The sequence below is a fragment of the Vigna umbellata genome, chromosome 4 (assembly GCF_029865625.1).
Source record: "Vigna umbellata cultivar VRB3 chromosome 4, Vumbellata_1.0, whole genome shotgun sequence".
Lineage (NCBI taxonomy): Eukaryota > Viridiplantae > Streptophyta > Magnoliopsida > Fabales > Fabaceae > Vigna > Vigna umbellata.
Window position 1 is genome coordinate 33,111,631 of NC_142168.1, and position 118,377 is coordinate 33,230,007.

General features: G+C 34.7%; 7 protein-coding genes and 3 pseudogenes across 15 annotated transcripts; 4 read left to right on the forward strand and 6 right to left on the reverse strand.

Annotated features, from left to right (window-relative positions):
- The first annotated feature begins 745 nt into the window (after positions 1 to 745).
- LOC148199943 (U3 small nucleolar RNA-associated protein 21 homolog) lies at positions 746 to 15,261 on the forward strand (annotated as a pseudogene). The gene is made up of 16 exons (XR_015785911.1): positions 746 to 761; positions 921 to 1,232; positions 1,968 to 2,152; positions 2,510 to 2,639; positions 3,671 to 3,846; positions 4,475 to 4,557; positions 4,973 to 5,045; positions 5,692 to 5,757; positions 6,504 to 6,546; positions 7,218 to 7,357; positions 7,582 to 7,794; positions 13,174 to 13,258; positions 13,419 to 13,713; positions 14,058 to 14,314; positions 14,661 to 14,880; positions 15,005 to 15,261. The product of XR_015785911.1 is annotated as a U3 small nucleolar RNA-associated protein 21 homolog (transcript).
- A 1,698-nt stretch (positions 15,262 to 16,959) lies between these two features.
- Positions 16,960 to 21,625, reverse strand: LOC148199944 (cycloartenol synthase-like). The gene is given in 17 exon segments (XM_088113304.1): positions 16,960 to 17,053; positions 17,158 to 17,238; positions 17,356 to 17,533; positions 17,704 to 17,847; positions 17,943 to 17,989; positions 18,062 to 18,118; positions 18,314 to 18,412; positions 18,597 to 18,719; positions 18,935 to 19,057; positions 19,181 to 19,294; positions 19,736 to 19,924; positions 20,061 to 20,312; positions 20,382 to 20,576; positions 20,739 to 20,828; positions 20,908 to 21,084; positions 21,341 to 21,425; positions 21,427 to 21,625. Coding segments are annotated over 17 exon segments (2,154 nt in total). The 5' UTR covers positions 21,540 to 21,625; the 3' UTR covers positions 16,960 to 16,966.
- Positions 21,626 to 25,170: 3,545 nt separating this feature from the next.
- Positions 25,171 to 35,220, forward strand: LOC124839348 (cycloartenol synthase). Of its 3 annotated transcripts, XM_088111644.1 has the most exons (20): positions 25,296 to 25,310; positions 25,390 to 25,497; positions 25,610 to 25,815; positions 26,028 to 26,213; positions 26,411 to 26,500; positions 26,579 to 26,773; positions 26,849 to 26,933; positions 27,388 to 27,554; positions 28,208 to 28,396; positions 28,708 to 28,821; positions 29,039 to 29,161; positions 29,239 to 29,361; positions 29,434 to 29,532; positions 30,941 to 30,997; positions 31,388 to 31,434; positions 31,547 to 31,690; positions 31,872 to 32,049; positions 33,919 to 33,999; positions 34,675 to 34,758; positions 35,009 to 35,220. In XM_088111644.1, the coding sequence occupies exons 3-20, from the start codon at positions 25,618 to 25,620 to the stop codon at positions 35,120 to 35,122; spliced, it is 2,274 nt and encodes a 757-aa protein (XP_087967770.1). In that variant the 5' UTR covers positions 25,296 to 25,310; positions 25,390 to 25,497; positions 25,610 to 25,617; the 3' UTR covers positions 35,123 to 35,220. The 3 variants fall into 3 exon arrangements, with proteins under 3 accessions (XP_087967768.1, XP_087967770.1, XP_087967769.1); XM_088111642.1 differs by lacking the exon at positions 25,390 to 25,497 and having other exon boundaries at positions 25,171 to 25,328; XM_088111643.1 differs by lacking the exon at positions 25,296 to 25,310 and having other exon boundaries at positions 25,351 to 25,497.
- A 2,013-nt stretch (positions 35,221 to 37,233) lies between these two features.
- Positions 37,234 to 41,722, forward strand: LOC124839351 (TORTIFOLIA1-like protein 2). Its single transcript, XM_047315141.2, has 6 exons — positions 37,234 to 38,108; positions 38,490 to 38,684; positions 38,776 to 38,878; positions 39,103 to 39,746; positions 40,075 to 40,776; positions 41,294 to 41,722. The coding sequence occupies exons 1-6, from the start codon at positions 37,479 to 37,481 to the stop codon at positions 41,477 to 41,479; spliced, it is 2,460 nt and encodes an 819-aa protein (XP_047171097.2). The 5' UTR covers positions 37,234 to 37,478; the 3' UTR covers positions 41,480 to 41,722.
- A 4,858-nt stretch (positions 41,723 to 46,580) lies between these two features.
- On the reverse strand, positions 46,581 to 52,987 carry LOC148199945 (lupeol synthase-like). Its single transcript, XM_088112270.1, is given in 15 exon segments — positions 46,581 to 46,838; positions 46,840 to 46,946; positions 47,323 to 47,406; positions 47,500 to 47,580; positions 47,698 to 48,019; positions 48,092 to 48,138; positions 48,220 to 48,375; positions 48,472 to 48,594; positions 48,817 to 48,936; positions 49,121 to 49,234; positions 49,302 to 49,490; positions 49,574 to 49,740; positions 49,827 to 49,911; positions 49,989 to 50,462; positions 52,778 to 52,987. Coding segments are annotated over 15 exon segments (2,289 nt in total). The 5' UTR covers positions 52,973 to 52,987; the 3' UTR covers positions 46,581 to 46,813.
- Positions 52,988 to 60,006: 7,019 nt separating this feature from the next.
- On the reverse strand, positions 60,007 to 64,836 carry LOC124839524 (serine/threonine-protein kinase STY13-like). The gene is made up of 3 exons (XM_088114047.1): positions 64,670 to 64,836; positions 63,278 to 64,271; positions 60,007 to 60,674 (listed from the first exon to the last, which is right to left on the reverse strand). Exons 2-3 carry the CDS (start codon positions 64,186 to 64,188, stop codon positions 60,335 to 60,337), a joined length of 1,251 nt encoding a protein of 416 aa, XP_087970173.1. The 5' UTR covers positions 64,189 to 64,271; positions 64,670 to 64,836; the 3' UTR covers positions 60,007 to 60,334.
- A 3,963-nt stretch (positions 64,837 to 68,799) lies between these two features.
- Positions 68,800 to 83,917, reverse strand: LOC124822776 (protein DAY-LENGTH-DEPENDENT DELAYED-GREENING 1, chloroplastic). 2 transcript variants are annotated; one of them, XM_088114469.1, is made up of 8 exons: positions 83,128 to 83,916; positions 82,673 to 82,758; positions 80,898 to 81,071; positions 80,379 to 80,493; positions 75,915 to 76,012; positions 69,936 to 70,071; positions 69,514 to 69,587; positions 68,800 to 69,366 (listed from the first exon to the last, which is right to left on the reverse strand). In XM_088114469.1, the coding sequence occupies exons 1-7, from the start codon at positions 83,761 to 83,763 to the stop codon at positions 69,519 to 69,521; spliced, it is 1,314 nt and encodes a 437-aa protein (XP_087970595.1). In that variant the 5' UTR covers positions 83,764 to 83,916; the 3' UTR covers positions 68,800 to 69,366; positions 69,514 to 69,518. The 2 variants fall into 2 exon arrangements, with proteins under 2 accessions (XP_087970595.1, XP_087970597.1); XM_088114471.1 differs by lacking the exon at positions 80,898 to 81,071 and having other exon boundaries at positions 83,128 to 83,917.
- Positions 83,918 to 86,352: 2,435 nt separating this feature from the next.
- LOC148199946 (uncharacterized) lies at positions 86,353 to 93,024 on the reverse strand. 4 transcript variants are annotated; one of them, XM_088113706.1, is made up of 7 exons: positions 92,880 to 93,024; positions 92,592 to 92,784; positions 92,437 to 92,490; positions 92,136 to 92,216; positions 89,562 to 89,631; positions 89,362 to 89,450; positions 86,353 to 86,704 (listed from the first exon to the last, which is right to left on the reverse strand). In XM_088113706.1, exons 2-7 carry the CDS (start codon positions 92,775 to 92,777, stop codon positions 86,570 to 86,572), a joined length of 615 nt encoding a protein of 204 aa, XP_087969832.1. In that variant the 5' UTR covers positions 92,778 to 92,784; positions 92,880 to 93,024; the 3' UTR covers positions 86,353 to 86,569. The 4 variants fall into 4 exon arrangements, with proteins under 4 accessions (XP_087969832.1, XP_087969829.1, XP_087969830.1 ...); XM_088113703.1 differs by having other exon boundaries at positions 92,586 to 92,784; XM_088113704.1 differs by having other exon boundaries at positions 92,586 to 92,787; positions 92,880 to 93,015.
- On the forward strand, positions 87,122 to 89,355 carry LOC148199947 (ethylene-responsive transcription factor 5 pseudogene; annotated as a pseudogene).
- A 9,096-nt stretch (positions 93,025 to 102,120) lies between the features above and the next one.
- LOC148199948 (pentatricopeptide repeat-containing protein At3g03580-like) lies at positions 102,121 to 107,079 on the reverse strand (annotated as a pseudogene). The gene is made up of 4 exons (XR_015785692.1): positions 106,658 to 107,079; positions 106,296 to 106,439; positions 105,910 to 106,019; positions 102,121 to 105,524 (listed from the first exon to the last, which is right to left on the reverse strand). The product of XR_015785692.1 is annotated as a pentatricopeptide repeat-containing protein At3g03580-like (transcript).
- Positions 107,080 to 118,377: the final 11,298 nt, after the last annotated feature.

Here is a 118,377-nt window from a genome sequence, read left to right on the forward strand (position 1 = left end):
ATGAACAGGCAAAACAGAGCATATAATGAAAATTTCTAGAACCCAAACACAAACTACTTACCATTTCATCAACACCAAACTTGATGGAATTTAACATAAATTACATAATTCATCAAGTGCGCAACGTCACTATACCCTTTTCCCAAATCAGTTTATGAACAGGCAAAACAGAGCATATAATGAAAATTTCTAGAACCCAAACACAAACTACTTACCATTTCATCAACACCAAACTTGATGGAATTTAACATAAATTACATAATTCATCAAGTGCGACTCAAACCACTCACATTTACACTACATTTCAATAAAACATACAATCACCCAATGTGTAATGACATTCTACTTTTCAATCAACATTTAAACCCACCGTAAACACAAGGCACTCAAATAAAATCTTTATCAAATAAAACAAATAGAGCAACAAAACACTCGATATGAAAAATAGATCAACCAAAACCTCACTACACCACACACGCATCTAACTAGATACATTTCTTCTAATAATAAAATCATTTATTCAATGCAATGTTAAAAGAAGTGTCCTTCTTGCAACATGCCCTTAAAAAGCCAATTAGAGAAAAACCCTATAATCAACAACAATATACTATAGGAACAACTTCATTTCGGTCACAAAAAAAGGAAAATAAAACATACCGAAGCAAAGGCTGGGCTATCAGTAGCAAGACATCTTGTGCAATCACAGGGTGCCCAGAACAAGTCACTTCCGATATCAAGCGCCACCATGAACTTCACTCCCGGTGTCCTATTTCAACTGTCGTATGAATACCCAGAAGAAAAAGAAAAGGTTAAAGAAAACCAGAAACCAATCTCCAAGAAAAAAACATTACTAACAAAAATCATAAACTGTCGTATGAATCACTCCCGGGGTCCCTATTTCATTTTTTAACGCTTTCCAGCTCTCCAATGCGCGCAAGTCGGCGACTTTCTGAGCGGCCTCAGCTTGTCGTTTCTCGGAGCGAGGGCGAGCGGCAGCGGTGATGGCTGCGTCAACCTCTCTCTCCAATATCTCAACTCGTGGCTGGAGCAGTTTGATGGAGCGGGCTTGGTCAGCGGTAAGGAAGGCTTTGGAGAACGTGTCTTCGTCGATGAAGATGGCTTTGGTGAGAAGAAGCTTCTGGAGAGATTCGAGATTGTGATGCAGGGAAGAGAAATTAGAAATGTGAAGAGGGAAAATGTGGTTGTAGAGGGAACGCCAAAATGTGATATAGGTTTTTTAAAAATTTGGGGGCAAATACGAAGTTAAATTTGGGGAGTGGGTTTGATGAATCTAAATCTGAAAATTTAGAAAAAGAGGGAAATTTTTGCTGAGGATAAAAAGAAGCTCCAAGAGAAATGTAAAAGAGCATGCAGCTGTAGTCAGCGTTTTTTATTTATTGCTCCTTAAATGGAGGTGAGAGCTAACTAGATCTGTATCCGAATATTGTTCTTTAGTTCAGGTGTATGAGAAAAATAATTTTGAATATTTAGGGTTCAGGTTTTTTTTAGGTTTAAGGGTTTGGGGCTTAGGGTTTAGGATTTAGGGCTTAGGGGTTTGGGTTTCGGGATTTGGGTTTGGGGTTTGAGGTTTGAGGTTGAGGGTTGAGGGTATTTTAGGGTTGAGGGTTTAAGGGTTTAGGGTTTAGAGTTTACGGTTAAGGGTTTAGGGTTTAGGGTTTAGGACTTGGGATTTGGAGTTTGGGGTTTGGGATTTGGGGTTTGGGGTTTGGGGTTTGGGGTTCGGGGATCGGGGATCAGGGTTCGGGGATCGGGGTTCGGGGTTCGGGATTCAAGGTTAAGGGTTTAGGGTTTATGGTTTAGAGTACCGGGGTTTGGGGTTAGGGGTTAAAGGTTAGGGGTTTGGGGTTTGGGGTTTGGGGGTTGGGGTTGAGGGTTGAGGATATTTTAGGGTTTAGGGTATTTTAGGGTTTAGGATTTTTTATGGTTTAGGGTTTTTTACGGTTTAGGGTTTGGGGGTCGGGGGTGGGGTTACGGGGTCGGGTTCGAGGTTCCGGGTTCTAGGTTCGGGGTTCAGGGTTCGGGGTTCGGGGTTCCGGGGTTCGGGTTTCAGGGTTCCGGGGTTCGGGGTTCAGGGTTCAGTGTTCCGGGTTCAGGGTTTAGGGTTCAGGGTTTAGGGTTTTTAGGATTCGGGGTTTTTAGGGTTCGGGGTTTTTAGGGTTCAGGATTTTTAGGGTTCAGGGTTTTTAGGCTTCAGGGTTTTTAGGGTTTAGGGATTAGGATTTTCGTTTTACGGTTAAAGGGTCAGGGGTCAGGGGTCAGGGTTTAGGGTTCATGGTTCAGGGTTCAGGGTTCAGAGTTTAGGGTTTTTAGGATTCGGGGTTTTTAGGGTTCGGGGTTTTTAGGGTTCAGGGTTTTTAGGGTTCAGGGTTTTTAGGGTTTAGGGTTTAGGATTTACGTTTTACGGTTCAAGGGTCAGGGGTCAGGGGTCAGGGTTTAGGGTTCATGGTTCAGGGTTTAGGTTTTACGGTTCAAGGGTTTCAGGGTGTAGGGTTTAGAGTTTAGGGTTCAGAGTTCAGGGTTCAAGGTTCAGGGTTTAGGGTTTTTAGGGGTTCCGGGGTTAGGGTTCCGGGGTCAGGGTTCAGGGGTCAGGGTTCGGGGTACGGGGTTCGGGGTTCCAGGTTCCGGGTTCCGGGTTCGGTTCGGGTTCGGGGTTCGGGGTTCGGGGGTCGGGGTTCGGGGGTCGGGGTTCGGGGGTCGGGGTTCAGGGGTCTAGGGTCTAGGGTCTGGGTTCGGGGGTCGGGGTTCGGGGGTCTGGGTTCGGGGGTCTAGGGTCTAGGGTCTAGGGTCTAGGGTCTAGGGTCTAGGGTCTAGGGTCTAGGGTCTAGGGTCTAGGGTCTAGGGTCTAGGGTCTAGGGACTAGGGTCTAGGGTCTAGGGTCTAGGGTCTAGGGTCTAGGGTCTAGGGTCTGGGGTCTAGGGTCTGGGGTCTAGGGTCTGGGGTCGAGGGTCTGGGGTCTAGGGTCTAGGGTCGAGGGTCTAGGGTCGAGGGTCTGGGGTTTCGGGTTTCGGGTTTCGGGTTTCGGGTTTCGGGTTCAGGGTTTCGGGTTTCGGGTTTCGGGTTCAGGGTTTCGGGTTTAGGGTTTAGGGTTTAGGGGTTAGGGTTTAGGGGTTAGGGTTTAGGGTTTAGGGTTTAGGGGTTAGGGGTTAGGGGTTAGGGGTTAGGGGTTAGGGGTTAGGGGTTAGGGGTTAGGGGTTAGGGGTTAGGGTTAGGGGTTAGGGTTAGGGGTTAGGGGTTTAGGGGGTTAGGTTTAGGGGTTAGGTTTAGGGGTTAGGGTTTAGGGGTTAGGGTTAGGGGTTAGGGTTAGGGGTTAGGGGTTAGGGNACACATATTTTTGAAGCCTTGTAGTAAAATTAATGGATAATCTCCCATTCATTGTCTCAGAATGTGTTTGACCCCCCTTAAATTGAATATAGCTTGAGGTTCTAAAGACGGTGTTGATTGTATTATTCAATTAATTATTTGGCTTATGAAATATATTCAATGAGTGTCAGCAGTACGTGTTACACTTCTCTGCCAGTGAAACACTAATCTATTGTCTTCTTCCAATCAAAATATATTGGATTAAATAATGTCAATCTGAAATCTTTTCTAGTTGTTTTTATGGTTGTAATTATTATTTTTAACAATTTATTTATTTTACTTGTTTCAGATGGGCAACCTCTTCTAGCTTCTGGAGGTTCATCTGGTGTTATAAGCATATGGAATCTGGAAAAGAAAAGACTCCAGTCAGTTATAAGAGAGGCTCATGATAGTGTGATCACCTCGTTACATTTTTTTGCCAATGAACCAGTGCTAATGAGTTCATCAGCAGACAACTCTATTAAAGTAAGAATTATTCTTCAGATGCATCCATGCATACATGGGATTAAATTTTTGACCTTGTAATTGGGAGGATATTATTTTTGAATGTAACTTTAGATGCTTGTCTGTTGATTGTGTTCAAAATTTATTATAGAAAAAAGAAAGGAAGTTGTTTGTGTAGTTTTAAGATATTTGAAACATAGCAGGTAAACTTGGATATCTGCGATATAACACTATGTACTATCAACATGACATTATTTTTCTCAATGATAATAGTTTTCTTTTTCATAGAAAACTGTAAATTTATAGTGATTATAATCACCTAAGCAATATTATTATATTTTTGCTGGTTGACCATGGTTGTTGGCTTTCAGTGTTATGAATTTAGACTGGACTTTATTTAGGCCTTTGTGCTTTACTTGTTATTATCATGATTGAAGCTTGTGCTCATATCATTGTCCATTTTGTTTCATATTTTATTTGATAAAATAAAGTGTTTTTGTGTGATTTTTTTTTCTATAGATAAGGTAATTTATTCTAGCAAAGCCTGAAGGCAGTTTTTCAATTTTCATCTTGGTTTCTACTTTTAATTAATTTTACATTCCCATTCTTCCTGATGATGTACTAAAATGTCTGACTTTTATTTCCTCAGATGTGGATATTTGATACAAGTGATGGTGATCCTCGCCTTCTACGCTTCCGAAGTGGGCATAGTGCTCCTCCTCTTTGCATAAAGTAATATTTTTTCCTCAAGTGTTAATTTATATAGGAAATGTTTAACTTTGTTGCATTCATAGAAAGTAATGATTAGATATTTAGTTTTTGAAGGAGTTGATTATTAATTTGGAACAATATTGTTTACTTGACCTCTCTATGATGTTCAGCATATGGATTCTTATATGGAGAGCTATTTTTCTGAGAGAATAGTTACTTTCTATTGATAAGTTTTTCGATATTATTTTTATTTCTTTTCTGACTGGTTATTATATTATTTCTAAAATGAGGTATTCATTATGATGTTAACCATATGGATTGCTTTAAGCTATTCTGCATATTTTAGATATTGTGAACTTACTACATAATGATTGTGATTTTTCACGTTGAATCTGGGATGTGTCCTTGTTACTTACTCTTGCTAATTATATGGCAGGTTTTATGCCAACGGAAGACATATTCTTTCAGCTGGTCAGGATCGTGCCTTTCGCCTTTTCTCTGTAGTTCAGGTTGGTTATAATTTTCATTTATAGGAAAATATTATTTTGTTCTAATTGTGACTTCTCTCTCCCTCAATATTTGTTGCTATTTGTTTTTGAAAAAAAGTTTTCTTTCATTACTATTACTGTTGTTAAAGGCATTGCCAATGTGGACAGGCGATTTCCAAACATTTTCTAGAGCTGAAAAAATGGGTCACAAACCTGTGGGTAGTTATTGGTTTGGTTCAAGGGTGAGTGAGAGTTGGGCTGCACTGCCGCTCTCAGGAAGTGCTGCTGAGTGAGAGAGGGGTGTTCATAGTAAAAAGTGAGAGGGTTTATCTTTTTGGTTAGATAGGTGAGCTGCCATTTGCAATACCCATTTTGACAACTCTACTAATAATATGCATTAAAATAGTAGTATTCCCTCTAGTTTCTCCTTGTATGATTTGCTAGTTATGTGGAAGCCAGTGTCACTGCATTCAGATATTATTAAATGTATACATGTAATTTAATTCTCCAGCTTTGAACTTTTCTAAGCTGTTTTCATATACATTTATTTTCCCTGCCCATTGTAATGACCATATTCATGGCTTAATTTTTATTGCCTCTTTACTGTGCATTATCTATTCAATTCCTCTTATTTACAACATTGATGTATTTGTTAAAATTTTGGCAGGATCAACAAAGCAGGGAGCTTTCTCAAAGACATGTTTCTAAACGTGCTAAGAAACTGAAATTGAAGGTATGGCTGGGGGTTCTTATCCTGGCTTTTGTTGCTTAACTTTGTATAAGTACTTTTGGGACTGATTACGAATGATTTTTCTGTGGTTTATTGGGGAAACTCTGGTTGCTTAGATTCTGTTGTGGGTTATGTTTCATGTTTTGCTTTCCTTTGTTTTCCATGAGTTTCAGATTTCCTATTTGTACTCTTCCCTCTAGTTAAATACGTCTAAGCTTTCTATTTGCCTACTCTAATTTTTTAACAAGCTTGTCACAGAAGAGTAAATGTTGAATTTATACATGTTTCAGACCTGAGATTCATATGCACATGATTTTGACAACTCGTTTATGTTGAGTGCAGTAAATCATGGTTCCTGTATGCCATGTGAAACTTGAATGTCGGCATAATGGAGATTGTAATTACTTTTATTCTATACTACCTAGTTATTAGGTCATTGGTATGTTTTATACCAATTAACCATGTTAATGTATATTTGTATAATGCCTCAGTTGAGCTTTAAGGTAAATGTCAACATGGGTAGGTAGAGGGGATTAAGAAGTGTATGGTACTGTGATTCTTCTTTTTTTATTTTTATTTTTTCATTTTGTTTGTAAACAATTTGTATGGAAGTAGCGGCAGTTGGTAACCCAACTTTGTTCAATTTAATGATTATGGTGCATTTAATTATATTTGTGTTGTGTTTTACATACTTCAATTCAAATTATCTACTTATCCTCTTTTATTTTTTGTGTATATCTGTCGCTCAGGAAGAAGAAATAAAATTGAAGCCTGTGATTGCATTTGATTGTGGTAAGTTCTTTCTGGCATGTTTTCATTCAGGAGTAATTTTCCTGACGGCCAAACTTATAAATGGAATTTCATCTATTGATTTGTTGTTTATATGAATTGATTCTTTCATTTACTAAAAGTGCTGCTGAACCGACAAAATGATTGAGGGTTATATGGCCATAGGTTTACAAAGAAGTTTGTAGTAATGATAATTTGTGTTGTCTTCTGGTCAATTTAATTAAGATTTAGTAATTGTCACAATTTGGGATTAAAACTGTTTGTTACTTTTTCCTTTCAATAAAAGAATAAAATCATTGAGACAGAGAGCTGAAAGTTACTCTGAATTTGGAGGATAGAGGATCATCCATAAGAAAAACAGGTTACAAATAAAATAACAAAGAAAAAGATAAAACATCAACGGAATGGAATAAGGCTGTGTATTCTCTCTGCAAGTCTCTACTAAGAAAAACCCCATAAAAGGTCTTGTGTTGTATACCAAATAGACCCCTATCGGTAAATATAGTCCCTAATATATTGTTGAGTGAAAGAAAAGTCACTAAAATCTTGTGATTAAATTGACATATATACACATGTAGCTTATCTATTGTTGCAGTTCCAGATTTCTTTATTAGATGAATTTGTTATTTAATCTACTTTAACAAGTATCACATCTTTTCTTGTGAAAACTTCAGCTGAAATTAGAGAACGTGACTGGTCCAATGTGATTACTTGTCATATGGATACTGCCAAGGCATATGTTTGGAGACTTCAAAATTTTGTTCTTGGTGAGCATATACTGAATCCATGTCCTGAAAATCCAACACCTGTAAAGGTCAGAAATCCCACTTTTATTCAATATTTTCTGTTTATCGGAAATTATTATACTTATTTTTTAGTACCTACTTCGTTGCTTTGAATTCGATTTGCTAACAGACCCATTGGATGTGTGGAGTAATAATGTTACTAAGCGTATGGTGTTCTCTTAGGGTGTCAATATCTAAAAGTTGTTGACAAATGGGTTGGTTCTAGCTGACTACTGTTTTCACATGGTAACAGGCTTGTGCTATCAGTGCTTGTGGCAATTTTGCCATTCTAGGGACAGCAGGTGGTTGGATTGAAAGGTTTAACCTTCAATCTGGAATTCGCAGGGGTTCTTACATTGACATTTCAGAATCAAGAAGCTGTGCTCATGATGGTGAAGTAGTTGGAGTTGCTTGTGACTCAACAAATACTCTCATGATTAGTGCAGGATACAAAGGAGATATAAAGGTCTGTATTTTCTGTTTGAAGATACTCTGATTTCCACTTGTTAAAGTTAATAGAAAGAATTCATAATCACTTTGGTTAGCATAGCTACATTATACAGGAAATTCTCATATATTGATAGACCTGAAAGGAATAAGGGGAAGTGGATAGTGTACGAGAGAAGGAAGAGGCACAACTGATGCGTTTAACTAACTAACGGTCTGGCACTTAACTGCCTTTAGCAGTTAAGTGAGGAGGGAAACCATTATAAATAGGAGAGTTAGTGTAGGAGGGGGGACTTTTGGTTAATTGTTTGTTAGACAGGTTCTATCCTGGGGAGAGGGTTAGGCCTCTATTGTTCATTGTATACAGATATTCTTGTGTGAATAAAAGAGATCTTTCTTCATTACCTGGTGTGCTGGGTGTGAGTCTGGAGTTTTGATTAGGTTTTTGTGGAGGTTTCTATCAAATTGGTCCGACCTGCCGGATCCATTGATAGCCGAACGTGATGGAGGGAAGAGTGGTGACGGTTGCGGAACAGATGGAAGCGGTGGAGGTGGCGTTGGCAGAAACGAAAGCGGAAACGGTGTACCTGCGACATGAAACCGGGACGCTGAGGCAGAACTGTGAGATGATGCGCCAAGATATCCAAGCGATTTTGACGATCCTGAAAGACCGCAAGACCGACAATAGAGGGGTGCGACGGGATGGGAGTGAATCGTCTGTAAATGATAACGCTGGAGGAGCAGGAGACGAAGGGGGCCAAACCGGAGCAGGACGTACGGGGGCGATGATCAATTGGCGGAAGCGGGTGGAATTGCCCGTGTTTGAAGGTGGCGAACCCTGGAATTGGATGAGTCGGGCGGAAAAGTTTTTCGAGGTACAGAAAGTGGAAGAAGAGGAGAGGATGCAACTGGCTTTTATCAGCATGGAAGGGTACGCCGGAAGCTGGTTCCGATTCTGGCGGGAGAAGACTAAGAATTACTCGTGGGAGGGGTTGAAAAGAGCGTTGGTAATTCGCTTCGGAGGAGGAACTCGGGGAACCATCTATGAGAAGCTATCGGCGATCAGACAGACGGGGCCGGTGGAAGACTACGCCAGGGATTTTGAGGTGTTAGTGGGTCAGACGACTCAAATTCCAGAGGAGCAAATCCTGGGTTATTTTATGGCGGGTCTAAGGGAAGAGGTGAGCGACCAGGTGAGACCGCATGATCCGCCAGACCTTATGACCGCGATGCGGGTCGCGAGGGACGTTGAAAAGTTTTGTGCGCCGTTGAAGACGGGAGGAGGATCGGGTTACAAAAATCCAAGTTCGTGGGGGCGGTCGGCGGGAACAGTCGCGCGGGTGGACCCACCGAGAGAAACGCAGAACCGAGGGGGAGCCATCGAGAGTGTCGGGTTGGTTAAGAGGGAGACGGCCCAAGGAGGAGGCGTTGCTAGAACCACTGGTGACGGGAGAGATCGAGGGCCGCGAAACTTACCTTATGCGGAGTACTTGAAAAGGAGAGAGGAGGGCAAATGTTTCCGCTGCGGAGGGCCGTTTGGTCCGGGTCATCGCTGCCCGGAACGGGGACTTCGCATGTTGATCGTGGTGGATGAGGAGGAGGAAGACAGCGGCGAGACGGAAACAGAAGTGGACATCGCTCAAATGGAACTGTCGGCTTTGTCAGCAGGGGGGTTGTCGTCCCCCAAAACGATGAAGTTGTGGGGGCGGATAGGTCGGCGAGAGGTCTTGGTGCTGATCGACAGTGGCGCGAGCCACAATTTCATTAGTCGCAGAGTAGTGGAGGAGCTGGGGTTGAAGGTGGAGGATACCCAGCCATATCTCGTGTGCTTGGGGGATGGTCAACGGAAAAAGATTAGGGGGTGTTGTGAACAGGTGGCAGTAAAGGTCGGAGAAGCTGATATCGTTGAACGGTTTTATTTGTTCGAGTTAGGAGGGGTAGAGTTAATTCTGGGGATAGACTGGTTGAGGAAATTGGGGAAGGTGACGGTGGACTGGGGACCTTAATCATGACTTACCGACAGGGAGAAGAGGAGATCACCATTAAAGGTGACCCCACATTAGAAAGAAAGATCGTGGGACCCAGAACTTTATCAAAAGTAGATGACGTGGAAGTTTGCTTACTGATTTGGGAGTTGGGCTTGCGGGAGGCCCAAAACGTGAAGCAGAATGGCAAGGACCTTTTTGAAAGACAGAGGGAGGAACTGGAAAAATTATTGGGCCGGTATCACAAGGTGTTCGCAGAGCCCACTAGTCTTCCACCTGAAAGAGAGAGGGTGCACCAGATAAAGCTGAAGGAGGGAATGGACCCAGTGAACGTCCGGCCTTATCGGTATCCGCATGTCATGAAGGGTGAGATCGAACGGCAAGTTGCGGAAATGCTTCGAACTGGGGTGATCAGGCCGAGCCACAGCCCGTATTCGAGCCCAGTCATTTTGGTAAAGAAGAAGGACGGGAGCTGGCGGTTTTGCGTCGACTACAGGGCGCTCAATCGGGCCACCGTACCGGACAAATTTCCGATTCCCGTGATTGAAGAATTGTTGGATGAGCTGAAGGGAGCGTGTTACTTTTCAAAGGTAGATTTGAGAGCGGGATATCACCAAATTCGCATGGACAAGGGGGATATAGAGAAGACAGCATTCCGGACGCATCAAGGGCACTATGAATTTGTGGTGATGCCCTTCGGACTCACTAACGCGCCGGCGACTTTCCAAAGTTCGATGAACAGCCTCTTCCAACCCTTTTTGAGAAGGTTCGTCCTCGTCTTTTTCGACGATATCTTAGTTTACAGCCGGTCATGGGGGGAGCATCTGAAGCATGTGGAGACGGTGTTGTCTGTCCTGGAGCGTGATGGCTGGGTGGCAAATAAGGGGAAGTGTGAGTTTGGGCAGACTAAAGTAAGGTACTTGGGCCATGTGATTTCGCAAAAAGGGGTCGAAATGGATGCGGAAAAGGTATCGGCAGTAAAGGAGTGGGAGAGACCGAAAACTCTGAAGGGGCTGAGAGGGTTCTTGGGGCTAACGGGGTATTACCGGAAGTTCGTAAAAGACTACGGCAAGATCGCCAAACCGTTAACGGAGTTGTTAAAAAAGGGGGGATTCGCTTGGAACGATAAGGCAGAGGAGGCATGGGAAAATCTGAAGGAAGCAATGACGACGGCGCCCGTATTATCCTTGCCAGATTTCCGGCAGCCGTTCCATATTGAATGTGATGCGTCTGGTCGAGGAGTCGGAGCAGTGCTGATGCAGAATAAGAAACCTATCGCCTACTTCAGCAAGGCGTTGTCGGAGAGGACGCTAAGTAAGTCAATTTATGAGAAAGAATTAATGGCGTTGATGGCCATTCAACACTGGAGGCCATATCTTCTGGGTCAGCGATTTGTGGTCCACACCGATCAGAAAAGTCTAAGACACTTGCTTGAACAACGCATCACTACCCAAAACCAACAAAATTGGATTGCGAAGCTGATGGGGTACGATTTTGAGATCGTATATAAGGCGGGAACATTGAATCAGGTAGCTGATGCTTTGTCGAGAAAAGAGAAGAGGAAGGCACGGAGGAGGGAGAACTCAGGGTGGTGGCCAGACCGTACTGGCAAGATTTTGAAGAAGTAACCAGGGAAGTGGCAGCGGATCCGATTTTGCAGAAAGTGGTGGAAGAAATCAAAGCAGACCCGAACACCCATCCTGCGTATTCTCTGGAGAATGAAAGGCTTCATTACAAGGGCCGGCTGGTGCTGTCAGCCAAATCGTCGTGGATTGCCACATTAATAGCAGAATTTCACGTAACGCAGGCAGGGGGCCATTCCGGAGTTTATCGAACTTACCGGAGAATCGCTCAATCCCTATTTTGGAGGGGGATAAAGAAAGACGTGACCGAGTTCGTAGCACGATGCAGTGTATGTCAGCAACACAAATATCTGTCTTCTTCTCCTCAGGGGTTATTGCAACCATTGCCGATTCCAAACGCGGTGTGGGAAGATTTGAGCTTAGATTTCATTGTGAGGCTACCCAAATCGAGAGGGCATGATGCGATATTAGTTGTGGTGGATCGTTTGAGTAAGTACGCCCATTTTCTGCCCTTAAAACATCCGTACACAGCCCGAACGGTTGCTGAGGTTTTCACGCGGGAGATTGTTCGGTTACATGGGATTCCTCAGTCGGTGGTAAGTGACCGAGACCCCTTGTTTCTTAGTCTTTTCTGGAAAGAACTCTTTAAGGGATTGGGGACAAAGCTGAAAATGAGTACGGCTTACCATCCCGAGACGGACGGCCAAACTGAAGTCGTGAACAGGGTGCTAGAAGGATACCTCCGATGTTTTTGTTCGGAGCAACCAGCAGGATGGATGGCGGTCTTACCTTGGGCTGAGTATTGGTATAATACCAGCTATCAAGGAGCTATAAAGTGCACCCCATTTGAGACAGTTTATGGGAGGCAACCTCCCTCGTTGCAGAGATACATCCCGGGAGAAACTTTAGTTGAGGCGGTGAGTCAAGAGCTTTTGACCCGTGATGAGGCTTTGAGACAGTTGAAATTTCATTTGGAGAAGGCACAAGAACAGATGATAAGGCAAGCGAACAAGAAAAGGAAACCAGCGAATTTTGAAGTGGGAGATTGGGTTTATCTAAGGATAAGACCTCATAGGCAGACTTCAATGCCCACTAGGTTGCACCCAAAATTGTCGGCGAGGTACTTTGGGCCGTTCCAGATCAGTCAGAGAGTAGGGGAGGTAGCTTACAAGTTGCAGTTACCAGATACAGCGCGGATCCATCCCGTTTTTCACGTATCCCAATTAAAAAAAGCTATAGGGGAGCGAAGGGTAGAAAAGGAATTACCGCGAGAATTGCAAGCAGAAGGGCCGTCTTTCTGGCCAGTGGGAGTTTTGGGGAGAAGGCAAGCTCAACAGGGAAAGAAGACAGTGCCACAATTGCTGATTGAGTGGCAGGAAGGAGGTTCAGATGGGGCAACTTGGGAGGACGAGGCAACTATCAGAGAACAATATCCTGACTTCAACCTTGGGGACAAGGTTGAATTTCAGGCGGAGGGTATTGATAGACCTGAAAGGAATAAGGGGAAGTGGATAGTGTACGAGAGAAGGAAGAGGCACAACTGATGCGTTTAACTAACTAACGGTCTGGCACTTAACTGCCTTTAGCAGTTAAGTGAGGAGGGAAACCATTATAAATAGGAGAGTTAGTGTAGGAGGGGGGACTTTTGGTTAATTGTTTGTTAGACAGGTTCTATCCTGGGGAGAGGGTTAGGCCTCTATTGTTCATTGTATACAGATATTCTTGTGTGAATAAAAGAGATCTTTCTTCATTACCTGGTGTGCTGGGTGTGAGTCTGGAGTTTTGATTAGGTTTGTTGTGGAGGTTTCTATCATATATATATAATTGCAGGTTTGGGATTTCAAAGAACGTGATCTTAAATCCAGATGGGAGATTGGCTCTTCAGTTGTTAAGATTGTGTATCATCGGTATAACGGTAAATAGAATTTTTTATATTACTTTTCGTATTCCATTTTCCATGTTTGTTTTTTCCTAATTCTTATGTATGATTAAAAAATATAATGTAAAATGTATGGGAAAAGAAATTCCTACCGTATAGGGTCATGAAGTGATTGTAGAGTTTTATTGATTTTTAGGTCTCCTGGCTACAGTAGCAGATGATTTAACAATTCGATTGTTTGATGTGGTGGCTCTTAGACTTGTGCGTAAATTTGAAGGTCACACAGATCGAATAACAGATTTGTGCTTCAGTGAGGACGGGAAGTGGCTTCTGTCATCTAGTATGGATGGAAGTCTTAGAATTTGGGATGTAATCTTAGCAAGACAGTTAGATGCAATACATGTTGATATACCTATCACAGCATTATCTCTGTCCTCAAACATGGATATATTAGCAACTACCCATGTTGATCAAAATGGGGTATACTTGTGGTGAGTTTCCAAATTTATTTTCTTGGTTCATGGAACACAATTTTGGGGAAAACATTTTCTACTTTTCCAAATGTTTATTGCATCTTATTGATATTCTTTTCTGGGCCTGGGTTTGTAATTATTTTCTCTTAAGTGAATATCATTTTCTAGAATTGCTAGAGATGTATGATTATCTGAAGTAACATTCTCCCTATAAGACATTTACTATCATATTTGGAATAACAGAAAGACTGTTTTGTTATGTTTCTGAAAGGTGCAAATAATACCGAATGTGAAAATTGTTACTTTTGCAATTTAATAACTTTGAAGAAGAAACCAGTTTTGATAGATGGAAATTTTGTCAGGGTAAACCAGGCAATGTTCTCTAGTACTTCAAACATAGATTCGTATGCAAGTGGAAAAGAGGTTGTGAGTGTCAAATTGCCCTCTATCTCTCTGTAGAACGTTCTCAAGATGAGCATTCTGAAGAGCCAGTGAATGCATCCCAACTAAAAATGACCTGGATTTCCCAACTCAGGATAAGCAAATACCCGAGTTGGTGACACTTTCCTTGCTGCCTAAGAGCCAGTGGCAGAACTTGATCAACTTAGACATTATAAAGGTCCTCATTTCTCAGCAGTATTGCATCTCATGATATGAACCTTTTGAAATTTTGGAGGTCATTTGGTTTGCGAGAATGTTCTGTATTTTTCTTTTCTATTTTTACTTTTAATTACAAAAAATGTCACATTATTTTCCTAAGCTTGTATATGAATTATGGAAAACAATTTAAAAATATAACAAGTTGACAAAATGGTGACATTTTTGTAATTAGATGTAAGGAAATGAAAACAACTTATCCAAATCAAATTTCCCCTTTTCCTTGAATTTCATGTATATTTTCTGCCATGGTCATGAATGACATGTGTTTTTTCTTGCTTGTTAAATTTAAAACAACTAAATTCCAGGTTCGCAATAAGCCTATTGAGCCTCCAAAAAAACCTGAAAAAGCTCCATTCTTCTTGCCTTCTGTTCCATCCCTCTCTGGGGAAATATTGTTTGAGTCGGAAAAGTTATCCTTGAAGGAGAACGATAAAACAGAGGTTGGGAAACAAATGAAGACAATATCAGATATGCCACAATCACGTTTTGTGTATCTCCTTCAATGCTCAAAAGAGACAGACAACTGTAAGGCCTCAGCTATTTTATTTTTGTGTGCATGATGCTTAGATTGTGGTTGATTAATTATAATTTACTTTCTCTGAAAATCTGTAATGCAATTATCTCTAAAATTTAGCGTTCCACATTGTAGATGCAGCGTTCACTGATTATATTAAAGGATTATCTCCATCAACACTGGATATGGAGCTTCGAATGTTTCAGATCATTGATGATGATGATCAGCAAGAAGCAGAGAAGAGATCTGAGTTGGTATCTATTGAATGGCTTCTGGATTATTTTATTCATGAACTTTCCTGCAGAAATAATTTCGAGTTTCTACAAGCTGTCATCAGGCTATTTTTAAAGGTTAGGGACTTCCCCATAGTCTGTTAGTTAGTGTTTATTGATTTCAAACGAATGTGATTTTATTGGTTGCTATTGCATGTTTACAATATTTCTTCATCTTGCCAGATTCAGTGAGACAATTCGGCAGCAATCATGCTTACAAGAAAAGGCAAGGAAACTTCTTGATATTCAATGCATGGTATGGCAAAGAGTAGATAAATTATTTCAAAGTTCGAGATGTGTGGTCGCCTTTCTTAGTAATTCCCAAATTTAGGTGACAATTTTAACTTGCAATGCCAACCCTCTGGAGTGATAATTAAGGCACTGTGCGTGGACATGCATTTGAGCCTTCTTTTTAGTTGGGATTTATAGAGAAGTGAGAGCAGTAAATTTGTTAAAGCTGGTGGATGAGGTTTCTTATCATCGTTGTCAAGTTTGACGGTGATCATAGCAAGAAATTCTTGTAACGGGATACTAGTATCGTACATCGTACTAAAGCAATTTTTGTAACTTACATTTTGTATCAGCCGAATTAAAATAAATGCTCTTATATAATATAATGTTTTCAGCAAATTATGCTTTCTCTTTTGCCTATTCTATTTCAGCAAATCATACTGAGGACCGTCGTAGGACTTTATCAACATTTGGACTGATTTTGACGGGAAATCTCAACCAAAAATGGATGAAAATCCATGCAACAAAAGAATGAAATAAAAGTCGAATATGTTAGTCAGAAACGAGGAATATGCGACTTTAAGTGCGTTGAAAATACTGCATGTTACCTGAAAAAACTTTTTAAAAAAGGAATATTACGTTAAAATCTATATACTGAAGTTTACAAATCAGTTAATTTCTTGTATTTTAAATGTGTAAAAAGTAAAAGAGATGAGATTTGAAAGAGTTAAAGGGAATATATATATGGTTTTGACTCTACGCATTAATGAGTTGTATTACTCTTTTCATTTATATAATGATGTAATTAGATGCATGATCAATTTTTTAACTATTAAAAAATGTGTTGGAAACATTTATATCATTATAGAATGGATGTTTTTGTAAAGAAAATTTCATTTAGAATATTTTGTGAATATTATTTTGAAATATTTTAGAAAAATTATTTTAAAGCAAGGAATTTTATTTTTATACAAGAAACTTTTACTTTCTGGGATCTCGAAATTCTTTCTGTACATCCTTGAGTCTTATTCTTATCACGGTTCATTTAAAGGTTTTTTCTATCTCTTCTCTCCTTAGCTGTATTTCAGGGAAAGGAAAATGTGTATTTCAACTGAGAAAATGACATGCCAAGAACGTGGAACTTATCCAATGATGGTGTTACTCTTGATCCTTCGCTGGGACAAAGCAATTTACATTTTCTATCTGTGGTTTATTTGACAGAAATTTTCCAACAATTATACTCCGTTGGCTTGCCAACCAAACAATGCAGATAAGTATGCAGATGAATTATTGAAATGATATACGGAAGCATAAAATAAAGCTAATTTACACCATTATTATGTTCTTGCTCTCCACCCTTTACTTGTTAGGACAACACAGTATACGACTTCGATATTCTCCAAGGGCCCATATTGGAATATGTTTCTATACGAAGAGTAACTGATAGTACAATTCCTATTGAACACTCCTATGATTTCCTACAAAACAACATATTGTATTTCAGAAAACACATATTAGATGAAAAAATCTTCTCAAAATAAATCTAAAAAAACGATTGTAAGTTACAGTAATTTTGTATTACAGTGACTGTAAGTTACTGTTGGGGAAACTCCCCATTTTCCATTTGTGAATTGATCAAAACCTTGGCTGCACGATGCAATGGGATTGGATCTCTTTGACCCTACCACAAAATAAAACACTAACTTTATAGAAGTCTGTTCTCTCATTTCACCTCATGATTTATTCTATAAAAGATTATGTTCTGCACATCCAAATTTGGTATACCTGTCCAGCTTCAATGAGTGCCAACATTGCCCATGCAGTGTTCACTACGTGAGACTTGTTTCCTTCTAGATTCATGTAAACCTGTTTTAGTTGTACTTTTATTACTTTATTTGTCTTTGACATAAAATTGTAATATGCAAAATCAAAGAAGAGTATCTATATTGAGAAAAGCACAGGATTACCAAAATCAAAGATTACCTTTTGTTGACATGCAAGATAGCTTTCTCCCCACCCACCAGAAAGTTGTTGATGGGAAAGCAAAAACTCACATGCTCTTCTAATGCTGTTCTCATCTTGGTACCTTTTCCCTGCAGCTATGAGTCCCTTTATTCCAAACCATGTTCCATACGTATAACAGATTCCCCATGATCCATACCTAGTTAATTAATTACAAATCTTTTGAAATTTGCAAGGGAAAGAATATCTAAGTTCATCCTCTACCCTTTCTCCATAAAGCATTTTGTATCATCATTGCATTTCAAATATCATGAGTTTATTCCTTATGACATTTCAAAAGAAATGAGTTTGAGGGGAAACAGAGCAAACCATGAACCATCAGCTAATTGTATGCTTTCGATGTAGCTTGCTGCCTTAGCAATACAAGTTTCTATTTCCTTCCTTCTATAAGTTGGATATCGTCTTCTGAATAAGGCAAGACCTTGAATTATTGATGATGTGCATTCTACACACCTATAACAAAATTATGAACTCCTAAATTTGATACAATTCTAAAAAATCATATTCTAACTCTGAATAAATTATAAGAAACCACATGTCAAACATACTGATAATCGATCATGATATCTTCAAATGTTTCTGTTGGATTCATTTTCTGTGACAAAAATCAATCGTATTAGAAGATTGAAACTATAGCTGTTCATTTAAGAGAAAGTAATAGTTTTACCTCCAACCATGCGTAAGATCTCGTGAGCTCATATGATGCAAATCCTCCACTTCTGTTCTGATATATCATCAGTAACAAAATTCATTAACCAATGACGCTGAAGTTTTTAATTTGATATTACAAATTGTGGTTGTAGTTGCGACCGTGGTCACTTTCCACTATACATTGATACCTTAAAGTATGTCTACATTGAATATAATATAATGTCGGGTAAAAATATGTTTTAGTCACATCTAAATTTTTTATATGTACCTGTAGGGATAATGTTAAATTAACAGCTTCGTATAGGTGTTCTATTTCCACTGTTTTTCCCACTATCTCAAATGGCAAATCTGATAACAGAACTGCTGTCTGAAAAAAGACATGTACAAACAAGTTAAACAAACGACTTAAGAAACTAATAGCTTGATAAAATGTAACAGAAAAGTTCTACCATCATCGGATTAATTCTATGTTTTTGACTGTTAATTAAACTAGAACTAAGATTTAAGATTGGAATTTTATTGAAATTAATGGCAAATTCATTCATCATCACCTTCAGGCCTTCTGCAGTGCTGTCTGTGGAAGGCCAACCATTGTCTGCAGTTGAAAAAGGCCATCCACCTTTAGAAATGTGGCGATACCAATAACTTGGATTACCAGAGCTGTTTTCTGTAATCTACACACACGTTCAATGTAATTAATAATTATGATTGTCGGAAATAATCCCGAGTCTAAGTTTAAATAACAAAGTGAAACACCATATAAATAACAAAATATACAAAACTCTATTGTCTCGAGATGTTGAGTTATTCGATTGGACTAAGTCATATAAATATATAAATATGTTGAGTTATTCGTCGATTACAACAGCATTTAATCAGTGTACTATACCTGTGAGCATTTTATGAAATTATTTGCTCTCTTAAGCATTGAACCATATTCATCCTCGAGATTGGTAGCTAAGATTGCTTGAACAGACAAAACAAGATCCCAAAATTGTGAACCATTATATCCCTGACATTAATGAACTACCTTCATTAGAATTTGCAGAACAGTATTTACTCACAAATACAAGTTTAAGTTAATTTAAATGCATTTGTCAACTTCTGCAGAAAGAATATATAAGCTATGTAGAACCTGCATTTTCATTCCATCCTCAGCCACCCAGAGATAGTCTTTGATTCTTGAAATGTGACACTTAAATGCTTGAGAATTGGGATTCTCCACCCAACAGCAAACCATGTTTAGTACCTGTTTCATAAGGCTAGCCTGTTCGGTTGTCTTTATTCAAATTACTAAGAAAATTAACATAGTGCTATCAAGTTTACGTCTTTAAAATATTCATATCAATGGTTTAATATAATCGTGTCCCCATAATCTGGTTGGTGTGCTTTCTTTTCTTCCCTTTTTTAGTAAAAGGATTGCACGCAATGCAAAGAGATACTTTTGGAAGCAATTCGTTAGAAATAGTCAAAGATAATTAGATAATTATATTCTTTTTAAAATTTATAGTTCATAAAAAATAAAAATATATGTTACCTATTTTTTTAGTTCAGCTTTAGTCTATTTAGAGCATTAGGTGGTGAACATAAAATATTTCATGTTTATTAAGTATTAGTTGAGTTTTCATTTACTTTCTGTACAATAATTAAGAAGATGATATAACAGGTAAGACGTTAACATCGTTATTACCTTACTAATGGGTCCAATACAAAGGTAGTTTGTGTTTTCATCTTCATAGTGTATATGTTGCATTACACGATGGAGTGCTTTCTGCCTTAGCTTCGAGAAGGGCCATCGCATGAGAAGAGGTTCTCCTACATTCTGAAGAAAACTCCATAAAATATTCTGCGTCATTGGACAAGTTCGGTACATATCTTCCTGCATAATTAGAATAAAACATATCATAATTAACTTAATTGAACCTCACAAAACCAAATTATAAAACGATGTGTATCCATTTATATATTATAAATTGGTTTTATTTTTAGTAAAAAAAAAATAGTAAGAGTATTACCTTGGCACATAAACTCGTTGCCTCATCCCACTGAAGTAAGTGATAGGGAAAGGTGTAGAGCTCTTTTCTGAGGGATAAAATAACTGCGTTGATTGGTCCAACAAATCTTGTTGCATACAAGTACGACATCGGTAGATACACTAATCGAGTGTGACACCACATCCTTCCTGGGTGGAAAGGAACACAGTAGGGAAGCACCCAAATCTCCGGTGGAATTGCCTTCATGCCGCTCCATTCGTATACGCCAAGAACCTACCAACACTTTTATCAGTGGAAATTATGGATCCAATGAATAAAAAAGCAACAAAGTAATGAATTTACAGAGAGCCAGAGTTTGCCCCATGATGGAATGTGAGTGACTCCACCACGATGAAGAATCCAGGCCCTTGCTTTCTGCATGCTTCCTTCTCCACCATCAACTTCTTCTCCAAGCAACCTCAAGCTCACATAGTTCAGAGCTGTACAAAACATTGTGCTGTGGCCTTCTATATGCAACCCCCACCCTCCATCTTCGTTCTGTATAACCATAACTTATCCATCTTAATTATATAACTTAACACATCATATATATATATATATATATATATATATATATATATATATATATATATATATATATATATATATATATATATATATATATATTAACATTCAGAGTCATATATAATTCATTTATGCCTGGTGATTCAACATATACCGCCGCATCTCGCTTTGATGCTCCCTCGGCAACACTGCATTAAGGGTCCCAGTCACCCACAATCCAATTACCTACACATGATTATTCCCACCAATTAATCCAGCTAAAATATAATGTTGCATGAAAAGAGAATTAATGCTACCTACGTACCAATCCAGGTAAAAGAAACAAAGGGCCGCCATAGTCAGATGGCCAGAAACCATCCTCAGCTTGCAGGGTTGAGAGACTTCTCAGGGCTCTTTTCAGTGTTCTTCTCACAACTTCCTCATTTATATCCTCCTCCCTTTCAATCTCTTTCTTCCTCTTTATGCCCTTTTCCCTTTCAAACTGACAAACACATACGTAAATCTTGCATGCAAATGAAACACAAAAACCTAACTGGGTGGTCATGGAACTTTCAAGAGCAGAATTCATCTAGAGACATAAACCATGAGACACACACTTACATTTTCAACATATGACTAGGAACAACATGAGACACACTTACATTTTCAACATAACATATAACTAGGAACAACATTATATATAGGAGAATGATAGATTGACTCAGTAATCTTTTGATATGTTATATATATATACACACCTGGAGTCTCATTAAGAGATCAGAACTGTGTTTATATTTGAAACGGTTCTTGTTAAATTCCTGGCGAACTTGTTTCCACCTCAGCTCGCTCTTCTTTGCTTCCAAGATCTTGATGGAACTCCCAGAATTGTCTTCCCATATGGTTGTTCACGCTTCTTACCCTCTCATCCTCCTTCTCTGAAACCTTCAGCTTCCACATCTTAACTTACTCTTATCTTCTTTCTCTCCGTGTATATGTATATATACTTCAAGTCCAACACTCCCTTCCTCTTTTCCAACACTCCCTCCTTCTTTTCACTTTCTGCTTTTCTCCTCTTTTTAAATATCTCCCCCCTTTTAATTTATTCATTCATTTAGGACAATAATTTTCATTTTTATATATAATAGTAATAATAAATAATATCAATGACCTTCAAAACAAAGGGAAAAACAAAAACTGTCTAATGAATCACCTCTTTCTCTCCCTCTACTATATATTTTGTACAAGGTCCCTATTATGTGCTGTCATCCCCAATAATTTCAATTTTTGTGTGACGAAAAATATACTAATTCATGTATGGGATATATATATATATATATATATATCAACAGATGGAACTAGTGTGGCCAATTAATTTTAATTTATTTAGATTAAATTACAAAGTCATGTCACTTTATCAAGGATTTATTAATGTTTTAATCTCAATCATTAACATATAAATAATCATATGCATCTGACACAAACAAATAGTCTCACTCTGATCACATATATGCAATTGGAATCTTATGAATATTGATTCATACTTGGTTGTTAAAATACCATAGAATAAAAAATTAAAATTAAAATTAAATAATTTATATTTTTTATTTTACTTTTAAATTTATAAATTATTATTTTTTAAAATATTTATGAGTATCTATGTATATTTGTCGAGTTAGTTCTTTTATTGTAAAATAACAATAAGTATTATTCATGTTATACTTGTTTTTTTCTAGCCATTATTAATAAAAGAGATTCACTGCCTCTTTAATAGTAGATTCCAAACTTTTAAAATTATATGTATATATTATGAAAACCTATGATAGTTAAATGAGGTAGATTTTTAATTGTTATTTAATGTTAATAAAATATAAAATTGAAAATTATAAAGAATAAAAAGTTTGATTAAATTTGTCTCTTAAACTAGTTGTTTTTTCCGTCTCTCTCATGTGTAATTATATTCTCTTTTTAAATAAACTTATTATTTCTAGTCTCATCTCTCATATTATCTTTTATTGTAGAAAAAAAAAACTCTCTCTTTTACTCTTCACTTGTCAGTAAAATATTAATACATTTTCATCTTAGGAGCGTTTTTTATAATAATTATTTTTAGAAATATAAAAAACAATAATTGTTATGTGTTTATTCATAATCAACACTTTTAATTGTATCTTAATTATTATATATTTCTTTTTTTGGTTTCATCTATCATTCATTTGGTTCAAAATGAATTGAATTATATCAAGAAATTTCTCTTAGTGAACAAATCTTATCTTTTAAATTTTAATAAATAAGATAATATTAGTTTAAAATTTTAACTTAAAAATTTTATTGTTATACTCTTCTCCAGTTGAAAAATTTATCAACCTTGGACTATGTTAATATTTGACAAGAACAAGAAAATCAAATACATTTTATTTTGATAACTTATTTAGTTTTATATTTAACTTTTTTAATATAATCAAAATTATCAAAACAAAATTGTAAAATAAAATAAAAGATTTTTTTTTAAATAGTACAAATATTCACATTGAAAATAAAGATAATAAGATTGGAAAAAACAATAGATAACATTGATTTCTATATAAATATAGTTATATTAAATTGTGCTCTTTTTTATATTAATAATAGTGATTAAATATATATTTTTTTAATTGTATTATTTTGACCTCAGATTTATTAGTCAAGATTTATTAATGTCTATAATTTTTATTACTTTAAATAAATATCTTCCTATCATCATCGTATTATATTATTAACAAAATATCCTTACATAATACTGCTTGTTATCTTTTTTTTATGTACTTATCTTCATATTTATATATATAGAGAGAGAGGGGTGATTTTTTCTTTTAATTTTATTTTTTATGCAGCCATTACTGTTTAGCTTATGCATTCAAAAACTCTAATTGAGTAGAATAATTTAAGTAAACTGCTGAAAAGTAATAAAAATATTAATTAATATGTTGGAAAAAAATTATTAAATTAAAATTACATCATTGTAGTTATAGGATGATTGATTTAATGTAATTTCAAATATTTTAAAATTGTAAAAATTAAAATGAATTTCCTTACTTTAATATTTATCATAATTTTATAAAAAAAATCTAATTTGTATAGTAACACTTATAGTTTCAAATTTTCTTTGAATATTAATATTTATAAATGGCCATTTATAAAAAAATATTTTAGAATGTCAAAATTCCTTTATAAATATACCAAAATTTGAGAGTATTAAATATATAAAATATAAAAAAATTAAACTAATTTCTTTCAATACTAATGTGAGCAGCTGTGTACAAAGATTCACTGTTATTTCGTTTTATTGTAACGACTAATATTGCACATATAATTGTTTTTTGCATATAATTACTAATTAAATGTCATTTTAAATTAGAAAAAACGTAAACATTTTGTTTTAATAATTTTTTTTTGTAAGAAATTGAATCATTTAGGGGTAATTGTTTGAAAAACTATTTTATTTTTATTTCCAGTCTATAATAGCAACTTTTAATTGCTTACTACAATTAAATCAACTGAGTACAATTTAATTGATAATAATATTTTCTTTATTATTCATTTATTATTATGTTAGTCATGGTGCACATATATCTTTATATTTGGAAAGTGATTAATTGAGTATAGTTTTATAATTTAATAAAAGTTAAGAATAAAAATTATGAACTAAAATAAATCATTTGAGAACATTTTTTAGTCATTAATAAATTACACAATTTGAATTTATTTACATGGTTAAAAATATTAACCTTTATTTGGAAATATAAGGTCTAAGTGCATGCAACTAATTAAACCATATCTTAAAACAAATTTAAGAATAAAATATCTTTATCTAACAATATAACAATTTATATTAAAATATATCATAATTTTATTTACAATTTATCTTTTGAGTTTTTTTATTTAAATATAATTTTTAGTACTAACACAAATTAACATTGTCTTATAATTTTTTAATTAGTTTTTATTTTCAAATATAATTTTATAATTAATTTAATAAAGATATAATCGTATTTAAAATAAATTAAAACTTTTTTACTATAACTAAAACAGAGACTTCATGGGCTTCAATAGTGAGTCCGTCCTAACAGGAATAAAGGATTTAGATGAAGTTTTTTCAAGGTTAAAAATACAAAGGATATTGTTGACTTTTCATATGTACTTGTTTTGAATTAGGCATAAAATAATTGACTTTTTAGCATTTTCTGTCAATAATTTTATATTTATGTAACAATTTATTGAAACAATTGTTTAATTTCTGAACATTGTTAGTTTATTTTCTTTTTTTCAATTTATTTTTTCTTTTGTATAAAATATTACAACTAATACAAGACTCCAATTTTAATTATTGTATTAGCATAGAAATAAACCTTAAGCACAATTGTAAAAATGAACACACTACTACTAAGAATGGGATGAGATTGAAATTGATTTTATATTTTAAGGAATATTTCAATAACATTTTTACTTTTTAGATATGAAATGGAAAGTGCCCAACACTTTCAATCACGAAAATGGTCACATAGTCATACAGCGGTGCATAAGTAAAAGTGTTCAGAAGCGGACAAATAATAAAATAAAAGTTGCAAAACCCACACACGGAACTTGTTAGCCCAGAGAGACAGACATACATACATCATCCATACATCCATCCAGAGGCAGTTGTTTTGTTTGTGCTTTGCTAGCTCCGCCCCCGCCCCGGTGGCAGTAGATGTTCGTTATAAATTAAAGGTTTGTACGTTTCCACTACGCGTTCTGTGATGCATTGCTGACAGATGCTATATTTTTGTAGTAGAAGCAAATTCTGAATCAATAATCATTGCACTGCAGTGCAGTACATTTCTCTTTTCCGATTTTGATTGTATTTGATTTGATAGATCGATCTTTCCAGCAAACACAGGTTCATGTTGTTCCATTTGGCACTCCACTCTCTGCACAATCGCATAATTTAGTGTCATTTGTTTTTTCATTCAGCTGAAATTGCAATGCACTCATTTGTTCCTCTTTTTCAGAAAGGACAATGTGGAAGCTCAAGTTTGCGGAGGGAGGGAGTCCATGGCTTCGCTCTCTCAACAATCACGTTGGAAGACAGGTGTGGGAGTTCGATCCTAAGCTCGGATCACCTCAAGATCTCCTCGAGATTGAGAAAGCTCGCCAGAATTTCCATGAAAATCGTTTTTCAACAAAACACAGCTCTGATCTACTTATGCGCTTGCAGGTCTCTCTTCTCCATGGCTCAATTCTCTCTCACATTACTTATTTATCTATCAATGTTGTTTCACTTCAAACAAACAAACAAATCATTGAATTTTGTATTATATCATCTTTTACTCATTTACTATGCTGTCAAACTTGTTTCATTTCTCGTGTAAAAACTTTTCACTATTTAAGTACTATACAGTCGTCTTTCTTCCATGTAAAACAACGCAGTTTGCAAGAGAGAACCCAATCCATGAAGTCTTACCCAAAGTCGGAGTTAAAGATATTCAGGATGTGACCGAAGACGTTGTGACAAAAACATTAAGAAGGGCTGTAACTTTCCATTCAACTCTCCAGTGTCATGACGGACACTGGCCGGGAGATTATGGAGGTCCTATGTTTCTGATGCCTGGCTTGGTAAGTTATGTGTTCAACATTTCCTCTTATTTGTCAAACTTGTTATTCTGTGCTATATTACCAATATTCCGGAAAACACTTACCCATTTTCTACAGCATTTGCTGTTTTCATTTGGTTTGGTATTTAGATTTTTTTTTTCTTTCATTCCGTTGATAACCATGAGATCCCTATACTCTGTGGGTATAAAATTTAACAGGTAATTACTCTGTCAATCACTGGGGCACTCAATGCAGTTTTAACTGAAGAGCATAAAAAGGAAATATGTCGTTACCTATATAACCATCAAGTAAGGACTTAATACCACTTTGCTCCTTAATCTATGAGCTTCTCCCAGTAGTTCTCCTAATTTTAAATGTAACTGCAGAATAAGGATGGTGGGTGGGGTTTGCACATTGAAGGTCCAAGCACCATGTTTGGCTCTGTCTTGAGTTATGTTACTCTGAGATTGCTTGGTGAGGGGCCTAATGATGGAGAAGGGGAGATGGAGAAGGCACGTGACTGGATTCTAGAGCATGGTGGTGCTACCCATATTACGTCATGGGGGAAGATGTGGCTTTCAGTTAAGATGTTAACCTTATTATGATGATAGATTTGATATCGTGGTGTATTTATGTCTAGTTTTGTTGTGGGATAGGTACTTGGAGTGTACGAATGGTCTGGAAATAATCCTCTGCCCCCTGAGATATGGCTCCTTCCCTACATTCTGCCATTTCATCCAGGTTGTTGCACTTTATTCCATTTTTATGTGTTGTAATTTGTTCACAGAGAAGACATATTAGGGAAATCTACGAAAAGGAAATGATGTGATTAAAATATTTCTGTAGTAGGAACAATTTTTAACATGGTATTAGAATAATGGGTTAGAGCCTATCCTAACTAGATTTGTGTTTGTTGGGTATATCATTTCACCTGTTATTGGACCACTTATTAATGTCTAGTCCCACAGACGATATGTATATACCTAGGTGTGAGGGGAGTGTTGGAAATTGAGTTAGGCTTAAAGTTTACTTCTAAACAATTTATATGCCTACCCTTCTCCTCAAAGCTTAAGTTGGTTCTTAACCTCAAAGTTTCATTATTGAATTGGTTGTCTTCTGTCATCTTGAACATAGTTTGATGTTCCATTCATTCTTTTCTAAGCTTGGAAATAAATCATTTTTTTTTGTCTTACAGGAAGGATGTGGTGTCACTGCCGGATGGTCTATTTGCCAATGTCCTACTTATATGGAAAGAGGTTTATTGGTCCAATCACACCAACAATATTATCTTTGAGAAAAGAGCTTTATACTGTACCATATCATGATATTGACTGGGATCAAGCTCGCAATCTGTGTGCAAAGGTTAGTGAAGCTGCTAAACTGGGTCTATGAATATATTATATAATTGTTTCACTAGCATTTTTAATTTTGAGGCCCACAATAGAATATTCTTGATCTACTCATACTAATCATTTCATTGAAAGTGGCATTCGGACACATGGCCCCTCTCTCTTTGGCTTCTTTTTCTGGTGAAACCATATGTCAGGTTTCCTGGTCATTTGATGCCAGAACTTGCCTGAGCATTACTCTTATGTCATCACCACCACGAAATCTTGTCACGACAATGACCATCATGATGTTACTATTACTACATCCTACTTTTGTCACTTCATAACCAACTTGTTGCTATGAATTCTATTTTATCACAATGCCAACCATATCCTTATGACAAACTTTGCTCCCTCTGTAACACCTTGGTACAGGCTATCATTTCTAGTGTCAATAATGATTTTTATATCTTTGGGGATGAACCATTTGGTCTTGAAAGTTGGACAAAATGCACAGACCAACACTTCCATGTGCTAAATGGGTTAGCAATAATTGAACTCCTGATCTCTTGGTTATGGATGAAGTTACAAATATAATTTTGGGATTTTATATATCACACTTCCAGCTACCAATTTATTAGTTCTGCAGATAACAATTACAGATGGATTATCTTTGCTCTTGTGCAGGAAGACTTGTACTATCCTCACCCACTCGTGCAGGATATTCTTTGGGGATCTCTACACAATTTCCTCGAGCCAATTCTGATGCATTGGCCTGGCAAAAAGCTAAGGGAGAAGGCTCTTACTTCAACAATGGAACATATACATTATGAAGATGAGAATACACGATACATATGCATAGGTCCTGTAAATAAGGTGATTGTTTAAAGGAGTCAGGCAACTAGGACCTCCTTTCAAATTGTTGATTGTTGTTTAAATTTCCATCTTTTTAGTAGGAGCATGAGAATACTGACATTCTGCTAAACTATTGGTTGTTAGTTTTCCTCTGCTGGGCTGACTGTTTATGTCCTTCACCTCAATTTATTTTCATTTATATTTTTTATGGATGCCTGAGCTGCCCTTTGATTCTCCACTTATATAGATTAATTTATATTTCCATCGAAACCAGTAAATACTTAGGAATACTGTCTATCTAGTTATTATCATTCTTAATTATTATTATTCAGGTGTTAAATATGCTTTGCTGCTGGGTGGAAGATCCAAATTCTGAGGCCTTCAAGTTGCATCTTCCAAGAGTTTATGATTATCTATGGATTGCTGAAGATGGAATGAAAATGCAGGTGAACATATAAATCAACTTATTTTCACCTTGTCAAAATGATTAAGTGATTTTTTATTCTATTGGACATATATTATACTATACTATAATGATGTCTCCTTATAATGTAATATGTGGAACTAATGTTACTGCACAAATGAGCTTTTCTTAATGTCCTATGTTAGAGTTTATTAAAACAGAGTTACAAATTTAACTTTTAACCATTTTTTTTGTTGCAGGGCTACAATGGAAGTCAACTATGGGATACTGCTTTTGCTGTCCAAGCTATTATTTCAACTAACCTTATTGAAGAATTTGGTCCAACTATAAGAAAAGCTCATACCTATATTAAGAACTCCCAGGTGTTCTTTTGCATTTATCATTGTAAATAAATCACATTGATTTTCCCTTGTTGATAAGAAATTTTCTCGTTTGAAAGGTTTTAGAAGATTGTCCAGGTGATCTTAACAAATGGTATCGTCACATTTCAAAAGGTGCTTGGCCTTTTTCAACTGCAGATCATGGATGGCCAATTTCTGATTGCACAGCTGAAGGACTGAAAGTAATTATTGATAAAAACAAGTTAGACTTTCTTATTTGATTCTTCTCTCTTGATTCATGTTTTTTTTTTCAGGCTGTTCTATCATTATCCAAAATTGCACCAGAAGTAGTTGGTGAGCCATTGGAGGTGAAGCGATTGTATGATTCAGTAAATGTCATTCTCTCACTACAGGTAGCTAGACTTATCATGATTTGAACCAGATAATCTGAATTGTTTGAGAAAATATACCATGTATATCATTTTATGCTATTACTTGTTACTATTGGTTCCTTTCATATTTATTAAGGTTGTCAAATTGGACGGAATAAAGAAATTTTATTAATCCTTTTTGATCCATTAAAAATCTGATGCATTTAATAAAAATCTAATCTGATCCATGTATTGACAATATTTTCATGGATGAATTCCAGTCCGTCCATAAATTTAATATTTTAAGAAAAATAAAATTATATTTAAAAAAATTCAAAAATAATTTGTTTAAAAAAGAATTCAAATATTTTTGAAAACTTCTTAAGAAGGTAAATGTAAGATTTCATTATGAGGAAAAATGGTTGGATTAATTTTGATTCATTAAGAATTGATAGGAGAATCCATTGAATTTTGATGAATAATGGATGGGTCTTTACTTGTCCATAAAAGTAAATGGATGGATTTGGTCCAATCAATTTTTTTTTTTATATTTTTATAATTGATGGGTTTTCTTGTAGATGGACCCAACAAAAGATTTATAAAAGGATTGGTTTGCCATCCCTGATACATATGATGTTAATATCAATAATATTACTAAGTTTTTCACTGATCTTTTAAAGTCCCTGACCATGTAATATTTTACTGCAAATTGTTTCCTATATTGCTTAACTATTTATGTTGAAAATGAAATGCATTTTTTCTCTTTAAAACATTGCTGAAGCTTCATTAGTAACATAGTTGGAAAGAGAAAGAGCTAGATGTATTAGCTAACTGGTTATGATTGCAGTGTTTTGTTAAACTTAGTCTTGATATATAATGCCAAGTTTCAGAAATATTTTTTTTTCTTGTAAAACACCACCATAGTACAGTGGTGTGTGTACATATGTACTTTCTCATTCAGCTCAACTGGCCTAAGCGCATGGTGAGATGCCATTAGCTTTCAGTTTGGGAATGAGCTAAACTTAGTTTCCATTGCTTTGATGAGAGCTTTCAACTATCATTTACGTCGCTGATCACCATTTTGGCTAATAATTTGGATGGAGTTATGTGTGTATATTTTCCTCTGTAAGCTGTATCATCTATTCATGTATTGAGTCCAGTGAATTGATTCTTTTAGCTTGGTGATTTGGTCAATTTTATTACTACTTGAGTTATGGTCTATATAAGAATGTAAGAATCAAAAGTGGATTTATTTTTTATACATATTTTGTGTTTTTTTCAGTTTTTAATTATCCACACACTTTATTTTAGCTTGGTGATTTGGGCAATTTTAATATTACTATATATACAAGAACGTAGTAGAAGAGATGAAAATGAGTTAATTTTTACATATATTTACTGTGTTTATTTCCTATTTTTAAATTCAAAAACATTTTCCGTATCTTTGCAGAATGAAGATGGTGGTTTTGCAACATATGAGCTTAAACGATCTTATAATTGGTTGGAGGTACTCCTCTCTCATCATTTAGCCTATTCTCATTAGATTTTAGTATATCGTCTTTGAAATGTGAAAGGTGTGATGGCAGGTTATGCATATTGATCTTCCTGCAAGAATAACAAAATCCATATATCTTGTTTTAAAGCTTCTAATTTGGCATTGTTCCTTGAATTCCATTTACATGTTATGAAATATGTTACCTTGTAATAAATTCCAATAACAATATATCTTCTTTTAATTTCACTAAAGGTTTATCTGTGTTCTCCTTTCTATACAAATAAATTATGATTGAACATTGGAAATAAGCAGCTAGATTACTTTAAAATCATATAAGTTGAAAAGCACACTTTTTATCTATAAGCTCAAAATGTTGATATTGATGATGCTCTCTGTTGTCAGTTAATCAATCCGGCTGAAACATTTGGTGACATCGTTATTGATTATCCGTAAGCTATCAAATGTTTGTTAAATACCAGTTTTTGTATTTATCTTTTTTTCCTCTTATTCCACTATTTTAATTTTTTATTTTAACTTGATGGTTTCTTATGTGCTCTATAGTTATGTGGAATGTACATCAGCAGCAATTCAAGCTTTGGCATCATTTAGGAAATTATATCCTGGACATCGCCGAGAAGAAATACAATGTTGTATAGAGAAATCTGCTGCCTTCATTGAAAATATACAAGCTTCAGATGGCTCATGGTATGCTCCTCCCAACAGGGAATTTTCTATGGATATTGTGTATAATGGTGAAGTGTGTTTTTTGGGGTATTCATACATCTCATATTTGGTCTACGCTTTTTTTTCCTGCCTGCTTCTGTTTCTGCATGGATTTGAACTTTCTTTGTTAAGTAGATCTCTAATCACTCAAACTGCTAAACAGGTATGGTTCTTGGGGAGTTTGCTTCACTTATGGTGCTTGGTTTGGGGTAAAAGGATTGATTGCTGCTGGAAAGAGTTTCAGTAATTGCCCAAGCATCCGGAAAGCTTGTGAATTTCTGCTGTCCAAGCAGCTTCCTTCCGGTGGCTGGGGAGAGAGCTATCTGTCCTGTCAAAACAAGGTCAACTTTGTTATTTCTAATGTCAATATCAGTTTTTTTTACTCTGCACATTCTATGGCAAGCACCAACTACCCAATGTTTGTATGACCAGTGTCTTGTGCTTAAAGGATTTATAGGATATGATCAAAATATTAGAATATTATTCATGATACTTACATTATAGTTTAATTCCCTAAAATTCGATTATGACATTTGTAGGGCCATAATTTCGTTGTTGGTATATTTTTAGGCTGTATAAATGTACCCTTCTTATCTGAGTCAATGAATGAAAAATATTGCCGATCAAAAAAATTGAATGAAGAATATGAATGTTTATGCATTATCTTCTTTATGGCTTTAATGGTAGAATTTTAGGGTATTTTCCATAGACAGTTATCTGCTTCCTGTCAAGTGGGGTTTTTATAAGCTTACTCTGGTCTAAATTCACTATCACTAATTAAGCTGTAAAGAAGACTAACCTAAACATTAATATTTCTCATTCATAGGTAAGAAAGGTACATCTATGTAGCCTAAAAACATACCAACAGCTAAAGGATGACCCTACAAGTGTCATTATCTCATTTTAGGAATTAAACCATAAACTAATTATTATAAATAATATTCTAATATTTTAATTATCTCGAATAAAAAATCCTTGAACCACTTTATCTTCCTTCTGTTGGGCCCTATCTTATCGGTATTTCCCCTTTACACTAATGCCTTGGTTTCAAGTTCAAGAGATGTGTGCAAAAGTGCTATAAAAGAGTGGGAAAAATGGATTTTAATAAAGAAACCTACACGTTTCTACATGCAATAATATCAAGAATTAAAATGTCCTTTATTTGAATTTGCCTGCTTTGGGCACTAACTTTGGTAGTCCCCTAAGGTGGACTGTAGCTGGAAAGAGATGTGGCAACGAAGAAGAATAATGGAAGTGGATGGTTGTGAAAAGTGAAAGTATGAAGAAAGTAAGAAAAATGAGGGTATGGTGGACAGGTTTTACTTTCCGTACAAAATGAGATGAAAAATGCCGAAGCTGCGAAGGTCGAAAATAATTTAAATAAGAAGAATAAATAAATAAAAATATCAAGTTATAATAAGTATTTTAACTTTGTTTTTCACACCTATCTTCTTTTCACTCATCTTCAGCACTTTCTCTTTTTTCTTTTTTTTTTCGCTTTCACTCTCTTTATTTCTTTCCTTTCTGTTAAACGGAGTATACGTAGTGAATAAGAAGTTATATTTTGTTAGGGTCCCCAAGATGAAAAGCGGAGAAAGAGAGAGAACTGCAAAAACAAGAAGAAAGAATAACAAACAGCGCTAGAGATATGAGAAATTCTCACAACCACTAGGGTTTCCCTCAAAAACCAAATTGCGGTTCTGCTATTGATCATGGCAGAATGAATTCCATAGCAGCGGGTATCGAATTTCACTACCCAACTGACAGCCCGTAGTGTACTAACTCATTTCCTATGTCCCAATTAAGTCGACTGGTTTTTATTCTGGATGTCCATGTTAACTAAGTTGGCATGGGTAGCATCAAATGCGTTCTGGGTAGTTAACTATACAATGAAATTAATAGCATTAGTGGATTCAAAATTTCACAACTTGTTTTAAACACCGAGGGAAATGCAGTATTATCTCAATTTCTGTGTAAAACATAAATTTCATATATATGTCCCTAGAGAAGTGGAATGTAGTAGTTACTTGTAAAATAATATCAAGGGAAAGCTCACTTCAAGAAGATGAAATGATGAACATAATTATTACAGGTGGTTGTGGAAATGTAATTTGCATAAAGATTTAAATTAACACCGAGCTGGATTGCTTTCAGCAATTTAATTAATGACATTTCTTGAGTAATCTTTCTAGCAATTTGTCTTTGTTCAGGTATATTCAAATCTGGAAGGCAACAGGTCTCATGTGGTAAACACTGGGTGGGCTATGTTGGCTCTCATTGATGCTGGACAGGTATGAAGCAAAGTTTACCTATTTTGTAATGTAGCCATTGTATTGATTAGTTTGTTGCACAGCACCCATTTTTCGGCTTAGGACAATTAATCATTGGTTTTAGAAAGGACGATTATGATTTTAAGTTAAGCAGTTTAGAGATAGCTACAAGGGTGATGCTGGGCGCAATGGTAAGGTTGCTGCCCTGTACAGCTTTAATCTTGAAAACAGCGTCTCTGCTGCTGAGAATTAGGCTGCTTACATCTACTCAGCCACCCTTTAAGCTCAGATATAGATATGCCCATGGCTGAATAAATTTATAATATAATGATATAATTAATCGTACTAATATCGTCATAAAATATTATGTATCATGTTAATATCCTATTTAGTTTTTCTATCTTCATTTCCTTTCCGTGATGTGTGATAACAGCTTGATTGGAGCTTAAAGATAATGTATGAAAATGATCAGCTATCTTCCTCTACCTTTAATTGGTAGTTGATGTGCTTATAATTATGTCCATGCCAAATGTGATGAACGTTTGACATTTTCCCAAATAATTGGATACTTTGTCAATGGATTCTGCTTTACATCCTTATATCTGACCCTTCCTTATTGTGCCGGAGAAATACAAAATAAAAATGATGTCGAGATTGTACTTATGTTGTTCCACTGCCTTGTTAATAATGTAACAGGCCAAGAGAGATCCGACTCCACTGCACCGGGCAGCTGCATACTTGATAAATTCCCAAATGGAGAATGGTGACTTTCCCCAGCAGGTATGAAGGCATACTTTGTTTTTATTTACTACTTACACTGTGTATTGTTTACATAAAGTGTTTAAATGTGTAAAGTAATTGGAGTGCGAAAGTAAGCATGCATCCATTCCTGATTTAAAGTTATAGTGATTTTAATTGAAATCAATAGTAGATGATGCATCTTTCTTCGTTTGTTTATTATTCACTTTAAGTAAATAGCTGCTTCGTCGGCTGTTGAAATAACTTTGACCTTACTTTATCATCACTTCAGGAAATAATGGGAGTCTTCAACAAGAATTGCATGATCTCATACTCTGCTTACAGAAACATATTCCCCATTTGGGCGTTGGGAGAATATCGATCCCATGTATTGCAAGCCCGTTAATATCGACTTAGTTAGGTGTGGTCCCAATTATTTCGACCTGTAGACATTAAAAGAAAAAATTATTATAACTATTATTATTTCGACCTATTTTTCTTTTATTTCCATGCCTCTCTTAAAATGCTTGTGACTAACGAGTTTAGTTGTCAGCTAAAAAGAAAGCAGAGCAAACTGGTGGAGAATGCCTGTACGTTTTTTCTATTACTCACTCTTAAACGCCTCTCCTGCTTTCCCTGCGGCAGAGGAATTAAATACATACATAAATAGAGATATAAATGTTTGTCACTTCTTTTGGGTCAAAAACGAAATTGTTTCCGGCAATCGATTCAATTTGTTTATGATTCACTGTTTGAAAGACATGAGTGTGTTGTATAGTATCTTCTCAATGGCTTGTTTATCAAGATTAAAGATATGATACATATGAATATGATAAGACAGCAAAATAAGAATAAAATAGTTGATAAATTTGTATCCTGTTTAATATGCATTAGATAAAATAAAAGTAGTATATTTACAAAAAAATTTAAATGACCGTGTTGGTGATAAAAATAATAAAAAAATTGAAACAACAATTGAACATTAACAGTAAGAGAATTTTGAAAATGTTTACAAATACATTTTTATTATTGATTAAAATTTAATAAAATGTCCAAAATGTTCCTTCAACCACGACTTTAAATTTAAATGCAACAATACTTTTTTCAAGTAATGTCAACTTCAACTTGGGAGTAATTGTTCCAAAGATTATCTCAACCTATATTTGTGTTCTGGGCTGATTTTACTTCCTTCAAGCAATGCCAAGTTGGGGTAATTGTTTGGGATTTAAGTCGCTTGGGGTAATGTTTTTGATTTAAAGTCGGTTTCAACTCATTCACCCCTTTTTTCCAAATATAGGTCGTGTACAGCTCGCCTAAAACCTACTTGCAATCGCTTTCTGCACCCCATTAATTTCGACCTGCACTTCCTCATTTTCTGGAATTTCAGTTTTACTTTGGAATCTTTGTTTGAAATTGGTGTCCTTTTGTGGATGTGAGAATTGCATTTTCTCCAGAGAGTAATGTAACACCCCGGAAAAATCATTTCAGAAGTAATTGAGAAGAGTTTGGGAAAGAAAAAGTAATTCCATAATAGTTATGCTGAGTTTGTGTTCCGGAAAATGAAAAATGATTCCAGAATAGAGGTTAATGAGTTTCGGAGAGATTAATCCGAAAGTTAATTTTAATATAATTTCACTACTTAACGTTTAAACTTATATCACATTTTTAAAGACAAAATAGTGATCATCTAATTTTATCTATTGAAATATTTTTTTTTATCAATCGTACACATCACATCATACATAAACTTTCATTTTAGATCATTCAAACTTTTTCTTAATTCAGAAAACAACATAATATTTTTTTATTCCTTTAAATTCATTCACCCATTCTCTTTGAAATCTATTTTCCAAATCCAATATATTATAAAACGAATGAAATAAAAGAAAATAAAATAAAAAGAAAAGTTGTCTAGAATAAGAGAAAGATGATAAAAAGTGAAAAACAACCGTAAGTGATTTAATTTATACAAAAAATTATAAAATAATTAAATTATTCTTATTCTTATTAAAATCTATCTGAATGAGATTTAACGAAAGAGGTGTGTTGAAAGTCCACTTCTTATCATTACTTATTTAAAAATATACTTCAAATTAGGTAATTTATAATCTGTGTCCAAATTATGCAATCCAAAAATACGATTCATGGTCAATTTAGACTTTTCTATGAAAGTGCATTAATATGGGATAAAGAAATAAAGAGTTAAATATTAGATATAGGTACCGATTACACAATTGTCTACCAAAGAAAATTTTTCTTACAGCACTGTTATAATTTGTTGATATTTTTAAACAAAGATAAAGGTTTTCTTCTTTCATTTACATGTGCGGATAGAAAGCATGGGTGCAAGAAGAAAATAGCATGGTCTCATTATCAAAGCCCAAAATAAAAGCCGAACAGAAATGGGTTTCTTATGGGCCGGAAAGAAAAGGGTCCTTAAGCAGAAATTCGAATTGATGGACAGAGCGCGAAATTTGAAGTAATGAATTAGTAATTGGAATGGATAAGCAGAATGAGAGTACAGTACTGAACAAAAATTGAATTTCTTTCTCTATTCCACTCTTTCTCTCTCATCACTGATCGTAAAATAGAAAACCAACAGAAATGAGCATGTGCCTTGTTCTTCTTCTCGTCCTCTGTTTTGCGTGCGGGGGACATATTTTGCCAAACCCGAGGTGAATTTGGAGATTCGCTCCGATTTGAAATTTGAATAACATCTGAAGTATCCTTGTGGAATGGTGATCTGAAGCGAAGGAGAGAAGATGAAGAAGGGACAGGGTGGCAGCGGTGGTGGAGGCGGTGGTTTGGAGTTGAAGCAGAGAATAGTATGTGCGCTGAACAAGGTGGGAGATCGCGACACTCAGCAAATAGGAATGGAGGAGCTAGATCGTGTGGCGCAGGGTTTGAGGCCTGAAGGGATATGGTCGTTCCTGTCGTGCATTCTGGAGACGGAGTGGGAGCAAAAGGCTTCCATAAGAAAGGAGTGCGTGAGGCTGATGGGAACCTTGGCCACTTACCACGACACCCTCCTCCTTCCTCACCTTCCCAAGATGGTCGCCAGCATCGTTAAGCGCCTCAGGGATCCCGACTCCGTCGTCCGGGACGTCTGCGTCAACACCGTTGCCCTTCTCGCCTCCAAGTTGGGCCTCGCCCTCTCACACAAGGATAAGGTCTTTCTCTTGCTCGTCAAGCCCATTTTCGAGGCTCTCGGCGAACAGAACAGGCATGTTCAGTCCGCCTCTGCTCTCTGCCTCGCCAGGATCATTCACAACACCCACCACCCTCCTCTTTCGCTCCTGCACAAGATGCTTCTCAGGACTCTCAAGTTGCTTAAAAACCCTCATTTCATGGCTAAACCTGCCCTGCTTGACCTCACCAAGACCCTTATCCAGGTTTCCTTTCCTTCTACCTTAATTAATTAATTCATTCATATATACGATACTGGGCGCATTTAAGATTTGCATTAAATTAACTTTCTGTACGAATGGAGCTCTAGTTCTGATAACAAAGCACTACCAAAAGCTCTTAAAGCAACTATAGAGCGCACCATCCCCACTCGGATATTTCAGCCTAACGAGTCATCTCAGTTTTGACTCTAGGTTTGAAGTTACCTCTAATTACTCATATTCAAGCTTTGTTATCCTTAACCATCCTATCGTCTATAAGAGACGACCTATCTGTGGTCTTGTACCAAATAAACACCTAAGGAATTGTATCTAAATTTTTATCCCACAAGATTGCATGCAAAATTACATGTTTCTTTCATTTTTCAGGCTGGGGGTGCTCCAACGCAAAATATTCTCTCCGCTGCAATTGGCAGTATCCAAGACGCCCTAAAGCACAGTGACTGGACAACTCGCAAAGCAGCTTCTGTGGCACTGGCGGAAATCGCTCTGGGCGGTGCTTCTTTTTTGGGATGTTTCAGGGCTTCCTGTGTTCAGTCCCTTGAGTCGTGTCGATTTGACAAGGTGCTTTTCTAATTTTTTTTTTGTTTTTTTATATTCATCTTTCTTGTGACTCAATTTATTACATTCTTATTCATCCTTGGTTGTGTTATAGGTAAAACCAGTTAGAGATGCTGTTTTGCAAGCGCTTAAGTATTGGACAAGTCTTCCGGCTCCCGATACTCCTGACCCTTCTGAAACCGGATCCTCCTTAAAAGGTTTGCCTATGTTGTCTCTTTTGTGAACAACAATACTTGATATTTAATGTCTAAAGAGCGGACACCATTTCTACTTCTTCGCACCCAGTAACTTTGTTCGCCTTGGCATCATCGTTATCTATGTTGTGAATTTGTGATGCGCCCTTTTGATAGTGACCATTCTATTCATCGACATGCTTTCATTGCTTTTTGTTTATGTTGTGTTCTGCTCATGCTTTTAACAGAAAATATCTGCAGAGGCGACTCTGATCTTAGCAGTACGACCGAATCCAGACAGAAAGATGTTAGGCTCCAAAAGGTTAATATGAAATCAACCATGGGAAGGATTCCTTTGTCTGTTAAAAAAACATGTCAAAATTATACCAGGAACACTCAGCATAAACCTGATGATTGGCATGTTGAAGTAGCAGTTCCCAGACCCCACTCTGTTGTGGAATTCCAGAATGAAGAATCAGAGAGTTGTTCTGTCTCTAAACCATTGGAAACAATGAGTGCCGATGTTTCAAGCATGCAAGATGTTGGTTATGAATATGTGCCTATGGACGACAAGCAGGAGTGTTCTTCTGTTTCTAATCTTGCCACTGATAACTTTGAGACCAAGTTTTTAACTGCTCATGACTGCTTTGTAAATAGTGGAGTACCAAAGCCAATTGCAAGAAGCCAAAGGTATAGTGAAGAAAGAAGTTCTGACGAACAAGTGTACTCCGTAAAGATGCAGCACCCTAGTAGTTCTGATTCTACAGTCACAGAGCCAAGTCGTCAAACTACACATGAATGCTGTATGCAAATGGCAAATGAAATGATTTGTATTCAGAATCAACTTTCCGATATTGAAATCAAACAAGCTAACATGATACACCAATTACAGGTATTATACACACGTGATTCTAAATTCTTCACTCTGTTGTTGCTAGTCATTTTCCTTTATCCGATGGTTTCTTGAGCTTAGGTTTCGTTGTTTTTTATACAGTGTGAAACTGGTGAAGTACCTAGATTAGTTTTGCATGTTTCTATCAGTCGTATACGAACAACAATGGCAATGAACTGAACCCTACGTAGATAATGTGAATTGTGGGACTTCTGGCACACACACATAGGCATACTATTGTTATACTGGACTTTTAGTACTTTTTTTGTCATGCATCACACAGTATAAGGAACATCTTTAATTTAGCATACTGTCAAATCTTTTTCAGATGTTTTCAACTGGCATAATGGATGCCCTTTCTACAATCCAGTCAAGAATGACAGACTTAGAGAATGTCTTTGATAGATTAAGTCGAGAATCTTTTCAAGGAGGAAGGCATTCTTATTCTGAAACCTCCAAATTAGGGAAGCAGAGTGAAATTGTAGCCTCTCCCAGGTTCTCCATCTGCACTCCAAGGCCCTCTGTAGAAATTAATAATAAGCAATCAGTCTCTCTGTCAGTTAAAAATTCTGAAAGTTGGGAGAAAAGGACATTTTCGAGAAGCCAACCCGGGATTCATTCTGTAGATAGTTCAGATATGTGGAAAAGTTACAAGGTCAAGGCTGGCAGAAAAGGTACAGAGAAGGATGTTTTGAACAGCTCAGCGAAGGATGCAACAAGAATGGGTTTGGTAAAAAATGATGGTATCATTTCTGCTTCTAGAACAACCAATGCCAGAAATGGCTGGTCTGAGAATAACACAAACTGCTGGAAGCATGTAAAACGTCTTGTATGTGAAGGGGATCTAAACAGTGCCTATGTGGAAGCTTTGTGTTTCAACGATGAGTTTATTCTCGTTGAGCTTTTGAATACTACTGGTCCAGTTGTAGAAAGTTTATCCGTAAAGACAATCAATGCTCTTCTTAGCACTTTAGCATCACATCTTCTCGAAGGAAAATTGTTTAGTATAATAATCCCTTGGCTGCAACAGGCAAGTTCGCTTACCCTTATTATGTATTGCATAGAGATGTATTGATTATCATTTTGAATTCCGTTTTCCTTTCATTAAGTGGCTTCCTTGGAATAAATAAGAGTAGCTTTAAAATCTGTGCAGATCTCAATGTTCCTTTGATGGTTATTAATGCTTTTTATGTCAGGTGAAAAAATGTTGATGGGAACTGATAATAACTGTCATGATCCGAAATGTATCATTATTATATTATATATATATATATATATATAACAACTGGTAGTTATGGGTAGCATTTAAGAGCAATAATGTGTTATTAAGATCATGTGAGAGGAGGCTATGTGATATGGAATAACTTGTTCTGTATTACTTCTGCAGTAGAATTAGAAACTGCCTTGTTCAAACTATGCATAACTGAAATACGAACAAGCCTTTCCTTCTAAGTTGGGCACTTCTGTCTTTGAATTTATATGCCGTTTACTACTCTGCTACCAAGTAACTTTGGGAAATCTGATCCTTTATGGTAATCTTATTTTAGATTGTTGAAATGAGTACTATCCATGGACCAAATTGCATTGCTATCTCTATTGAAGCCAAGGAGCATCTTTTATCGGCAATTCAGGAGGCCGTGAACCTGCACATTTTCAGTCATTCAGAAAGAAGGCGTGCTGCTGAATTAGCAATGAAATTACATCATATATGGGGTAAGACAGCTGAAAATTGATATTTGTGTAGCTGACCAAAATTTCATCAATATAGCCGTTTCCTGTTAGGGCTCGGATCTCGTCCCTGGTTGAACTCACCCAGTTCTTGCGTTGGGTTTTACGAATAATCTGCTGCTATTTCTGGAATTATTGATTTGTGGAGTGTTTTTTTTTTTTTTATCTTTCCCCGATTGGTAGCTGTGTACTCTGATAGGAAAAAAAGTATTGCATCTTTGAGAATGGATCTCAAAATTATGTTTGTTTTTTGAGTGCTTATTTTAAATTTTTTAAATTATTTAATCATACTGAAATCACTAAACTCTAAATCACTAAACTCTAAAGCTAGATATTATTAAGTGTCTTGGCGCATTTCTGGAGCAACTCTAGATTAAAAAAAACGAAAGAAATCAAGAAAAAAGAGAACACTAAAATAATGTCAAAGTTGGGTCTACGTGAACTGTTTTTTGCCCACTTTTTAGATGAATATTTAATGGAATGACCACGGTATAAATTTTTTTATTTTATTTCTATTTTGAAAGAAAAAATTTGGTTAATTTTATTTTAGAGTGTTTCATCCTACACCTCCAAGATCTCATCCTGCACCTCCAAAAATTCCACTTTTAACCTTCTGACATTTCATCATTATCCTACACATTTAACTTTATAGAAAATTTTATTTTTAATTTTAGTAAATATATTTTTATTTTCTTCTTTTTCTTGTTAAAAAGACTCTATATCACCTTAATAATAACTAAATTTAAAATTCAAATATTATTTAATATAATTTCATATTTTAATAATTATTAAAATATGATTTATGTTATAATAATAATTATATTAAAAATATAAAAATAAAATAATTAAAAATAAAAATAATAACAAAAAGTAAATTATATTAAATAAAATATTTAATATATTTAAATATATTAAATTATATTAAAATATTAAATTAAATTAAATAATTATTAAAATTTAAATAATAAACAAAATTTTAAAACAGTTATTTAACAAATAAAATTATATTAAATAAAATATTTAAATATACTAAATTATATTAAAATATTAAATTAAATTAAATAATTATTAAAATTTATATATAAAATAAAATTTTAAAAACTCTTTATCGGATATGGATATCCGATTTATAACTTATCGGATACCTATATCCGATTAACAAATTTTTCAAAATTTTGTTTTTTAAAAATTTTACTAATTATTAAATTTAATTTAATATTTTAATATAATTTAATATATTTAAATATATTAAATATGATTTTAAATATTGTTTTTACTTTTATTTTTATTCTTATTTTAGTTATTATATTATAATTTTTATTTAAGTTTAATATTTATTAAATTTTAAATAAAAAGCAAAGTATTAACATATTTTATAGATTTTAATATATAAATAAACGTTTTAAAATTTTCATTTTTATTTAAAACTTAATAATTATTTAATTTATTTTAATATTTTATTATAATTTAATATATTTGAATATATTAAATCAAATTTATTTTTATTATTATTTATTATTGTTATTATTTTATTTTTATGTTTTTAATATAACTATTATTATAATATAAATTATATTTTAATAATTATTAAAGTACACAATTATTTTGAATAATATTTAAATTTTAAAATAAATTAAATTAAATTATTATTAAGGTAGTGAAGATTATTTTTAATAAAAAAGAAAAGAAAATGGAAAAATATTTATTAAAGTTAAAAATAAAGTTTTGAAAAAGTTGGAGGTGCAGGATGATGATGAGATGTCAGAAGGTTAAAAGTGGAATTTTTGGAGGTGCAGGATGAGATCTTGGAGGTGTAGGATGAAACACTCAATATTGCATCTTTGAGAATGGATCTCAAAATTATGTTTGTTTTTTGAGTGCTTATTTTAAATTTTTTAAATTATTTAATCATACTGAAATCACTAAACTCTAAATCACTAAACTCTAAAGCTAGATATTATTAAGTGTCTTGGCGCATTTCTGGAGCAACTCTAGATTAAAAAAAACGAAAGAAATCAAGAAAAAAGAGAACACTAAAATAATGTCAAAGTTGGGTCTACGTGAACTGTTTTTTGCCCACTTTTTAGATGAATATTTAATGGAATGACCACGGTATAAATTTTTTTATTTTATTTCTATTTTGAAAGAAAAAATTTGGTTAATTTTATTTTATATTTAATCAATATAAATTTTTAAATATTTTATTTTATTTCTATTTTGAAAAAATATTATAATTACATAAATTTTAAATAAAGTATCAAATAATAATTAAACATAAATAAAATTTTATGATAATTAAAATATATGTTAATTTTATAAATATTAACTAAACAAAGTTGATAAATATTTTTAAGAAAATAAAAAAATAAATATTCAAGTTTAAAAACATTCAGAATATTTAACTTAATTTTAATAATTTTTTTATGTACTAATAGAGATTATAATATACTAATTAAACAAAATCAATATATAAGATATACGGTGATAAACCATATATGAAATTAAGTTATTATATTTTAGTAAATAAAGTGTAAACAATTATGATGGTAAAATTATAATTATGATAATAAGTTAGGAAATACAAATAATTATATATAAAATCACTAATGTAGTATTTTACATTAAAACAAATAATATATAAAAACATTAGAAAGAAGTTAAAATGTCAAACGTGTCTCTTAGAAATAATATGATACATCATCCGTATAATATATATATATATATATATATATATATATATATATATATATATATATATATATATATATATATATATATATATATATATATATATATTTATGAGTTTTAAAAATAATTATTTTACTTTACTTAATACCATTTTTTACACTTTAAAAATTAATTTTTATTTTTTTTCTTTTTATATAAATTTTTACAATTATATGTAACATTAACAATTACTATTTTTATATTATTTTTATGACTAAGGACATTTTAGTAATTTTTAATTTTTTATCAATTAAACAATTTTTTTATGTGTCACATTGGTCAAATTTTACACTAATTTTCACAACCTTTACTTCTAAATTTACTCACTCACCTCCAAATCCCTTAAAAAAATATAATAAACTCATTCTCAAATTCCCTGAAATCCATTCATTCTCTCTTCCCCAAATTCATCATCTAAAGTGAACCAAACTTAAGATATTCACAGGATATTTTAGCAAGATTATAATTTAGTTAAGTTCCTTCTGTCGTCTTCCTGTACATATTATTCTAATTTATTTGAAAGATAATATTTGCAAATCATCTTGTTTTTCATGATCTTGAAGAAAGAATTAGAGTCTACAAACTCAAAATCAATCTCCGGGTTGTTGGGTCTATCGAGGAGGAGGTTCCATCTGGGTTACACAAACACCAATAACATCTGAGCCAACTATATAAGGGAGTGGTACTAAAAACAAATCCGTGAGGGCTTGAGCGGACAATATCTTATCAGTGTAGAGATATGTGTATATCGAAACTCCCCAACATGGGTGAGTTATAGTCCAACATGTTCCTTTCACTAAATTACAAAACTCGAACATATTTTGGAATAATTTTAAAAAGGTTTAATTGTTTGGGTGATCCTCACTTTTAGGACAATGTGTTGTTACTTGGTTCCTATTTTAAAAAAGTGTCAATTTCATCTTTAAATGTGTTAATTTGCATCAATAAATCCATTTTTGTTCATAGCTTTTAAATAGTTAATATTGACTTATTGGACATACTGTGATGAAAATTTTTGTAGTGTAGTGACATTTGTTGTCTGATGTATAGCCTATACGAGCTTTATGAGGTGGAAATTTGGGATTAGTGTTTCGAAAAAAAAAATAAAAGAGTGAAGGTTTATGAAACAACAAAAATGGCAAAACTGGAGATTTCATTGAAAATAAAGTGAAAGTGAAAAATCAAAAGAAGTAGATTTTATTGAAGATAAAGGTGAGTTGGTGTTGAATATATATGATTGTGTGGGTCTATTTTAGACTTTCTTGACATAGAAATTTGAGATTAAGGTTTAAAAAAAAGTTAGTTAGCAAACATTTACAAATAAAGAATTCTAACAGCGAAAAAGAGAAGCAAAATTAGAAATTTCATTGACGAAGAAATGAAAGTGAAAAATCGAGTTTTATTTGATCATCAAGTAAGTTATATTGAAAATCGAAGGTTTCATTGAATACAATTGATCAATACATTTACACATTTTTAAATAGGAAAATGTTATTTGGACAACAAAAGTTTGACACAATTTTGACAACGGCGACGTGGCAGCTGTGCATTGGCTCAGTGAACCGGGGTGAGGGGTATTTTGGGTTTTTTCTGGTTTGTTTTCAATTCACTGAGCCAATGCACAGCTGCCACGTCGCCGTTGTCAAAATTGTGTCAAACTTTTGTTGTCAAAATAACATTTTCCAAATAAATATATTTTGTCACGTCACCGTAATGTTTTGCCACGTCAATACATAGTTAATACTGTTTCTGAAAAATTAACTAAATGATGTTGATTGATGTACGTTAACAAATTTTGAAGATAAAATAGAAACTTTTTTCATCTGAACAATTAAACCTTTTTTAAATTAACAAAGAGTTTTTCCTCTGGTTGATTACCTATACGGTTTGGTTTTAGAGACGCTGACGTTGTTGGTGACTGAGATAAAAAGAAGAGGTGGTGGTGGTGGTTGTGGAGAGTGATAGATTCGTCTTTATTGCAGGGCTTAGAGTTGAGAATGGTGGATTTAACGAAATCCAAAGTAAAGCCTTATTGGGAGAATTGCAGGTTAGGAGGCGAATGAGATGCTCCATGCTTTTCAAACCAGCGGAAGCAGCTTCTTGTATTGGTAATTGCTGGGAAAGTCAGAAGAAAAAAATTGTATAAATTAACTCTGAAGTCGTTCCATGATACTGCGACCATCTCATTTGAAGTTCTGACATGACATTGCTTAACTTTTTGATTAAAGTCGTGTGATTGATTATTTGACGACTTTAATTTGTACACCCAAGTTTTTCTGTTTTGGTACAATTTCAAATCCCTTGGGCAGGGATTTGGACATCACGTACTTAATCATAGTTCTAGAGTTATTTTGATCTATAGTGCTAATCAGGCCGAAAGAGATGAATGCATTTGTTTAATAAGAAGGAAATTAACTTGAAATTTAGTAATGTTTATGCTTAGTGTTACAGACAGGGTTATTCTGGAAAGACTAATTGAATATTACAATCACATGCTCAAGTATTTATTTTATATTGTGCAGGCAAGCTGCACATAATCCTTTGAAATGTAAATTATATTACACATGTAGGAGTTGATTGATGCGTAGTGGAAAAGCAATTACCAAGTTGAGTTAAGGTTTTGGGTCCTCAACCTTAACCCCGCAATACTTGGCGACGATACTCTCCCAAAGCCCATATGGGAAAGATGTTTCGATAAGATGAGTAGTTCAGGGTACAGTTCCTCATGAATACTCCCGTTATCTCCTGTCCACACATTCAATACAAAATATTGCTCATTCGGAATTTTTTTTACACTCATTTAATTTTGTCTTTCACTATTTTTATTTTTTTAAATATAAAAGTTAACTTTTGTTAAGACTATTTTATTCTTATAAAAATTGAGATATTCAAATAGTGTCCAAAAAACTTTTTTCTTAAATTTCTATTATTTTTTAGTAGGAAGAAAAATGTTTTTTTGGCACTAGATACTGAAGAAACTTATTTTTAGGTATATTTTAGTTATTAAAAAAAATTAACTTTTGTATTTGTAAAAAAAAAAAAAAGAAAAATTGAAGGGTAAAGTCTGTATAAAATTTTGTTGGGTGTAAAAATTTGTTAGGTATAATATGAAAGCAGTTACCTGCTGTGGGAAATCTCCATCTTCCATTTGTGAATTGATAAGTAACTTTATTCCACGATGTATGGGTGTCGGATCTATCTCAGCCTTTATTCAGCAAATAATTCACAATTAGCACAATTCAGAACTCTTGTACTAATTCTTTGGAATATGAATGTCTTTTAGTACTTTATTACTAACCTGTCCTGCATGTATGAGGGACAACAGAGCCCACGAAGTTTGAACTAAGTTTGAACGGTTGCCTTCTATGTTTGTATAAACCTAAATGACAGAAAAAAGCTGAGTCTTTATAATTCTTAATCATGCTCGAATTAGTTTACTTTACTATGTACGTATTGAAAGCTAAATGGATGAACGTATATCTATATACACACACACCTTGTTTTGGCTGGACAAATAACTCTCTCCCCATCCACCATTAGAAAGCTGCTTTGACAACAAAAATTGACAAGCCTTGCGTAGGGAAGGGCTGTTATGGTAGTTCTTTCCATAGGCTCTTAGTCCCTCTACAGCGAACCAGGTACCATATGTATAGCAAATACCCCAACAACCGTACCACGACCCATCAGGATTTTGCTTCCTTTCAATGAAATCGATTGCTTTCGAAATACTGCTATCTATTTCCCTTCTCCTGTGCTTTGGGTATAGCTTTCTGAAGAGAGCCAGGCCCTGCACTGCTGATCCACTGCATTCCACATACCTGTGGAAGATAGTAAGCTAGTGAGTGCAATTTGTTTGTTAATTCATGTGGTCAGATATTGTAAAATCTTACTCCGTCTCAATCAGAGTGTCTTCAAAGAATTCAGTTGGGTTGAATTTCTGCAGCACACACACACTTAGCATAAGATACAAGTCGGGACTCGGTCAATGGAAAAAACCGACATTACTGTATTTTCTTACCTCTAACCAACGATAGGCTCTTTGAGGTTCCCATGCAGGGAAACCGCCATTACTGCTCTGTAGAGAGAGGATGACATTAACAGCATCAAAAAATCGCTGTGTTTCCATTTGGTCCCCAACTAGATCAGTTGGCATTTCTGACAGAAGGAGTGCAGCCTATATACATAAATATAGTATACCAGTATATTATTATTCATGTGTATGTCTATGTCTATGTCTATGGATGGATGGATTGATTTTGGTGAATCTTGCCTTGAGTCCTTCTGCGGTGCAGTCGGAGACTTGCCAACCTTGATCATGCATCGAAAATGTCCAGCTTCCTTTCGATACGTGTCTGTACATTGCTTTGAAGTCACCAGATGGGTTTTCACTCACCTTTTAATACATATATAATAATAATAATAATAATTAACATCATTTTAATAAATATTAACACTCTCATTATATATTGCAAACCAAGTATTGAGTATGTGTTATATATATATATATATATATATATATATATATATATATATATATATATATATATATATATATATATATATATATATATATATATATATATATATATATATATATGAGAGATGAAGTTACTACTTGTGAAGCCTTCACGAAGTCGTGTGCTTTACGAAGTGTAGGCCCGTACTCTTCACTCACATCACAACTAAGTATTGCTTGAATAGCAAATGCAGCATCCCACATTTGGCTCCCAAAACTCTGCAGAGGTTTAGAATGATTTAGTAATTAAGAGAAAAATTAAAAGAAAAAATTAGTTTCTTTTTATAATTCTTTTTACATGTTATTTTTTCATAATTTCAATGAATGTGTCATTGTTTTCCTTCTAAAATTAGAAAGAGGAGAGATATTAATTTTGTTTCCTTTAGGTAAGGTATTGTGGTACCTGGATTTTCAAGCCGTCTTCTGCGAGCCAGAAGTAATCAGGGATTCGGGCTAAATGAAGTTTGTATGCCTCTGAATTAGGGTCCTCAACCCAACGCGCAAGCAAGCACAGAACCTGTAATTAATTTCCATTAAGGAAGCTAAGCAATGAATTTATCAATTAATGGTAATAATTAATTTACCTTCTCTACACTTCCAATGCAAAGGTATCTACTGTTCTCATCCTCGTAACGTACATGCTCAATTGCTATTTGTAATGCCTTCTGTCTGAGCATGGAAAAGGGCCAGCAATTCAGGAAACGCTCTCCCACGTGATGAAGAAATCCCCATAACATGTCTTGGATCACAGGATGTGGATAGTACAGATCCTCCTAATAATATATATGATACACTGCTTGTTTAGTTACTCGCAATATACAGACAGGTTTTAAATGTAAAGATTTTATATATTGACCTTAGCAACAGTGTTGCGGGCTTTATTCCAGTTGATTGCTTCATAAGGCTCATTATACATTTCTTCTCTGAGTGATCTGATTAAGGCAGTGATGGGACCTACGAACCTCTTCCCATATAAGTATGACATGGGCATGTAAACCAAGCGACAGTAGCACAGCATTTTCCCTGCATGTTTTCAATGTATTAGTTAAAAGTAGTAAGTTGTAGAAAGAAACCCTAGACCATGCATGCCTCTGAGACTAATTTTTAACCTGGATGAATGGGGATGGCTTTGGGTAGAAGCCAAAACTCCGGTGGAAGTGGATTACAGCCACACCATTCATAGACACCCAGTACCTATATATACAACAATATCAATCAAATGTCAAAATCAATCAATTCATTATATATGTATATATAATATATTCATTTACCGTGACCCAGAACTTTCCCCACGAAGGAATAGCCACTAAACCACCATGCTCCAGGATCCACTTTCTTCCTCTGTACATTGCCCGCTCCACACCATCTTCAACCCCTTCACCAAGTATCCTCAACGCAATGTAGCTCAGTGCTGATCCAAACATTGTACTATCACCCTCTATATGGAATCCCCAACCCCCATCTTCGTTCTGATGATTATACAAATATCTCACTATTTCCTTCTTGTGTTCGGCTCCTAAAACAACATCAAGGGATCCTGTGATGTATAATGCCATCACCAAAGGTTGAAGGAAAAACAAAGGCCCAGCTGATTCTGCAGGCCAGTGCCCATCACTGCCTTGAATGGATGAATAGAAACCGATGCCTCTTCTGATTGTAGTAATCAACGCTTCCATCGTAACATTTTCTCTGTCTCTTACCTTCACTGCCGCTGGAATCACCCCACATTCATTCTCTTTTCTCAGCTGCCACCGTAAATCCACCCAAATAATATTAATAAACACTTAATTTTAATTATTTTTATTTTTACTTTTTTGTATGTCTTTCACTTTTTAATTTATAAATACACCTTCTTCTCGTAATGTACTTCCTTATTCTATACAATATTTTGATCCTATCACAATTATCTGTACTATCTTTGGAAACATTAATTACCATGTATCTATAAACATTTTTTTAGAAAAGCGACAAAGTTATTGTTTTTGGGAGAATTTTTTTGTTAAACATAAATTCAATGAAACCCAAACATACTGTTCATAGTTAGACTTAAAAATATATTCATATTATCAAATTAATTTTTTTGCTTTAATGAAATATAATTATTTTATTTTTTATCTTGTTGGAGCTTATGTTTACGTGTCTTTCTTGTTGGTGTAGTACTGCTAATATCACCATTTTTTTTTTCAATATTAAAAATGTGTCTTTTGAGTATTTTAGTTAAGTATATTTTTTTATTGTTCTCACATTGATATAAACATGAAGGAAAAGAAAGGATTGGACGCCTCAATACCACAAATATTATTTATGAACAACGGGAATTGAAGATAAATGACTATGAACACTTTTATAACTTTTCTTTTCTAACTTTCCTTCTGCCTCGAGTTTAATTTTTTATATATGAAGATATGCAATTTTGTATAATTTTTTTTATTTACATTGTTATTTTATCTTCAATAAATTTTCAATTTGCAAGTGCTTTTAACTGTTAATTTTGATATAAACAAAAATTTAGAAAGAAATCAACAAAAAGTTGTGATCATACATGAGAAAAGGGTTTAGTAATACATAAAAATAAATATGTAGTTCACCTCAAATACTTATGTGTTGGTTGATTTTTACCGTCGACAAAATAATATTCTTTATCACGGAGAAATAATTATGCTAAAAGAAATAAAAAAATACATACACACGCATATATATATATATATATATATATATATATATATATATATATATATATATATATATATATATATATATATATAACAAATTGTATCAACTTGGGAAATGTGAATCCTAAAGAGTAAAAATAATGATAAATAATGATCCATATAGATTCTTAATTAAGATGTCATTTATCTAATTATTTGAAGGGAACGAAAATATAAAATTAGAGTATTTCTGGCATTATTGTTAGATTAGAAGCTGCAAATCTATATTAAAGTTATATATATATATATATATATATATATATATATATATATATATATATATATATTTATTTATTTATTTATTTGAAGTTACTAAAGTATCAATGCTTAATTTTTAATTAACCATCATGATTTTATATTTATTATTAAAATATATTTCTTAAGTTGAAAATATTCACATGTTATAGTTTATTTGTTATTAATGTAATGACCTAATTTATGAGTACTGTACAGAGAAGGGTTTATAAATAGAAAATAAATAATTTTACTTTTCGATTTATTATTATAGCTAGTATTATCTCAAAATTATTAATATTAAATATATTTTTGTATAAATAATATAATTAATGTGCTAAGTTATGGGATAAAAAAATGTTCTTTATTAAAATGTATTAAGAAAATTCATGGGTTATTTATTATTTCGTTGTAGTGTAACTTTTAATAAAAAAAAATGTTTTAGTTCCTTGAGGGAGGGGTTTGTATTTGTACCTATGGGAGTTTCGTCTTCTGTCTTCTGTTGGTAGTTCGAAAGAAAAAGGGAAATGATAATCCTAAGTTAACGCTCATAGTATTTATGCCTTCCACGAATCTTCCTTCTCTATGTCACTCGATCACGTACAACCACATTTTTCTTTTCCATCATTTCATTCAACATAATCTATTATTCATATATATATATATATATATATATATATATATATATATATATATATATATATATATATATATATATATATATATATATATATATATATATATATATTTGAATATTTCTCTTTCAATTTTGTTCTAAATGTTTTATTTTTAATTTTTTATCGTGGATATAATATTTTTTAATGGGGTAAATCATTTGAGTAGAATTTATTTTTTAATATTATTTAAAAGCTACAGCTTATATAAAATGATTTTATTTATTTATTCTTTATATTTATTTGAAAATTTAAAATTATTTATTAATCCTGGTTGATGAGAGCAACTTATACCTTGTAAAAGATTTGATAATTCATTGAGACATTAATTAGTATCTTTATGTCATTAAGGTGGATTTGTGGAGTTTGAGGATCAATTGATGAAAAAATTTAGTGTAGCAGTGCAAGTATTAAATTTAGAGGTTTTGAAGAATGAAATACCTGCATTCTGAGAAAGAGATCTGCGCTTTGTTTGATGGAATGTCGGTTTAGTGTGAATTGGTGTCTTAGCCTTTCTACCTCACCGCGTTCTTCAACGGTTCCGGCGTTTGGATCAAACACCCAATGTTGACGTCCCACGAAATTATTCGCGGATATCAGTTCCTTCCCTCCTTCTCCTATCTTCAACTTCCACATCTTACTAATTCTTTTCTTTTTCAACCAACTCACCCAATGCATGCATTTATATATTACACGCGTTACACAACACTTCAAAAATAATATTAATACTAAAAATATAATTTTTTGTATTGTAAACAATATTTATGTATTCTCTCAAAACTTAATATTTATGTATTCTCTCAACTCTCTCTAAATATATAAATGAATTTGATTAACTTTGTCCTAACGTGAAAAATAAAACTAAATAAGAAAAGTAATTAATTAAATAGAACCGAATTTTTGATAGATAAATCATTTTTTATTGAAAGTATTAAAAAGAAAGTATCTATTGTAATTATTCTGTTAAAAGTATTAAAAAATGAGTTGATGGAAAGGAAGGTTGATAAAAGTTACTCCAAAGGACTATGAAACTTCTTTAGTCACAGTTGAGTTGGTATTATATAATAATAGAATCTTCAACAGTAATTTTTTAATGACTTTTAAGAGAACACCAACCTTTCTTCCAATCAACTATTTTTTTAATACTTTTAATAGAATAATTATAATAAGTAATTGCTTTAAATGTTAAATTAAAATAATAATAATAATAATAATGAAAGATAAAAACTGTGAATAGGGATCATATTATTATTAATTGCTCCATTGAGAGAAAACCTTTTGTTTATCATACCTGAAATTGATTTTTTTTTTTATATATTTTAGCTTACATTAAAAATATAACGAGAAACTATATTTCTATTCTGATAATTGTTGTTTTTATAAATTTACATAAAATTATTTTCATAGAATGTGAGAATCTAACTTTCTTAAGATCAAATAATATTTTTACCAAAACAATCTTATTATTTTTATTCACTTGTAACCAATCAAAGGTTTAGTGAAAATAAACATAATTATTTAATTTTAAAAAGTCTTTATAAATATTTTCAGCAGTTACTTTTCTCAATTAAACAATTTAATTATTCTTAAAATTTGACAACCATAATGTCACAATCTAAACCATTAATATATTAACAAAATATAAACATTAACTCTCCTTATATGTATCTATCATGACTATTAGTTTAAAAGTTTTCTTTGACTTTTTAGAAACTAATAAAAATCTAAATAAGTTTCTAAGAATCAAACCTTATTTCAATATATAATATCTCCTTTTACAACAACACACAAAAAGAGAAATAAATAAAAAAGGCTTCCAATAAGAAATTATTTATTTATCTAAACTTTGGTTCTATTTAATCTATTACTCTCTTCATTTATAAACTTAATTAGAGAGAGTTGAGAGAATATGAATTTTAGATGAAATTTTAAATGAAACAAATAATGAACATTTATTCTCTGTTTATAAACTTTATATTCTTTATGCATCTAAAATTTATCTTTAAATATAACACAGGTTTTAAATTCTCTCAAATAGAGAAAATGACAAGGATATATATAACTCTTTCATCTTATTTGGTGTTATCTCGATACTGAGATAACAAGGGATAATATATCTTGTATGAATAAAATATGATATTTGTGAGATGAACACGACTAAAATTTGACAAGGCCCTTATAATAAACATTTATTTATTTATTTGAAAATAAAAAAATATTTATAGATACTAACAAAGTTACTCTTTTATAATGACTGAAAATAGTATTTCAAAATTTATACATGCAGACAAAATTCTCAAAGCAATTCATATACGGTATTTCATGGACAGCCACCAGCTAGCTACTTGCAACGTATTTTTAGCTATTTCAGTCATATTCATTGACTCAGGTTCCTTTGCTGTTGGATTTTGTATCAGTTAAGAATTCTTGCGACAGATTCATCATGGCTAAAATTATACACTATCAAGGAAAACCATTTTACATAAGAGATTTTCAATTTCATTATATCGAGCTAGATTGAAAAACTAGCTGCTGATAAGTCACTAAAAAAATTTACACGGTTTTTTTACTAGTTATAAAAATAAAGATATTAAGACATATATTTACAATAGCGTACTATTTTACTGAGGAAAATAACTAAGCTTGTTGTCCACACCAGGTTATCTAACTTTCTGTTCGAGTACCACGCTTTTTATATTATTCCTATATGTATTGAACAATTACTCTTAATGAAACTATATGAATTTTCCTTTTCTCAATTTTTATAATTATGAACATTTATTTATATATCTTAAAAGTATAATATATATTAAATCAAGTTTATTTAATAAAGTATCAAACAAAGTTAAAATTTATGAAAGGGTTGTATGTATTTGAACTCCCTAGCGCCTTCAACCATTTTTTAAGATAGTGATAAAATTCTGGTTTTGGTTACAATAATATATGAAACTTGATCTTTAGGATATGCTGGAATAAGTAAAATTAGTTTAATTAAATTGGGAGTATTGATTTCACAATTTGCATATATTGTTTGTTCTAGAGTGATTGAGTATTAACTTATTCCTCGAATGATATAATCAACATTTATTACAAGAGCACAAAACAATATCACTTAAACTTACAGATGTCAAAACGGATAATCTGACTCGATCTATCACGGATTGGTCACTTAGTGAGCCAACCTAATCCAGCTTACTTATTTGCAAGCTGAAAATTTTCGAACCTGACTCAACCAACCACGGGTTGGTGAGATTGACTCACCAGTTCACTTAATTATAAGTTTCTTAAAAATAAAAAAAATATAATTTTTTTAATTCAAATTTAAATAAATTTTACTCTAAAATGATGTTAAATTTCAAAGAGAATTCAAAATAAAAATAAAATATCAAATATCATACAATTCAAGCGTAATCTAAAAACAGAAGATGAACAAATAAGTTTTTAATATTGATAATTTTTGTATCACTTATTCATCTGTAATATTAGAGTATTGAATAGATAAATTTATATTTTTCTCTCTTGAAACATCTTTAATATCAAAAAATAAAATAATAAATAATTAAATTAAATTAGGTGGGTTGGTGAGCCAACCCACTCAACAGGTTCAACCCAGATGAGCTGGGTTTTAAGTGAGCGGAGTTGAAAACTAACCCGCATGAAAAAATTACATTTTTGTCAAACGTAATCCAGTTCAAACCTGTGATGAACCGGATTGATTCACGAGTTACAACCCATTTTGATAACACTATTTAAAATATTAATTTGATCATTTAAATAATATAATAATTGTTAGTGTGATTTAGTGAAATGGAAACAAAAATAATTTTGCATGAAAAAAAAACGATCACTCTTGGTTTCCCCCTCTTCTCTGGGTCTGTACAGTGATTTTGCATGTGACCGCTGATATTTTGCTAGCAAACAAAATAAACTGAGAAAAAAAAAAGGTAATTATCATTTTGGGTGCAGGTTTGACCAAAAGTTGCATATTTAAATAGTGTTGGTGCAGATTCCGGCACATGCATGCTTAGTTTTCTTTCAACTAGAACAACTTTCTTTCCCATTAGCTGTTGAGTAGAAGAGAGTGAAGCAAATATAAAATTAGTCCTTTCCTTGAAAAAATGTTATCTAGTTTCTTTATTCAAATAACACATTAATAAAAACAACACTTGACTATTCAAAAAGCACTTAATTTATAAAAAAAAAATGTTATATCATTATGTTTATAATCTTCATATGTTTTATTCGTTGCATTTTTCTTCTTCTTTTATCCTCCATTAGAGCATTTAAACTAGATTAGTTAAGAGAATAGCCTAAAAAACAGTGAACTAATAAAAAAAAGTTAATTAAAATGTTAAAAAACTTTTATTTTATTAAAAATTTAAATAGTTATAAAAATAAAGATTAAATATGTTTTTTTTTTTTAACTTTGAAAATTGAAGTTAGTTTTTTTTTTTAAAAAAAACCTTTTGTCTAACTTAGTCCCCAATTTTATAAATGTGTTAATTTAATTTTTTTAATTAAATTTTGTTAAATTTATTTAATGTTTCAAACGTATTTCATGATACCATTTGAGTTGATTATACTCCTTTGACTTATTTTTGCTTCAATATTAGTTTAGAAATATATTTGAAATGTTATATAAACTTAACTAAACTTAGTTAAAATGACTAAATTCAAACGTTGAAGAATTAAATTGAACCAAAAATTTTAAAGATTGATTAATTTTAATTTTTATTAAAAGTTAAGAAACAACAAACATCTAACCTTAAAAGTATGTATTTTGTTAAAATTTTGAAATTATTTAATAAATTTTGTTAAGATTGTCTTTAAAACTATTTTGTAATATAAAATACAACCTAGTTTGAAAGACACGCCTTGATTATATTTTAATATTTAATATTCTTCATGTATACAAATTAAATTTGGAAGCTCAGGAATTAAAATTGTGAATCACAAATTGGAAATGAAAAATAAAAATAAAAGATAAAAAATATCAAAATTGATCCTTCCACATATTTGATAACCAAACACTTTTCTTATCATTTATCTAAAGATTCAGACTAAAGTTTAAACAATTAACTTTATTATCTTGAACCTAAAAGAGTCATATACAAATATCACTCTCTCCATGCATGTTAAACTTTCAAAATGACTCAAGAAAAAGTAAAAGATGACTTATTATGATGAAAATTATGATGGACTAAGATTGGTCTACTGTATGGCATAATTTTATAGTAGACTTTGATATTTAAAGAGACGAATAAATCTTAAATAAAAGTTAATAGAAGAAAAGAAAATGTTTTTTTTAAAATAATAATCTTTATAAAATATATAACTTGAATAATTGATTTTTCTATTTATAAGTTTGACATTTTAATAGCAAAATATGTAAGTTTCACTCTAACTACTTCTATTCTTAATTATTTTCTATTCTTAATTATTTTCTAGATCTTTATAATAACTCACACTTTGACCAATTCTATTCCTTATCCTCTCTTTAAAATATTATTTTTAACAATTAACTAGATAAATCTTAAAAGTCTTGTTCGTGTAAAATAAAAAATCTAGCATAATACTAAAATTTTCAAGGCAATTTAAGTATAGGTAATATTGTCTAATTTTACCACTATTTATCATTTTATGAAAGGAATATTACTAGATATATACTACTGGAAATTTCACAGTAAAACTAATTTTAAATTAATATTTGAAAATGAAAAAGTGAACTCAAAATTAATAAAGTAAAAACAAAGATTAGTTTCTAGGCTTAAAATAAATTTTGAAGTTATATTCAACAGACCAATATGAAGAAGTTTCAAAGTGGTCTCACAATGACGATAATTAATTCAAAACTCCATTAATTTAAAAAAGAGAGGAAATCTTATTAAATTAAAGGAAACTAGCTAACATGTGACACTGCAAGATTTTTTGACGAGAAAAAAGGAACTAGTTATGGTAAACGTGGTGATATTAAATGTCAAACTAACTAATGAATCTACACGGAACATTGCTTATTGCATGTCATGTACATAATAGTTATAAGAAATTGAAAGCTTCTTGGCATAAATTACGCAAACAAGGGAAACTGAGATTCACTTGGGTTAAGGTTTGGAGGAACCACTAATAAAAAAAAGTTTTTTAAGTATGTTATTTTAAGTTTTTTTATTTTTATTAAAGATCAAATATAATTGTGAAAAACATAAATTTACATGCATTTATAGTAACACATAAATTCTTCTTCTTCTAAAATTACATAAACATAAAACATCTAATATAAACCAAAATTTATTGAGAAAGCGCATCATGAAAGTGCAAAAACCAAGTTTTTAATAACAAAATTGAGAAATTTGTTTGTTGCGCCTTAATCTTGCAATTAGGTGGAAACACCATCATGGTTCGTATCACCTTTGCTGTTGTTGGGTGGAAACACCATTGTGGTTCATATCGCCACTGTAGTTGGGTGGAAACACTTTCGTCGCCATTTCTTTTGATCATTGTTGTTCTTTGTCATTGCTGTAGGGTATGAATTTTGGTTGAAAACATGTCGCTCGTAGTGTTGTCAAGAGTGAACCATTGTTTCTAAGATTTTAGAAAACTCAATATTTATGTCTCTTAATAGGGTAATAGACGTAAATATGAAACAATTAATTACTAATATATCATTGGTTATTTTTTATATATATTATTGTGAATCAAACTTAAATAGATGACGAAATAGACTAATTTTGTGTTAGTCAATACTTATGAAAAAGTGGTTTTTATGTTAGTGAGGTGAGACAATATTGACTAGAGATTAGAATGAAATTAATAATGACAAGTTTGGAGAGATAATTGAAGGAGTAAATACAAAATACTTTTTACTGGAAAGCTAATATTGATGAGGGACCAGAAAGAGATGAACAAGGACAAGTAGCAATGGATTAACCATATACTAACAAAAAATTGGAGCAACTAATAACTATTAAAAAAAAATTCTCACTACAATTAGCGAGGACTTCGCTGATGAAAGATTAGTTATGAAATAATGAAAAGACTTTCGACTACACATAAAGAAATTTCTTGTTAATAAATGAATCCATATCTCATGACTAAATTCATATTTATACCGTTTGCTTCATAGTAGAATCAATGTGATAATCATAATATCATATTGATCATAATTTAAGAGGTGATAATTCTGTTTTTACCTCTAATTCTGTTTTTACCTCTAAATATTTTATTAAGTATTGGCTAAGAGCAATTGATGGGATGTATTTAAGACTTTTTTTTTCTCTTACTTTCTATATCATGAATATGAAGTGTTAAAAAAATAAATTCAGTTTTAGCCAAATATTTTTTATGTTTCAAACATAATTTTTATTGAAAATCTAACAAAATATGTATAATCATTATTCATATTTTATTCTTTTATGTTTCAGATAAAATTACTTTTATATATGTTCTAATTTATTTTATATAAATTAAACTTAAGCGCAATATTCACTGCCCACATTATTAAAATCGTGAAATACGCTTGTATAAAAATCAAAGTGACGAAAAAGAAGCAATTCTTCATTTCTATTTCAAATCATGGGTATGAAAGCAAGGAAATTAAATTTTGTTGGATAATTCTCTTCTAAACAAACAAGAAATATCCTAAATCCCTTCGTCCTATATCTCTTCCCAGTAAATCAACCACAACAAACAAAGCTTAACCTATTCGTACTGTAAGCAGTTGTTACACAGCAAAGTTTTCATCTATTATCTCATTCCATTTTGCTTTCACAGCTATACATAACTGTAGTGGATGCAAGTATTACATACACAATCCTCTTACAACTAAAAACAGACAGTAAATAGGAACCAAACAATCGACAGGTATCCAGTTAATACTTTTTCTTCTTAAGAAATTAAGCACACATACACAGCTATTAAATAATCCACCTTTAACTACCTGAGTCCCACGTTCCCTTCGTATTATCAGTCTATGCTCTTCAACTCTCATTGATTTTCCCAGAATCAGTCAGCAGTCATTGGTTGTGTCATGCAACACCTAAATCGGGCCTTCCGAACCGTTGTCAAGATCTCAGTCTCTGCGTTCTCAAGCATTCCTACAATTTCAGTAAACGGTGGCCTAATATCAGGGTTGGGATCCCAGCATCTTGTCATGATCTCACGGAGAACAGGTAAGCAGTCATTGGGTATGATGGGGCGAACGTTTTTGGTGACAACTGCAAATGCTGCCTGTACCGCTGTCATGTTCTGAAACGGAAGCATTCCGGTGATGAGTTCCCATAAAACAATCCCAAAGCTATATACATCCACCTTTTGTGTGTAAGGCCTATGCTGGATCATCTCCCTGCAGCAGACCATAAAATAAGAGATTTAAGTACATGTCAACATATGTATTTTTTATTAGAAAATATATAAAACAGTGAAACAAATTATATATCAGCACTTCAAAAAAGCAGGTTTATATTATCCACAGTATAAATATGGTAATTAACTGGATTTTAATAGAAACACAAGAAAGCAGGCTGACTCAGTTATTCTCCATGTAGCTATCACGTACCGCCTAGTTTTGACAAGAAATAACAGCTAAAAGGTCATTCATTAAATAGAAGATACAATTGGAATGAAAGAATAAATATACAGAAGTTAAAAATGTGATTGGATTATACCTTTAAAATACGCTCTTTATTATTCTTCTAAGTATAAGTTGTATTTATTTTTTCACATTTATATGATTATCACTATTTACTAAGCTGAGTGCAAAACACAATTTACAGAAATCTGTCCTGAAATTTATTCTCAAGGTGCGTAAATGAGCAGGTTCAATCTTTCTTCAGCTCATTGTTGCTCGGTCGTTCCTTTCCGTCCAGCAGATTCTAAATCCCTTTTAGGTGGCACCGTTCCAAATTTCTCAAAATTCCCCAAGTCTCTGGTTTCAAACCATCAAGAGAAAAGACTAAGAAATGTCATCAAATCAGTTCAGTAAAGGAGTCATTGTGTATCTATTTAACTTCATGCAAGTCCAAATTGCCTTAACCTATCTCCTTGTATACATATAATCGCTTTATATCTTGTCCTTCATTTAGTGTACACACATCTATCAAAACTTTCAAAATTTTGCTACTATCACTTTTTTCTTGCATTATATCTCCTTAAAGCTTAACATTCTCTATTGTACATAGTTGTATAATAAAATTTGCCTTTGAACTTGGTAGAGACTTTGCTGCACAAATAACCTATGATATCTTTTCCATTTTGACCATTTATTTTGCATCTTATGTGTGGCAATTTAATTATTTTGTCCATTATTTTGTAATATTGATTCTTGTAAAAATGATTTTTTTTATTATCTGTTTAACAACTTTTATAAAGCTATCATTTTGTATCTAGTATGCCACATGCTGCAGCATTTTCCTTGATTTCTAAAAGTTGTACATTTTGTACAAACGTAAATATAAGGTAAGCTAACTCACTGATCTTCCGATATTCAAAGTCTCTCAACTTCATATTAGAGCACGTACAACTCTGCTCTGTTGTCCACAGCACCGGTTGTTATTGCCTTTGCCGGGAAACCACGGTCTGCTGCTTGTCACCACCATCTGCCAGTGACCCTTTGTTCTGGAAACTTAAAGGATAGGTACATCTTGTCAAACACAACCTAACCAGGAAGTTTGAAGTCTAAACTACAATCTGCGAGCAGATCTCACAAGCTGCCCAGTCACCTGTGTCAGTACACATACTGACTTGCCACCAACAGAATGCCACCATACCACTCTGAAGCACACTAACCAGATCCTCCTAGACCGGGTCCATTTCAAGAATCAGTTTTCTCTCTTATAAGTGTCTTTGCTTGGGTTGTTGGCCTGAACACGATTCTCCTCTCCTTTGGTATAATTTTTCTTTCTCTGGTTCAGAAAATGGCTACCCTTGGTTCTGCCGAGTCTCCGATCCTGTGCTCTCTATATCTGGGACACCCATCCCCACCACAGAGAAACTCTACTAAATTATTTTTGGTAATGATATACAACATCTATATGATAATATGGCTCAGCTAAGAAACTAGCCTCTCTAAAAGAGACTAACCATGACATGACTACTCCTGTAGCTCAAGCCCATGTAAGAATTGGAAATACTCTTAGATGCTGATTCATTGGAAGGAATACGACAAAACTTAATAAGTTGTATATTGCTTGCTTAGTTTTTTTCTATCACGAATACTAGGTGATCAAGAAATCCCCTCACTAGACAGCTTAATTACTCGATTTCTTCATGTTCCTACTCTTGTTAAGTGGGAAAGTCCAACTGCAGTGGTTAATCTCCTGCGGTGGTGTCTTCACAAGGAAGAGGTCATGAAAACTTATGAGGAAAAGGTTACATTCATACAATTTTCATGTTACTTATCCCCTCCTGGGATCTTGCTTTTGATAACCTTGTTCATCTATGAGTATGTGTAAAGAAAATATCCACTTAATCCAAAAAGCAAGTTTTGGAAACCTGTTCTACCTAATAACTTCTTATAGAATACGAGTTTAACCCTAGAATCTTGTGACATTATCAAGATGATCAAGCATCCAAATTTTAAGATAAAATAAATACCATCTGTAGTAATTATAGTTGACAAGTCATATATTATAACAAGTGTATTATACATCAAAAGAAAGTTGATTGGTGAAGAATGAGCTAGTTTTTATATACATGAAATTCAGTAAATTTGATCTACTTAATGAGCACTTACAATCCAACCATGGGATTGATGAACTTCAATGTCCATAAAGAAGTTATTAAATGGAATAAATGTAACAAGACTAGATCCCAAATTAAAGGGGTCTCCTAGAACCATTTAAAATTTTCATTAATAACCTTTTTCTTTATTAAGACGGAATTTCAGAAGCATAAAACCACAATGTACAGTAGAATTATTATTAAAAGAAGGAAACTAATGAATCTTACGGAGCCATCCAACGGTATGTTCCCGTCTCAGGTGTCATTCCTTCCGTTAGCACCTCAATCCGAGCAACTCCAAAATCAGCAATTTTAATTGATTTGTCACCAAAAATCAAAAGATTATCGGATTTCAAGTCCCTGTGGATCAATCCAAGGCCATGAACATATGCCATCCCACGTGCAACATCCAAAGCTTGTTTAACAGCCAATTTAAGGGGCACTGATCTGTTTTGTCGCTTCATTAAAAATTGCCGAACTGAACCCCCTTTGGCATATTCTGTAACAATACACCATACCATTGGCTTATGGCATGCACCAATAAAACGAACTATGTTAGGATGATTTAATGTAGCCAGCATCATCACCTCCTGCTGAAACTGTTGTTCCATCAACTGAGCCTTTGTTGAATCATTTTCAGGTCTCTCCAAGATTTTAATAGCAACATCTTCATTATTGTAAGTACCTCTGTACAGTTTTCCAAAAGCCCCTTGAGCAAAAGCCTCACCCATACTAAGATTCCTCAAATCAATTGTCCACTCATCAAAATTGTCAAGCCCTTCAGTTGGGGAACTAGTGTCCATTAGTGCTTGTGCCAAAGCATCATCACTCAAAGCATGTGTAACTCTTCCTCGATGATTGACACTGTGTGCAATGGAGGAATTATCATTGGGGCGTCTCCGCAACCCTTGGTGGTTCAATATACGAGTATGAGAATCATTGGAGCCAACACTGCTATTATCAATGGACATTGCAACAGATCCTCCATGGTTACTTGTTTGCAAGCTCCCAATACTGTCAATTAACATATCCGTGCCCTCCTCAAGCTTATGGTAAAAGCCCTTAGAGAAATCATAGTAGTCATCGTTCTGCTTGTTGAGGTCTATTGTTCCCGGGAATTTCACACCACCTTCCAGCATCTTTCTCAATAAAGAAAAGTATTCAAGTCTTGTTATTTCCTCAGCATCAGAAATTGTAAATTAAGCCACCTGAAAAAACAACTCTGAAAAACATACCCACAAAAGGTTACAACATTTGAATTTATAATCTTCAAATACAACAACAAAGGTAACTCCATCTTTGAATAATCTATAATCAATGCACAAGTGTGCATGTACACACGCACATACAAAGACTGAGACTCAGATTCCAACCAGACAGAAGAAACACAAAGTGATATTTAACTTAAGCAAAAGAAAAACTAACACTACGTCTAAATCAAGAGATTGTTTCCACAAATCAAAGTAATCGAATATCATAGTTTGGTATAAACTAGGAACTAAATGCACATGAACAACAGCAGAATGGCCTTAGAAAGAAAAAAAGCGAAGAAATGAAAAAGAGCAAGAATCTGGTAGAACCCTAAATCTGGGCAGCTTAACAAAAGCTGGCTAGTCGTACCTGGATGGAGAGAATCAGTTTCGATGCCACAGCAGAAGAGAAGATCGAATAGGATAAAGCAAAAAATAGAAAACAAATTGAGAAGTAGATTGAGGTCGAAAAGAACCAGACAAATGACTTTTTTCTTCAGTTTTTCTATCTCAGCTGTGCTTTGCTGTGTTTTTTTTTTCTTCTAACATTCTAAAGTACAATTTTCTGTTTTTCTACCATCAGCAAAAATAGAAAAACATGTGAAAATATACCCAAACATAAAATAAATTTAATAAAATTGAATTAGAAAGATTAAATTTATAAATTTTTAAAATTAAAGGATAAATTAACCAAAACTTTTAAAAAAGATTATTTTAATTTTTATTAAAAATTAGAAAACTAAAAAATATTTAATTCAAATAAAAGTTATTCAATTCAATTCTATTAGAATAATATTCAGTTTTATTTAAATAATTTGTTTTTTTATTTCGAAAGTATGTTACGTAACATCCCAAAACTATACTGTAAAACCATACATGAGAACAATTACATATTAACAATATTATAGACGAGTTCAATACTTAGCTAGATACGATTACGGTCGAACGGCCTTCCCTAACAATAGGGAATTTAAAACCATACGCTAGCTACCAGTGTACAAAATAACTTATACCGAACGGTCTTACCAAAGATAAAGCTAACAACAGATCGAACGTTCCTAAGGTTCGGCCTTCACTTCCGTTGCGTCTTCCAATACTTCTTCCAGCAGCTCTTCTCCTTCTGCTCACATCCACACAGATGATCATTATAACATGACAACGACCGAACACACAACATAAATAAAAATGATACACAGGGTAAGCTTATGTAATTTAATTAATGCAATAACAACATACAACGTTCATGATTCAATCAACAACAACCACATCATAATTCATACATCATGGCATGCAAAGAACGACTACTTGACTCTGACTGTCCGGACTGTATGAATCTTGTGTAGCTACGACGTTCGTGCACCCGGGTGATGTAGTAACTGGGATACCCTCAACAGCTGTCACCCGAGGTTGATCCGTTCCATCCAAGTTAACCTTATGGACTAGGACTTCCTGCCATTCTCACACATGACTTACTCCTTTCTACTTGAGAATGAGTAATCATGGAATATAAGGATAAACGCCCGCTAAGCTTTGCTCACATTCATACTTTACAAATCAATAACTACTTTCTGAGATATTCCTCCCTGGAATAATCGTTCATAACAAAACTATTTCATTCACATCACATCTCAAATTCTCTCATACTTTATCATCAATATATTAAACTGAAATAAGATCACACTTTCTCATCATAGCACAAGTACGACTGAAATAACACTTCTTAGAAATTAACATGATTGAGCGCTACTTATTCATTCAATAAATACACCCCTGAGAGTTCAAACCGGACGCCACGAAGCCTAGGCTGAGTACTAATACTCTAGGCCGAACACCTTTTAAAGACCAACACTGTTTGACACCTAATACTAATACTGATGAGAAATAACGAACGCTATCGATTTTGGTTAAGGACTCTTATTCTAAAAATGGAAATAATAGATTTCTGAAAACGAGACCCAACACTTGGTTTAAGACCGAGCCCTGTAGAAATCGAACACTATTGAACGAGCGTTGGTCCAAGACCAAGTACTTATAAGGAACGAACGCTATCGAACGCTTGGTCCAAGACCGAGCACTAATAAACTTACATAAAATGAATGAATATATATATACACACACACACACACACAATTGCGTCCCATTTATTTTAATGGAAGAATAACGTGAACGTCTATGACTTTAAGTAGTATAGAATACATTAACTAAACTGTTTAGAAAAACCTAAAGAAGGACTACACTTAGGCCGAACACTCATTTAAGTATATCTAACATTATAAAATAATCTTCATTAACGACATCATTTCTAGAAGAAGAACTTAGTATAGACTGACGTTCAAAGGAAAACTGAACGGTTAATACGAACTTTCGGTCACAGTTTACCTAATCTTATATAGTATTACAGAAAGACTCTTAGACACTATCCCTAAGGCATGAGAAATCAGTTAAAAACCATGCACTCCCGAGAAGAACCGAACGCTCGCTAATGACGCTCAACCATACTATCACCTTTCCTCAGAATACTACAGTTTGAAAATCAAACCCTATCTCAACTCAGTTCACAACGTATATCATTTATCCATCCAAACAAGCAGTACACGCATATTTCCTACTCATCAAATAATCAAACAACATATCATGCAAACATACCAACGTTCAAAACAAGAATTTAATCAAATTATATAAGCTTCCCTTACCTCTATACGTGACCGAACGCTCAATGATGTAGAATAGAGCTCCCCACTACCAAAGACTTAACGTTCGATAGTCACGTTTTAGGAATACTATTAGGAATACTAAACCAAACAGAAAACCAGAAACACTCAAAATTATACGATTCACTCAGGCGACCAGAAATAAAGGTTGGCACGCGAAAATAAATGAATGTGCTAAAGAGAAGGAAACTCACCGGCTTAGAACTACAAACCGATCGGTTTAAACGAAAGCTCTTGACGCCGGGAGTGTTCAAACGGTACCTGAGAGGTGATCAGAAGAAGAAAAAGTGAGATTTTCTTAGAGAGAAGGTGGAGATTTTAGAGAGAAGGAGGAGAAAACGTTTTTCAGAAATTTGGAGAAGAATGAGAGCTTGCAGAGAAATGACACGACATTTGAAATTTTGCTTTAAGTACTGCTGTCACCCAAACCGAACTGCCACTCTCCTGCAGCCACCTGTTTTCCACTAACTGAAACGCTCACTCTCTCCTTGACACATGGATCCCTCTACTTGGGATTTTCAGTGAGTTTTTAAGGGGTCTGACATTGTTACATTTAATCTTTTATAATTTGTATTACAGAATTTGAATTTTGCTTTGTATTATTAGAAAAGTTTTTTTTTCATAAAATAAATTTTACCTTTAATTAATACATGAATTCTATCGTGATTAATTGTTTATTTAAAAAAAATATATATTTACGGAATAAAAGCTCTATACAGTGATTTGAAATCTGCACTCTATCTCATTTATATTATGTTATAATACACAACCTTCATCTTCATTCTTAGCTATCTTGCATCTTTATTTTATTATAATATTTAAAAAATAATAGTGAGTTTTTATTCTTGGCTAAAATAATTCTAAAAGGAGCTAAAATGTTTTATGTAATAAGTATATAGGTTTGAACTATATTTATACTTGTTTCATTTTTTAAATAAATTATAATGTACATGATAATGTATGATCATCGATAATTCAATTTGAATAATATATCCGACAAGTATTTATATCCAATATTTTAAAATATTTTATTAATATTTATTTATGAAGTATCTTTTATATATATATATATATATATATATATATATATATAAATAATAATACTTTTATAATAATAATATTTATAATTTTTTATTTTAACAACATTTAATAGATATGATTTTAATTTAGATAACAATCCTATATTTATTATATCTTTAAAACTTTTATATATTTTTCAACGTACGTATATATATATATATATATATCACGTATTTATTATTTTAAAATAAATATATATTCATATATTAGGATATAAGTTTAGTTGAAAAAGAGTAATACGTCAAATTTATAAATAATAAAAAAATTGTATTGTGGTATTTATATACATAAGTAATAAAACATAATAAACTATTTCTTTAAAAATTTATTTTGTAATAATAACACTCTCGTATAACATAAGTTTAACATTTTATACAAGTCATTTTAAAAATAAAAAATATATTCATAAATAGTAATAATTTTAATATAAAATACTAGTAGCAAACTTAAGCTGACTTGTTAAACCTTAAAAAACATTTTAAACATCTAAAACCTTATATTTTTAATCAAAAAGACTTTTTCAATTGGATATACTAATTTCGACCTCTGTAAACCAAATCATAAGTACAGAGTTTGACATATTTCAATCCCTAACTAAGAACACTCCTACAAGTAACCAGCATATAAATTTATTCTTCATAACTAGTCACAATGTGTATGATTAAAACATTAAATCAAATTAAAATAAAAAACTGCAAAAGAATAGAAATATAAATAAAAAATCAATAAATTATCATTTAATGATAATGAAATCAACCTCTATGCTTCACATAAAAATGACTTGGATTTCAATTTGACCATTAGCCAAGTTGATCTTTTATTCCTGTCATTCCATATACAAATACATTTCATATGGAACTTCTTACCCATTAATCAATCACATGGTTCATTTTCATCCATTAGAAGATGAAGAAATTCTTGGTGCTCATGAAAATCGTCCCCACTCTCAAAGCATCCGAATGTACGCTAGGCAACCTCATCAGAAATATATTTCATCACGTTTTCAACTTTGAAACACCAATTTACTTTTAAAGATCCATCTCAAACAAACCAATTCCAGGATCTAACCAAATAAGAGTTGAATTTCAAAATCAAAATGATATTTAAGGCTTGTATTTATTTGTTGTCGGATTTAAGGGATGATTTTGCTGGCCGCAATGAAACTCCTTCAACTGCTGTCGTCTACCATATAATTGAAAGAAAGCCAATCAGCATAGACTTCTTTCTTTTAAAAAAACAGACCACTTTCAAACAAAAGGCGCCCTTGAAGCAGTACCTGAACTCGTCGAACAGTAATTATTAGACAAAAATGTTGGACATTGTAATATAAAGAAATGTATGCAAGAAATACGAGGCTAGGGTGAAAAACTGAAAACTGTTTCAGTTGACAGACCACATACATGACTGATGAAAACCAACTTACCCAGACTAGTGTCGTTTCATTTCCTGAAATATATTTGTCACCCTTGGAGACAAACGTGGGAGGAATTTAAACAGCTGTATACAAAAATAAAAGTGTTGTGCATTAACAACTACAAATTGAAATAGGCAAAACTTCAATAGCTGTTCACAAAATAGAAATTTTCAGTTTTCTAGAAATATTATAGTTCAAAAATAAAAATTGATAAATGTTATTGTTCACAGGATTACAATTTACTAGAGATTTCATAAAAGCGGCAGTTGCAGGTCTAGGTGCCGCTAAATGATGGATAATTTCATATTAAAGTTGAAAGGTAAAGCCCAAAGAATATCCTAATATTTCTAATTCTAACAAAAACAAGTACATGAAATGAAAATGTAAATGATATCAGTATTATTTAGCAGTCACTAAATAGAGGAACGTACCCAAAGTTTCACGCATGCATCCATGACAACTGGGACCAGGCAGACAAAAATAGTTATAGTTGACTGATCAACTTCAAGCCCATAGTGCTCAACAATTATCTCTAGCAAAGTTTGCCAACCAGATTCAGAATGATACCTGCAGGCATCCCAATATCCAACAAAAGCAGTCAACAGCAACATGCTTAAAACCCAAAGCCCACCCTCCGGCAAAGAAAAAAGGGCATGGTATTCTTGTCTAGTAGAGGAAGAGGCAACAGTTATATATATATATATATATATTTTTTTTTTTTTTTTTTTTTTTCTTTTTTTTTTTTAATTTCTAGCTGATAGTGTCCCAAGAAAGAAGTAATAACCACTGATTGAAAGCCTTGGGTTTGGGAAATCCCCGAATCAGTACCACTAAAGTGCAGAGGTGTGAGGGACTAGACTTCCTTTGCCGGGCTTGCCTCTTAAATAAGTAGGAACTATTTGGAATGATTTGTAAATCAAAATCAAAATAAAAAAACGGTATCTAAATGTGTCTATGAATCTGTATATATGTTAGATATATTATTTATCTTATCTTTATCTTTTATCTTAAGTTAGTTTATTGTTATTTTGTATTTTGGACTTAGCCTATATTTCTTTTATTATAAATAAAGTATCCTATGTGTATATTCAATCTAAGAAAAATTCATTTCATACATAGTTTTTCACTATATTCAACAATATTTATATCTACATCCAAAATAAAAATGATTATTTTGGTGAGCTTCGATCACAGATACTTATGATTGAGTCATTGTCTAATATGAAAAGTATTTTTTGAGGTTTTACAACGAAAGGCAAAGGAGTGGCAGCACTGCTGTTAAAACCACAACTCAAAGTGTAAGACCACACAATTTTACGAGGTGAGACTATGCAACCAAGCTTCTCTTAAGTGTCTTTTCAACAGCTTAAACTAGATAGATTGAAAGTACTCTTAGAGGCTTGATAACGACTTCAAGCTCAGTCGGTTATTAATGGACTCTTCTGGCCAAGTAGAAAGCTCAACCATTAACACAATATTATATTTCTTAATACATACTGTTAGATGTTAAGATGTGTGTTTCTGTTATTTGGGCTCAGTCTATTCTGTATTAAGGGCATTGGCCCATATCTTACAATATAAATAAATTACCCTATGTGTATGCTAAACACACAAGGGATATTTTCTCCCAATCTTCTCTATTTCTCACATGGTATCTAGAACACATGAATAGTTCCCGCCAACTCCACGGTCTCCGGTACCCATCACCGCCGCTGTCGTCGCCGCCGCCGTCGGAGTTCCAGAATCGATCGACGATCACACCATCGGAATTGTCTCGGCCGGGCGACCACCGTGGTACAAAGATCGCGGCGAACGGACCACCCACGCACCTCCACGCGCCGCCGCAACAGTCACCGCTGCCGCCGCTTCCCACTGCGTGTGCCGGCGCGTCGCCGAAGAGTTCCGCCGCCGATTAGAACCGCCGTGATCGCCTCCTCGCCCTCTTTCTGGATCTGTGGTCGTTGCGTCAATCGGAACACTTTAATTATGTGAATGTACACTTGCCCATTGACAAGTTAGATGGCACAAATTATGCAACATGGGCATCCGACATCAAACTTTGGTTGAAGAGTCAGGGGTACTTAGATCACCTTACTCAAAATGTGACTACTCCTAACATAGATGACACTTCCCATTGGATGAAAATTGATGCTCAGTTATGCATTGTTATAAAGTCCACCATTCACTCCTCACTGAAACAAATGTTTGGATCATATGAAACATGTTCAGAAGTATGGGCACAAGCGAAGTTGTTATACACAAATGATACTCAGCGTCTTTATGGTGTTTGTCAAGACCTGTTAACTGTTATTGGTCCACGCAATCCTGGTCCCATGACAGAATATTTGGGTAAAATTCATGCCCTTCTTCATGATTTTAATGATATATTACCTCCTGCTTCCACTCTTGCTGAAGAATTGGAACAACGGTCAAAGTTCTTCATGTTGTTGGCATTATACGGACTCTCTGATGATGTCTCTCATGTCCGTGATCAGATTTTGGGTTCTCCTGTCATACCCAACTTTACTTCTACTTCTTCTGCTCTTTTGCGTATACCAAGCAAACCCGTCACTAAGACATCTCCTCGTACTGATGATTCCTCTGTTATGGCTGCCCAATGTGATGATCGAAGTCGGTCTCGCAAGCCAAGTAAAGGACGTCCAAAATGTGACCACTGTGGCAAGTTAGGCCACAAAATTGATAAATGTTATGCGCTTCATGGACGTCCTCCTCGACCTGTAGCAATGGCTAATTCTGATCCACCTCCCCGATCACCGTCTGTAGACCATCCTACTTCATCTAATACAGTAGAACAACCTGCAATCTTTAACGAATTTCTCAAATGGTATGAGGATCGTCAATACTCTAGTTCCACTACAACTGCATCTGTTGCACGTACAGGTACACCTTTTGTTGGTCTGTCTCACTCTCACTCCCTCGGACCTTGGGTCCTTGACTCAGGCGCCACCGATCATATCATTGGTAACAAGTCCTTGTTTTCTTCCTTGTCGTGTCCGGATAATTTACCCTTGGTAACAATGGCTGATGGGTCTAGAGTTTCATCTCATGGTGTTGGTACTGTTGATATTTTTCCGTCCATCTCCATTGATCATGTACTTTATGTCCTTGGGTCTCCCTTCAATTTATTGTCCATTAGTCGTCTAACTCGTACTCTTAATTGTGTTATTTCATTTACTAAAGATTATGTTTGGTTGCAGGACCAGAGTTCGGAACACATGATTGGCATAGGATGTGAGTCTCGTGGCCTTTATCATCTCCGCTCTTCTCCACATGTTGGCGTAATCATGGAGTCACCATCCCTTCTTCATGCTCAGTTAGGTCATCCTAGTCTTGCCAAACTACAACAACTTGTCCCGAGGTTGTCAAAATTATCAAGTTTGTCGTGTGAGTCTTGTCAGTTAGGGAAGCATACTCGTAGTTCCTTTCGTAGTAGTGTCTCACAGCAGGCATCGTCCCCCTTTTCATTGGTTCATTCTGACATTTGGGGACCTAGTCGTGTTAAGTCCACTTCAGGTTTTCAGTATTTTGTTACCTTTATTGATGACTATTCCAGATGTACTTGGTTGTTTTTAATGAAGAATCGTTCTGAGTTGTTTTCTATTTTCCAATATTTTTTTAATGAAATAAAAACACAGTTTGGGGTTTCTATTCGAAATTTACGCAGTGATAATGGTCTTGAATACCTTTCTCAACCATTTAAACATTTTATGGCTTCTAATGGCATTCTTCACCAAACCTCATGTGCTTATACCCCTCAACAAAATGGGGTGGCTGAGCACAAGAATAGACACCTTATTGAAACAACTCGTACCCTTCTCATTCATGGTCAAGTATCCTCATGTTTTTGGGGTGATGTTGTTCTCACGACATGTTATCTTATCAACCGCATGCCATCTTCCGTTCTAGATAACAAAATCCCTCATTCTATCTTATTTCCTCAAGACTCTCTACATCCATTACCTCTTAGAGTTTTTGGGTCTACATGTTTTGTTCATGATTTTAGTCCTGGTCTTGATAAGTTATCTCCTAGGTCTCACAAATGTGTCTTCTTAGGATTTCCACGGTCACAAAAGGGCTATAAGTGTTTTTCCCCTTCCCTCAATCGTCATTTTATCTCTGCTGATGTCACTTTTGATGAATCTTCTTTTTACTTTTCACATCTATCTTCTAGTTTTGTACCTCTCCCTATTACTGTTGATATTCCTCTTATCTGTGATCCTCCTGGTGATGCTCCACCCATTTTGTCTCCTCCTTCTTTAGACTCTCATTCACCACAGGATCGTCCTTCACCACCACCCCTTCAGGTTTATAGTCGCCGCAATTATCTCCCTCATGACTCACTTCCAATGCCGCCTCGTGTGTCTCCTCCGGCTCCAGCAAATGAGTCTGACTTGCCTATTGCCCTCCGTAAAGGTATACGCTCTACCCGTAACCCTTCCCCCATTATACTGTTCTTAGTTACCACAGATTATCTCCATCTTTTTACACTTGTCTCTCATCCATTTCTTCCGTGTCAATTCCTAAATCTGTGGGTGATGCCTTAACTCATCCTGGCTGGCGTCAAGCTATGCTGGATGAATTAAGTGCTTTACAGAAGAGTGGAACTTGGGAGCTTGTCCAATTACCATCTGAAAAGTCTGTTGTTGGTTGTAGGTGGGTGTATGCTATCAAGGTTGGCCCTGATGGCACAATTGATAGTCTGAAAGCTCGACTGGTTGCCAAAGGCTACACACAGATTTTTGGTTTGGATTATGGTGATACTTTTTCTCTAGTAGCAAAAATGACCTCTGTTCGCCTATTCATTGCCATGGCTGCTCTTCGACAATGGCCTCTTTACCAACTTGATGTCAAAAATGCTTTCCTAAATGGTGATTTGCATGAAGAAATTTATATGGAGCAACCGCCTGCCTTTGTTGCTCAGGGGAGTCATATGGATTGGTATGTCGTCTTCGCAAATCCTTATATGGCTTAAAACAGTCTCCTCGGGCCTGGGTTGGTAAATTCAGCTGTGTTGTTCAACAATTTGGTATGTCTCGCAATGAAGTCGATCATTCAGTGTTCTATCGCCACTCAAGTGCTGGATGTATCTACTTAATAGTGTATGTCGATAATATTGTTCTCACAGGAACCGACTATCTTGGAATCTCTCAGATGAAACAACACCTTTGTCATCATTTTCAAACCAAAGATCTTGGCAAACTCCGGTACTTTTTGGGCATTGAAGTAGCACAATCTAATGATGGTATTGTCATATCTCAGAGGAAGTATGCGTTAGACATCTTGGAGGAAACAGGGTTAATGAACTGTAAATCTGTTGAGACACCTATGGACCCTAACATCAAACTTCTACCAAATCAGGGGGAGTCTTTCTCAGATCCTGAACGGTACAGAAGATTAGTTGGTAAATTAAACTATCTTACTGTTACGCGTTCTGACATTTCCTTCGCAATTAGTGTGGTGAGTCAATTTCTAAACTCCCCATGTGAAGACCATTGGAATGCAGTTGTTCGCATTCTGAAGTATATTAAAGGATCACCTGGAAAAGGTTTGCTATATGGCCCTAACAACGATACAAAAATCGTTTGCTATTCAGATGCTGATTGGGCTGGTTCCCCTTTTGATAGGAGGTCTACTTCTGGATATTGTGTCTCTATTGGTGACAACATGATATCTTGGAAAAATAAGAAGCAAAGTGTTGTGGCAAGGTCCAGTGCAGAAGCAGAATATAGAGCTATGGCATCAGCTACTTGCGAGCTTGTGTGGCTTAAACAATTGCTTAGTGAATTGAAATTTGGAGATGTCACTCACATGACACTTATATGTGATAATCAAGCTGCTATCCATATTAGCTCTAACACTGTCTTCCATGAGAAAACCAAGCACATTGAAGTTGATTGTCACTTCATTCGAGAAAAAATCATGTCTGGAGATATCAAGACTGAGTTCGTTAACTTAAGCAACCAGTTGGCAGATATATTCACTAAGTCCTTACGAGGACCTAGAATTGATAATCTTTGTAACAAGCTTGGAACATATGATTTATATGCTCTAGCTTGAGGGGGAGTGTTAGATGTTAAGATGTGTGTTTCTGTTATTTGGGCTCAGCCTATTCTGTATTAAGGGCATTGACCCATATCTTACAATATAAATAAATTACCCTATGTGTATGCTAAACACACAAAGGATATTTTCTCCCAATCTTCTCTATTTATCGCACATACAAAATGTTTCTCTCTCTTGCTGATAGCTTAGCTACCTTTTCTAAAGGTATTATACTTCTTTTGAATGCATTGATACATGATGCATGTAATATCATGAGCAAATTAATAATTCATTAGAAACCAAGTTTCACTAAATGGAGGGCAATTGCGAGATGCAAAGGAAATTACCCTAAGAATATATCTGTGATCAGTATAATTAGAAAAGCCTTCCCGGTGTCTGAAATATTATTGATAATTTTATAACCTGTAAATTTGAGCAAGGCTACCTGCACAACAGGGGCAAAGAAATTTGTTAAAGATAGTTAATATGTATATTTCATAGTGAAACACTATAAAATATTAGTAAAAAATATTAAAAATGCAAATGCCAAAATATAGCCCATTTCAACTGCTATGCTAAAGAAGCCTTCCAGTAGATATGAGGGCTATGCTCAAACCATATGCACCAAATAGGAGCACAAATTGCACTTTACTAAAATTAGGTCCAAGGAACTATGACAACTGTCAGAATATGTGAATTTATTGCACAATTAATATAGCAATTATGTGTAATCCCTAAAATTAAGGGATTAGGATTAGTAATTATTGGGCAGATTTCCTTTTATTAAGATCAGGTATCATTGGGTAGATATCTCCTGATTTAGAGACTTTATTTCAGGAGATTTTTTACCTTAATTAAACAATAGTTTGTTTCTTTTTAAACACCTATGTATTGTTTCAAAAGCATGAATGAGAGAATAATTAATTCCAGCATCCTACTACTGTTTTATACCATGGGAATGATGAAAAAGAAAAGGAAAAATTGAAACAAAGACTAGTCCAAGAATTTGATCTCAAAGAGCTTGGAAAACTAAAATATTTTCTAGGAATTGAAGTAGCATACTCTACCCAAGGAATCTTTATATCCCAACAAAAATACATAATCGATTTGTTGGCTGAGACAAAGACTATTGGATGCAGACCTGCAACAACTCCAATGGACCCCAATCACAAACTGAGTAAATTTGGAGATGAACCAGAAGTAGAAAAAAGGATGTACCAAAGGTTGGTTGGAAAATTAATATATTTAGCGCATACCCGACCAGATATTGCCCATTCGGTAAGTGTAATATGTCAGTTTATGCATGAACCAAAGGAGTCTCACCTTCAAGCTGCCTACAGGATTCTACATTACTTAAAAGGCACTCCCGGAAAGGGAATCCTATTCAGGAAGAATGAAAAACTGAACCTTGAAGCCTACACCGACGCAGACTATGAAGGATCTCTAATTGATAGAAGATCGACTACTGGATATTGTACTTTCCTGGGTGGAAATTTAGTAACTTGGAGAAGTAAAAAACAGAATGTAGTGTCTAGATCATCAGCTGAATCAGAGTTCAAAGCACTTGCTCAAGGAATATGTGAATTATTATGGATAAAAATTATTCTGGATGATTTGAAAGTTGATTTGGAGGGTCCCATGAAACTGTATTGTGATAATAAATCAGCAATAGAAATTGCACATAATCCGGTTCAACATGACCGGACAAAACACGTTGAAATAGATAGACACTTCATCAAAGAATAAGTAGACGAAGGTCTATTATGCATGGCGTATGTCCCATCCAGGCAACAAGTAGCTGATGTGTTAACAAAAGGTCTCAATAGCCCTATCTTCCAAGATCTTATAAGAAAGCTGGGAATGACCAATATTTATTCCTCAACTTGAGGGGGGCGTCAGAATATGTGAATTTATCGCACAATTAATATAGCAATTATGTGTAATCCCTAAAATTGAGGGATTAGGATTAGTAATTATTGGGTAGATTTCCTTTTATTAAGATCAAGTATTATTGGGTAGATATCTCCTGATTTAGAGACTTTATTTCAGGAGATTTTTTACCTTAATTAGACAATAGTTTGTTTCTTTTTAAACACCTATGTATTGTTTCAAAAGCATGAATGAGAGAATAATTAATTCCAGCATCCTACTACTGTTTTACAACAACCAAATTCACAAAAAAGACTGAATAATGTATTCCGTAAAAAAAACAGCAAAAATAATGTGGGAATAGATTAGCAACCAATTCTGAACAATAATCACATGGCCTCTAAGCCTATTATATGTCATTAGCATTTATTGATACATGAACAAAAGTCCAAATGAATTACTTATCACATAGGAATGTTTGAATTTCGTAAGAGCTTATTAGGATGGAAATAAATTCTTCCTACTTTTATCCCCACACCTAATTGTAACCGTTGTCTTTCCCCCTAGATATTTGTCTATATACCTTTTTGTACAAAGTGTGGTTCTAGATGACAAACGTGGTCTCTAGTTTCTAACTGTGAATTCATAATACGTTAGTTCTAGTTGGACAAATTAATGGTTAGTGGCTAAATAAATGGTGATCAAGGAGAAAATGAACGAGTATCCTTGGGCCAAAGTTCATTCTTGCAGTAAATAGTGTATATCTTTATCTAAGAGAGATTAGGGTAATTCGGATCCGTGCATTTGTGGTCGTGTTTAAGTGTCATCTATAAATAATACTCTCTAATGTATAAGTTACACACACAAATTCTCTCCTATGGTTTCTCATATTCTTCTATCTCAACATGGAATCTAGAACCCAATGAGAAAACCCTAATTTCTGCTTATCCAATGCCATACCAAAATAATTTTTGGAAACCATGTTCTTTTCTGATTTCCTTCTTTACCATTGGGTTTTCTTTTTCCAATGTATCCTTCACCACTGTCAACCACTACTATTTTTGGGTGAGCAAGTTTTCAAGGGAACCACAACTATTTTTGTTTGCCTCAAGCTAATCTACTCATGTCTGAAGTTTGTGGCTCCAAATGACACAGGAGGGACCTCTCAAGTGCCCAACACCACCATGCATGGCGTTACCTCCAACCTCTTCTGCAATTGGCACTTCAATCACCAACGTTATCCCTACACATACTTCCATATTTTGGCCTTGCTTTGCCTTTTTTTTAGCTTCCATTAAGCCACCTACCACTTTGTACAACCATATTTGTCTGTACTACTGTTGTTCAAGAATTTCAGTGTGAAGTTTTGAGATCACAACACAACAAATAAGAATTTTAACTTCGGGACTAATCTTATTGAACCAAAACACTCTTAAGGACTTTTTGTTTTCAAACTAGGAATCTTTTTGATTTTCAAAGAAAATAGGTGTAATCTCAACTATCAAATGAGTCCTTTAGTTATAATGAGGAATTTTAATAAGCATTAACGAATATATGAGGGCGAAACAATAAAATTTACGAATGATTATATTCGGTAGTAACATAGCCAAACACAAACATGCATTGAAAGAAAAAAAAAACAAAAAAAGTCACATTAGAAATTATTATATTTCCGTAGTAACATAAAAAGAGTCATAGATAAGAAAAGGAGTTATTGGAAGGAGGAGTCATAGAAAATATAATGAAGATAAAGAAACATATTCTTCTATAGAACTGCATAGCCATGAATGTGACAAAATTTGGTACACAAGAAGTGTGTAAGGGTTCATGACAAACTAAAATACTAGAAATATTTTCCTATTTATAGTACACTTAAAACTAAAGACACCTATTGTAGATATTGAAAGGTGTCTTCAGAGATCTCCCTTTTATTATGATTCTGCCACTTGCCCTGTGCCTTGTTTAGCTTTAAACTGCTTCTTATAGCAACAAACTGTCAACTTTTCATTTTTATTTTTTATTTGAAAACTTTTTTCCAATACCTATTGGAGCCTTTTAACCATTTTTATCAAAAACTATTTTTTCAAATTTCTAGAATCACTCTTCTATATGTCATTTTAAATTGAAAACTTAGTTTTCGCTAGACAACATAGACTCTCCTATGATGTCAAACAATAATCCTTCAAAGGACTCCAATATGCCACTAAAACCGCCTTCTTGAGTCAATTGAAAGGATGCCGTTTTAAATTTGTGAATGATATACCTCTTTACAAATTGTTTAGCTTTAAATTGCTTCTTATAATAGAAACAAACTGTCAACTTTTCATTTTTATTTTTCATTTGAAAACTTCTTTTCAATACCTATTGAAACCTTTTAACATCATTCTTATAAAAAACTATTTTTTTTGAATTTCTAGCATCATTCTTCTGTTATATGTCAATTTTTTATAAAAAAATATGTTTTCACTAGACAACATAGTCTCTCCTATGATGTCAACCAATAACTGAATAATCAAATGACTCCAATATGACCCCTAAAAATGCCTTCTTGAGTCAGTTGAAGTAGGCCGTTTTAAACTTGTGAATGACATACCTCTTCACAAACAAATTGTTTCAACCCTATTGACCAATTGAAAAGTTTCTTAGAGGCTCTCATGTTGACCAGATTTGAAACATGGTTGACTCATATGGCATATGTTCTAATTTGAGAGGCATGTTAGATAGCATCTATAACAACAAATTAGGGTTGGAGTTATGATAATTTTAGGTATTTAATTTATTCTAATGTATTTATGATTGGTCCTGTTGTACCTTAATATGTGATTATAAGTAAGACTTTTATGTGAACATACAAACTCAACATTCACTTTGTGACAGAGAACAAGTCTAATAAAACAATTAATGCATCAAAACATTTAACAGAAAGAAAATGGTGAACTTACTTTACTCTTATTGAAGTATAAAAGAATAAATAAAGAGATCCCGTAAACTGTATCTGACCATATGTTGGCAAATGCTCTGCGATTTTCCTGTCTCCGCTCTTCCCTCAACTCTAATCTGTTGGGGCAACAAATAGAATGGCAAAAAGGAGAAAGAGTATAAAACAATCAAAGGTCATCTTTAAATAATTACTCTTACTAAATCTAAATACCATGAAAACTAATCAACAAGTCCAGGACTATATTGATTCTCCTTTTGCTCAAAGCCTTCACCAGTTCATAAGTTCTTTATAAACAGAATTCAGGTAAAGAATGATGCAAAGATTTTTTAAGATTAGCGAGAGACATGTTAAACAACAGGCAGTTACAGTGCAGACTCTAGCATGATTGCTTTTGTGGACTTTGTTTTTAATTCAATATTCTTATAATACTCATTCTGAATACAGCTATAGTAATCAACACAAGAAAAAGGATGAGCACCATTCAAGACAATAAGGCAAAGGAAAGAGGGATCGATCTTACGCTTTATGTCTTAATTCCCACCAAACCTCATCATCAGAAAGAGGTGGAGATTTACCAATCTCGACCTCAAGCTCAAACCGTCCCCTCTCAGTTTTTAGTTCTTCAACTATTTCAAGTTTTTGATATCTTCTTACATCAAGCATTTGTGCTGCAAGTGGTACAGTCTTCACATATCTATCGATAGCAAAAGGTTTCTTTAATGGTTATGCAAACATTGTCAATTCAAGAAGGTAAAACTAACACACACGTGAAGGATGAATAATCTGAAAAACTTTTACTCAATTACAAAGAAAGCAGAAGAAAATGATAAAATCATAGTTGTCTGTCTAAAATAAAACAGAATAATTCACAATGGCACCCCTTGAGATTTTCTCATATTACACTTACACATCCTGTTTTTTCCACCTTTACATTTGCCTCCCTCATCAGATGTAAGTGTAATAGTTTTTGAACTTAAGGGGATGTATATGAAATGTAAAAGGGCTGACAATGTATCGTTTTAAAACTAAGGGGAGATTTGTGTAGGATTTTTAAAAAGTCGGGGTATCAGTGTAATTCGAACAAGCCTTAAAGGGTGCCAATGCGATTTATTCTAAAGAAAAAACATGAGCTACATATAAAATCAGCAAAACCTCCATATAACCAATACTGGGCACTAAACAAAAATATCATAATACTTTTCCTTATCCACTTTTATCTTAACTATTGTCAGACAACTTCTGAAATTTTTAGCAGTGAGATGAATGCTCATTAATGATTTTATATATCTGACATTCCCTACCATCCATACAAGCGTCATTAAACATGAAATGTGGACAATCAATGAGTCCTCTAATATCTGTCCCAAATGTTAACTATGAAGAATCAGACCTGCTACCATTTGATCAGAGACTTTGATATCACGTGAAGGACAATGAACCTTCCCAGTAGGGACCCACAAATGGTTTTGTATCTCTAAAATTGATAGCAAAGCCTCTCTGAAACAGTGGCTGTGAGTTTGATCCTTGACCCCCTTCTTCATAATAAAGTTAAACTTCAGCACAAGGGAAAGTGGGTTCGTGCATACATTTCAAGCCCAAAAGGCCTCTCTAGTAGAAGGTCTAAATGGTCATGCTACAGATATAGAACCGTTATTGAGCATCTTCCCTTATAACTGAGACTATTGGGAGAATTGATCCCTGACACAACTAAGTTTGTCTAGTTGAGAACAAATAATAGTAGGATCAATACTACATTATGTGTTATGCTGCTAGTCAAAGTGGTTTCCATTCAATAGCACAATGTTTAAAAAGAAGGAATTATATTATGGCAAACCACTATCTTCTGAAGATCTATATTCTTTGGCACCGGATTATGATATTAGCCATATCTACTATATTGGCCTCTTCTTTTCTCAGACTGTATTTATGGGTTCCTACTTGGTAGCTGAACCAGTGACACATGATATTCCTGTGCACATTGAGTTTCCTCAGCATGGCCTTCGGCATCCTATTACATCTCAGATTAATCGCACTACTCCACTATTCTGTCTCATTCTGTGTACTAAAATATTAGCATTGCCCACTCGAGTTCTATATGACGGGCAACTCATTCGTAAAACATTGCCTTGTCCTCCAAACAGGCCATACTTCTACAGAACAGCATGCACAGATACACAGTCACAGGTTCATCTGTTTGTGCACAACTCTTGAAACATTAAGAAAAACAAGATAATATACAGTCAATAGAAAAACATTTCATATATTTAGAAGAAAAACATGATAAACAACACATACCTGTCTAAAAATGGCATAAGTATGTAGTCATGAACCAGAAAATCCATTGCCCAAGGTACAATAATCAACACTGCCAAAAATTTTGCCTGTAATAATAATTTTGGTACGTGGAATTGAATTACTAAATAGAGAATATATTAAGAGAGAACCAGAAAATCATTCATTTGGTATGACAATATTAGGAAGCTGGATAATGTCTGAAAAGGAGAATTGAAAATTTGACATCAATGATTTAAATGCTTCCAAAAATAGTTGAATATAAAGATCAAACACACAATGTATCAGTTCAAATCATGCCATTCCAACTTCAGTTGCAGCTGCTGGGCTTAAATCCGTGCTTTCCCCACCCTTCTTATACAAGGCTAAGCTATTAACTAAGTGAGGGTTTTGGTTGAGAAGAAAAATCAGACCACTCAAATGAAAAGCATTTCGTGAACATAAGGAAATGCACTAACCGAATTTGATGAGGCATACTGGAAAACACGATCTTCATAAAGCATGTCCTCATCTTCTCCTCCAAAAATCAAATACCTAGCGGACTCTACCAACCCCTTGTCGGCGGGAAGATCACCGGAATCATCTCGCACATTATCCCTATAATCCTTCATGCCCTGCTCCCAATCCGAAGAGGAAGTGTTACCCTCCCGACTAATCCCGTCCCCATCCAAAAGCCAGTCTTCCCATTTCCTATACTCTTGGTTCTTCCTATCTTCTTGGGCCTCTCTTAACTCCACAATTGCTTCAGCTCTTTGCTTCCATGCCTCAAACTTCTCGCCCTCTGATAACTCTTGTGTGCTCTCAGCCTCGCCCGCAGCCACGACCTCAGCCTCAGTATCCACCATATCCTCGTCCCTCAGACCAAGCCAATTCCCATCATCTTCGAAAAAGAATTTCTGCCACCAACTGCTCTTCCTTGAATGCCCACTATGCTTTTCCGCTTTTGAAATGAATCCATTAAGCCGCCTCGTTTTGCTGCCCAACTGAATCACAAAGTTGGATGAACCATGCGAGACGAAAGAGTTCAAAAGCAGTTTCTGATTAAAAAAGATTAAGCTGTCGCATAAAACGGTTGAAGAGCTCATGAAGAACATGAATATATGCCCACATTTTTCAGTTTCCCGAGTGAATGCAAAACATACTGGTTGGTAATGTTCTGCTTTAGCACAAACTCAGCCAAGCCAACCTCTCCAATTCATATTATCCTCATCTACTCTATTCTATATTCTCAATGTCAGGCCTTTTTGCCTTTCTTTATTTATTTATTTATCTAATTATACGACCTTACAAAAAGAGCGTTACCCCCAGCATAGTATTGGGCATGGCTATAGTTCTGCCACGTTCTATCCCATCTCTCTCTTCACTTCTTCCTTTAACCATTTACATGTAAAACATCATTTTCATAATAAAAATATCATATGATAAGAAATTAAAAAAATGAAATATTCTAGTTATTCATTTCTTTTATAATTATTAATAATTATTAAATGATATCAGCAACAGATGAAAATTTGCTAAACACTTACTTTGTTTAGTTATATATAGGTAAGAGTCAAATGCCCACAAAATATTTTCTGTATAAATATTTGAACTCAAATATATTTTCTGATTTTTTAAAAAATTCTAGTATAGTATTAATAAAAGTAATAAGATGTAAATATAAAATTCTTTTTGGGGTTTATTTATTTAATCAATGTAACAAAATAAAAGATGAGTTAAAAAAAATAAAAGAAATAAAACAAAACAAATTTTCCTCTATTTTGAAAGTATGAAATTATCAATTAAAAAAGTTAAGAAGGAGACTTTCTAATATATTACCAGATGAAACTTTGCAAATATGAAGGTAAAAAAATATTAAGATCTATCTAGAAACAACAAATATTATATTTCTAATTTCCTTATATATAAAAATCTTATACATACTAATAAATTTCCAGCATTTTAGTTGTTAGCATCAAGTTACAGCTACTGCTCAAGCCATTTCCAGGTCACTCCAGCATAAGGACAATGAGCAGGTCGAGGGTTCTAATGAAACTCAAATGCAAAGAATGGAAAGTGCAAAGAGTGTGTGAATTGAGGGTTTGGGAAGGTGAATGTCTGGGTGAATGACTAGAAGGAGAGTGATTACAGTTCAAAAAATGAAATGGAAAACGAGATAAATTGGAAAAGAAATAGAGTATGTGGAAAGAGAGGGAATTGAGTTTAGAAAAAAAAAATAGAAAATTAGATTGAATAGGAATAAATAAATTTATTAAAAAAATATACTTCAAAATGTCATACTTTTAAATAATAGTATTATAACTAAAAAAATTGACAGTTAAAATGTCATATTTTATATTAAAAATATGATAATTATTTAACAGTCACGATAAAAAATAATAAATTTTAAAAGTTATTATATTAAAATTGTCATTACATACGATTTTTTTATACCATGACATGATTATCACCGGATTCTCAGGTTTATTTCTCTCGTTACTCGTCATTTACATGTGTGGTTTTTTTTGGTAAGGTTTTCTCTAATCCTATATTTAACATCCAAATGTTCTTTCGAAGCTGAATTAGCTTTATGAAATCACTCACTAAATCATTTTGAGTGGGAAAATCTGATCTTCATATCTTTGTATATAACTACAATGACAGTAGAGACCAAGTATTTTCTTAATAATGATTTTGGTGTTATTTTTAAGTCTTTCTCAATCATCAAATATGCAGTGTGATATTTCTACTTAGCCCAGGCAAATAATACTAGAGGAGTAAGTGTTATATTCTAGTGAATACTAAATGGGTAAAAGTATAGTGTAACAAAATCCTTTTATAGATCACTTGATGTGTTGTTATTGTATTGTATCTAAATCCCTTATATCCTGAATGTGAACCCAGAAAATTTTAATCTTTTTACCTTTATGTAAATATTTTTTATAATTTTAAATAATTAATATATTTTCTTAAATTTCTTATGAAACATTTTAACTTACCTGAAAAATAATTCATTCTTAAACCACTTGATTAAATTGTATCAGTCAATATTAACTAAAATTATTTAAATATAATATAATAACTTTCTGTACAGACTTAGAAAAATTTTAATATTAAGAGACCACAGACAAATATTCGGCTAACAATATATTTAGGTCTGAATAAATATTGACATTATATGATAACCTCTCATAAAATACACACGACTAAAAATCTACAAATAAAATTTGAAATTGCTACCTTTTACTATCAAAACTTTGTCGTGACAAATTTAAATTGTGTTTTATATTCTCATTAGTAGTTAAGTATATAGTTCTTGTTTTCATCATTTATATTCCAACTTTATGGCAAGTTATCAAATATACACTTGAAATCTCACTGGTAAGTGGCATATTTAAAATCAATAGCGTGAATAAAAAATGAAAGTGAAGGTTACAGATGAGAGACAGACATCTTCAGACAAATTGGTCTAAATGTCTCTGCGGGATTTGGAAAACACAGATAGTAATCGGGATTTGGAAAATAGAGATAGAATTGGTGTTTCTTCAGCAGGATTTTGCTTTCCCAAAATACGCTAGACCAATTTCAGAAATATCTCTCCTAAAGACAGTCAGACACTCATCAATATTATTTGGGAAATATCTTTCCAGAAGATACCCATCAATATTATTACACATTTTCTTTTCCGGCAGTAAATAGGGTGCTAGAAGAAAAATCCAATTGAGATTCATTGGCAATAAATGAAATGCCCGGGCCTCGCGTTAGAATTTAACTCAGAGAACATCTATATTTGTAGATTTGATCTAGAAATAAACACAACTTTAGTTCGGAAGAGATTGTAAGAAATACAAGTACAGTCTCAAATTACAAAAATTGCATAGCTTTTCTCACAAATACGAAAATAACCACTTTTTTTCTACCTCATCTATCACGGAGTTCCTGTTCAAATTGAAGCAACTTCTCCCGAACAGGCTCAAAAAATAGCTTCAAGTCATTGCATATTTGTGTCTTGTCTTGATGCAAGATATCACGTGCTTCACTCAGTCTCACCTCCATCTGTTGAAAAAAATTACCGGAGGAAGCAAACAGATCATATAAGCAAACTAGTAGTCATAACATTAATCACAACAGAGGTTTATAAATGCAAACTAACAGGCTTTTCTCTATGGGTCCCACAGACATATACTTCCTAGAAGCACCCGCTTTACCCACCCAAGCCTAGGGCATCTTTGCTTGTAACATTTTTTTAATCCGGAAAATTGCACATGAGTGCGAGATAAATCAATTGACACCACGTTCATATCTGTACACTAATGACAGTAAAATTTAAAATAATTGATGGGTCATTTTTAATTCATCCAGCATAATATTGTTGGAGGGACAGGAGAGGAGACAGGGTTTTGGAATAAATGGTTTCAGTCAAAGGCATACAATGCTAAAAAGTCACATGGGCATTAGTAATTGTACCAAGAAAATGGATGCGTTCTTCTCACCCATGCACCCGTACAGAGAAATGACACTCGTAAGCATAAGCAGCACACTCATACACAAGACGAGCACATTGGCATCCTCTCTACTCCTCCACTAACTTGGGCAGAGTAATCACCACATTTCTAGTGAGAAGCAATGCAACGAGAAGGGAATCCATTCCCAGAGATCAAGGAACCAACACCCACAATGCTTAAAGTGACGTCAGAGATTCCACCAGAGAGCAGGCAACACTGCTATGTGAGTTAATGGGAAGAAAAATTTAAAGCTAAATGCTTATGCATGTGGGTTTATAACTTATATCTTCAAATAAGAAACTTAGGACATGAAAGTGGTTTTTGGGCACTTCAGGGGAGAAATCTGCTATATTAAGGGGTTTGCAGTCAAGATAATATGTTGGAAAGTGTCAATTGGTCATCTTTTGTGTGCTGAGAGCTGTGTTTGTAAGAATAGCATATGGTTAGGTAGGTTATGAAGAAAATTATTAAGAAATAGACTTAACTTAACCTCATAAAATTAGAAAATTTACATCCACTTATATACTTTAAATTGGTCTTATTTCTAATCGGTTTTAAGAAAAAATTGTAAGATAAATTCCACTTTGATTGTGACGGTTTAATTGCTGATGATGTTTAAGTCAAGTCATATAATTTATTACTGGAAGCATGATAGGACACCCAGTAGCTAAAGAAAGATCCAAGACAGGTTCTTGAATGATCTTATTATGAACAAACAGTTGTTCTGTCAATGTGGTAGGAATACAGCACAAGATATCACAGCACACACAGGTCTTCCGAGAGGACCTTAACTCTCCCAAACACTTTTCCTCCTAAACTCTAAAAAACTAAAAGGCTTAATAGCTTATTTTGTCCCCAGTTTTGGTGAGTCGTGTCAATTAGATCCATCCTTTTAAAAAAGTGTCAATTGCATCCTTACTTGGTAAAATTTGCCTCAATCAAGTCCCTTCCGTTAAATACTCATATATGGCCTTAATTTTTTATTCTCTCTCCATTGTTTTACTGCAACGCAGCAGACCTTTCTGACACACTTGACACGTAAACTTTTTATGAATCCAAATGAAACCTTCTCAATCTTCTTCCTCTGACTCTTGCCTCTCCTTCGATCACTACCTCACTGAGCTCCTCCACCCTGAAATTCAATGACCCCTTTTCGAATTCGACTCCAAACCCCAAATAATCGACCTCGACACCCCTAAACCCCTCACATCGCTTCACAAGAAACCTCAATTAAATAGGAAACCTTCTCTGCAAATCTCTCTCCCAAGAAGATCGAGTGGATCCAATTTGGGAAACAGGATCCCAACCCACCTGTGGTATTGTCGGAGAACCAGCCGGAGAAGAAGCACCACAGAGGAGTCCGCCAACGGCCTTGGGGAAAGTTCGCCGCCGAGATTCGTAACCCGAAATAATGCGGGTCGAGAGTGTGGCTTGGAACCTTCGATACCGCCAAGGCCTACGACCGTGCTGCCTTTAGGCTTTGCGGCTCAAAGGCTATCCTCAACTTCCCGCTTGAAGCAGGCGCAGTGGAGGAGGCCGCCCACGCCAAAGGCGAAAAGAAGCAGCGCCGCGAGGAGGAGGAGGTAGAAGAAGTCAAGCCGGTTGTGAAGAAGGAGAAAACAACAGAACAGGAGGTGAACTGTTTTCGGGAGTTTTCGAAAGTGCCAAAGGTGGCGAATTTCCTGTCTATGTGAAGGAGTTGGCGAGCCTGTTCTCCGGCGCTGACGGACAACGCGAACATCAGCGTGGTTAAGCTTGGCGACGGGAGGGTGGTGTGTCTGATGGAGACGTAGAAGGGGGCGATTTTGATTTACCCTAATATGTTGGAAACGGTGGGGAAGTTCGTGTGCAGTGATTCGTTGGGGGTCTGATTCACTGCGCACCCCGTTGTGAGGGATAAGGAGTTTGTGACATTGTTTCCAGATTTGGTGAGAGTAGGGTACCTTGAGGTGAGGATGGAGCCCGATACCAATTGATATTTGGATATCTTAGCCTTAGATTGTGGAAAGATCATAATGCATAAGAGTGACTTATGGTTTACTTAACATTGATTAATTAATAGGGTTGGACGGTTCAGAATACCACTGGTTGGAAGTCTATATGGAGAACTAGATGCAACATTGGGCCTAAATGAACATGGGAAAGAGCATATGACCCTTTCCAATTTTTTAGTAGCTTGAAAGTGTTTAAATTAACAGTAAGAGGTACCTGCAAGTCATCTAGTTCACCAAATGAGAACTCTGGGACGTCTATATGACCCCCAACAAACTTCTTCTCCCCTTGTATGATCCATTCCCCTAATTCCATTTGAAAAAAATTAGCACAGCTTAGAAAGAAGTTAGGTTGAAATGCATGAAAAGAAAAATAGTTAGATTGAAGTCTTTGAAAAGAATTTGATAGTAACTCACCTTTGACTTTTAAGGTCAACTCGTATGTGTAACCAACACGTTTCTTGTTCCGGACTATCACCATGAATGCCTAAGAAATGTGCAATGATGAAATATCAGTTCGGCAGAGATTTATAAAACTTTTATGGGCAACAATGTTCAAATTTGCCTTTGGTTTTGTTTCTTCTTTGAAGTATAAACTAAAGTGAATATCAAGTACAACCATGTAACTCACCACAATGGGGACAGCATTAAGCACTGGAATTTGACATTGAAGAAGCTCATATATATAAGTTTGGCAAATAGAAAGGAAGTACACATAAAAAGTGAAAATTCAAACATATTTTTGGTCTGTGAAATATGACATTTCTTAAGTTTTAACTTCCATTTAAATTTTACTTGTTTTTAGTCGTTACATGGATGAAAATCATACTTCATGATGCCAAGGTAGTCCCTTTGAAATTGTTTTGTGCCGATAAGTCAACTATTTGTATTGCTCACAATCTAATTCAACAATAGGACTAGGGATGACAATGGTTGTGTATATATATATGTGTTTGCGGGTCAGGGTGGGGGGAAGGAGATATAGCTATGTTGTGGGAGGTTCGAAGTGCCAGTGATTGTGTTGTAAACTTTTTCTACATTGCAAGTTCTGTACAAATTCTCTTTTTCCATCTAAGAATTCTATCTTGTTAGAGTTTTCTGGTCCAGTTGTATAATATTTCCTTGGAATAAAGGTTGCTTATTCAGAAAAGGGATTTTCATCTCCCAAAGAAAATATGTACTTGATCTCTTTAAAGAAAGAGGTAGGTTAGGATGTAGAACCTCAAAATGTTTCTATTGAACAGAATCATAAAATTGAAAGTGAAGAGGGCTGGGTTGTTTTGTAGAAAATATTCAATATCAGAGATTGAGTTAAAGATTTGAGTTTCATGACTAGCTTTAGTGAAAATGCACTCAGCCAGCCATAAATGTATATGCACTTCAGAATTAAATAAGAGTAAGTACGAATGTAACTCCTTAAGTACACAACTACTATGCATGAATCTGAACCTTTGTGTATCCTAAACTTCAGTGCAGCAATTCCCTCTGGGGGAAAAGGTATGTTCGGTGGAGATTTATTCATGGTTGGTTATAAAGGTAGTGGACAGTCAAAGTACAAATGGTTACCGTTTAGAAGGAGGGCTAGCAGGTTAGTTCCAATTGGATGCTGAGAAAAGAAACTGCGAGAGCAGTTAGACGAGACAAATGGGACTGGCAGTGGGCTGTGGCAGTCAGAAGAGTGGTGTGTGTACTTGAACAAGTAAGATGACTGAAAGACAGTGTATTCAACCTAAAATGTTGGACTCTTGTTGATGTATGTAAGATACAAAGAAGAGGTAAGGCACTTGCCTGAGACCATAACCCTAAAGCTGGGTACGCAAAAAGGAAAAGAAAATAAAATAAAAATAACATTACATTTCAAGATGTGTACTGATGATATATACAGGGCTTCACCAATGCATAAGAAGATCACCATAAATAGGTCACTAGTGGTTATCCTAACAGAGTATGGTGGTTTGTCACTTTGTCTGATGAGGTCTTCAACACAAAAGCAGTGGTGATCTTGATATCCAGAAAGAGAATTGAGCACTATGAAAGTGAAAAGGAGAAAAAAAATCAAAACAGCAATGAAGACAGCTGGGAAACAATTGCAACAGAGGCAGTGATTTGCAGACACAAATCTAACAAATCAAGAGGTTTGACACCATGTTGGACTTGAATACAGAATATCATTTCTGAATGATAGAAATTATACATAACATCACAATATACTCCATTTGGACTTAAATATAAGAAAAAAATAACTAATTTCTAACTAATTAACTTCAGTAATATCAATTAAGAAAAAAGTAAGCTTTTTTCTTCTAAAATGCCTGTCACCGCAACATGATATCATGAATAAGAAAGAGTCATTGAAAATAGAATCACAATTAAATTAAGGGTATTTTATGAATTATACCATTGAATAAAGTGAAATTAATTGGATTTGCTTATATTCAAGCCCAATGTACATTGTTTTTGTTTATACTTGAGCCCAGTACTAGACTAAATAATAATCTTCCTAAACTAAAGCTACAGTTGCCGTAACCTATGCAAATAAAAAAATAATTTACAACAATTACAAATGAAACCAATGTGAGACTTAGAACGTTTTACTCTGAAACCGAACCTAACCAGTACCTTGAAAAGTTCAGCTGAAGAAAACTTGACTCTCTAGACTCCACCAATTTGATGCACATAACTAACATTGGAAATATTGACAAGTAGATGAATGGCAATATAAACCTACGTCTAATAATCAGATGTTACAAATTCTTTTAAAAAACATTAAATCATCCAATCCATCACTTAAATTGGAAACTCTATGAGTCTCTTTGGATCCTTGTAAAATTGGGGGTGAAAACTTTAGAGATAAATTTTTCATATTAATTTCTTCCATAGTTTTCCACTCCTATTTTCTAGGGGGCCACCACATAGAATCAAAGTGTTGCATGTCAGTCCCCTAAAATACAGTAATAGACGCAATTAAAGTAAATCATATAATAGACTCACATCGCCAACACATTTAGCAACATCTTCTACTTCTGCTCTGCCGAGGGAGAACTGTATAGAGCCTACTGATAAAAGCAACTCCTGAAAAAAAATGCAAAGAATAACTAAACATTGCTTCAAAAAAGACAAATTAAATAAATATGGTTAGCTGCAACGCGACAAATTCATGTCATTTTATGTAAGATTGCAAGATGCAATTAAACAGTTTATAAGCACATACAAGGTTCAAACATAGGCATAGATACGCAAAGACAAACATAAAGGGACGAAGAAAAGGACAATATGGACATGAGGTACAAACCTTAATTCTTGGAGTTGCCCAATTGTTCAGACTTTTCTCCTCCCATGTCCCGGCCTGTATTAATTTTGTACATTCAGATTCATGGGTACAAGAAAAACACACGCTCGAAATATAATCATTAAAAGAGAGGGAACAGAAATGAAAGTCACAGATACGCGATTCCAAGCTGAACCAAGCGTGGCAGACTGAGATTGAGATTCACAAGGGGAAACATCTTCCGGGGTTAGCTTACGAGGCACCGGTAAAGGCGCTGCATCATCCGTTATTTTCCTAACCCAATACGTATACGAGGCTCCTTGGTGCCCTTCTTTCTCTAACGACACTCGGTCTCCGGACTCCATTTTACTACTTCTTTCAACAAATTAAAATATTTTAAATTTCAAAGATAACAAAACTTGAAATTGCACTATGGAATTATGAACTAATAAAGGATAGATTAGTACCAATCCAAAAGTATGCAAGAGCTGCACGTCAACAGACCCTATAGTCACTCAGCAAAAAAAATAGAAACAAATAGTACTTCCTCTTTCTGGAAGTTTCCTTAAATCGGAGAAGCAGGAAGTGGAATCTCCAAAGATCAAAAGTCAAAATTATTAGTTGTCCAAAAAAATGCTAATAAACTAATCTTTACACAATTTTAAGTAATATCATTAAAATTCATTAAAAAATAATACATTTTAATGAACTTTATTTTTTATTTAAGAAATATCCTTCTTAATTTTATATCTTATAATAATAAATTACGAATAACATGAAATATACCATTTTTAATGAAGAGTAAAAATGGAAATTTTGAATTATGAGGTGAAAGAAACACCCATTTATTAAGTAGCACTAGTTCTGTCGGCTACTCCATTCCATCATAAATAGGGGATGTTATGAAAAAAATCTGTGTCCGTAGATATTCACATATAAAATTCCAACGGATAGTTGGTACTTAAGGATATTTACTCTCTATAGATTATGGGTAGCAAATTTTTAATATCCGCTTATAAATGAATCGGGTGCGGATGATATACTATCTGTATTCCGCGGATATCTACTACACGTAAAAAATAAAAATAAAAATTTAATTTATATTTTATTAAGTTAAATTTAATTAAAATTAACATTAATTTATATTTTATAAGATTAAATATAATTAAAATTAATTTTTAATTTATATTTAATTTAATATATATTATATTTTATATATTTTTTATAATTTTATTTAATTTTTATTATAATATTTTATAAAAATATATATTTTTAAATATTTGTGGGTATCCATGGATATTCGCGGGTTTTAAACGGATATCTATACGGATAACGGATGAATTTTTTTGTTGGATCAGATTGTGGATAGACATTATTCATATCCGACCCGTTGCCATCTATGATTAGGTCCAGCCTCAGTAGAGTTAGCTTGCCGTTTGGGGGACAACAACCCAATTTTTCAAAGCATTATCCTTCAAGGCTATTGTTTCCTAAATCTTATAAAATTTCTTCCAGTCCCTCTCTAATTGAGATTTTTTTTTTCCAGAAGCCTTTGATAGGGTGCAGTGAGAAATTTGATAGGATGCAAGAATCCTTCAAACAAGCGCACTACCTTCGTTGGGCCAACATGCAGACCCATCTTCCAATCAACGTCCTTCATCTTCATGGGCCAAGACAGTTGGACACCTCCAATAACACTCCAACAAACAATGCTTCATGCGCTCCCTTTTTCTTCTTGCACCTCATTTTACTCTTATAAATTAATAATAAAATATAACAAGTTAAATATATTTCCCTAAAGTATAATTAAAGTATAATTAGGGATGTAACCTCAAATTCAAAAATATATTCCAAATTACTTAATAAAAAAATTACTAACTTCCGAAACAACTAGAATTTGTAATATATTTTTATATGTTGTAATGTTTTGATTATGCTAACAAATCAATTTCTAAGGTAGAAGAAACATTATTGTTGATTGCCCTTTTCGTCTCCTAATATCACTAAATCTATTGTCACCATAACACCTCATGGTTTCCATTATTCACACACTTAATCATAAACTATAACAATTTGAAAGAAACTTATATTTCCTCGAACATCATCATATTAATGCTACCTTGGATTTTAGGCTTAAGGAAGCTTTATGTTGTAACTCAACTAGCCAGTATTATTTAAATCCACCCTCACTTAGACTTTGAAGAAAGACCTAAAGTGCAAAACTAATTCAAATAGAAAGATGCTTAAATTATACACATGAATATATAGAGATAAGTTATATTGAATTGTGGTTAAGAAGATGGGATTATTGAATTGATTCATCACAAAGAGGAAGTAGGGGAACATATACTAGTAATGTCTAGTGTCCTTTATTTGTGTTCTACCACTAATTTCTCAAACATCAATGCAGTTCCTCTCACATAAGTTGGTGCAGGCCTTGACACCTTGCATGGCTCGGGTGATGTAGTCGTAGGCATAGGCAACCTCTTCTGCCGTATCTAAATTGGTCTTCGGGTGGCTTCCTAAATCATGTGATTATTTGCAACTTCCACCCAATTCTCCCAAGTGTGCTCACCACAACAATCACCATGAAGGCGTAATCTAGTATCACTTTGGTCAATGCACGTAGTGTTAAAAAATGTGTTAGTTTGTATCAATTTTCTTCGGCACCTACAACGCCATCCTCATGTGCCATTCTCATGCAACAACTACCAAGTAAGACTTCACCATGTATATGCATAGACTTGTAACGTAACCACATGAGACAAAAATAACAAACATGTAGAATGCATAAGTGGAAGAAAACCTCTTGATTCTTAACTGTTTCCCTTCTCAACCTTCCAACTCATCTTTTGTGTTTTTCTTTACATTTTTGGGCAAAAACGTTGTGCATATTACCATTCTAGTCAATTTTTTAATTAATATTACGGGCAAGTCTTATAGTCCTCACACGACTTCAAATGAAAAAGTTGTGTCGGAGTGCACGACTTCTGCATTGCCACATTAAAAAAGGTGAAGTCGTGCACCCCTCACATAAAAATTCTATTGGAGAATTTTTCTTATTTGTCAGGACTATTCGGAGTAAGTTCCTTGGCTTGGACAGGGCATTTAGTTCATGTCGCTATTCCGGGGTCCAGGGGGGAATACGTTCGATGGAATAATTTATTAAGTATATTGCCGCACCCCGAGGGATTAGGTCCATTTTTTACAGGTCAGTGGAATCTTTATGCTCAAAACCCAGATTCCAATAATCATATATTTGGTACCCCTCAAGGAGCAGGAACTGCTATTCTAACACTTCTCGGGGGATTTCATCCACAAACTCAGTTTATGGTTGACTGATATTGCAAACCATCATTTGGCTATTGCGTTTATAATCCATAGCAGAATCAAGATAATGTCTTGGCAAGAATGTTAGACCATAAAGAAGCTATCATATCCCACTTAAGTTGGGCTAGCCTCTTTCTGGGGTTCCATACTCTGGGACTTTATGTCCATAACGATGTCATGCTCGCTTTTGGTACTCCGGAGAAACAAATTTTGATTGAACCTATATTTGCCCAATGGATACAATCTGCTCATGGTAAAACTTCCTATGGGTTCGATATACTTTTATCTTCAACAAACAGTCCGGCTCGATTACAACCAAATGTAATTGATTACTTAATGTTAAAATCGTGTAGCGGTGCATGACTTCAATGGTAATCGATTACAACAGTAATCGATTGCCACTGGCTATAATTTGAATTACATGCCTTTGTAATCGATTATAGTAATGTGGTGGTTTTAGGTGGGTTTTGGGGTTTAAGGTTTAAGAGTTTATGATTTTTTAGAGGTTTTGGTTTATGGTCTTTTGGTTTTACGGTTTGAGGTTTGGAATTTGGGTCTTAAGGTTTGGGGTTTTGGGGTTGATGATTAATGTTTAGGATTTAAAAGTTTAAGGCTTTGGGGTTTGAGATTTAAGGTTTAAGGTTGAGGGTTTATGGATTTTAGATTTAGGGTTTAGAGATTAGGGTTTAAGGGCTTATTAGGTTCTAGAAAGGGTGTAGGATATCATAGCGGCTGCAACAGAATGATTAGCGTGGAATAACAAACTTAGAGGGTTTTTAATACGAATATGTGCCTTTTAATTTCTACTAAATTAAACTTACTAAGCAAATAAAAATAACAAATAAAGAGAGTAAGATTGAGAGAAATTTGCACATATGATTTTATCCTGGTTCGGATCTTACCAATCCTACATCCAGTCGCTTATCTCAAATCAAGATAAATAGTTCACTACTCACAAAACAATTACAAATTAAAATAACAAAGAAACAATTTGTAAAAGTTTAGAAACCACCTCTCTTGTTACCCCAAGAGATGAAAGTCACTTCCCCTATAACCCACAAGGGATGAACACCTCCTCTGAATCTTCACAAAGGATTAACACCTCCTCCGAATGTTTCACGAAGGATGATAGACTTTTTACTCAACAACAACACTCAATCACACTCCTTGTGAAAGTTCTCGCTCTATGTCAACACACAAAGTTCTCAAAGCCACAACACAAGGGTTCAACAAACCCTAGAACACTTATCATCGCATTCTGCAGATAAGATTTTTCAAAATACACTTATTTCGTATTTTGTATTTTAGAATGAGAGTCTCAGTCTGATTTATAGATAGAGATCTCACTCAAGATGTGATAATCAATTATCCAATTATGGTAATTAATTATGCATTTAATAAATGCACAACGGTAAAAAAAACTTGCTTAAAAATTCTCATAATTGCTCATTATAATCAATTATGGCAAGTCATAATTGATTACTGATAATCAATTATTATAAATTGATAATCAATTATCTTGAGTATAAAATGAGGTTTTCTTATTCAAAATAAATTTTAACGCAACCTAAGATAAACCATACATATAATCAAATATAAACCACATCTTATACATAAATCTACTAAATTATAAAAGTTTTAATATAAAAACAAGTATTCATCAAGATCTTCCTGCAATAAGAGCACTTGACACTTAACTTTGAGACATCATCAAAATTTTTTGCTCTTTAGCTTTATGCTAACAATCTTCCCCTTTTTGATGATGATAAAAAATATTTTAATTTAAAGCTTTTTTAACCTGTACTGATATGTAACTCATATATAACTTAAAGAAGAGACATTAGTAGACAAAAAATAAATATAATTAAGCCTTTAAACATATTTATCCCCATTTTTTATCATTATTAAAAAGATGCTATGTATAATATAAAAAAATTTCTCCCCCTAAATATAAGAACTCCCCTTGAATATAAGTCATAAACAAATAAATAACAATTATCATAATTTTTATTAAAGGGAAACCGGAGGCATAATTCAAAACATAGAAAATACAATAAATTTAGAAATCATAATAAATAAATAAAAACAGGATAGAAAAAAAATACTTCTCTTTATTGAGTAACTTAAACAGAATTAAATTGCTGATTCTTTAAGGAAGAAAGAGAAGTAGTTAAAAAAATTAACAAAATTTTCTTTTCAAGTTAAAAACTCCCCCTTAATTTGACAAATCATACTTTACCAAGTTTTGGTGCACACCCAATAAATTCTTCCTTCATTTTGAAATAACCTGCAAAATAGAAAAAATAATATTTTGGTACCCAAAAATACTTATTTGGGTCCTTTAAAGTTAGAGATAGATTATTTTATAATTGGAATCCATGCATATATTCCACTTGGAACACCATAATGTTTTATTCTACATTTATTTGATGTATGACCATTTTTCATGCAATAAAAACAAGTAACATCATTTGGGTTCCTGTAATTTCTATTTTTATAATTATGATCATAATAATTTTATTATATTTTAAAACATACTTAATTTTATTTTTATAATTATAATCATTATAATTATATTTAGGAACATTTTCAATTTTATTACCATACTCATAATCGTAGTAATTATAATTATATTTAGAAACATTTTTATCAATCGTTTTAACATTTGAATTATTTTTACTACTTTCAGCATGAGTTGTTTCGTGTAATTTATTCATATTTATGCAATATATACATTCATCATTACTTGTAAATTTACCATTTTCATAAAATAAAATTTTATTTTTCAAATTTTTATTTTCTTCAAGAATATTTTTAAAATATGATTTTAAATTTTTATTTTCTTTAGAAATATTTTCAAAATTCAATTTTAATTCTTTGAAATCCTTTTTCAATTTCTTATGAGCTTTATCTAATTTTTCTGATTTTATTATTAAAGCAGCATAAGTTTCATGCAATTCATCTTCACTAATTTGACTATAATTATCAGAATCGCTAGATGTACTTACTTGGCTTCAAGCATTGTCGTCGTCTGCTATTAAACAGATGTTTGCTTCTTCATCATAATTGCTCAAGTCGAAAATTGTTTCGTTGTCATCGTCCCATGCGATGTAGGCTTTCTTTTTCTTGAAGAACTTCTTTTCTTTTATTTCTTCATCCTTCTTTTGATTTGGGCAATAAGCTTTTAAATGCCCCCTTTCTCCGCAGCCATAACATCTATAGTTTGAGGAAGACCCTTGATTTTCTCTCTTTTCGTATTTAACTCTTCCTTTGTCTTTTGATTTCATGAACCTGTTGAGCCTTTTTATCATGAGTCTCAAATTTTCTTCATCTTTTGAGTCCTCACATCTTCTATTTTGTTCTTTCTCCTTTCTACCTCAGATTTTAAGGCTAGACTCTTTTTCTTAGTTTTTGCTTTTGCTTCTTCTTCATCTAGGCTTTAGGATTTTGGGTTTAGGTTTAAAGGTTTTCGGTTTAGGTTTAATGGTGTTTGGTTTAAGGGCATGCTTTAGGATTTAGAGTTTATGGTTTTGGGTTAAGGGTTTAAGGTTGAGGGTTTGGGTGTAGGGTGTAGAATTTAGGATGTAGGGTTTAAGGTGTAGGCTTTAGGGTGTATGATTTAGGAATTTGGGTTTAGAGTTTAGACTTTAGGGGTTAGGGTTTATGGTGTAGGGTATATGGTTTAGGGTTTTAGGTTTAGGTTTTAGTGTTCAGGGTCTGTAGTTTAAGGTTCAGGGTTTAGGGTTAAGAGTTAAGGGTTTAAGGTTGAGGGTTTGAGGTTGATGGTTAAGTGTTTAGGGTGTAGGGTTTAAGGTTTAGGGTTTACGGTTTAAGGTTAAGGGTTTAGGGCTTAAGGTTTATGGCTTATGGTTTAGGGTCTAAGGTTTGGGGTTTAGGGTTTATGGTTTATGGTTTAAGGCTGATTGTTTAGGGTTTATGGTTTAGGGCATGAGTTTAGGGTTTGAGGTTTGGGGTATACGGTTCAAGGTTTATGGTTCAGGGTGTATGATTTAAAGTTCAGCGTTTAGGGTTCAAGGTTAAGGGTTTAAGGTTGATGGTTAAATGTTTAGGATGTAGGGTTTAGGGTTTAAGGTATAGGGTTTAGGATTTATGATATAGTGGTTAGGGTTTAAACTGTAGGGTGTAGGCTTTAGGGTGTAGCGTTTGGGATTTTAGGTTTAGGGTTTATGGTTTTCGATTTGGGTTTAATGGTGTTTTGTTTAAGGGCATGGTTTAGGGTTTAGAGTTTATGGTTCTAGGTTAAGGGTTTAAGGTTTAGGGTTTAGGGTTGAGGGTTGAGGGGTTGAGGGGTTCGGGGGTTCGAGGGTTCGGGGGTTCGGGGGTCGGGGGTCGGGGGTCGGGGGTCGAGGGTCGGCGGTCAGGGTCGGCGGTCGGGGGTTTGGAGTTGGGGGTTGGGGGTTTAACGCACTATAATCCACAGAAACGCCAGCTGCCATCTTTTTTATTTTTACCAATATAATTAGGCTAGAATAAGGGTCGATGCTAGGTCTGATAATTCCCGTCTTCAACATTTCCGCCACATGCTTTTCAATTTCGCCTTTCATCACGTGTGGGTACCTACATGGACGCACATTCATAGGGTCAACCCTTTCTTTGAGGGGTATTTGATGCACCATCTCTCTGTTTGGAGGTAATCCCTTAGGTTTGTGGAAGACCTCTGAATGTAGCTCCAGAACTTGCTCAAATTCCTCCTGCTGCCTCCCTGTTAACCCCTGACAGTTATCATCTTCCTCTCTCCTTTCTATCCTCCCTAAATTCCACACCAACGTCCATGCCTCCACTTCCTTCATCTTCAGCAAATCTTCGGGTTCCACCAATCTTCTAGCCAACGTGGGATCCCCTTTTATGACCACCTTCTTCTCCCCTTGTCTGAACACCATCGTCAATTCTCCCCAGTTCAGGGTTACTTCTCCCAGCTTGGCCAACCACTCCGCCCTTAATATTATATCAACTCCTCCTATATGACGTTGAATACTGCACAATAGTCGTCAACATGGGAACTAGATCGAGTACTTCTGGAGTGAGACCGAAAGGTCTTCATCTCACAAACAAATCAGAACCGAAAAAGGAATTAACAGAGTTATGAAGGGTCTGTTGAGGTCTGCACCAAACGAGCTAAGAGTCGTGCTGGAAGCCTCCACCAAACGGTCAGCTACCAGATGAGCAGTGTTGAACAATATGGCCGAGCATCAAAGAACCGAACGGTCTGTGGACGCATATACCGAACGGTCTATGAAAGCTTACACTGAATGACCTAGCACTAATAACCAAACGGTCCTCTGAAGGCCTGACCGAACGGTATTAAGGAGACTGAACTGCACATTTCCTAAGCCTTCACCGAGCGATCACAGAGCAAGCTTGCATAATGATGTTGAATGAGTAGAAGGTGACATGTCTAAAAAGTTGTACGTAGAATCATAACAATTGTAGGTTAGTGAAAAGTTGGGACAACACCAAACATGGTGATACAAATAGAAAAAAATAACAATTTGGTTATATGCACAATGCATTGATGTTATCATTCACTACTTTATACTTTTCTTTCTACAAATACAAAAATTTATTTATGACTATATTGCCTTTAGAATTTATTGTTGAATGTAATATGGTAATAGAGGGTTGTCACATCAAGCTTAATGTGATTAATATGTGAAAAGAAGTAGGGTTTATGTATATATTAAAGAAGAATAGATTGGTTAAAAAAACCGAAGAACTTAACAACAGAAACAATCATAAGAAAGGGTACAACATGATATATAATCAATTCTAAATGAAAGGGTAAAAATAAAAGTGAGAGAAAAATATGAAATGAAAATGGTGTTATTTTAGAATTATACGAAATAATAATCAAAGATAAATTTATGATATTTCTAAAGTTTTCTTTTATTAGAAAGTCACTCTATTTTAGTAAGCATGTTAAATACTTATATCCACCTCTTCAAATAAGTGTTATGCTAACATTTCTTTTTAATTACTGTTAACATGTATTGTCATCTAAATTAGAATTATTAAAAAAATAAAATAAATGTACATATGATTTTTATTCTTAAAAGTACAGACTCTAACTTATGAGTTTCTTAAAAGAAAAATTTAGACACATTGATTTTTAATTATAAATCTATTTTCACTTACTTCCAAAATTCATTTAAATAAACAATAAATTTATCTTCAAATTCATTCAATCATTCTCTCCCAAATCTATTCAAATAAAAAAAAATTGGATGGATATAGTTTATTATCATTCACATTTTCGTCTTTCAATCGTTCTCACTAGTAACTTTTTTAGGAGAAAAATAATGATGGAATTTTCTCTGGTTTCAACGTAAACTAAGGTGATCTTCGTCACACAAATCAAAGTAAACTAATGAATCAATTACGACAATTTGGACAACAGACAAAAAGGCTAATCTACATTATTAGTTCAAACACGAACAAATAGAAAAAATAAATAACAAAGAATAAAAACTAATTGTGCCATTTCAATATAGTGAACACCTGGATTCCTTAATGCAGCTAGCTATACGTTTTTCAACATGAAAACTTGAAGCTTTGTAAAGAAAATGTATAACGTGTGGCTCTTTTTCTTTTGTAATACACCCAGCTGCAACACAATGTAAAATAAATTCCTGAAAACTGCAAACCATATATTTTCACAAGCTTTTGTCGTTAGGGTAAACCCAAATACTTGAAAATCCCCCAATTTTCATCTATCTATTTAATTTCTAAGTTAAACATCTTTCAACTACTTCAGCCAAAAAAATCCAATGCCTTACCAGTAGTCCAAACAGGAACACATGCCATTACTGAAATGGTGAAACCGGTATGCATCCCTTAATATGATTTTCCTGCCAATTGTTTGACTAACCATCTTGAAAACAGAGTGGCAGTCACCACAGACACGGAGATTCTTAAAAATTCTAAGAGGTGAGCCTTCTGGACCATTGATCAACCCAAATGCAAGGGCAATTCTCTCACTATGGTTCCAAAGGTTATGCTCCTTTTGTTCTTCATCTGTATCTTGCAATGAATAACTAGTATCAGGCACATATCCAGCCTCTGTAATGATCTTTTTGAGTTCTTCCAACTTTGCATAAATTTGTGCATTTTGTGGATGATACTGGTCCCCCATTCCGAAAGTAGTAACCTGGTTTTCAACTTGATCCAACTACAGGCAGGTTTCTTCTTTATGTTGTGTGATTCCATTCGCTTTCTTACATTCTCCATATCTCCCCACCTTCTCGTTGATGCACATACATTTGAATAAAGAACATAGGCTGAATCATCTGATAAATCAAGTTGGAAAAGGCGGTGAGCAGCTTTCCTTGCAAGCTCCAAATTGCCATGTATTTTACAAGAAGCCAATAGTGTACGCCACACAAGGTCATTTGGTGGAACTGACATCTTATTAATGAAACTTTCAGCCTCAACAAGCCTTCCTGCTCGCCCAAGAAGGTCAATTATGCATACACAATGCTCTATTCCAATGCGGACACAGAATTCGGTAGACATTGAAGAGAAGTATGCAAGGCCCTCATCCACCAAACCCCCATGGCTGCATGCAGACAAAAGTGAAACAAAAGTGACATGATCTGGTCTCAGTCCTAGATCAAGCATCTCATGAAAGGCTTCCCTAGCCTGTTGGAAAAAACCATGCCTAGCTAATGCTGATATTAAAATGTTCCAAGATCTATGTGACCTGCTTCTTGGTTGGGGAAGGATCCTAAAAACATCATCAATTTCCCCACATTTTCCATACATATCCATTGTTGCATTTAACACGTAATCATTGGTGTCAAACCCGTGTTTGATGATCAAACCATGAAGCTGCTGACCTTCATCCAGTAAAGTTAAGTTTCCAATAATGGCAAGAGCTACGGAGAAGCTAAACTGATCTAAATGAATCTCGTCATTCCTCATCTTTACTATAAGCTTTAGTGCCTCTCACCAGGTCCATAATGAGCATTTGCAGACACAATGGCATTCCAAGTACTATAATTCTTGTTAGCTAATTCATCAAAAATATAGTTACCTGTATTAAGATCACCACATTGGGCATACATGGTAATTAGGGAGCTTTGGACAAATGTATCTAATTCAAAGCCCGCTACTACTATATGTGCATGAATGGGCATTCCGTGTATCAAGACAAACAAGCACTGAGAAGATTAACAATGGTAATGTAGCTTACAGGTACATCTTCTTTTCTCAATAAATTAAAGGCTTCAATTGCCGCATTAGTTTCCTTGTTATCTGCATGTCCACCTATTAGTGCATTCCATGTTACTTCATCTTTCTCATGCATAATTTTGCACACCCGTTGTGCTTCGGCCATCGAATCAAATTTCCCATACATGGTAACCAATGCATTACCTATGATCAAATTGGGATGGAGACCAAGAAGAATCACCATGGCATGAACCATCTTTAATTTTTCTAAATTATAACATGCAGATAATGCAGTAGTGAAAGTTACATAGTTCTTCTCCTTTCTTGTTTGGAGCATCTCAATCAAAAGTTGCAGGGCACATGGATACATTCCATTCTCTACATAATTTGCCATCATGGAATTCCATGAAATTATATCCCTCTCAGCCATTCTATGAAATACAAGCTCTGCATCCTTCGATTTTCCAGCCTGGGAATACATACTTAGAAGACTATTGCACACACAGATATTCGATTCCAGTCCAGATTTTACTACTATACCGTGAAGCCCTCTTCCCCACCTCAAATTTTGAGTAGAGCCACACACCGGTAACATGGCCGAGATAGTAATATAATCTGTTTCAATGTGAGTATAACGCATCTGAGAAAAATATTCTAGAGATTCTTCGCAATGACCATTATGTACAATTGCGGTAATTATCGAATTCCATGAAATAGTGTCACGTTCATTCATTTCATCAAACACACAAGACGCCTCTTCTATGCTATCAAAATTACCAAACATAGAAACAAGGGAGTTCGCCACAGACACAGTAATATCCAGTCCAGATTTGATCACACTACCGAGCACCTGATAACCCAACTTCTTATCTCCGAGCATCCCACAAGACCTAATAATTGTAGCCATTGCATTTTCATTACAGTACACTCCATTGTGTCTCAAACACTGATAAACAGTCAGAACATCCTCTAAACACCCATTATATGCATAAGCAACCATCAAAGCAGTCCAAGACACTGTATTAGGTTCCTCAATCTCTTGAAATAGTTTGTCAACCTCAGAAACCCGACCACATGTACCATAAAAGTGCAGCAAACTCGTGCCAACAAATACGTCACTCACCAAACCACATTTGACCACAAGGGCATGAGCCTGAAGTGCCCCTTCAGCCATGCAACCCGACCTATCACAAGCAGTCACCAAACTAGCAGCCACATAACTATTTGGCCTGACACTATGCTCAAGCATCTGGCAGAAGAATCTCATTGATTCATGGTACCTCCCCACTCGAACAAACCCCGACATCATGTTGTTCCAAGAAGCTTCATTGGTCTCAGGCATTTTATCGAACACGTATTGCGCGTGTTTGAGGCAACCAAACTTACAGTACATGTTGATCAAGGTGTTTGCATGGAATGTGCCCAGTTGAAGGACACCCTTCACACAAAATGCGTGCAGTGCTTTCCCAAGAATGAAGTTAGTGATTATGGAAAACCCCTTTTGATGAAAACATGAAACTTGCCGGTTAGGATGGTTGCGGATGCTCAATATGTTGAAATTCATTTGTTTCCGCCTCAAGTCAAGACACCGATATCTGCAAAAAGACTTATAAGCAATGGATCTCCCATATAGACATACAAGAAACAATGATGAATAGGTATAATGAAAAAAACTTGGATGGTTCAACCAAAAAATTCTTTCATTTCTTTCTACAAAAGCTAAAGATAAATCAAATATTTGATAACTAAATAAATGACTTTCTAGTGTGTAAATTTAGACCATAAAACTAACGAGAATTCCTTGAAGACCTAAACCCCATAAAATTAAATGCACCAACAATGTGACTCAAGAAAATTAAAGAATAAAAGTTATTTTCCATTACCAAACTCTAATCATTACCAAACTCTACAAGAAACCAACCAGCATATGTAAATACAAATAAGCAATTGTGAATATCATGTAACTTGACAGCTAGTTACCTCAAAAGGATTTCTTCTTTAAGAGAACCTTTTGCATTATCTGCCGTAGTAACCAAGAATGGTAACTTCGAATTTACAGAGTTTAGCACTTGAACTCTACGAGCAGCAACCTGATACACATATATACATAAATCAAAAGTGGTTGATATAAATAAATAGAACATTCCAAACAAAAATGAAAACAACAGATCTTCAGAGTCCAGAAACCAATCACTTCTGTACAAAGCACTTATTCACAGAATAACAAGCAAGGAACATGAAGAAGATTTGGAGAAATAAATAAGTTAACAAGTAAAGAGCTTTCATATATAAAATAAAATCTTCAGGAAACAAATTGTTGCCAATTCAATACCAAAATGAAATTTACCCTTATTAATAATATGTACCTCGATGGAACTTGTTTTCATCTTCTTGTTGATTGACTCGCTTGGCCTAGACCTGACAACACCGTAAATGACAACCACGTACTCAAGCCTCAGGTCATTGATAGCAGAATGGGCATCTGGAAATTCATCTGGAAGGGTTGTTACCTGAAATTCAAGCTTATTTAGAATAAACACTAAGTACAATTACAAACAACAGTAAAGTAGTAAATGCATAACAGAGAAGTACAAAAGAAGCATAGGTAATACAAAAACTTTTTTGAAATGAATGAGGCTGAGTAAACATTCCGGTGCCAATAAAACTCCAAGGAAAAAATGATGAAGAAAACCAACTATTCGAAAACAGGCAAGTACTTGAACAATACCTGAACAATTCCACTGTGGTCTCTGAGATTAAGAAATGTGAGGCCACCATGGACCCTGTGAAGGGCAACCCAACCACAAAGTTGTACCCTTTTTCCCACATCATTTGAAGACAATTCACCACATAAAGCAGTCTTGTTGATCCACTCAATGGATTCAGTGAGGGCCAAAGGTGGTTTAGCATTGGAAGTGGTTGTGTTGAAGGGGTTGTGGAGGCAGAAACGGAAACCACTATTCTGGTTCTGGAAAGTGGCAATATACCTGTGTTGGAAACTCTGCATAGAAAAACTAAAGATGGTCTGGTGCGGGAGGTCATCAAAGGCAGAGATTTTAGGAACAGGGACATGGTTGTTGATTTTGTGTTTATGATATAAAACTTAGATAACGGATACCCAGTAAGGAATTTTCCTTGAGAACCCTTAAGTTCAGAATTCAAACAAAAGATTCAGACTTTTAGAGGAAACGGATTGGAAAACAAAAATAAAAAATTCAAAATTGGTCAAAAAGAAAAACACTCAAATTTGAGCTAAGATGAATAGTTACACTTAAGATTGAAATAGTAAAATAATTCTAGAGGGCTTAATTGATCCCTCTCACAATCTTCTATTTATAAGAATAAATTGATACATAAGTACATGATAAATAGAGTAACCCTAAACACAATATAATCATGATAAATAGGGTAATCCTAGACACAATATAATCATGATAAATAGGGTAACCCTTGACACACTATAATGATGATAAAATAGGATAAATATCCTAACACTCCCCCTCAAGCTGGAGCATACAAATTGTATGTACCAAGCTTGGAACAAATAAACTCAATCCGAGGACCCCTTAATGACTTGGTCAATACATCTACGAGTTGATCGTTTGACCCAATAAACTCAGTACATATTTCTTTGGTCAACAACTTTTCACGAACAAAATGACAATCAATTTCTAAATGTTTAGTCCTCTCGTGAAACACTGGATTTGATGCAATGTGGAGAGCAGCTTGATTGTCGAAATCCATCTTCATAGTATGGATGTCACAAAATTTAACCTCTTGAAGGAATTGTTTCACCCATATAAGTTCACATGTTAGTGATGTCATTGTCCTATACTCGGTTTCCGCGGTTGATCGAGCTACTACATTCTGTTTCTTACTTTTTCATGAAATAATGTTTCCTCCCAAAAAACACTATCCTGTAGTAGACCGTCTATCAAGAGGTGAACCTGCCCAATCTGCATCGCAATACCTAGAGACCCGAATGCTTCCTTTATCTTCATATAACAATCCTTGCCCGAGAGCCTTCTTTACATACCTTAGAATGCGAATAAGAGCATTCATATGGTCAACACAGGGATCGACCCGCTCTGATACCAACTTAAGATTGAAACTGTAAAATAATTCTAGAGGGCTTAATTGATCCCTCTCACAATCTTCTATTTATAAGAATAAATTGATACATAAGTACATGATAAATAGGGTAACCCTAGACAATATAATCATGATAAATAGGATAATCCTAGACACAATATAATCATGATAAATAGGGTAACCCTTGACACACTATAATGATGATAAAATAGGATAAATATCCTAACAGTTACTCCCGCAGAACATAATGGTAGAGACTGTGAATGGAGGTAAAAGAATAATTGTCGTGTGTCCATTACCAGAAGATGAGGAAAAACAAAGATTAAGTATGGTAGAACACAGCAGAGCAAACAACCAGGACAAGGAGATAACGGATGAGAGATTCTAAGACCTAAATGACCCAATTTCAAGATCAAGATTGGGCTCGCATGTAAAAAAAGGGCTCGTGTAATGATGGTTTAATATTTCCATTTCTTTCTGCACCCCATAGTTTCTACCTATACCCCACATTTTCCATGTATACCCTGTGAGACTGGTTAAAAGATTGAAATGTCTTTCTCGCCAGTCACTCCCTTGTGTTGTTGCTTGGTCGTGTTGATAAATTGACTTGAAAAAGAAAACTAATATGGGTATTAAAGCAAGAACAAAAGCTGAAAGCTAAAAGGAACATAACGAAAACGAGTTAAACACAAGACAACCAAACGGAATTAAAGCAACAACTGAATGGCCGAACGGTATTGATGATTGAATGGTGGCGGTGACCAAATGGTCGAGTAGTGGAGGCCGGATTGCCGAGTTGACGAGACCAGATGGCCGAGACTTGAGGCCGGATGGCCGGATCCTGGATGCAAAATTTGGCTAAGTACCTGTGGCTAAATGGCCTAACGGTAGAGATCGAACCCGTACCTTGGAGGCCAAATTTGGCTAAGAGTTGGAGGCCATATGGCCGAGAACTGGAGGCCGGATGGTCGAGTTGACAAGACCGAGCCAGATTTAATACTTGTTTAGGTACAACTCCTACTAATTTCCAAAACAACTAATTTCTACCCAAATTTAATACTTGTTCTAACAGATTGCTTAAGAGACTTTCAATAATATCTATACATCACAAATAGGAGATTAGACACACTTTCGAAAGAAAAGTTTTAGAGAGATTAAGAGGGGTTGATTTAGAGTTCTCCACAAGAAAACAAATATATTCTCATACGTAAAATCTAAATAGACAAACGCTAGTAATTTATAGGAGATCATGGTAGTTTTGGTTTTCGAGGGCTAAATACGAATAAAAACTTCTCAATTTCAAGATTAAATCACTTATTTTAAAGAAAGTCTTGCTACAAAAGATAGGGTATTGATCCTTAATGTTCTTTCCAAGCATCATAAAGGTATGAACAAAAATTATAGAAAAAAAAACAAGAATCAACAAGTGACAGTTCAAGGATGATAACATTTTTGACAATTAAAAATTATTAGAAGTGACAAGGAAGCACAAGGTACTGCTAACCTCCTTTGGAGAGGTTACTACAAGGGAATGATAAAACTTGTGATGTGAACATGCTATGAAATTATGTGAAAAAAAGTGATTAGGCTTCGTTGAAAACTAATTAGGTTTTATGTGTAGAAGGACTAAAATAGAAGCTATCTATCTTCTATAGAAACTTATGGAAAAGTGAAAAAGCGAAGAGATTAACATGGCTTCAATTATAAAAGGCTATGGAAGAGATGATGTTCACGTGGCTTATACAAAAGCTATACAAGACTTGTGAGCGTGATAACTCCTACAGGAAAGATTATAATAACTTTACTTAAGGAAAAGTTAACATTGGAGCTTAGCCATGACTTTTGTTGTTTGCAGGAACAAACAAAAGATTATCTGTAAATGCATACTATTTGCAGATGATACAATTCTAATTAATGAATTAAAGGAAGACGTTAACTGTTAACTTGAGCTTTGGAAAGAGATTCTGAAATTAAAGGGTTTTACTTAAGAGTAAAACAAAGTATGGTCATATCTCAAGTTACCGACTTTACAAATGGAAGATGTCATATCACTAGTTTCTAAGTTTTGTATCTAAAATCTGTATTACAAGATGATTGAAAATTAATGAATATGATACACACAAGATACAAGATGAGTGGTTAAAATGGAGAAAGGCATTGGATTATTTGGGACCACAAAATACTTAATAAGCTCAAAATAAAGTTTTATCCTGGTGCTACACTCTGGTGGTGAATCGTGGATTTTCAAAGTGCATGAGAAAAAAGTGGAAGGAGCAAAATCGAGAAGGTTAAGACAATGCTTCATGATGCAAGAGGATAAGGGATGAACGTATACAGGGAAATATTAGTAACATATATTGAAGAAAAGATGATTAAGAAAAATCAGTTAAGATGGTTTAGTGTGTGCAAAGAAGGCCACTCAAAGCACCAATGAGAGAGTAGACTGCATGATTTTTATCCGTATGAAAATGGCAAGGGGGACTAAGGATATTATTAGTAACATATGTTGACGAAAAGAATGATTAAAATAAATCAGTTAAGATGGTTCATTATGTGCAAAGAAGGCCACTCAAAGCACTAGAGAGTAGACTGCATGATTTTTAACCCTGTGAAAATGGTACGGGGGACTAAGGATATCATTGAAAGCGATCTAATGGACAATTTGGTTTTAGATGAGCCCAATGGTGTTATATAATCCATGTAGCCAAACTTACTAAATGAAATAGTTGTTTTTGTTCATGGTCTTGAATTCGGGCTTTGGTTTGTGGTCATTAGGTTGGATTGTATTCTCTACCGTCAAGAATTAAGATTCCCTGGTTGCGTAGTAAATAGAAGAATTAAATGCGTGAAATGAATCTTAGCACCAGCTTGCTCTTTGGTTGGTTATGTAATGCATAAAAGAACTACAAGTAATGTCTAAGGGGTGATGCGTACGTTACATTAACTGTTTTGTCCGGCATCTATATTCTTTAGCAAAATTTGTTAATTGCCCAAACATGCAAGACCAACATACTCGAGTTTACCTGCTAAGAATGATCATATCTTTATGGAAAAATACGAAAATTTGTGATGAAAGGAATATAGCAACAAAGACTGGAGAGATGGAAAATAGAAAGCAACAAAGACGTGTATATTATTTATTTATTCATGTTACCCTCGACCCTCGACCCTCGACCCTCGACCCTAATGAACCATCATACTATAAACTAAAAGAATTCAGGTAAAGAATGAAAGTTGTGTGCACCTTTAATTTGGAGCGAAGATGGATATGTATGCAATCAATAAAGTGAAAAAAAGGGATCTCCTCAAAATTTGTCACAGCCTGTGAAAAACACGATGAATATGAAATAAGCATACGATAAAACTTAGATACACAGTTTGCCAAACATAGGCACTTTCTCATCATGAAAAACTGCACAAATCACAATTTGAAAAAGAACATTTTTCTACAACCAGATATAACTGTCACTTTTGTAATTCACGTGTAAATTTCTCAATTCAACAAACTCTCAATCTCCAATCAAAAGATACACTATTCTAGGAGAAATTTTGAAAATCAAATGCTACCTCGAGAAAGTTGGGCACCCATCACCGACAATAATGCAAACATCAATATTGAAAATCAAAACCACAAATTCAGTGAGACTAAAAAACCTGACATCGCTCACATTTATAATTTAATATTAGGAAAAAAACCTCCAAAAAATTATAAGTACTAGATAAGTTTAACAATGACGAGAAGATACAAAAACATAACCAATAGACGCTCAGTAATCACCAACTTGCAGGCACGACCATTTCTTTTTTGGTTTGCTTTAACAAAAGAAAAATATAACTCAATATACTGACAGTACATGCTTAAATGTTGAATACAGCAGAAGAAACTACCATCTAATAAGAACCTCCGATACATCCCAAGTGGTTTATGTGAAACCTCTTAAAACAGCCATACACACCCCAGAGAAAATGCAGTCCATTAAACACCCAAATGCATATCAGCAACAGCTCCCAAGCTAAGCAAGTACGACCATAAAAAAACTTACATGGATAAAACGTCCGGAAAACACAGCTCCATTGTTCTGCCTATTCAGATAACACTTTCTTTCTTTCCAAGCTGATATGGAATGTGTTTCAAGCTCCTCCTCTGTCAGATTCGACCCATGATTTCCCCAGCTGAAAATAGGAAATTAAAAGTTTCAACAAGCTATGCAAACGTGCACACACAGACAAACTTAAGGGTATCTGTGCGAAAATTTAAGAATAATAAGTGATGCACAATAGCTGCAAAAGAACCAAAGCTATATATTCCACTGATTATCAATATGAAGAGTAATAAGTTATCAAACAATTGTTTCTTCTTACTAATAATGCTGGAAAACGAAAAATCATTACATTGAAGCATTAAGTGAGTTTGGAAAAAAAATTTAAAGTAAAGACCATACCCACACGAGAATTTTCAGTCCAACTCCATTAACTAATAACTGTAACAATTATACATATATAAACCATCATATGACATCATCGAGTAACATGCATCATCAACCCTACACCTACTACCAATTTTAAGTGTATTAATATATATATCTTCAAGACCAAAACCAGTAATTTAAATACCCAAAGTCAAAATTAAGACACTAACTATCATAACGCCTAACAACAACCTTACTTTCAGCACCCATGGGCAATATAAATATTCTAAGCTTTTTACTTTACATCCAATCCAGCACCATTATTAACATCAGAAAGTATAAAAAATTCAAAGTTAATGTAGTATATTTGAAGGTCAAAATCCTGCAAATATAACGTTTTTAATTGAGAAACAAAGCAGGGGACAAGACACAAAACTTGCATATCTAGAATGTAAGAATGTTTTTGACCTTCCACATATTAGAAAGCTGGCACTTAAAAATGTTTTTCACTCGAGTATAACTATACAGGTAAGCACAAATAACATTGATATTTATAAATACTTGAATTTTCCATATAATTTCCAATTTGTATAGTTATTCAATAAATTTAATTAATGTATTTAACTCCATCAAAACAAATAATTTTATACTGTTCTTTTATTAGTATAACAGTAGTAATTATTCAGTATGTTACAGATATAAAAATGTTAAAGGACAATAAACTTTTACAACTAATAATAAGAATAAAAGGTTTAAATATAACGAAAATAAAATTTCTGTAATTTAAAATTAGTAATGATTGTCGACTAAATGATTAGGGGTTTGGTTTGACTTATATTTCAAATATTTTTCTTTGAAAAAGTTTAAATAGTAAAACATAGGCTAATTAATTCATACGTGTAAACCACGGTATGCAGAGGAGCAAGCCTTTGGCTGAAACAATTTGTTTGACTTAATGAAGCATGATGTATGCATTTGAAAGGAAAGGAAAGAAGGCAGAACTATGCTGCAAAACGTGACAGCCTTAGGAGGTCACAGTTCCAACCATTTTACATGTAGAATGAAGATATTTAATTGATTCAATGTCACTATACCCTTTTCCCAAATCAGTTTAAGAACAGGCAAAACAGAGCATATAATGAAAATTTCTAGAACCCAAACACAAACTACTTACCATTTCATCAACACCAAACTTGATGGAATTTAACATAAATTACATAATTCATCAAGTGCGCAACGTCACTATACCCTTTTCCCAAATCAGTTTATGAACAGGCAAAACAGAGCATATAATGAAAATTTCTAGAACCCAAACACAAACTACTTACCATTTCATCAACACCAAACTTGATGGAATTTAACATAAATTACATAATTCATCAAGTGCGCAACGTCACTATACCCTTTTCCCAAATCAGTTTATGAACAGGCAAAACAGAGCATATAATGAAAATTTTCTAGAACCCAAACACAAACTACTTACCATTTCATCAACACCAAACTTGATGGAATTTAACATAAATTACATAATTCATCAAGTGCGACTCAAACCACTCACATTTACACTACATTTCAATAAAACATACAATCACCCAATGTGTAATGACATTCTACTTTTCAATCAACATTTAAACCCACCGTAAACACAAGGCACTCAAATAAAATCTTTATCAAATAAAACAAATAGAGCAACAAAACACTCGATATGAAAAATAGATCAACCAAAACCTCACTACACCACACACGCATCTAACCAGATACATTTCTTCTAATAATAAAATCATTTATTCAATGCAATGTTAAAAGAAGTGTCCTTCTTGCAACATGCCCTTAAAAAGCCAATTAGAGAAAAACCCTATAATCAACAACAATATACTATAGGAACAACTTCATTTCGGTCACAAAAAAAAAGGAAAATAAAACATACCGAAGCAAAGGCTGGGCTATCAGTAGCAAGACATCTTGTGCAATCACAGGGTGCCCAGAACAGGTCACTTCCGATATCAAGCGCCACCATGAACTTCACTCCCGGTGTCCTATTTCAACTGTCGTATGAATACCCAGAAGAAAAAGAAAAGGTTAAAGAAAACCAGAAACCAATCTCCAAGAAAAAACATTACTAACAAAAATCATAAACTGTCGTATGAATCACTCCCGGGGTCCCTATTTCATTTTTTAACGCTTTCCAGCTCTCCAATGCGCGCAAGTCGGCGACTTTCTGAGCGGCCTCAGCTTGTCGTTTCTCGGAGCGAGGGCGAGCGGCAGCGGTGATGGCTGCGTCAACCTCTCTCTCCAATATCTCAACTCGCGGCTGGAGCAGTTTGATGGAGCGGGCTTGGTCAGCGGTAAGGAAGGCTTTGAAGAACGTGTCTTCGTCGATGAAGATGGCTTTGGTGAGAAGAAGCTTCTGGAGAGATTCGAGATTGTGATGCAGGGAAGAGAAATTAGAAATGTGAAGAGGGAAAATGTGGTTGTAGAGGGAACGCCAAAATGTGATATAGGTTTTTTAAAAATTTGGGGGCAAATACGAAGTTAAATTTGGGGAGTGGGTTTGATGAATCTAAATCTGAAAATTTAGAAAAAGAGGGAAATTTTTGCTGAGGATAAAAAGAAGCTCCAAGAGAAATGTAAAAGAGCATGCAGCTGTAGTCAGCGTTTTTTATTTATTGCTCCTTATATGGAGGTGAGAGCTAACTAGATCTCTATCCGAATATTGTTCTTTAGTTCAGGTGTATGAGAAAAATAATTTTGAATAGTTAGGGTTCAGGTTTTTTAGGTTTTACGGTTTAAGGGTTTAGGGCTTAGGGTTTAGGGCTTAGGGGTTTGGGTTTGGAGTTCGGGTTTAGAGTTTAGGGTTTAGGGGTTTGGGGTTTGGGGTTGAGGGTTGAGGGTATTTTAGGGTTTAGGGTTTAGGGTTTAAGGGTTTAGGGTTTAGAGTTTAGAGTTAAGGGTTTAGGGTTTAGGACTTGGGATTTGGAGTTTGGGGTTTGGGATTTGGGGTTTGGGGTTCGGGGATCGGGGATCAGAGTTCGGGGTTCAAGGTTAAGGGTTTAGGGTTTAGAGTTCCGGGGTTTGGGGTTAGGGGTTAGAGGTTAGGGGTTTGGGGTTTGGGGGTTGGGGTTTGGGGTTCGGGGTTGGGGGTTGAGGATATTTTAGGGTTTAGGGTATTTTAGGGTTTAGGATATTTTATGGTTTAGGGTTTTTTACGGTTTAGGGTTTTGGGGTCGGGGGTGGGGTTACGGGGTCGGGTTCGAGGTTCCGGGTTCTGGGTTCGGGGTTCAGGGTTCGGGGTTCCGGGGTTCCGGGTTCGGGTTTCGGGGTTTGGGGGTTCCGGGGTTCCAGGTTCAGGGTTCAGTGTTCCGGGCTCAGGGTTGAGGGTTTAGGGTTCAGGGTTCAAGGTTTAGGGTTCAAGGTTTTTAGGGTTCGGGGTTTTTAGGGTTCGGGGTTTTTAGGGTTCAGGGTTTTTCGGGTTCAGGGTTTTTAGGGTCCAGGGTTTTTGGGGTTCAGGGATTAGGGTTTACGTTTTACGGTTCAAGGGTCAGGGTCAGGATTTAGGGTTTATGGTTCATGGTTCAGGGTTCAGGATTCATGGTTTAGGGTTTAGGGTTTCAGGGTGTAGGGTTTAGAGTTTAGGGTTCAGAGTTCAGGGTTCAGGGTTTTTAGGGGTTCCGGGGTTAGGGTTCCGAGGTTAGTGTTCAGGGGTTAGGATTCCGGGGTTAGGGTTCCGGGGTTAAGGTTTAGGGGGTAGGGCTTAGGACTTAGGAGTTAGGGTTTTTAGGGTTTAGGGTTCAGGGATTTTAGGGGTTCCAGCGTAAGGTTTTGGGGTTTGGGGTTGGGGGTTGGGGTTTTGGTGTTAGGGTTTGAGTTTGGGGTTTGGGGTTTGGGGTTAGGGGTTAGGGTTTGGGGTTTGGGGTTTGGGGTTTTGGGTTTGGGTTTAGGGTTTGGGGTTTGGGGTTTATGGTTTGGGGTTTGGGGTTTGGGGTTGGGGTTTGGGGTAGGGTTTGGGGTTTAGGGTTTGCGGTTTAGGGTTTGGGGGTTAGAGTCTGGGGTTTTGGGTCTGGGGTCTGGGGTTTCAGGTCTAGGGTTTCGGGTCTGGGGTTTCGGGTCTGGGGTCGGGGTTGGTTTCTGGGGTCGGGGTTGGGGTCTGGGGTTTGGGGTATGGGGTTTGGGGTCTGGGGTCGGGGTTGGGGTCTGGGGTCTGGGTTCGGGGTTGGGGTCTGGGGTTTGGGGTCGGGGTTGGGGTCTGGGTCTAGGTCTAGGGTCTGGGGTCTCGGGTCTGGGGTTTTGGGGTTTGGGGTTTGGGGTTTGGGGTTTGGGGTTTTGGTTTTGGTTTGGGTTTGGGTTTGGGTTTTGGGTTTTGGGTTTTGGGTTTTGGGTTTTGGGTTTAGGGTTTTGGGTTTGGGTTTAGGGTTTAGGGTTTAGGTTTGGGTTTTGGGTTTTGGGTGTGGGGTGTGGGGTGTGGGGTGTGGGGTGTGGGGTGTGGGGTGTGGGGTGTGGGGTGTGGGGTGTGGGGTGTGGGGTGTGGGGTGTGGGGTGTGGGGTGTGGGGTGTGGGGTGTGGGGTGTGGGGTGTGGGGTGTAGGGTATAGGGTATAGGGTATAGAGTATAGGGTCTTGGGTATAGGGTATAGGGTATAGGGTTTAGGGTTTAGGGTTTTTAGGGTTTTTCGGTTTAGGGTTTAGGGTTTTTTGGGTTTAGGGTTTTTAGGGTTTAGAGTTTAGGGTTTAGGGTTTTTATGGTTTTTAGGGTTTAAGGGTTTTTAGTGGTTTTAGGGGTTTTAGGGGGTTTCGGGGGTTTAGGGTTAGGGTTAGGGTTGTGGGTTTAGGGTTTAGGGTTAGGGTTAGGGTTTTGGGTTAGGGTTTAGGGTTTTGGGGTTAGGGTTTTGGGGTTTGGGGTTTGGGGTTTGGGGTTGAGGGGTCAGGGGTCAGGGGTCAGGGGTTGAGGGGTCAGGGGTCAGGGGTCAGGGGTCAGGGGTCAGGGGTCAGGGGTCAGGGGTTTAGGGTCAGGGGTTTAGGGGTTTAGGGTTAGGGGTTTAGGGTTAAGGGTTTAGGGTTAGGGGTTTAGGGTTAGGGGTTTAGGGTTTAGGGGTTTGGGGTTTGGGGTTTTGGGGTTTAGGGTTTAGATATTAGGGATTAGGGGTTAGGGGTTTGGGGTTAGGGGTTAGGGGTTAGGGTATAGGGTATAGGGTATAGGGTATAGTGTATAGGGTTCGGGGTTTTTAGGGTTCGGGGTTTTTAGGGTTCGTAGTTTTTAGGGTTCGGGGATCAGGGTTCGGGGATCAGGGTTCAGGGATTTCAGGGTTCGCGGTTCGGTGTTGGGTTCGGTGTTGGGGGTTCGGGGTTGGGGTTCGGGGTTGGGGGTTCGGGGTTGGGGGTTCGGTGTTCGGGGTTCGGGTTCGGGGTTGGGGGTTCGGGTTGGGGGTTCGGGGTTGGGGGTTTGGGGGTTCGGGGTTCGGGTTCGGGGTTCGGGGTTTGGGTTTGGGGTTTTGGGGTTTGGGTTGGGGTTTGGGGTTTGGGGTTTGGGTTGGGGTTTGGGGTTTATGGTTTGGGGTTTGGGGTTTGGGGTTGGGGTTTGGGGTTTAGGGTTTGCGGTTTAGGGTATAGGGTATAGGTATAGGGTATAGGGTATAGGGTATAGGGTATAGGGTGTTTTAGGGTTTCGGGGTTTTTAGGGTTCGGGGTTTTTTAGGGTTCGGGGATCAGGGTTCGGGGATCAGGGTTCGGTGATCAGGGTTCGAAGTTGGGGTTCGGGGTTCGGGGTTGGGGTTCGGGGTTTCGGGGTTCGAGGTTCGGGTTCGGGGTTTCGGGTTCGGTTCGTGTTCGGGTTCGGGTTGGGTTTCGTGTTCGGGTTCGGGTTCGGGGTTCGGGGGTTCGGGTTTAGGGGTTCGGGTGCGGGTTTCGGGTTCGGGTTTCGGGTTTTCGGGTTTTCGGGTTTTCGGGTTTCGGGT

Coding starts and splice junctions, on each gene's coding strand:
- LOC148199946 (XM_088113703.1), bottom strand. CDS start 92,777: ATGGAGTCCGGAGACCGAGTGTCGTTAGAGAAAGAAGGGCACCAAGGA. Junction 89,632..92,135: donor TTGCTAAATGTGTTGGCGAT/GTGAGTCTATTA, acceptor CACATTTCTTAG/GCATTCATGGTGATAGTCCG. Junction 86,705..89,361: donor GTGAACTAGATGACTTGCAG/GTACCTCTTACT, acceptor TTTTTTCAACAG/ATGGAGGTGAGACTGAGTGA.
- LOC124839351 (XM_047315141.2), top strand. CDS start 37,479: ATGAAGAAGGGACAGGGTGGCAGCGGTGGTGGAGGCGGTGGTTTGGAG. Junction 38,109..38,489: donor TCACCAAGACCCTTATCCAG/GTTTCCTTTCCT, acceptor TTCATTTTTCAG/GCTGGGGGTGCTCCAACGCA. Junction 40,777..41,293: donor TAATCCCTTGGCTGCAACAG/GCAAGTTCGCTT, acceptor ATCTTATTTTAG/ATTGTTGAAATGAGTACTAT.
- LOC124822776 (XM_088114469.1), bottom strand. CDS start 83,763: ATGTTCTTCATGAGCTCTTCAACCGTTTTATGCGACAGCTTAATCTTT. Junction 81,072..82,672: donor CTTATGCCATTTTTAGACAG/GTATGTGTTGTT, acceptor TGCTATCGATAG/ATATGTGAAGACTGTACCAC. Junction 80,494..80,897: donor TGGGAATTAAGACATAAAGC/GTAAGATCGATC, acceptor TTGCCCCAACAG/ATTAGAGTTGAGGGAAGAGC.
- LOC124839348 (XM_088111642.1), top strand. CDS start 25,618: ATGTGGAAGCTCAAGTTTGCGGAGGGAGGGAGTCCATGGCTTCGCTCT. Junction 26,774..26,848: donor GGGGGAAGATGTGGCTTTCA/GTTAAGATGTTA, acceptor GTTGTGGGATAG/GTACTTGGAGTGTACGAATG. Junction 31,435..31,546: donor GACATCGTTATTGATTATCC/GTAAGCTATCAA, acceptor TGTGCTCTATAG/TTATGTGGAATGTACATCAG.
- LOC124839524 (XM_088114047.1), bottom strand. CDS start 64,188: ATGCTGGAAGGTGGTGTGAAATTCCCGGGAACAATAGACCTCAACAAG. Junction 60,675..63,277: donor ACATACCGTTGGATGGCTCC/GTAAGATTCATT, acceptor GGTCTGCTGCAG/GGAGATGATCCAGCATAGGC.